Consider the following 144,179-nt stretch of genomic DNA (forward strand, 5'->3'; position numbering starts at 1 on the left):
TGGAGGAGGAAGGGGTATGTGGTATCATATGCTAATAACTGCAGAAAAGTGGGGTGTACAGCATGGTGGTTCATGGTGAGTGATGATTACGGAGAAGGGAAGTGTTATATTTCAGCATCAGTGGTGAAAGCTTTATGAGTTTGACATTTCATAATCAGTGTTGTATTCAGTGAAAGTCTATGATAGTGTGGTATCTATGGACAAAGAAATTAACTGAGTGTGGTATATTTGGTACTTACACTTTGCAGTGAAAAGCAAGAGAAACTGGAATGAATATTGATACATACATGGAAACAAAGGACAAAAAGGGGGATAAAAAATGTCTGTAGCTTATTGCAAACACATTGCCATATTTTTCCCCGATGATGGTAGAAGAACATAGATATACACATTATCGACAACACACATATAAAGATAAACCGCCCATTGGGATGAACAACTAACTGTTAAAGTCACGTCTTTCTGTAACGACAAGCTAAGGGTACGGGTGGTATTGACATTGTCCATACTTAAAAGAGATGAATTTGGCCTTGTAAGTGTAGTCTGACTAAGAGACAAGAGAGTGGTACAGTAAGTTCATTACAATATACATTACATTACATTGCATTACATTGAAGTACAGTACGGTGCATTGCAGTATAGTACAGTAAAGCACAGCACAGTACAATACTTTATCACAATGCACAACAATACAACACTAAATTACAGTGTAGTAAAGTCAATACATTACAAATTTATACTACAATACAATGCATTAAAACACAATACACAACAAAACAATACAACACAATACAGCATCACACAATACAACAGCCAAGTCACCTTGAGGAATTTAAGAGCTCCCTCAGAGCAGTGGACTGTCTTTTGGGGAATTGTGTGAAAGAGGCCGGTTGGTTCTGCAATGTCGTCATCTCCAGTTCTAGTTCTTGGCAATGGTGTCTTCAGATGGAACCGTGCCTGAGTTGCCGGCTCGCGCTAATCTGCAAATTGCCTTTTCTTCTTTTTCTTCTAAACACATTGAGAAAAGCGTCGGATTTTGAGGCCATACCACTTTCCATGTCTTCATAAGACAGTGTACTATATACGTCAACCAATCCATCCCCACCGCTCGCCCATCCTTCCTTCTTTCCATTTTCTTCTTCTTCTTCTTCTTCTTCTTCTCTCTCTCTCTCTCTCTCTCTCTCTCTCTCTCTCTCTCTCTCTCTCTCTCTCTCTCTCTCTCTCTGTGTGTGTTCGAAATCTCTAATCGCAGATTCGTTCCATCTTTCATCCACACTGCCCCGTTTCCGGTTTTCGGAATGTGTCGAAATCAAACCATTCACTGACATGGAACAGTCATGCTAATGGGCGTAAAATGGCTGTGTGACCCAACATTTCAGTCCTATCATTACTGCTGGTGCTGCTACTTAACTTGCAGTAAGGTTTTCATTTCAACCTTGTTTCTGTCTGTACAATCTTTTGCCAAATTTCACCTTTGCACAACCCCACCCCATCCCCCACGACCCATGCTCCCCCCCCTCCCCCCTTTCCTTCCTCTTTCTTTTTAGATGTTTATGACCATCAACAGGGATTTTTTTTTTTTTTTTTTTTTGCGCGCGCTTTTATCGATCGAATGGAACGTATATGTGTGTGTTTTGTTTTTGTTGTTTGTGGTTTTGGGTGTTTTTTTTTAATCATAAATTGTTTCATGTGTTCGGTTTAACGCGCAAGTAGCTTAAGCACCATTCCCCATTCAGCAGACTGCATGTTGATTAACGAAAAGACAACCATCATCAGTTTCATGGGGTGAGGGTTACGTGTACAAGTACATTCCATTCAGGAAGCGATGCCCACGATACTAACATAGCTTCTAAATTTGTTCAGTTATTTGTTGTTTTTGTTTGTTTGTTGCTTGTGACGGCTTTAAAAAAAACAACTGCAAACAGATCCTGATTTTTTTTTTAATGACAGACATTAACTGTTTTATTCTTTTTTTTTCCCATATAAGGAAGTAAGATACAACTGAAATAACTCAATTTATCATGTTGCCCTGTAGGCCTACAATGTCGTCTTTGATGAAGTGGTTTCAGTGTGAATAACAGGGGCCTCAGACTCGGATCATGGCTCGAGAGTGGAAGACAGTTTTCGTAGAACAGGTTGTTTTGAAAATGATTCTGGTCGTCTGGTTCTGTTCTGTCAAGGCACTAAGGCGGTTCAGATTAGTATTGTTGTTATCAGTGTTGTTATTTTTGTCGTCGTTGTTGTTGATGATGATTATGTTGCTGTTATTATTGCAGAAATCATGGCCAAGCATCTGTCAAAAGTATGGGTAAGCTGTCCTGATAAATCAGTGCTCAGTGGTGGGGCATTTGGAACCATCCATTTTGGTAGGGGATACCGACGAAGACTGAGCGCGCATGTGTGATCTTAGTTCCGAATAATTATTGTATGCGTTTAGATCAGGATGAAGTTCTTTGGACACTGAAGTCATCAACAATTATTGCGGTCTATCACAATTGTATACGCATGCACGCAGAGCCACACCCAAACACAGATACAGACAACCAGACAGCCAGACGCACACACTGGCACACACACACGCACGCACTGCACGCACTGACACACACACAAACCACGCACGCATGCACACACATACACACACGCCGGATGTATGTGTGCACTCAAGCACACACACATACATAGACACACATACCATACACACTCGCACGCACGGTCGCACGCCACTGCACGCGCACACATACACACCGTCACACGCGGAACACATGCACACCTCTGTAGAACCACACTTGGAGCATGTTCTTTTTGAAAGTATTGAAAATCGTCACAGTGACCGCAGAGTGAATTGGTTATTTTGTTTGTTGTGCTGTGCATGAAAAAGCGCGTGTGTCTTCTGAAGACCACCCGAGATTCAAGGGATGAAATTCAAGGGTCCCTGTCGTCCAGGTTATCGTCTTTTATCTCCCTTGATAAGCACAGGCCCATTAATTTTTGGTAAAATGTTTTTATATGTAATCACCAAATTTCTTCAGGTGATATCATCTTCTCAATATCATTTGAGCTTGAAAACGTGACCCAACTCAGTAATTTCATTTTCTTTAATGGTTATGGAAACTGACTTGGCTATATACATGATGTAGTCAATCAAATGTGCTGGGGAACAATGATTTTCAATTTGCAGTCTGATTTGTATTACATTTTTTCTCTCTCAGATAATGGAAAGAGAAGAAGGAGAAGAAGAATTAGTAGTAGTATAAGAAGAAGAAGAAACTGTAGAAAAAGATGAAATTAAAGAAGAAATTGAGGAAGATCATGAAATATCCAGAGTTTGTCCCATTACATTCTGCGTCTCTCATGTTTGTTTGTTTTAAAAATGAAAACAACTGAAAAGAAAAAAGAAGAAAAAATTATGGCTAGTTTATATGATTTACAGGGGGAACCCCATTCCTTTACTACTGGTGTGGAGAGAGAGAGTACCCACTTGTTTGGAATAAAAAATGTAGTAAGATCATAATCATACTGGTAAATCAAACTCTTTTTTTTCTTTTTTTTTTTTTGTACATCATCATTATTATTATCAATATCATCACCATCATTCTGCTGACAAACCAAAACTTTAAATCCTGCAATGGTGAAAATAATAAATTGATTAGTTTAATCAAGTAACATATGGAGACAATTATCTTCTGACACATTAATTAACATTCTTACACTATCAAATTGTATCATATTTTATGGTAACACTAGGTTGACTGTTTGTTTGATGTTACATCTCTTTATTCTTGGTGATATTTAACTTAAAGGGGCTGGTGTGAGGGTGGAAGTTCAGTTCAAGCCAAGCGTCAGGTAGAGTCAAAACTGTGAAACTGATAAGCTCTTTTGGAAGTCTTTTAGTTTTATTTTCAAGACTGGTGTGTGTGTGTGTGTGTGTGTGTGTGTGTGTGTTCATTCATTATTTAGTTTAACGTCTTTTCACAGTAAGTGATATTAGACGAGTGTGTGTGTGTGTGTGTGTTTGCCGGCGTGTCAGTGTGTGTGTGTGTGTGTGTGTGTGTGTGTGTGTGTGTATGAGAGAGAGAAAGAGAGAGTCACCATAATTCAGAAATAACAATTATGCTGCAAAACAAAAGAAGTCAGTGTCAGTTTTTGTTTCAAGGAGGCGTAAAAGCATGTAGATTGATCGATACATGCTACATCACACCTTCTTAAAGAAGAAGAAAAGGTTTAGGGAACAGATGCCCGGTAGAAGTCACACTGATGCCTGAAGTTACACTGGAACAGGGAAACTAATTTTGTAACATCATGTGACTGTGAGATGTTCTTTCCCATGTGATGAACATATATATATATATTTCTCTCTCCATAGTTTGTTTTCGTTATGTCCTCCACACTGTTTGGTAGTGGGATGAAAACTAACATTTCTGGAAATTGAAGAAAGCAAATTTTCTCTAGAACATATTATTGTGTACATATACGTATACACTGTGTGTGTATGTGTGCATGTGTGTGTGTGTGTGTGTGTGTGTGATAAGTTTTGTGATTTTTCTCATCCAGAAACTTCCAGTCAATGCTCCACAACAAACAGAAAAAGCCTTTGGAACAAGTTTCACTGTTGACCCATCAGTTAAGTTTCTGGAAGTCCTGTTATGTAATGCAGTACTATAGGATCTGTGAAAAACACGTCAAAGCTTTTCAAAAATGAAAATGCAGAAATGAAAAAAGTAAATTATGTAGAATCACAATCTGTATGAGACCAACTGAATTGTGTGGTGAGCTGTGCATGTTTGTTGCGGATAGGAAACAGCTGGCTTGGGATGGAGGATTGGGAAGTGGGAGGAAGCTTTAATCTGTTTTTGCTTGTTTTCTCTTTTTCTAAATATGACCCTAATCAACTAAGGTACTTGATGAAATACAATTCAAAATGTTTTCAAAGACGTAGATTAAGAAGCTTTTTACTTTTCTTGTGTCTTCCTTTCAGATGCATTAAAATAAACTACGCGTTTAAGAGGGATGTTTGCTTCCTTCAGAAAAACATCTGAATGCAGAACATGTACATTTGAAATTAAAAAAACAACAACACATATGTATATTATGCAACTTCATCCATAAGTTTTCAATCTTTCCATTGTCTTAAGTGAAGGTTTTTGGACTTGTCAGGAATTTCCTTGTCAGATGGTTTTTTTCTAGTTTTATGAACAGCTGTTTATAAACTGTTTGACCAAGTTTGTTCTTGAAATCATGCCATTTAGATATGGAAACTCAGCTGTAGATGGATTACTGCCAGTGGTCTCAAATGGAACAAAATAGAGAAAAAATGATTCGTAACTAGATTGATTTGTTGATTCACCCCCATACCCACCCAATGCATGTAATCATAGAAGTTCCATATGACAGTGACAGTCCTTTAGTTTTGTGTATTTCAGGCTTTAAACTGGCAGTCAGTTACGACTGCTTACAGATGTAGGTGGAACCATTTATTCTGTGACTTATTCTGAGCTGTTGTGCAGCATGAACATTAGTATATCAAGCATAAATTATGCGACTCTTCATAAGGTAAAGAATATTCTGTTTGGAATGATTTGTACAGTATATCTTTTTGTGATACTGAACCGTGTGTGTATTTGAAAATATTGGACATGTTGGGTATATTGAATTCCTCTAAGTTTCATGTATAAAAGATTGATTTGATGGTTTGATTATTTATTGATGTGTTGTGCCTATGGTCTGTTATTTTGATTTGAAGTATATAATAATGTGCATCCGTGTGTGTGTGTGTGTGTGTGTGTGTGTGTAGAGTGCATGTGTTTCCGCTCTTGAGAGAGAAAGACAGAGAGAGAGAAAGAGAGGTTTCTTTCAGACACATTTTAATACACCACATTCACAGGTCTCAATGTTTGGATCAGCCAGGACATCCTCAGAAAATAGTCAGGAAAAAGAAAACACTGGTTCACAAACCAACCAAGACAATCCTGGTATTTTAGTCTCAGTACTGTCAAATACTGGATTAATAACCAGCAAAATACACAGAGAGTGGCAAAACTAAATAACATTTGTCAAAGGCAGGTTCCAAAAGAAAGATGCATTTATTTCTACACCTCGATTGTTCAAAGCGATTGAAAATGCAGTTTGGTAAAATGTGGGTACTTAAAAAACTGGTGGAGGCATAGGTACATGTTCTGTGCCCGAAAATACTGTATATGCTTTCAATGGCTTTGGGGAAAATGCAAGTTTAGGTGAATGACATGTCATGTGTCGAAACTCTTGATGACAGTGTTGACATAGTCATCAAGTCTTGTGTTAATCTGTCAGTGCACAGATGAGGGAAGGGGAGGTTAGAAGACCGAGCGAAGACAGCGGAGGATGCAGTCCCAAATGAGATAGAGAGAAGGAATAAATGTAAGAATGAATGAATATTATTTTCTGTGGTTAACCGATGAGACAGAATGATTGAATTTAAAAATGAATGAATATTATTTTCTGCGCTTCAGTGAAAAGATTAAGTCAACAATGCTGGGGTGTTAGGTAGTTTTTGTTTGTTGCTGTTGTTTTTTATTTTGTTTTTTTCTGGGGGCAGGGAGTGGGGGCGGGGAGGATGCTGGGGGTTAATCTAGACTTAGAAAGAAACAAAATAAATGACAGATACAAATTCAGATATGAACAATAAGGAGGAAGAAAGAAAAAACACATCACATCACAGACAGTTTGAAGCCTTAACACTACAGCTGACAAACAGTAAAAGATAATATATTTCTAGATGCTAAATGAAAAAACAAAACAAACAAACAAGGGGGAGAAATTTGAATCCATGTTAAAATTTCTCAAAAAAACTTTTTTTCTCAGACTGATATCCTGAGAAACATGATCTTCACAAACCAGTTCTTAACTCTCTCTCGTGTGTGTGTGTGCGAGTACATGTGTTACTCTTTCTCTCGCTCTTTTGTGTGTGTGTGTGTGTGTGTCTGTGTTTGTGAGTACTTGTGTGCATGTGTGCAAGCACATGATGCGTGTCTGAACAGTATACAAAAGAAACAAAAAATCCCTGCCACTTTTCACATGACTGGAGTTGTCATAATGATAGTATTGTGAGTTAATTCCTCAAGTGTTGATGCTTCAAAACATTCTGTTATTTATATAGATTGTATGTGTTTATATTATCATTCAGAGTGACCAAGAAATCATAAAACAAAACCAAAAAACAAAGAAGAAAGAAGAAAAGAAACCTGTACAGTTGCCTAATGGTGTATGTTGTTGTCAACGGCGTTCCTTCATGAAATAAACCACTCCCATTTTCCAAACTGCGTTATCAGTTCTTGAACGGTGTGGTACTGTGTGCAATGCGGTTAGGGAGGAAAGATGGTGGTGATAGTGGTGAGTAGTGGTGGTGGTGGTGGCCGTGGTTGTGTGTGTGTGTGTGTGTGTGTGCATGTGCATATGTGTGAGGGGGATGGGGGTGCATGCATGCCTGAGTACGCAACACACATATGCATCACATCGCAATGAGTGCCAAACTGAACCACACCCCAAACTATATCACACTACACATGGTATCATGCACTACATTAATCTTGCACACAGTCTTGCACAGTGCAACATATCAAATTATGCATCATGCACCACATCACAAAGCGCACCATACTGTACCAGGAACTTTGCACAGTCACCTTGTGCACCATATTGTGTCTCATGCACAATATCTCATCACTCATTATCAAATGGCACTCCATACAGCACTGCACACCAGATCTCCATGCCAATCATTTTGTTTAATTGTTATTTGTTAGCTGTTTAACCCCAAGGCTGCCTATATGACGAGATAACTCATCATCACAAGCATGTATGCTTCACCGCCACAATGACGAGATAACTCGCCATCGAAAAATTTGGACTTTTCCCTGGTTTGCATTCAGTTCGTTGACAAAAATACTGGTCGCTTTAGTTTGGAGAATCTTTCTAGATTCTATTCATAGCTAGAAACACCATCTACGTCATGAGGCAGTCCTTTATTTTAAAGTTTTGGTTGGGTTACTGGCCACAGTGTTTGCCTGACTCCTCTCCTTGCTCGCTCGACAAAATGTCGGACTGATGCCGTGATCAAGACATGCGATCGTGGCAAACTAAATCAACCAAGATTGCTTTCTTTAGCTGATGCTCAGAAAGAATTGAAGCGTTAATTTGAAGGAGATGACAGGGATGAACATTTATAGGACGATTTGATAGAAAATAAAGGGAGCAATCAAGAGAGTGGCCAAGATACTACTATCAGTGAGTAATGCCGGCTGTACAGCTGTAGCAGACGACAGACAGTGACTGAATTATTAGCAGGACACAGTGTGACTGGATAAAGTGACTGGGTGATAGGGGTGAAGAGGAAGGGGGTGGAGACTGAGGGGGCATGGCCTCACATTCATATTATCACTTGGAGAAGTCACAATGCATTGTGTATCTATCTTTTTTTTTTCTTTTTTTTTTTAATTGTGGTTGTTCTAGTATGATTTTTTGTGTGCAGATATCCATTTGTCCAGAAAGTATATTTTAGTGCAAATTACCTGACCTGACTAATGTTTGTAATGAACAAGTTGAAAATGTGACAAAAAACAAAACACTGATTTCAAAACAACATGTCACTAAAAATATATAAAATGGGAAAACTTCATGTGTCTTGTATTCTTTATTCATTTACCTTTCAGAAAATATACACTTTCATGGATCTTTCTCCAATAACAAAGAGCACAGAATTAAAAAAAAAATGTATACCCATTTTTTTTGTGAAAAAACCCTGGCAAACAGATTTCACTTAACTCTTATTTTCCTGGCAGCAAAAGGGTTAAAATTTGATTCATATCAAAATTTCATTTGTTTTCACTGTCACAAACATCATACTTCTGGTTTCATTATCATTCTGACACATTGGTACAAATCTGTGTCAAGACAGATATTAGCAATACATTTGACACACTATTACTTGGTCAAAGCTGAGGAAAAAGCCTTTTAGTCCACAAAATGCCATCAAATCAATTTTTTCCTATGCAACTGATTTCTCCCCTTAACAGTCTTAGGCTGACCTTTGGTAAAAACATCCGGGTGACATTTGCTGTAAATTAAGCTTAATGAATTCCTATATTTTTTGCAAAAGTTTCATGTACATAAGGAACAAACATAATACATCCTAAACACACACTCAAAGCTTTATCATTTCATTTCCATACCAGTCTATCTGTCTCTCCGATTCAGACCAACCTGCCAACATACTATCAGCATGAAATAATGGCATAATTTAGCAAAAATTCATTGCAGTGTACTCATTTTATGTGAAATGCATTCAGTCACATTGTCAACAATGCTGGCAATGACTGATATTTTTTCTGTAAATTGTGTACTGAATAAAAAGTCACCAAAATTTTACGTTGAGCAGATGAACACACTTAACGAAAGTCACCAAATTTGAGAAATGGTTAATGCATTTATGAATATATAAAGACAGACAGTTGGTCAATTCAACAAAAGTCAGGAGCTTAACCTGTATGTCTTTATTTTCCTTCAACTCACATCATGAAACCATAAACAGACACACATAATTATCATTATGCCTAATAATAAATAAAACTAATATGCTTCTTTTCAGATGTAATAATTTGAACATAAATCTAACTTTGTGTATGACAAATGACAGTCTAACTGTAACAGATTGCAGCTCCAGTGTAACACACACACGCATCCACACATGCATACACACACTTGCACCATCACCAAACACACATACATACACAAACACTACATCCACACCAACACCAGAAAATCCTGCTGACAGTCACAAAATGCTATCTCACACATGTGCCAATGCGCCATCGCATCATCAGAGTGCTACAAGACACATCCAACAGACAGTTATATCCTCTCTGACAACCAGATAGCCCCAGTACAGCCAGTCTTTATCACCTGACTCAACACACTGTAGAAAGGAGCCTGAAACAAATCAAAGGACACACTCAGTTTTCTCTTTCCCTGTGTTTTCACCATTTATTTTATACATGTACCAAACAAAACAAAACAAAAAACCACAAAAAACAAAAAAAAACTTAAGCAAAAAGCAAAAGAATTGTCAAAGACAACACAATCTGATTAAAAAGTAATGTTAAAAAAAGTTCTGAAATAAAGTCTAAAAAGAACAAGCATAAATTTCTAAAGACAATACACTGTGACTGAAAGACTCACCAAATATTCAACAACAAAAATATATGTGAGCTCTGTGTGTGTGTGTGTGTGTGTGTGTGTGTCTGTGTGTGTGTGTTACATGTATGTGATAAAGATAACTAAAAATGGCAAGGAAATTTGGTGAAATAAAGTAACTAATGAAACATGAAAAATGGACCGTAGGTCCAACCATGCTTGGGATGGTGGGTGCCACACCTTTTCAGAGAGGGCGTCCCTGGATGCAAGAGTGACCCACGAGTGCTGTGTGGGGACAAACACCCACTCATCTCACTGTAGGACCGAGGGCTGGGCAGGTGGGGACTGCCGGCTCCGCCGGGCCGAGTAGGGCCCCTGAGCAGCCGTCGGTCCTGATTACTAGGAACTATTGTATTGTGAAGCACTTTGAGCAAAATTTATTTGATTAGGTGCTAGGTACTTATCATTGTATACATTTTTTAAAAATGTTATTGCATATAGACTGCCTACTGAACATTTGGATTTAAGCAAACAAAAATTCTGTAAGTCAAGGATGAAGAATCAAATATTCTTAACTGTGTTGGTGGTAAGTATAGAAATGAACTCTTTTATTCAACAATACATGTTTGTGATTTACTGTCCACATATGCACAATACTTTCCTGGTATATTTCGTTTTCAAGGGCTTAGTATTCCCTCTATTCAAAAGAGACTTCTTTCTTTTTCAACTAATGCTGAACTGAATATTAATTGTGATAATGTCAAATTTTCTGTGATTACTTACATATTGTAAAAAGGTTTTGTTTTATATCATTCAAAGCAATGCTCTCAACTAGAGGATAACATTCTTGTAAATACAGAAGAAGGTGTCATTTAGGTCTGATGAGCTGTTTGCTCCTCTCTTGAAGCCTATGTCAACCTTCTCAATATGATATACAGAACAAAATGATGGTATCCAACAGAAAGTCATCTCAGAGCCTATTACTGAAAGAAAATGAAACAGCTAATTCATATTATAATTTGGGTGTGTGTGTGTGAGAGAGAGACTGTGTGCGTGTGTGTGTGCGTGTGTGTGCATATATGTGTGTATGTGTCCGTGTGTGTGTGCATATGAATGTAGACACAAGCATGACCAAGCATGTGTGTTTCTCTATGTGTCAACATGCAGTATCATTATTAAAACAAACACCATACTGTCAAAGAAATACTTTATGTACATGACAGAGCCATATCTGACAAAAAATTATTAATGTTCTCAAACACACTTTCAACAACAACAAAAAAAACGTTAGATATATGTCACTACTTCTTTACCTTCTCTGCATCATGCTGAAGACCTGTGTCAAGATGTTCAAGTTCCTCATCTCGGAACTTCTTCAACTTCTGAGAGACACATAATATACAGAAAAGCTTTAAGTCATATTTACTCAAAATTTGTGTACACGGTATGCACAACAAATACTGATGAACAACACTAAAAGTATAATGTATGAATGTACAAGTACCAAAAAATTCATTCTTTCTAAATTCAACAAAGAGTTATTACATTTGACACTTAAATTACAAAAAGCAAATACTTTTTTCAGTGTTCAGGGAAAACTGGAAGATTTGTGGACAGGTCACTTTTTCACTAAAATTTTAGTTAACATCATCATTGCCAAAGAAAACATGGTATCCTAATGCAAAGGCCACAGACTCATTGAGGACTCTTTTATTCCCTTTCAAAATTAAACCTCACAATAAATTTAGCTGAAAATGTACAGGTCTTATAAATGTGGATCTGCTTATTCTGTTTTTCCACACAAACATGTTACATTGCACAGCCATTGTAAAACAAAGATGCCTATCGCAATCAATTAGGGAAAGAAAATGTGTTGGGTAGAAGATGGAGGGGAAAAAAGACAACAAACAGCACAACACATTTTAAGAAACAACATTCATCTCTACCAGTCTTGCCAATCAACAACTTATTCACCTTCAGAAGCTCTTTGTGAAGCTCCGGGTCATCTTCCATCAATTCTCTGATCTGGCTGAAAACAGAAATCCCATTCTGATTCATTTTTGAGTTTGTCTCTATAGGAAAAGGGAAATAAAAATCACAGTATAATGAACCGAACAAACAAAAACCAATTACAAACAAAAACAAAGCCAGCCAGACAAATAGACATCTAAAACAAAAAACAAAAAACAACAAAAAAAAAACAACAACAAAAAATCCAGTGTCCTAATTTAATTTTCTTTTTTTCTTATTCATTTTAAGCCTGACCAAAGAAACAAACAAACAAAAACAAACAGACTCAGTCATCAAAACTGATCATTAAAAAAGGGAGAATGTAAATCATAATGACATCCGTTTGTATTGCACAAGTTGGGCAAATCTGATGTTACATTTGTTTACAAGTTAAAGTATCCTGTGAAATTATTCTGGATCACACAAAAATTAACTGAAGCATATTTCAGATTTTCAGATGAGATGAATAACTATGGCAATGTATGCAGCATGCACTTACTGCACATAAAAGAACCCATGGCAACAATAGGTTTGTCCCCGACACTTTCAATAGTTGAAAACTTGCAAACGACAAAAAAGAAAAGGAAGAAAAAAGGGTGTGGTGGTGCTGTACAGTGGTGACACACTCTACCTGGGAAGAGCAACCTGAATTTCACATTGAGTGATCTGTTGTGGGGAGGCAGCAGAGCTCTCCCTGGGAAGAGCAACCCTAATTTCACACTGAGTGATCTGTTGTGGGGAGGCAGCAGCGCTCTCCCTGGGAAGAGCAACCCGAATTTCACACTGAGTGATCTGTTGTGGGGAGGCAGCAGCGCTCTCCCTGGGAAGAGCAACCCTAATTTCACACTAAGTGATCTGTTGTGGGGAGGCAGCAGCGCTCTCCCTGGGAAGAGCAACCCAAATTTCACACTGAGTGATCTGTTGTGGGGAGGCAGCAGCGCTCTCCCTGGGAAGAGCAACCCAAATTTCACACTGAGTGATCTGTTGTGGGGAGGCAGCAGCGCTCTCCCTGGGAAGAGCAACCCGAATTTCACACTGAGTGATCTGTTGTGGGGAGGCAGCATGGCAGAATCAGTTAGGCATTGGACTTCTGATCCAGTGTTCATAAGCATTCAGGGTTCAAGGCCCTGTTACGGTATGTTGTTGCTTCCTTGGCATAGACACTTTACTCTGAAGTACCAGACCGGTTGGGGAAGGTGACAAAGGCAGAAGGAGAGGACTGGGCCCCGCTTGCCTATACCAAGCACCACTGACAGTGGATATGAATTCACTGCCTCGATGGCCATAAAAGGCTACAGGAACTTTAAAACACAGTTTTAACCTTAATCTGTTGTGACTAAAAAGTAGCATAGCACAATAAAACACAATAGCTTATCACACAAATGTATCAGAAATATTCCATGTCTTATATTTGGTAAAGATCCATGATGAGGACTGGGCCCCGCTTGCCTATACCAAGCACTACTGACAGTGGATAAGAATTCACTGCCTCGATGGCCGTAAAACTAAAAGGCTACAGGAACTTTAAAACACAGTTTTAACCTTAATCTGTTATGACTAAAAAGTAGCATAGCACAATACAACACAACAGCTTATCACACAAATGTATCAGAAATATTCCATGTCTTATGTTTGGTAAAGATCCATGACGTATGAACAGATGAAGTACACCAACTTACCCAGTATTTTAATTGTTTAAACACTAGGAGCCAGAAATTTGACCATTCAGTGTCATGAGTTTTGATAGTTTCATAATTTGTTGGTTGTATTTTTGATCGTGTATTACGATTGTGTGCTATGACTGGTGTGTGTGCGTGCACATGTGCTTGCGTGTATTGTGGGTGTGGATGTGTGTAGGGGGGGAGATCAATAATTCTTATTAATGTTTGGTATCTTGTGTTCAATTTTCCTTTTAGATATTTACATATGTGTTCTATTTGTAAACACCTAGTGCTTATTGTCAAGATTATGCATAAATGCTCATAATAATAATAATAATAACATAAATTAATACTGATCTAAATTGTCTCAGAAAACCTCACCAAAAAAGGGGGCCAAATAACTTATACCAGGCATTGTATATCTTAAAACATGAGCAATCAATATCAACTGGCCATGATCAAGTACCAGTATCTTAGAGAGAGAGAGAGAGTGTGTGTGTGTTTGTGTGTGTGAGCGTCTGTGCGTGTGTGTGTACACACATGTGTGCATGCACAAGTGCATATACATGTATTATATGTGAAAAAGAGAGAAAGTGTGTTTGAGGGCAAGTGATTTTGCAGAAATGCATACATACACCCAAACATGCAAACACTACTTTGCTTTTACATATCCACAAGAAAACATTTTTATAAGAACCTTGCACAAGCAATAAAACGATCTGCTGACTGTAGCAATCCAACCCCCCCCCCCCCCCCCCAACAAGCAATTAACTGACCTGTTGTAGTGATCTCCAATGGCAGTTTCCACAGCCACTGTGCAGGCCATAGCTGCCTCCTTCCCAATCAAAGCAGTGCCAGCTCCTGTGACATAGGGCAACCATGCTGGAGAAAGTCCATATACTCATATGTACCTCGGTGTACATGTGTGTGTGCATGCGAGTGTATGTGTGAATTATGTGCATAAGAACATTTCATGGTTTTCCTCCTTACCATAAAGACTATCATCTGCACACACACACACATACACACACACACTCACACACACACACATAACTGACCCAGAGCAAATCCAGCAAGGTTCCATAAAGGAAGCAAGACAGTCGGCCGAACACGGTTGTCAGACATCAACTTGTCAAAAGCAGCTTTATGCTCAAGTTCTTGTTCATGCATTTCCTGCAATGACCAGAGAAAGAATTAGCAGGACAAATGAAACATAAGATAGTTATCCAATTCACAACGTAAGGGAAGTAACTGGTATTGGTAGGGAAAAAGGTTGCTTGTAAAAATCAATTTTAATTCAAAAAAGAATAATGGGAGACTTCATGGTATAATGTGAACCAGGATGATTGTTTTTACATCCAAGTAATTCTAAAAAACAAAAACAACAACAACAACAACAAAACAACAAAAAAAACAATAGGAAAATCCATGGTATAATACGAACCAGAAAACTAGAGTTAGTTGTGTGTGTTGTCTTTTTCGCTGTTCAGCTCATTTCACCTTTAAGGCAAATCAAATATTGTGGACTGCTCATGTCAACCAAAAGAGAAGAAAACAGAAATGCTAAGAATTTTGGCGTGGTTATATATATATATATATATATCTTGTGTAATTCAAGACTTAGGTAGACACGATAAACAGCCAATCTAACAATCTATCTTATGCAATTAAACCATGAGCCCTATCACAATAATAATGGTGTTTGCAACTAGCAGTAACAGTGACACATGCAAACAAGAACCTTCAATGTGGGGCCAACAGGGGTCTTGCCCAAAACTGCCATTTGTCCTTCATAAATTCTGTGTGCCCCAAACTCTCCAGCATGGTCAACACGGATGATTTTCTCCAGCATTGCTCTCCTCCGCTTCTCACGCACAGATGTGGACATGTGGCGGACACATATTCTAGCTGCCAGACTTAATGACATCTTTGGGAATTCAGCCACAACCAGCACCATCCTGCACACATTTTGTTTGGTCATTTCAAAGCCTGATTTATTAAGTCATTCTCATTTTAAAGGAACACATCTGCAAAAAAAACCCCAACTAATTTAATACTTTTCATACTGAAAATTTATAAACAAAAGGCTATTCAGAACTATCTAAACAGGACAACAATTTAAGCACTTGCACTGATCACAAAATCACATAAAAAATTTAAATGTCCAAAACAAACGCCCATAAAACAGTAACACCTAGTTGATAAGTTAAGTCTAGAAGATGTCTGTGGTGACTGTTATAATTCATAAAGTAAAAAGTATAATTTACTATAAACCCTGACCAGCTCTAACTTGTCTCATCAATCATACTCCGATTATTTGTGCAGCTCTGTTAAAAATGGGCGCACCTTTCTGCCCACTCGTACCAGCAAAGCAGATGCCGCATTCAAGCCCGTTAGTTCGGCCCATCACCTTGCTTGAACAGAGATCCAGCACCGACATCTCAAATAACTGGCATTGGAAAGCACTTTCTGCACTTGGTCTTCCCTGCATGACCCTTTCAGCCTCAACACACAACCACTGCTGTGGTTACAGATGGGCATTCCTTCTCAAGCACTGTCTTTCCAATGAGACACTTTCAGGGGTTTCTAACCTAGACAGGTTATCCCATCATGAAGCCCCAGTCTTCAGTCAAGGGCCTGTCAGAGGATGACTTTGCTGTCACTTTGGAAGCAAGCACCATGTCTTTCACTAGTTTCAGACACACAGTTCCACAGCAGAAGCAGTGTTGTTTGTGTACATGGATCAGTTTGCACATGTATATTGACACCTTGAAACTCAAATCATTTTCTCAGTTATTCAAACTGAAGATAGACGACAATAAAGAAAAACAACAACAAAAAAAACAAACTCTTTTCCAGATCAGAATAGAAGCGTGAGCCCACTGATTTCTTCTTTTTAGTTGATCGTTACTGGCATACTTAAGTTAGAAGAGAACTGACGAGAGGCTAGTACTAGTAGTAGGCCCTTATCACTAACAAAAACTATGTGCCTAAACACATATTCATGCGAGGCCTCCCCAAGGTAACGAAATGCATAGCACCTTTTTTTTTCCCAGTCCAACACAAACGATAGGGTTGACTATGATTTACTCGGTAATAAAACTTATTTATTGTCAAATGAGGCAATGCGCACAACTTGCCGGAGGCACCTGAATTAAGGACGCAAAAGATGTTTTACTTATGTATTGTGGTATAATAGTTAATAATTAATACATAAGTGAGAAAGACCAATGTTACGAAACATCCAAAGTTGTAAGCAGAAGTTGATGAACTGATTTTCGATTTTCATTTTGTATATTTCGTTCCCAATCCCAAAAAAGAGACGAAATAAAACATTGCCTCAATCTTGCTGAGAACAATCATGCACATAATGCAGAAGGAATACTGAAGATGGGCATCAGGAACGCCTACCTTGACTATTTGCGCAGACGTTGCTTACGAAAGGGTATGTGACAAGGGCGCAGCCATCTTACGATTCTGCAGTGAATCGACAGACTCCTTTAGATCGCATGGTTATCCTATTTTTCTCAGACAATGTTTGTGAATTTAAGTATCTATCTAGATTTATTTTAGGTTAAAAAAATTAAGAGAAAAAACTCCTCGACTGATATTTGTGCAATATATTATTGGCTGGTGAAACAGTAAAAATGAAAACCAAATAACCGGAAAAAACAAAATAATAATAACAACAACAACAAAATAAATTAATAAGATAACCGATATATTCTGAAGAATGGCGACATCATCGTTTCCACTGATATAAATGTAAAAAGAATTTTTAATCAAGATCGGTAATTTCCACAGCGAGTTCTGTGTCGTTTTTATTCCGGCTCTCCTTGCAAAGGAAAACAAAGGTGCGCGCATGCAAAGTCGCACGAAGCAGACGACTTCACAGAACATCAAAAGCTTCCAGGCAAATCGATCAGTCACGTTCACACAACCAAGGACACAATGTAAGTTCGGTTTTATCTTCTTTTTTCTTTTTCTTTTTATTTCATTTATTTTATTTTATATTTTTAGTAATGTGACTTGAACTAATCTTAATCCAAACGTTAAGAATTTCGAATGGAAATACCATCAGCTGTCGTAAACTCAAAAGTGAAACACATGACGATGATCATGATCACAGTCATGTGCTGTGTCATAATGATACTTGACAGTCATCGTGATGCTGTTAAACAATTTGTATCTTTCTTATGATCATCACTTTGATTACGAAATCACCAACACAAACCGGTTGTTCATATAATGCTGACTTGTATTAAAGGACTTTGAAAAAAAAAATTTTTTGGAGAGAGAATAAATGAGGAAACTGCCTGTGTCATGCCAACAATGATATATAATATACATATATATATATATATATATATATATGATATACTTGATATAGTGTGTGTGTGTGTGTGTTCTATGTGTGTCACTGTGTGTTACTATCTGCACATTTTTGTGTGTATGTGTGAGTGTGTGCCTGTTCTTCAGTTTGACGTCTTTTCAGATTGTGTGTTTTTTGTGAGTGAACTAGATTGAATCCAAACAGTAAGAATTTATTATGGAAATTAACCATGAATTGTCCTTACAAAAAATCACTAAATTTGTTACACATGATGGTTTATCATTATGATGATCCTCATGTATCACTTTATCATGATGACTATTATCATATGTTTGTACTTCAGTATGTATATAAAACACGCATGTGTCATACACATATTTGAGTGTGTGTGTATATATATATATATATGTGTGTGTGTGTGTGTGTGTCCATCTGTTTTCTATCTGTCTGTCTGTCAGTATGTCTCCATGTAGACAGCAATTTTCATTTTTTTGGATGTATTTTGAAGCAGCTTGGACCAATGAAGAAGAGAAATTTCAGAGATGACTTCCAAATAAGTGAAAAGGAACATCACCTTGACATGATGTTGCCAGCCATTATGTAAAACCACAGGGTTCTTCAACCTGTTGCTTGTGTTGGTGTGTCAGATGATTGTATAGTGACAACAGTATGGAAATGGAAAAAAACAGGCATTGTCAGGGATCAGGTTCGACATTGGTCATCGGTCATTGACGCATTTAATTTTGAAATGACCTATTGTTTTTCAAGTTGCCAGGTCACATGACTTATTGTTTTTATGACCAGTCGGTCAACCAAAGTAACCATCTCTCTCTCTCTCTCTCTCTCTCTCTCTCTTTAACAATCGCGATCGCTTTGTCGTCTGCTCCTACAGGAAATGACTATAAACTGGTTTATTGAAATACGGATCCATGACGAAACGAAATCCGAAACGAATCTTTATCGCTGCCTTTCGCGAGATTCGGCGAGAAGGATTGGTGTTCCCACTTTTGCATTAACCGAGTGCAGTTCCGGGAAAACTGAAAGTAGACTTCTGCTTTCAGTTTACAATCAGACCGGTCGACAACAGAAAAATACCTCCTAAAAAGGTGCCGCGGATAGAAAAGGGCCATAAAACGTTGTTTAGTTTCGCAGCTAAAGAAGGCAGCTCATCGGAAACTACAGATACGGCTCAGGACTATCCACGGGGGGAAATCGGGCCTCTGTGGGCTCTCGTGGCAGCCCATCACAGGGAGGACTTTCCCAATTTGATCAAGCTGGCTGCCCTTGCCCTGTGTTGCCCTGTACAGACAGCAGATTGTGAGAGGGGGTTCAGCGCACAGAATCGAATTCTGACAGCCCTCAGAAACAGGCTGAACCCCCTCACACAAAACAAGCTGCTCTCTGTCAAGCTGGGCAAGGTGGCACCCAAAGATGCCCTCGGTGCATGGAAGGCTGCAAAACCAAGGGTTGTCCTTGCGTCATCTTCCCGCAAGGCATAATCGCCTGACAGCAGTAAATGAGCCAGTCGTATATGTTTTCTAGTCAACGCAGAAGACCAGAACATTGCATTTTCTTGTCAGAAATCAATGACATTCTTAACTTCTTTTCTTTCTAGTCAATGAATGACCGGAATGGCCAAGATATTACATTTTCCTTTCATTTGTGCATTATTAAAGTTTGAAAAAGCCCGGGATGGGTGATATTTGACCTATTGATTTTCAAAATGACCTATTGATTTTATGTTCTTCCGGTCATATGACCTATTGTCTATTGAACCCAACCTGATCTCTGCATTGTGCATCCCATTTATCAGTCAGTTAAAAATAATTAAAACAAGAAGACAAAAATAACCCGGAAATACTGCAAACAAACACACAAAACAGACACTCACTCACTCACATGCACGCATACATGCAGGCATGCATGCACACATGCACATGTTCACACACACACACACACACACACACACACACACACACACACACACGTGCACAGATGAGCAAAAACAGATGAATATGTGCATGGATGCATAGGCATTCACATGCACACACACACACACACACACACAAACACATGCTATATGCCCACAGGTGCACGTACATATATAACTGCTATTGACTGAGAAAAAGGTTCACAATCTACAAAGCAATGAAAACTTTATTCCACAGCATTGCGTTGATTTCCAGTGACACACTCCAGGAAAGCAGATAGTTTCATCTTATGTAAGCAGCTTGCAATTACAAAATTTGCTGGCATTCATAAACAAAATATGACAGAGTGTTGCAATCAAAGATTTAAGCTGCATATTTCTGTATGTTCTGCATGCTCCTCCAAAATGTCTGTGTCTGTTCATTTCTTTGTTTCTGTGTTTGTGCTTATTTCTCGAAAATCACCTGACTGACTTCTATAAAATGTGATCATTCACCACACCAAATCTCAGAAACCTCTGAAAGCTTCCTGAGTGGTTATGATTAAAGGTCAAGGTCAATGATACAGAGGAACTATTTTGGTCACCCTGTTGGACAAGATTTATTTATTCTGCAGGACTGATTTTGCACTGATGCAGATCTAGAAATTTCTTGAAGTGCATACCACTGGGCTGGATCTTCATTATGTAGGTCCACTTCAGTTGTTCGTTTGTTTTTAATTGCTTCCTAAATATTTTTACTAATTTTAGGGGAGGAAGTAATACAACACACATGCAGTCATACTCATGTACACACATACATCAGGAGCAGAATTGGGAATAGTTCTTTTACTTAAACTCAATAGAAGAACATAAGAGTGGTGAAGTCTGTGAATATGCTACCACACTGATCACACATAGAAGACTAAAATATAGCATGCAATATATATATCACCAAACAGGGAGTATAATTAAAACTCATACACACACACACACACACACTCACACACACACTCACACACACACACACACACACAATGCAACGCCACACACACACACACACAGCATGCACTTGGCGCACGTAAAAGAACCCACGGCAACAAAAGGGTTGTTCCTGGCAAAATTCTGTAGAAAAATCCACTTCGAGAGGAAAAAACAAATAAAACTGCATGCACACAGGGGGGAAAAAAAAGGGTGGCACTGTAGTGTAGCGACACGCTCTCCCTGAGGAGAGCAGCCCGAATTTCACACAGAGAAATCTGTTGTGACAAAAAGAAATACAAATACAAATACACACACACACAATGCAATGCCACACACACACACACACACACACACACACACACACACACACACACACAGAATTCACTTTGAAAAAATTTCACGCACTATACAATGTAAAATTCCAAATTCTTTGGCTGGGGCCAGGATGGATGAAAACAAACAGTTTGTTATCCTCTAAGACCAATACCAGGTGAAAGACAGTTTTAGCTTTTTACAGAACATTGACCTGGAAACAATGTTCCTAATGGCAGTTTCTTATTTATTGGTTTGTGTCCTATTGATTCTGTACAGAATATAATGAAAGATCTTATGTGTATCAAAATAATTCTCTCTCTCTCTCTCTCTCTCTCTCTCTCTCTCTCTCTCTCTCTCCCTCCCTCTCTCTCTCTCTCTTTCCCTCTCTCTCTCTCTTCCCCACTCCCACCTCTGACCACTCTTTCATTCTGCATGTTATTGAATTTGCATACGTTTTACTAGCCACGGTGCCTGAACATCGAGCCGGTATTCTGAAATGCTTTTCCTTTACAGAACTCGTTCTGTTACTGTTAGGGGAAACCTGAGGGGCTGGGGCTGATTGCATTTTCCAGGCTTTCTAACTGTTCTCCCTGAGGGTTTCTGTGATTGCTTCTGAATTTGTTAGCAGAATGAGAACACTGGCTGCAAGCCAGAAGTTGAAAACGGGAGTATGTATCTAGGAAGATTTTGCAGTCTTTCACTAGCTCGCAAAAATTGCATGGACTGCCATCGCTTACTTATATGTTTGTTATGGTGTGACTTTTCCTGTTTTAGTCTTTTGTTCTAAATGAGTTTGTGTCTCTGTCATTCATTCCTGAGCTCTACTATTTCTGAAGAGGTGGAAAGAAAAAGAGTGCCATGGCTGCAAGAAAAAAGCAGAATGCCTACAATTTTTCTAACTGTGTCTGTATGCCAGTTTCTCTGTCAGACCCCTGTCTGTGTGTCTCACTTGTCTGCCTTTGTGCCATTATCCTCTGTTTTCCCTGTTTTCCCCTGTATTCTAGTATTCACTGACTGTTACCTTTTTAGTGTAAGACAGTCATAGAGTCATAGAAAGTAGATTTACAAAGGCATGCATGATTGTTTTCATTTCCTTACACTTATTTACATTTATTGTACAGGTTTCAATCCAGTGTAAATCTGAAGTCTGGTTAAATTTTTATTTTGTTGGCTGATACACACTCACATATGTGCAGATGCTTGTGTGTATACATTTATGTATTGTGTGCTTACAAAAACAGTCATACACATGCAGAGAAACGCGCACGCACGTACATGCATGCACGCGTGCGCGCGCGCACACACACACACACACACACACACTATGTTCTACACACACACACACACACACAACACACCATATAAGAACATAAACACATTATCATATATGCGTTCATTCATGAATGCATGCACATGCACACAGCGGACAGAGCAGAAAAAAGGAAAGCAAATAATTTTACAGGTAATATAAAAGTATATTGACAATCAAAGAAATGAGTGTGACAAGACTTCAATCAGAATTCCTTCCTTCCCCCACTTGCACAAACACACATTCCTGTGTTTGTATACAAACATGTAATGATGTATGCATTCATGATCACATACCATATTTGCACACATGCATAAATTTGCATGTGCATGTACAAGCACACAAATATCACACTTTTCCATGTGTCATTAAAAGCTTTACTATTGTTAAAATGTCTATTTAAGAAAAGAGAGAGAGAGAAAACCAACCATGAATCATGGTCAAAGCATTCAAGCTGGCAGGTAGCATTTTGTTATTCAAAAAGCCATGCTTGGCTTGAAAGGAAATGAGTGAGCTCTGATTTAAATAAGAAAGGTCTATTGTTACACATATATAAGACAGGCTAAAGGTGTCTGACAAAGAAAAATGAGATTGTTGTCATACTTTACAGCCACTCTCTCATGGTTTTTTCCCCCATTCACATCAGGAAAAAACAACAACTAAAAATAAAAAAGAATTATGTGAAATAGTAGGAAGTTAATTCAAAGCACCTTTCTCTTGCTTAGTTGAATGGTCAACTGGCTGTCTCTTGCATGCTTTCTCTGTCTCTGTCTGTCTATCTGTTGTTGTTTTTTTCTAAACTGTGGGTGTGTGCAGGTGTGTGGCTGTGTATGCAGCTGTGTTTGTGTTGGTCAGGGTGTGTGTTGAGGAACAGGTAAACTTACGATCAATTGGGTGAGTCTCAGTGTGTGTGAACAAAAATTTCAGCATAGGTTTGCCTCCTCATATTTTTGGAATGGATGGATTTATTATCAGGTTTATGCAATAGTACTGATTAAAAGGAAAACTTTAAGATAAATTGGAATGGACTTGACCTGTTTACTGCTTCAGGGTAGACACTAGCAACCACAATTCACTTTGGAAATAACAGAGCAAAGATAACAAGATTGGCTGTTTAAAAAATGCACGTGTAACAGAGCTGAATAATGTTTATTTGGATATTCTTGTCTTCATTGAACTGTTGTTATGACACATATGGCAGTGGATGTTAAAAATAAGTGAAAGGCAAAATGGCTTACTAGTTGAATTGGTTGATTTATCAGTTGATTGTTTTATTGATTTTGATTGAGGAATGAGTCTTCATTTTCAAATTCATTTCCATGGAATGTTTGTTTCTTTTTTGTTGGTATTTTTACTTGTTTGCCAGTGTGTATTTTTCAGCATGTAATTGTCATGATACATCATATAATTTATCATAATTATAGTAGAGTGCTGGCTAAGTAATTATGCACCTGGCCAGGAAAGTGTTCATGAGTTAATTCCAGCGCTGACCAGGATTTTTAATCTCCCCCAACCACTAGATCGTGAATGGTAGCTAGGGTGCTAGTCTTGCAGATCAGGTGATAAACCAAGGTGTTTTTATAATAAACTTTGGTAATAAAACACATTCACTTGCACAAACAAAAAAACGTGGTACCAGATTTTGGCGACAGGCTGTCCCTGGAGGGAACAGCTCATATTCCTCACAAAATATGTTGTGGCTAAAGTACAAACAATACAACACAATGTAATGTTGTACAATGAATACAGTATGTAATATTATATTACATATCTTATTCTCTTGCTTGTTTTTCATGTTTATTACAAGAATCACATCATGATCATTAGTTTGTAAATCCAGGTGAAAGGTTTGCGGCAGCGTTCAGAACACTGACTTGCCCCAGCCCCGGCCATGTCACAACCTCCTCCCCTCCCGCTCCCCCTCCCCCTTTATCCTCCTCCAGTGCATCACCAGACCCACCGACCACCTCTCTCCCCTTCCAGCTTCTTGATGGGCCCTCATGCAGCTTCCCCCACCTCTACTCCTCAGCTCTCCTCTTTAATCTCTGCCACTCCCTACCGGATTTTTTTTTTTCTTTCTCATTTATTCTCCCTTTTCTCCCCACTCCCCCTACTCCTTGAACCCTCCCAACTCATTGAGGACCAGACAGTTGGGAGAGGCAGGTTATTTTTTGCCGCGGGCTGACGTCACAGCTAGCCGTCGCCCTCGCTCGGCCTGAACTCTTCATCCTCCCATCCATCACACAAAGCTGCCCCTCCTCCTCCTCCTCTTCGTCGATCCGATCAGCTCTGGTCAGGGGAGAACAGAAGGTGAACGGCGCACAGACACTACAGTTCCATAGATGGCGAAGAAACAACAACGTGTCAGTCAGTAGTGGCCGTAGTATATTATCAGTGTAGTGCTGCGTCTGCGTTAGAGCCTGTAGACCTTTTCGCTCCCGTTTCTTCGTCAGACATGTCTGCTTCAGTGTCTGTCAGTCTGTCTCTGTCTCTCTCTCAACTCTCTCTGTCTATCTGTGTGTTTTATCAGTCAGTCTGTACTCTTAATTATGCTTTATCTCAGTCTCCGCGCCCCCCGTCACCCACTCTCTCTCTCTCTCACTCTGTCTCATTGTCATGCTCTATCTGTGTACATGTTTGCTTCCAACCATCTCTCCCTTCCCTTCTCCGGCCCTGTCTTTGTTTTCCTTTCAGACTTCCGATCGATACCTGTGATCCAAAAGGTCAGCTTCAATGGATCTCAGAGGGAGAAAGAGGTGAGGGTGTAGGAGATAAGGAGAGAGGAGGAGGAGGGGGGAGACGCAGAGCAGGTCGTGGGTGGGGGTGGGGAGGGAAGTGAAACACACGGAGAGGACTTTGTTGATGCTTTAAGTCCGATTATTCGTATCACTGTGTTCTATGCCAGTGGTGTCTGACTGTCGCTGCCCCTCTCTGTCTTTGTGTGTGTGTGTGTGTGTGTGTGTGCGTGTGTGTGTTTTGCATTCTTTAGTTTAACGTCTTTTCACTGTTAATTCACGTAGACAGCGTGTGTGTGTATCGGTGTGTGTGTGTGTGTGTGTGTGTGTGTGTGTGTGTGCGCGCGCTCGCCGTGTACGTTTGTGTGTGTGTGTGTGTGTGAGAGAGAGAGAGTTTTCGAGAGGTGTTGCGAGCGGGGACTGAAGGGGAGTCTGGGTTCGAGTATGATGTGTAGGTATAGATACACGCTTTCAGTGTTAAATTGTGCGTACCGCAGAGTGTCCTGAACTTTTGTAATGCGTTTTATCACTGCCAGTACTTGTAGCAGAACTGAGTAGTAGTAACAGCAGCCGAGCAGCAGTAGTTGTCGTAGTGCTGGCTAATAAATTATGGTCAGTAGTAGTAGTAGTAGTCAGTAGCGCAGCTAGCAGCAGAAACGAGCGTGGTACGGGCGCGTGCGTTGTCAATGAATGAATAAATGCATAGCACTGGATGTCATTCACAGTGGGGATGGAAGTGGGTCACATCTGGAAGACCAGTAAGAATGAAAGCCAAGCGCGCACATCGATCTTCGTGGCTGCTGAGTCGTGTGCGCCGGCATTGACTGACATTCACGAACTTCCAGCAAGAGCTAGTCAACCAGCTTGAGGGGGAAATCTATCCTTCAGATAGATTCACTTGGCAAGGTGTTTGCGTGATGACTTGATTCTGACGGGAACGGGTGTGTGTGTGTGTGTGTGTGTGTGTGTGTGTGCATGCGTGCATCTGAGCGCGCTTTTGTTGAGTGCGTGCATGTGCATGTACCTTCAGACAAGTTGAGCTGCTGATAGTTAAAAAGAACCAAACCTGATTTCCACATCACACACACACACACACACACACACACACACACACACACATCGTCACACATGCTTTCTAACACAAACGCGCACACCGCATAGTTCCTGATCAGCAGACAGGTGCTACAAAGTGTTTTGCGCAGAAGAAACAATTTTAGCGTGTCAGGTAACTTCAGTGAAATATGTGACCAGGTCCAGACTTAGCTCGTGCCCAAAGCCGTGTAGCATACGTAAGCAAATGGGTGCCGAATCAACAGTGTCCGTGTTATGAGTAACATCTGTATCGGTGCGACTTGGTGGTGTTAGGTTATTAGCAGTTAAACAGATCGACTGGGTTCTAACAATGCACACCATAATTATGATAGTACTGTGGTGCAGATCATAGACACACAGGTGTTGGGTGTTGGTGGTGGAATACCAGGTGCAGTCTCACCAGTGTTATTCAGCTTTCAGTGTAATTCATATAATTATATAAACAAGTGCCAATTCTATCAGTTGTAGGGGTGTGTTGGGGCTGTTATCCCGGCAGTGCACACACACACACACACACACACACACACACACACACACACACACACACACGCCGTGTCGAGCTTTCTTTTTTCCCGAAGTGTTAGATATATTAATAAACGATTGTTAAAAAGCAAGAAATGTCAGGTGCTTGTTGCGGCACTGAGCCGCTACTAGGGGCGTTGAACTCCCTCCCCAACCCGCCTTTTCCCCCACCTCCCCCCTCCGACCGGGAAGCTCACTGGGCCAGTCAACGACCCTGTAATTGTGTTGGGTTGCCGGATCAGTCTGCCCACCAGCAGACCAGTTCACCCCCAACCACCCCATCCCCTTCCGCACCTTCCACGCACCACCCTGTAAAATGAATGTCCCGCGCGTGCCGACCAACCGCTCCCCCCAACAACCACCCCCCTTCTTCACTCTCGGATCGTGTGTGTGTGTGTGCGCGCGCGCGCGCGCGCGCGTGTGTGTATGTTTGACGAGTGTCTCTGTGTTCACGGTTCTTTCCATTGAGGAAATACCGCAGTCGCTTGCAAAAAGTTATTTCTAATAAATAAATACACAAAACCTTGTGAACTTAATGCAGGTCTATGATGCTTTCAAATGTGCGAGCGCGCGCGTGTGTGTGTATGTATGCGCGCGCGTGTGCGCTCACCGCTCTTAGCATGCATAGTTGTTGCGTAGACTATATATATGTCAGTGTGTGTGTGTGTGTGTGTGTGTAGAATATAATGTAATATATCAAAGGCGCTAAAATTTCTTCCTTTTTTTATTATTTCGTAATATTAGATATTCTTAAAGGTATTACTTTTTATTAATAATATTGATTTATTTATCTATTCTGTCATTGTTCTCTCTCCCTCTGTCTCCGCTGTCTCTCACTGTGTCTCTCTCTTGGAAAGAGTTGGGATTTCTCTCTCTCTCTCTCTCGATCTGTGGCTCCGTGTACCTCCCTCCCCTCGCGCGGCCACCCCTTTCTTCCCTACACACATACGACATATAGGTGCTCGCGCGCGCGCACACACACACACACACACACACATCGTGCGCGCGCGCGCTATTTTGATTTCAAGACGTCAAACGTGCAGACTGATCCATATACGATACACTACACATTAAACAATGCACAGGGGCGGCTCGCGTGCAAGTTCTTTTCTGTTGTGACGAGAAGAAAGACAAAGGAAAAATACTTGTCTCGTTAATCGTTAATACAAACACCATCCTTGCGTGCATTCAGGGTTTTTTTTCCAACATTTATTTTTAATTCAGGCAAAGGTTTATCGAAAAAAATATAGTGTGCACTGGGAAATTACAAACAGAACATTAAAAAATTTTCTCAGAAAATTAATTCTTCAGCATTAGAATATCTATACTGACTAATGTTCAGTAAATTTGCTCATTTACTTCTACATTTTAAACAAAAATTTGTCATATTCTATAGTTGTCTTTAAGAAGAACATGTTGAAAATTGCATATGCCTATTTGAGATCTGATATATATATATATATATATATATATATATATGTGTGTGTGTGTGTGTGTGTGTGTGTGTAGAATTAGCTTTACTTAGTTAATTCTGCAATTGATTATAGAGAACCTGACTTTCAATTAAATATTTGAAAATTATCCATCGGTTTTGTTTGTTGTCATATTAAAAAAATAAAATATAGATAAAAAGGAGAAGAACTAATGCATGATTCGACCATGTCTATTACAATTTAAACTATTATTTACAAAAGAAGAAGAAATTTTACAAACCGTCCCAAAATTTTATACATAATTCAACATTTTTTTTTTAAATCGATACGATTAACAACATGGTAGGTCGAAACAAATGAACTAGTACATTTAGAATGATTATCACGCATGGTAAGGAAAACAAATATATCGCTCTCTGCTAACGAATATATATATATATATATGTGTGTGTGTGTGTGTGTGTGTGTGTGGTGATTTGATGCCTTGTTTGTGCACTGTGTTTCTCGTTTATTAAGTGACACAAAACATTCAATGAAATCCGAGTATCAGATGGAGGTAGTCTAAAGAGCTTTGAAACCATTGAAAGCTGCCTCTTAACTACTGTCGATTCAACATTCGCTGATTCAGCTCCTTTGCCCCTTTATTTATTCCACAGTGCCACAGAAGACGCATGTATGCCCTAGTGATGAGAAACATGACACTCAAATGTCAAAGGGCAAAAACTAAAAAGGTTACGGGGTGGTGAGGGGTGGCTGTTTTTGGAACAATGTTTTTCAGAAGATTAGGCTTGTGTGCCAGCACACCACCATTGTACCCAACGCTAGCCTTTGCGTTTCTGTGTGCATAGAACTAGAATCAGGTTACGGCGGCTGACTCTGAAGAACAATATAATGATTATCATTCTTTTAACTCATTTCGGTTGATAGCCAGAGCATAGTAGACAACTACTGTCTGTCTGTCTCCCTCTCCGTCTCACACACACATACGCACACACACGCGCGCGCGCGCGCGCGCGCACGCACGCGTGGCACAGGCCCACATATACACCACCACCCCACTGTCTCTCACTCTCCGTCTATCTCTCTCTCCTTCCTTCAAATGCATCTGTGGTTATTGCAATTAACGAGAAAGAGTCTGATGGTATGTGTGGTCCATGGGTCCGTGGATAACATCGTTTTTTCATTCATTCATTCATTCATTCATTCCTCATTTATAAATCATCTTTGATGCCATTAGTGCTCGCGCGGTATTCCTCGTTTTAATTGACTGACACACTGAAACATCTTTGCAGGAGCTGACTTCTCAGATGAGAACATCAGCTGTACAGGTAGCTTGAAATCTACTGGGGGTGGTGTGTGGGGGTGTGTGGGGGTGGGGGTATTTACAAAACTAAAACACACAACTTCATGTTGTTCTCTCACTATACTTTGTGTTTTTTTTAACAGTAAATTTCAAATGCATTTTTAATAACAAATTTTAAAAATCTTTCTGTGCCCATAATATTTATTTTTGAGTTTATTCACTCATTCGTTTATTTATTTCGAGTGCCTGCTTGTCGGAACTACTGTTTCGATTTGAGGATGGAGCTGGAAAAGAAGAGAGGCGGGTAGGAGGGACGGATGGGGCTGTAAGCCGGAGGGGAGAAGGGAGGGAAAGAGCGAAAGAGGAGGAGGAAGAAGAAAGGGATGGAGTGGTGGTGGGAGGATGGAAAAGAGAGCTGGAGCCGACGACCATGCTGCCAGAGGCAGCGGCAGGCACGGCGCTGCCTCTCCGGGTCGTGCTCTGGCTCCGTGGTGTAGACTGCAAAAGTCGGCTTGTCTGTTGGATAGCAGAAGAGGGGGGAGGGAAGAAGGATGATCTGAAGACATTTGGGATGGGGAGGGGAGGCGAGGAGACTTTGCACGTCTGGAGCCGTTGATCAGGTAAGGAAAATCCAATCATTTGACACATCATCTGCTTGTTGTGTAACCGTGCGACGAGACGTACACGTTTTCATTGTGCTGTGGTGGAGTTTAGTTACTGACTGTAGGTTGCAACGTTCGGTGGTTCATGCGTTCTCGGCGCCGGCAGTAACAAACTGCGCTGTATGAATGTCAGGCTTTGTGTGATACACAGACCTTTTTTCTGAGAGGAAGTCAGGACGAAAACTTGTATGTTCTTCGTATTGAAATAGCTACTAACCCTGGTCGGTGCAACGACGATTTTTCATTTCATTTACTCTATTTTACTTTCTCACCGAAAAGACTGAATCCATACCAGTCAGTGGACCTTAGCATCGCCAGTTTGCATGTAGGCCTATGAGGTGTTGGTACCTGATTATTTAGCGGCCAGGCTGCCTGGAAAAGGTAGAACCGACAAAACTGTTCACACGTTTCCTTGTAAAATGAGTTTTTTTCCGGTGGTAATGCATAATTTCTGGGTTGTTGTGTTTTCAGTTGGTTTTCTGTGGATGCATTGGGCTTTTGATAATTTGGCGTTTGTTGTTGTTTTCCTTTTTGTCGGTTTGTTTGTTTTGGATGCAGAGGAGTTTTCAGTTGACATTGTGGGGATACTTACAGGTGCGCACTTGTTAGCAGACGCACACTGGCAACACAACCATGACTAACCCATGTGCGTTCACGCACACCATTCATATATGCACACACACATGATATATACAACGCTAACACCGGCTTTATATAACACCGAATTCATCACTCCCAATTACGCTCGCGCGGACACCACACACACACACACACACACACACACACACACATCGCACGCCCACACACATTGACACATTGTACATCTCCGCATGTGTACATGACCACGAACACAGCACTCCACCGTACATACCCGTCACAGTAGACACTGACTGACAAACTCACACACCCACTGACATACACCGTGGCAACCCCCCCCCCCCCCCCCCCCCCCCCCCCCTCACATATGCGCTGGAATTTACGGACATACCGATGCACATATTTATTATGGACGACACTAGTAATGGATTTTTCAAGTGAGGAGGGGGGACAACAACAACTTACGATAACATGTGAGAGGCCTTTTTACATTATTTTTTCATAAAAAAAAGAGGAGGTTCTAGCATTCTTTCTGTTTGTATTCATAAGATTATATATTTATCTATTTTTGCGCGCGCGCGTGCTTTCAGATCCGTCAAATGATCGACGTTTGTTGTACTCAATGAATTATAAATCATATTTGTAAAGATACTTATGTGAACGAATGTGATTTGTGAGCATTCCAGTTTTACGTCTTGTATTCCATGACTGTGGATGACATTCTTCTCAGCTGTTATCCTTCGACCTTCGGACTTACAAGCAGACAAACAGGTAAACAAAAGAATGAATGGGTACATCAATAAACAAATAAATGAATTCGGTAAGAATGGTTCGAAGGCTTGTTCTGGCCATAAGTTGACTGAAATAAATATACACGTGGAGTTTTAAGGCTGTCGTGGAATCTGTTTTTAGATGTGAAGTGACATTCAGTCGTCTACTTGGTCAGGCTTGTTTATTCCCGTGCTTAGGTATCAGTTATAAAATAGACACCACCCTTACTGGACTGATTTATATTTTGATTTTTGTCTAATGATTTTAATAAAACGCATAGATTACATTCACTGAGATGACCAAGTGTTGCATTTTCTCCTTTTTGGTTCGGTTTTTTTTTTTTTTTTTTTATATAATTATGTTCGATGTTTTTAGGACCTAATGATCGAAACGTATTGCGGATTTTGTATGGTTTTCTTTGTGACTTGTGCTCATCAATGACAACAGTTTGCGTTATTTTGTATTCTTTGACACACACACACACACACACACACACACACACACACACACACACACAGAGAGAGAGAGAGAGAGAGAGAGATGGAAGCTTGCAGCAGTGAATGACTCGATGACTGACATGCGCGGTGACAGCAGCACCAGTACGTCTGTATGGCTGGCACTGTATCTATGATCTGCAGATAAGAATATCGCAGCTGTTAATACACGTGGCATGATGCATCAAAGCCTCAGTTTGCAGAGACGGAACCTGTCAAGAGAAGTAAACCACTGTGTGTGTGTGTGTGTGCGTGCGCGCGCGCGCGCGCACTTTTATTCATACTGATATACGTGCCATCATATGATCGCGGATCTCTCTCTCTCTCTCTGAATCAGATAGAAGTGACAAATATGTACAGATATCTTGGTGCCTATCTCTCATCTCGCTTGTGCTTTTCCCACACTTTGAAAAATGTCGATGATCGTGCAAAAAAAAAAAAAAAAAAAAAAGGCGTGGTGTGTATCTTCAGGTTACTCTGCTCTCCAGGAGAAAGATCCCCCTCTGTATTTTTCAGTCTGATGCTCAGATCCTGCATATGTTGAATTTTAGTGCGAAAGTTTGGGGTATTGATAACGATCTCACAGCCATAGAAAGGGTGCATTTGTTTGCATTAAAAAAATCAAAACGCCAAATCTTTCAGTTTATGGCGAGACAGGACGTTACCCGTTATGTGTAAATATGTTCACGAAGTGTTTGAAAAACTGGTTACGTGTTGTCATGATACCTGCCCATCGTTTGCATTTTAATGCGTATAAAATGCCTTTAAACCAACATGAACGGAACAAGAAAACATGGTTCTCCTCCGTTTGTTGTGCACTGCATTATTTTGGTTTTGAATAAGTTTAGAGGAATCAGGAAGTAGGTATGAAAAAGCGTTTTTAGCTGAATTTAAGGAATGTTTAGTAAGGTCCTACAAACACGAATGGGTAAACAGCATAAATTCAAATGACAGATTCTCATTCTATTGTTCATTCAGCTCATATTTAGCTTTAGCTTTAGCACCGTATTTAAACATGTTACGTTTTAGAATATTTTTAACGCGTCTGAGGTTAGGCGTATCACCATTGAAAACACACAAAGTTCGTTTGTACAATGTAAAATGCTTGTGAACGAAAATTTGATTGTCTTTTTTGCAGATATCACAGAGAAACAGAAGTTCATTTCGTTTTGTGTTGTCCAAAATATTGTGAACTTGGGGAATTGTACATTGCAAAGAAGTATTTCAGTCGTCCTTCCAACTTCAAACTGTCGCAGTTACTTGCTAATAATAGCAGAACTGTTCAAACACGTCTCGCCCCTTGTGTTTACAAGGCTTTCCAGATCAGAAATATGTAAATTATCAGTCATTGCTGTGTTACTGTCATACCTTTCTTTGGTCTGAAGACTGATTCAGTGACAAACAAATAACTTTACAACGTAACGTAGCGTGGAGAATGAAAACTGATAATCTGCATTAAGATTTTACTTTCTTTCAAAAATACAAAATAAAATGCAAGGATAACGCAGCCAGCACTCAAACTATGAATCCAAGGTGGCACCGTCTCATTGCGAGGAACGGCCCTTGTGGTCCGTCGTAGTTCCTTGGAAAGCTTGTTTGGAACGCTGAATATGCACAGCGATACTATGAAAATAGGGAGACATTGGAAACAAAAGAAACGTTTGCGCCATACAGTTGATTATTAGACCTTGGTATTATAACGCGTTCGATGTCTTCAGTAACTATATGAAGCAACAAACGGAATGTATGAAAAATGGATCATGTACAATTCCGAAAAAACATCAGTGGTTTGCATTTGTTCATGAATAAGAACTACCAAATGATATGTCAGAAAACGGTTGATGACTTTTTTTTTAATCGAGGCAAAAAGAGCAAAAGCGAATTTTGTAAAGTCAGGAGAGAATATGGGCATAACAGAAAAATAAAACAATAAAGTGTAACTTCAGTCAGGATTATCATCTTAGTAAATAATCAGAAGTAATGATGAGAAATGTCACAGATAAAATGAAGTATCCCCATGAAATAGCTATGGAAGACTGGTTTTACCATTAAAGAGAGTTCTGATACAAGATTTCCGCTAATAATGGCAGTCACAGTTTTTATCATTTTACAAAATGAAAATGATGCTTATTGTGTTGTCTACAAACTTAGTTATTGTTCTGTTTTAAATCGACCTACACACATAAAGGAAGTACATATTTCTGAAAGAAAATTAAACAGTGGTAAAACAGCCGTGTTTTGGCGAATTCATTCTTAATGTTGTGGTTTTTTTGTTTGTTTGTTTGTTTTGGGTTCTTTTTTTTAAAGTTAAAAACAAACAAACAAACAAAAACTAATGTTTTGTTTGAAATGGAGCTAAGTTTTATGAACCAGTCACACTCGAAGGTAAGGCGCTGAAAGAAGTGGAATCATTCACTTATCTTGGAAGCGCCTTCTTCTTCCGCTCAACGACCAACATCAGTATGCTGATGAAAATAGTCGTGTTGTGGGAGGTTGCTGCTGGGCGCAATTTAGCTGGGTTACCGAGGAATGTGCTGTTAACTGATAGGGGAGATGGGGCGCAGTCCACTGGTGTGTTCGCATCTCCAGCGCGGCACAGATGCAGATGTCAAATGAAGGATGCAAGGCCAGAGCAGTTTTTATACAACTCAAGAACATCTGTGGCTCTAGAATACTGTCAGAAAGAACTTAAATTCGTCTTTTCAGTCCAACAGTGATTGCTGCCGTATAGCGCTGAGACATGGATGGTGACAAAGACAACCCTCAACATAGTGCAGGTGTTCATCGACAGCTGTGTGAGAAGAATCCTCTGCATCCACTAGCCAGACAAGACCAGCAACATCAACCAATGGCAGAGGACAAAACTGCCAGCTGAAAGCGAAATTGGAAGGATGTGGCACACGATACGAAAACCATGCCAAGTCGACCAGACAGGCCCTGACATGGAATCCCAAGTGAGGGGTGAAAGGCCTATGTTCTTGAAGAATTTGCTTTATGGTCATTTTGAACTGATTCAGAACGAGAGAAGTTGGAAGTATGTCACATTCTTTAAATGACCACAAAGGCATTCTTCTGAACCGACCATAATGATGAAAGAGGGACGAACGCATCACGCATTGACTGTGCATTGGTTTTGTGTCCACGTGCATGTACAGGTTTTGTTGAGCGTTTCGGGAAGGAAGAAGACAACGTTGTTGATAATTCAGGGGGTGGGGTGGGGGGGGGGGGACAGATCTCCCTCATACAAACACACACACACACACACACACACACACAGCTCACTGCGATAAAGAAAGCGTTGTCCCACTCACTATCTCATCAGATCGCAATGGCACACAAGTCTCTCACTCGGTCTCTCACTCTCTCACTACGGGCAGCCATCACCAACACGACAACCATGAGAAAAGAAAGGCACGACGACAAGGTTCGTGTAGGTGACGGTGGGGGGTGGGGACGAATGGCGGGATAGAAATGACAGAAAGGAGGGGTGGGTTGGGGGGTTAGGAAAGGAAAGGGAAAAAGTTGCCGTCTGCACAAGCCAATTTGTGCCAGAGACACGGCGCCTCCCTCGCCCCCAGCCCCCCACCTAGCCCCATCGCTCACTGCCTCCCTGCTGCTTCTCCTTCTCCAATACCATCATCACCACCACCACCACCTCCATTGCCATCAACCCCCACTTCCATACTGGCAACCATTGAGTACAGCTGCCCTCATTGTTGCAGAGATGTGTGCGAAGTGTGTTCACACACACACACACACACACACACACACACACACACACACATATATATATATATATATATATATATATATATATATATTGGTTGTTTTTTGTTTTGTTTTGTTTTTGTTGTTGTTTTTAGCCCGTGGATTCTTTTCGGTACTGAGAATTACCAGAACAACATTGCATAGTGAACACGTGACGAGATGGTCCCCAATCGTCGATGTAGTACGAGTCTTCAATCTCCGATGTAGTACGAGTCTTTGTGTCTATTGTGCGTGTTTGCTGGAAGGGCAAGGAGGAAATACAAGTGGGTTGGGGGGTGGGGGTTGTATCAAAGCTCGCCGACAATTATACTGTTAGCGTGCTTGCGCGCGCATGATCATGTGTCAGTGTGTGCGTGCGTGTGCGCGTGTCGATGGTGTGTGTGTGAGAGAGAGGGAGATAGAGAAAGACATGGGGGAGCAGTTCGTTGCGAACATAAGAGCAGAACGTGTGAGGATGTTTTAAAGTTTGAACTTTTCACATAAAGAGGGGATCGAGGGAAAGAGATGTTTGTATTATCTTTCTTCAAGAAGCGTGGGGAAAGGATCATGGGAGAGAGAGAGAGACTGAGACAGATCGAGAGATGGATTCAAGTGTGTGTGATCATCACGTGGGCTGGAAGGGTGCGGGCGTGGGGAGGTGTGGAGGAGGAACGCGGGTGTTAGGCAGGGCTGTGTGAAAAGGGGGGTTGGGTGAGGGGGATGTCTGACGTCAGCAGACTGAGTGCTTCAACAATAGTAACGAGGAACGCAATGAGCCGAGGGGGCGTGGGGAGGGGAAGGAGGCGGAGAATGGGGGGGGGGGGGGGGGGGGGGGGGGGGTCACGCCTAAATGTGGTAGATAATCCGCCGTCTTTTTCTCTTAAAAAACAACAACTCTTGTTTATGTCTCTGTCTGGTTTTTTACTTGTTTTATTATCACCCAGAGATATGTTTGCGTTTTCTCTCTTGCGAATGACCTGAAAATTTGCTTTTTATTATCCCAAACGTTCAGGCCATATTCAGGAATCAGTTAGAAAGAGGAGGAATCAAGACGAAATACGTCATCAAAGACGAATTGCTCAATTTTTTTTTTCATGAACGCATGCTGGAACGAATCTCTCTCTCTCTCCTCTCTTGATTGGGAGTATTTTCAGCTGTTTCCTGTGTTATTTTGAATGCCTGTGTGTGTACTGTGGCGTGTAATGCGTGCATTCGTGTACGCGCGTGCGCGCGCGCATGTGTGTGTGTGTGTGTGTGTGCTTGTCTGTTGCTGTTGTTGATGTTAGGACTCGCGTCCCGCCACATTACAATGTATAGCACACCATTATGATACCTTTCGCACAAAGCCACCTATTTATACATGGTCACGTCAAGGACTGGCGGTCTATGATCCCACTGCAGCACGGTGAGGTGTATGTATACCTCAGTGCTACAGCATCGTCTTACACTTCTCAAGGACTCCCACAGTGCATGGGAAGAAGGGGGAGGGGGTGTCAGAGGAAAATAGAAAGAAAGAAACAGAAGCGGTTGAGTCGACGGTTTGCGTGCTTCATGATCTGTTGGTCTATGTGTTTGACTCTGTTTGTCTGTCTGTCTGTCTGTCTCTCTCTCTTATTCCTCCTCATCTTTTTTTCTTTATCTTTCTACCTGTCATTCTGCCCCCCCCCCCACCCCCCCTCCCCAGCCCCCTTTCTCCACCTCTCTCAGTCTCAGACTTCCTCTTTTTTCTGCTGGTCTCTCTCGCGTCCTTTCTCGCTCACAGACACAGGCTCTCTCTCTCTCTCTCTCTCTCTCTCTCTCTCTCTCTCCATTCCCTTTTATCTCTGTGTCTCTCTCCCAGTCTCAGTCTATCTTTTTTCTGCTTGTCTTTCTCGCCCTCTCCCTCATAGACACAGACTCTCTCTCTCTCTCTCTCTCTCTCTCTCTCTCTCTCTCTCCCTCCCTCCATCCCTCCCCCCTCCTTTTGTTTTGTCCATCTCGCCCCTTCTTTGTTACCCCCCTCTCTCCCTTCTCTTTGATCTTTTCTGTGCATTGCGTCACGTGCTTGCCATTTGCCGGAATCGCCTTGCACCCATTCTGCCATGATTATGATTGCTTCTTTTGTCTGTCTCTCTCTTTGTGATGTCTGCCGATGCTACGAACGGCAGACAACACAGCAAATATGTGTTCTACAGGATTGGCTAGGGTACCTGACAAATGTCTGGAATCTGTCTGGTCATTGTTTCGGAACCTGTGATACTCAACGAATGAGCAGTCAACTTGTCTTCATCTGCCTCTGCCTACGACTCATTATTTCTGAGGACTTGATTTTTTACCCTCAGCCGCGATGACGCACAAAAACAACAAACAAACAAACACCTGATTGATCTGCACCAGATGTCCTTCAACATTACCCAGCGAGGAACTGATCGTCTCATGGCAGGGATCCTGAAGTTGCAACAAACGTAGCCCTATTTTTAAGGGCCATACAGTGTGTAAATGAGCGACCAAGAGCGATAGCGATGAATCACCAAACACTTAGACCATGCTGTTTGGATCCCAGACGTAGGCGGTTTCGCCCTTCGCAAATAAACCTACCGTCCGAGAGACACTCCCCACTGGATGTGTATGAAAAGTGACACTCCCTTGACGACTACCTGCATGTTGATGCTGTAAGCTAGTACCTCTACTTGCTGAATAGAAAACGACCCATTAAGACAGTAATGAGAGCTACGGTTAGGTGAGAAAGAATTTTTTTAAAGGGGTGGGGAGGGGGTCGGGGGGGTAAGATAGAAAGGGAGTATCAAAAAAAAATCTAAAGAGAGAGGAGACAAACCTTACACATTTGCAACGAGAGACTACTGTGTAGCATGACAACACTGGAGAGTTGATATCACTCGACACTCAAGATTTTCGTCAACATGAACACAAACCGTAAAATACAAAAAACAAAACAAAATACAGAACATCCGAAACTTCTCTTCTTGTATAGATAAACCTGCATAAACAAAAACATGTTTTATGACATCATCAAAAAAAAAAAGTGTAGCCAGATCGTGAGTCAGTATTGACGACAGCATACAAGTTCCTCGAGGAACTGTGCAAAAGCAAACAGTCAACACAATGATTTGGGATGCAGAGAGAAGAGGAATGGGGGGTGAATACGCGCGCATTGAGAAAAGAAACAGCTGTGAAGGAAAGAAAACAGGATAAGTTTTAAAGGGGGGGGGGGGGGGGGGGGGAAGCACTGGTCGAATTTACACGCTGCAGTCAAGAACTGTGCATGTATAGTCCCCCAATGGACTCCGTGTCGTTTATCCGTCTAACGGCGTCTTCACACAATGTAATGACTTTTCTCTCCGGGCTCGGTTTCGATAATGACTTTCAGGGCGATTTACACCTGCCCCATCCCCACTTCCACTGCCTTCCCCGCCCCCGTTTCTCTCTTCGCAAAAGATAGCTCTCACACAAGCACAGACACATGCGTGCGCATGCGAACTCGCATGCAAAATCACACATAAATACACACATACACACACGCGCGCACGTTCGCAGGCAAGCAAACGCGCACACACACACACACGCGCGCACGCACCCCCCCCCCCCCCCACACACACACACACACACACGCATGCGCGCGCGCACACACACACACACACAGAGGGAAAGAGTTGATTCCGAAGGGAGGGAGAGAGGCACACGCAAATGGGCCTTGAGCCAGGCTTTTCTCGTGTAGAACAAGGAAAAATCATTAAACACAATTGTCCATCGATCCAACCCACGCTTTGTTCTGGGAAAGAGGAAGAGAGGGAAACGGGGTGACGGAGTGAGGAAGGATTCGAGAGGGACGGGGGAGGGGGGCATTAGAGGTAGGGCTTCCAGGGAGAAGATGAACGGTTGAACGTGGACAGTGACGTTTGGCCGAACTTACAGGTGAAATGGTGGTTAAACTGATAATGGCATCCACCAGCACAGCAGTTTAGTTGTTACCAGTCGTGTTGTTTGTTTCCACTGCTAAACTGGTAGCCACGCATGTGTGTTTGTGTGCGTGTGAGTGCGTGCGCTCATGTGTTTGCATGTGTGTCTCGGAGTTGGAGAGCCAGGCACGCGCGAGTGGGAGAGAGTGAAAGGCATGTCAGTGGGTGGCAGGAAGCGAAGGGTTGCGGTTGCGTGAGGTGAAAGAGATGTGAGGTCCACGCTTTCTCGCAATTACAAGAAAGCAGTTCCGTTGTCATCGGTGTGGGGTTCTTGTCTTTTACACTCACAAATCTTAGAGAAGAGGAGTTTTTTGAGAGATTAGAAGAAAAAAAAGAAGAAGGAAAAGATGGTGACAATGACAACTATAATAATGATTATAACATTAGCGAAGACGTTGCCGGTGATGACACTGACTCTTTAGAAATACAGTTTATGCACATCACATGCGAATGATCATTGCAGTGCTTGAACTTCAGTTTCAGCTTGAGAATTACAGAAAATAACATAGTTACGGAAATGTGTATGACGCATTCAGATTTTTTTTTTCACGCTTGTTCATCTGCTTATGTTAACATCAGTTTGCATGCAACGTCTCTTTGACATTAGCTTCTCGGTTTAGAGAACACTCCGGACACGGACACGAAAAGAAGAAGAAAAAAGAACGGAGGCCAAGAAGTAAACACACACACACCCACACCCACACCCACACACACACACACACACACACACACACACACACGCACGCACGCACGCGCGCACATACACACACGCACACGCGCGCGCGCACACACACACACACACACACACACACACACGAAAACAAAAACAGAAAATCACGCAAGAAACGATCCATACTAGATAATAAAAAAAAAATGTTAATGTTAGGACTAAGTCAGACTCAATGCACATTAGGACTGGCCACTAGCCAAATTCTGTTCAAAGCGTCTGAGAAAACAAGCTTGACAGAAAAAAACAACAAAAACCAAAGACGATACCCAAAAGCTGTTCAATACATAGAACCAAGTTAAGATAATTGTAAATGGACAAATCAATAAATCAATGAGTCAGTCAATCGAAGTCGATAATTGATAGGTGTTTGGAAAGTTTCTGATTGCGGTATGATTTGTGCAAATCATCCAGTCAATCGAAGTCGATAGTTAATAGGCGTCAGGAGAGTTTCTGATGGCGGTTTATTTTCTTCTTTTTTTTTTTTCTTTTTTTTTTCTTTTTCTTTTTAATGAACCAGTTCAGGCATGTTTTTCATAATGGCTTCCAACAAAAGGATTGAATGAGGCTAGTAGAATCAGTCACCACATGACGTCACTACTTGATCCGAAGGTAGAGCTGGTATGCCTGTTTGTCCTTGGGACAACATGGGACTGCACCCCGAAGGGCAACTCGCCCTGAATGCGAAGTGCAAGAAAGCATGGCATTGCGTGGAAGGGTGGGGGTTAGTTTAAGCGTGTTCGTTTTCCTTGATTTTGTGTGTGTGTGTGTGTGTTAAAAAGATTGGTGCATTTATATAAAAGTGGATTTGTTAGTTACGGTATACTTTTGAGTGTTTTAGTACTCATTTATATAAAAGTGGATTTGTTAGTTAAGGTATACTTTTGAGTGTTTTAGTACTTCACTTGCTAGATGTTGTATGATTGGATGAGTTTATAGAAGGAATGCAAACACATTTGCTCAAATATATGTTTTTTCGTATTGTGCTCGCAATATAATAGTTTTTAATGTTCAGTTTGGAGTATGATTTGGGACAATGTTCCTTAATTTCCTTGTTCCTTGTTTTAATTTCCTTGTTCTTTGTTTCTCGATCATGCTCCATGTGGGGATGGTTCACTACCATTGCCGAGACGAGTCCTCAGTGTACGTAATTCGAGTTGTTTGGCATCACGTCTGCCCACCCCCCCTTTAAAAAAAAAAATAATTATATTTCATTTTATTTATCTTTTTTTTTTTTATTTTTTTTTTTTCATCAAAGCGTTTTTGAAAGATCATTCTTTCATAAAGGACTGATTGCCAGCTCTTGTTTTCCTCGCCTTTTATGTTGTTCCTTATCAAAAAGAAAATTTGTTGGATACAGACAGTGTGTTTTGACATCGCCATGTGTTACAAACTAATCCGTTTTCGCCGGACTTCGAGTCCGTTTGACTCACTGTTATAAAACTGGACTTGTTGATACACAAGCAGGTAACCATGACTTTGACCAAAGGTGAAAGTCGAACTGAAGTCAGTATTTGTAGTTTTCTACAATGCTTTGTAATGAACCTCTCAGCAGTAAGCCAAGTCTTGTTTGTTGAATACCACAATGTCAGGCACAAAAAACTTTGGAACCTTTTTCTGTGGCATTACATAAAGAGGTGTGTTTGCCTGGTTTTTTTCCCCAGCAAATTGTAGTCGTTCCATTTTATGTTCATGATGAACTAAGTTAATTACCTTTGAACAGATTATAAAAAAAATCCTCTCTCTCTCTCTCTCTCTCTCTCTCTCTCTCTCTCTCTCTATATATATATATATATATATATATATATTGGTGTGTGTGCGTGCGTGCGCGCGCGCGCGTGTGTGTGTGTGTGATTATATGTATATATATCAATATGTTGAGTTGTTTTTTCACATATCAGTTTTTTACTTCTTTTCTTTTCTTTTTTTTTTAACACGTGTTCAGCACGAAATGGCCTGTGCGGTCTACTGGACTGTTGATATACATTGAATTGCGCCACCGGTGCATCTGGCCAGCAAGTGAAACTGTCTACCATCTGAGTTTCACAGCATTTTCCACACACACACACACACACACACACACACACACACACACACACGATGTAAAAAAGCAGTTGCTTATTCAATTTACCATCATGAAATAAAATCTTGACTTGACTTCACACACACACACACACACACACACACACACACACACACACACACACACACACACATGTAAAAGAATGACTGTAAAAGTTGCCTAAGAGAATATGGAGATTATCAATCGATACTAATATTTCGAATCGTACGGTTCATTCTAACTGGGTTGAGCTATTTGTAGCAACATTGATTGAGTAAGGACAAGTTCATCCCTTGGACTTCCGCAATCATTATATCGATTATTCTGCCACACTGTGGAAACTTGCTGAAGGGAGAGAAAGTAAGATTCCTATCAACTGCAGAAAAAAAACTGTATGTGGTAAGCTATCCTGCAGTGGGTTGAGAAGGTTACCACGATCGCTTTTCATCCAGGTGGAATGAGCAAAAGCTGACCCAACGTGCACTGAAATCTGAGCTGCCGCTCTTTTCCCTCGTTCTTTCTGTTTTTTCCGCATTGAAAACTATTTTTACATACTGTTTCATGAACTGTTTGCTATACACTGTAGTCACACCGGCTCACACCACAACCCCATCTGCCGCCTACTCCACACCCCAACACCCCCCCAACCCCACCCTTTTTTTCCGGAATTCATTTCTGTATGCGTACTTCTTCTTCTTCTTCTTCTTCTTTTCTTTCTTTTTTTATTTTTTATTTTTTATTTTTATTTTTATTTTTATTTTTTATACGGAACATATTGAAGACATGTTGGGAAGATAAAAGAATACGGTTACGCATACGCGCGTCTCTGTGTTCATGCGTGCATCCTTTCTTTTTCAGTTTTCTATGAAGGAAATAAAAGGATGGTAATATATCACACATTTCATCTGCAACCATTTTCATTCTGTGCTCAGTAAGATTTGCCCAAGCGATTAACATTTTCACATCTTTTTTGACAACCATTTTCTCTACTGAGGTAAGATTTCGTTTGCACTGCTTATTAACACGGCCAACCATCTTTTCCCCGCCGAGATAGGATTTTGTTCCTACAGTTCATTGGCAATGCCGATGCTGGTGAACAGATTGGTTGGAGATACCGAATACTTACCAGTTTTAGCTACAAGAAGGTCTATATCCTTAGCAAATGACTGCTCCAGGTAGGTCTGCTCAGTGGCAGATCGGGAGGAAATAGCGATGATAGGGTGAAGCACATCTTGCAGAATCAATCAAAACATTTTCACAGCTTTGGGCGTCAGAGAACTTTCAAGGGAAGAAAAGAGGAAGCCCGAAAATATATTTAGTGTCTCGGTTTCGTGAAAGATCTGGAGCCTGTGAGATTCACCTTTGAGAGAAATTCACAAGTGTAAGATGATATTACTTCTGCTGCTTTCTGCCCACCAGCTGCCCTCGGTGAAAGCCTTTTCCATGGTGTTCCACCAGACATTTTGTGTCAGAGCTTTAGGGAAGCAAATGCTTTTCGTTCGATCTAATTATGACTGCAGTTACTCTACTCAGAGATAATACGACACGCATGACGAGTGGGTTCTACAAAAAATTCAGAGGAATGTTGAGGATGGGTTGTTTTTTTTGGGGTTTTTTTTTAGTATGCTCATGCTTTTCTTTAGCATTCCATTTTTAGCTCTTTTTTATTTCTTTATTTTTTTTTTATTGTTTTTTGTTGTTGTTTGGGAGTGGGGGTGGGGGGGTTGCATGTCGGATCAAGCAAAGAACCAATTGGTGTGTGACAGATGAATTTCAGATTTTCTGACTTACACATGAAAAGTATGTGAAAACATTTTTAATAGAAAAGTAAACGAGCCGTGGGTGTTATTCACATGAAGGAAAAGAATCTAGAATCTCGGGAAGTAAAAAGTATGAGAGAATCAGTTTAAAATGAGAACTGGGAAAGGAAATTGGAGTGACCTTAATCAGGAAATAGAACACAGAGGGGCGACGAGCGACAACACTGCAAGAAAGAATTGAGTCAGTTGTTTGTGCGCTCGCCCACACACTTTGTTTTTGTGTGTAGCAATAAGAAAAAAGTGGGATGTTTGCGCGCGAGCACACACACACACACACACACACACACACACACACACACACACACACACACACACATGCTGACCCCACCATCTGTCACCTGCCTGTCTAATGAGGCCAACCTTAAATATTACATATCGTAGTGGGGATATGATCGACCACATCCCAAAAGTATCAGTGTACACAGTAGATGGAAAAAATCCAAAGTAAAATTTATATTTGTTACTCCTTCACAAAATGATTTGACAGGCATGTTTCATTTCAAGACGTAATATGATTTCCAACAGTCATTTTCTTATGAGAAATCTTGCGCATCTTACGAGGGAATGTATAAATGTATGTAGATAGTTTTTCGCCATTTCTCGTCATGCAATACCTACTAAATATATATCGCGTAAGTTGAATGAATTCTTTTCAGTCAGGAACGGATTTAGTTTTCAGTTGTGGGGATTGTACTTTGTAATGAGGCGTTAGGTCACCACTGTTAGACTTGTTTTCTGCTGTTCAGGCTTTGACAGCTTCGTTTTCCCCTCAGTCCCATCTAATGGTTGAGCTCCAGTGGAGTACTTCAGTGTAATAATTATGTAATCAAAGTGTGATGATATAATTCTGATTCTGTCCAGTAACGTATCATTCGCTTTCTTGAGCCTGTTGCGATATTTCACTCGAAGCTGTGAGCACTGGTTTAAATGTAACGGCTGTGTGCCTCTCAGCGTTCAGTTCAACTGATGCTGCGTGTTCTTTCTTTAAAGAAAGAGCAACAAACAAACAATGATATTTCAATATTATTATGGATAGTGGTTGTGAATAGTGGATGATAATGATGGTGGCGATTGTGCATTTTTTTCGGAATTGTTTGAATCTGCAGATTTCGCCTCTGTTCAGTTAAAATGATTCTGGCGTATATGATTATTTTGCAGACGTTTATGTGTATGGAACTGTTGCTGTCACTGTTACTGTTGCTGCTGTTGTAACTGCTGCTACTATTTTTTATTACTGCTACTGCTGCTGCTGTTGCTACAACTACTACTACTGCTACTGTGTACATAATAATGTTTGTGCATTTTCAGTGCTTATTGGAACTGACCACATCGATTGGTGCATGAACGCTTGTCCCTAAATGAGCGTAGCCGGTTTGGCAATGGCCTCAGTCAGTCCGTTATTACTTATTGGCCATCGTGACTCCGCGCTGCAGAAACGTGTGCGTGGGTGTCTTACTGGCGTGTTAATAGTTAAACGGGTGACCTGTGTCAGTCTGACAGTTATTACTTTGCTTTGCGTTGTTGCCCATTCGAGTCCTCAGTGATTGCACTCGTTTCCCCGGGACTATGGACCATGTTCATGGGTGGACCTTCAGCGGACTGGTTGACAGCTTGTGTGTGTTAGTGGGAAATGTAAAGCTGATGAAAGAAATGTGAAACAACGGAAGTGTGTGTGTGTGTGTGTGTGTGTGTTAGCGCACGAGCATGCTGTGATCATAGCGAGAGAGAGAAAGAGGCTGGCTACAGTTACATCATTCTGTCGTGTTGATCTGGTCAATCGTCGCGATCGAGTTACATACACTGGGAATAATCGATGGTTGCAGTGTTGCGAAATTAAGTGCTGGGTAATCGACCATATTTATATCAGTGACAGCACCGACGTTTGTCTGCGGAATATAATTGAATTATCAATAAAAACTCTATATATAAACTGTTTGTCAAGTGTTTGATTACTTCCTTTTTAGAAGCCACACACGATCGTTTGGCGTTCCCAGGTGAAAGAAAATGTTTCCTCCTGAAAGAAGATTACAGCCTTTTCTTTTTATGTTTTCCATCCCCTCCCCCTACACACACACACACACACACACACACACACACACACGTTATGTTTGAGAGGAAGTTTTGATTTCAATTTTTTTTTCTGTGTGACGAGGTGAGATCTATTCATGGGAAATTACTCTAATTATTTCTATTATCATTGTTTTTGGTGGTGGTGCTACTGCTACGTTTATGTTGCCGTTCCATTGATTATGCAGCTAACAGGTTATGTGATACTTCAGTCAAAACGCTGCATTGTTGCAAATGATAGGTATCCGTTTCAGTCACATCAAAAACTCACACATGTCTGTATGCTGTTGCCTTTTTCCCCCCCGAATGTTTGCCACGGTAGTTATATTTAAACTTTTTTTTCAGTCTGCATTGTAGTGACCTGCCACGCAAGCACATTCCACTGATGCCCGCACACTTCGGAGTGAGGGTGTGGAGGTGGGAAGAGAGGCGAAGGAGTGAGAGTGTTAAAATATTAACCGCATAACCTCGATCAGCGACTTGCCTTATCATTCTGTAATTCACACGCGCACACTCTCCAAACCCTAGGCCACATATGTACGTGATGCATGTATATATATTGATCTGCCTGCCAATGTAAGTCTGGCTTGTTTAATTGTTCATTGGATAACACAATTATGGCGATCGTTGTTCGGCTGTAGTGGATGGGGGAGGGAAGGGGGCACCAGGTTTTAATGGCCTGTAGCAGGGATCATCGCAACCGGCAATGAATAATTCGCATACTTCAGTGTGGGTTTTTCAGTTACGATGTTATACACCCCCACCCGTACACCCCCAGACCCCAGACGCGCGTGCACGCATGTGTATGCTCCACATAACACACAAAACACAACATACACACACAACAACATCAACAGCGACAACAACCGCGAACGTATACCTACATGAAGACACAAAGACACAAAGGATAAAGTTGGCACGCGCGTCCGCGAACAGACACTCACACGCGCACGCAGGTAAACGTCTGTTGTGAGCACACGTACACGTGCGTCACAAAAGCGCGACGCGCGAGGCTATCCTTCATTGGGGTCGACATCACGCGCACGTTGCGATGGTTGTGGATGGGGAACAATGAAGAGAAAATAGGAAGGGGGTAGGGGTGTCGACTTTTTTCTTCTTGTTTTTTGTAAGTTCCGGATCGACGTGCACTTTTCTTGTGCATGTGCATGGCCTATGTGTGTCTATTTTCCAAGGATCGTGTGAACGTGGTTGTGCGCACGTACGACGTGTATGTTGGCCATATCAGACTTCTGCAGAACGTGTTAATCGCTGATCCAGGTTGTGGCAGGCAAATTTTTGGTTCGTGTGTCTCGTGACAAGTACAGTTTTAGCAGTCTGTCACCCACCACTCACCCAATATCCAAGTTAGCCTTGGCGATTTCAGTTGGAAAAAGAGAGAGAGAGAGAAAGAGCGGGGCGGGTCGTGCGCACACCAGTCGTGAGCCAAGCTCGACGTGTGCGTCAAGCAACATTGCGTGCAACGTGGTGGGAGTACGTGGCTGCCTTTTTTTTTTTGAAGTCTTGCTGTCTGTGCTGATGCTTAAATTGCGCAGGTATTTTTGCGTATATATGTTTTTGTCTGTCTATATGCCCTCTCTCTCTTTCTCATCGTGAGTGCACGCGCAGTGAAGGAGGAACGTACATTTCATAGTTTACAAAATCGAATGTAAAAGTACATAACAATAAATAGTAGTTCTCTGTTGTGACTTTTGGTTGTTTGTTTTGAATTAGCGCAATCAGTAGAAGGAAGGTGAGAGAGGGAGAGACAGAGAAAAGGACTGCCAGATTAAAAAAAAAAATGTTAATCTGCTTTCTACTTTTGGTTATGTATTGACCGTAGGTTTGATGGAAGTGGGTGTCCGGGTTCAGCTCTGTGTGTGTGTGTGTGTGTGTGTGATACTTTAACAAATGTGGTGTATCTGTGCTAAAACAGACATCTCTGTTTACTCAGTGTTCCCTGAGTGTTAGGAAAGCGGGTGGGGTGGTGGGTATAAGACAAGACACCATTAGCGACATGCACAATAGAAAACTGACTGACAGACTAATAACAATTTTGACCGACGTAAGACACCCACTACATGATGACATTAATAGCAGAAGGTCAGACATAAGTGGTAGGTTTAGAGCTCCACGCGCAAGAACATCTCGATATATTAATTCATTTATTCCTACAGCCATTCGCGCACACAATCAAAACATCCAATACACTAAGTGAACCCTCCCACCCCCCAAGCCCCCTCGCCACAGCAACACCTGAACTTCACCAGCAGACGAGTGTATGGGAGCAGACATTATGCGTGCATGTGGGACTGAGCGGGTGAGCACGGGCAAGCAAGCATTTGTGTGTGTGTGTGATCGGAAGTGATTTTAAAATATTTTCTTATTTTACTTGGATTTCATGTATCTTAATGTTAATGTTCTAATCTTATTGGCGTGACATATGTTATGTGCATGCATACGTTGTTTGTGTGTGTGTGAGTGAGTGTGTGTGTGTGTGTGTGTGTGTGTGTGTGCATTTTACTTATATATGCGATTTATTCCCTTGATGTTTTTATTTATGTATTGTTGTACAATACCTTATGGTCTTAACGTGTGTGTGTGGGTGTGTGTGTGGGTGGGTGGGTGTGCGTGCGTGCGCGCATGTCATTTTTAGTAATCTTATACCCTTTTTTTGTTGGATGTTTTCATTTGTTAATATTGTTGTGCAATACCCTATTGTCTTAACATGAGTATGTGAGTGGGGGGGTGGGGGGTGGGGGGGTTAGTATATCGTCAGCTATTGGGAATTCTTATTTGACTAGTTTTAATCTCTTCTTATGTTGCGCATGATTTTATGCCAGTGTTTACAATGAGCCTGTGATTGCACAACTTAATTTCCATGTGGATTAATAAAGTGTTTTTGATTGATTGATTTGATTGATTGGTCTGACCTGTGAGGAGACCAGTAGTGGAACTGTTGAGACCATGTAAAATTCCCAGCTGTGTGTCGAGTCATTGCTTAGATACATTTTCTTTTTCCTATACAAACATGATGAAAGAAAGGATGTTTAAGCCTCTGTTTTGCTTTCGCTCTCAGTCTCATTTTTTTCTTTTCTTTTTATCTGTTTCTTCTTCTTCATTCGTGGGTTGCAACTCCTATGTTCACTCTCATATACACGAGTGGGCTTTTATGTGTATGACCATTTTTAGCCCGCCAGCCATACTCCCTTTTAAGGGGTGTGCATGCAGGGTATGTTCTTGATTACATAACCCACTGATTACAGGATCTTTAACGTGCAGATTTGATCTTCTGCTTGTGTATACACATGAACGGGGTTCAGGTACAAGCAGGTCAGCACACTTGTTGACCTGGGAGATTGGAAAAATCTCCACCCTTTACCCACCAGGCATTGTTACTGAGATTCAAACTCAGGACCCTCATATTGTAAGTCCAACACTTTAACCGCAAGGTTATTGCACCTGTTTTATTATCTGTTTGTTTGTCTTACTGTTTCTGTCTGTCTGTCTGTCTCTCTTATATATATATATATATATATATATATATATATATATATATATATATATATATGTATGTATCATGTATGTATGTGTGTGCATGCCTGTTCTTTGTGTCTTTCTCTTCTCCCACTCCATAATTTGTTGGCTTTTTCCAGACTTCTTTTTGTTTTCCACCTATCTCACACATCCCTCCCTCCCTCACAGCACAACCTTTGTCTGTCCCCTTCCCCTGTTCCACTCTGTAACAATGCCCCCCACCCCTCACACCACCCCCTGCCAAAAAAACAAAATTTATGAAGACAGCTTATTTATAGAGACCTGTGATTGATGTCAGTCGGGAACTTCCATGTGAGGAGAAGGCATATCTATAGACCAAAGAGACCTGTTATTCATGTCAGTCAAGAACCTTTATTTATGAAGATGGCATATCTACAGACCAAAGAGACCTATGAGTATGATTGATGTCAGTCACAGTCAGTAACTGTGTTGTTACCCCGCAGGGGTTCACACTGTATCCAGGTGCACAGTCCTGTCGGCTGTCAACAGTTTCCCAGGCTGTGTCTCTTCTCCGTCTGTTATCTGTTGCGCATTTGCTTCGTTGCCCACCCACAGGTGATGTTTTCTTCAACTGTGTCAAGGCTGCCTGTGACGGTTGTTTGTTCCCAGGTTGTCTGCACTTCTCTCTTTCTCTCCTTGCTGCCTATCTACCGCCTCTCTCTGTCCTTAAGATCTTCCGGCATACCACCTCCCACCCCACCCCCCAGCCACCACCACTGCCCGATTTCTTTTTGCATTTTGAACAGGAAAGATTATAAATGTCAGTCAAGAGTTAAGCCCATATCTGAATACATAGAGCACAGTAGAGATTGTGTGTGTGAGAGAGACAGAGAGTGAGAGACCAATTTTCATTTTGTGTGTCTGTGTGTTTTTGTTGCTGTTTTCTCAATGTTTTGATGCATTACCATGTCTTTCACTGTGGGGAAAAACCTCTGTTTTTGTTGTTGTTGATGTTGTTTTGTTTTTTGTGTTTGTTTCTTTCTCTTTTTTTTTTCTTTTTTTTTCTTTCTTAAAAAAAAAAAGTAACTCTTCTCACCAGTAGTTCCTGCTTGCTCTGTGGCAAGACTCATTCTCAAATCCATGCTTTGCCTGCTTTGTTTTTTGGGTTGTTTTTTTTTCCAGTATCGATTGTCCATCATGATCATTAAAATTAAATCACCTTTGAGGGTTGTCGCTTTACCTGTGGTGTTTGCATTCCAGAGTATATGTACACAGTATCAGATTGAACTCCAGTGGTATGTGGCTGGCAGGCCTGCTGATCAATGGGTTCTTGATTCACTGAATACTTCACTGTTGATGTATGTGGGATGGTTGGTGGGGTAGGCGTATACAGGGGGGTTCCCACAGCTGCATGATTTAAAGTGCAGGTTTAGACTGTATTCTGCCACCTTGGCTGTCTCTCTGTCTCTGTTTGGCTCCTTTCTTTACTCATGTGTGTGTGTGTGTTTGTGTTCCTTTCTTTTTGTATGTATTTACACACATTAATTTCTACTTTTAACTGCATAGTTTTTATTTCATACCCTTCTTTTCCTACCTTTCTGCCTGTTTTCTTTCATCTGTCTCTCCACCTGCCTGCCTGGCTGTGTCTCCCTCTCATTGATCATGTACCCCTTGCATGGCTTTCATTCTGTGCCTTCTTTGTATGCCCTTCTGTCTGCCTTTTTTTTTGTCTGTCCACCTCTCTGCCTATCTCCTCTCTCAGATTGGTTATCTTATACTCTGTCTGTCTTTCCAGTGTTATTGTTATGTTCTGATTTGTTTGTTTGTTTCTTCTTCTTCTTCTTTTTGTTCGTTTTTTAGGCTTTTTGTTGTTGGTTTTGTTTTTGTTTTTGTTTGTTTGTTTTTTTGTTGTTCTTAATTACAAGCATGTTATGCCTTTGTCATTTAATGTTGTGTAGTGCAGACCCTGTTGTTGGGCAAGGATTGGATGTAGAAAGAATTATAGAAATACTGACTCGTAAGAGTGCTTATTTGTTAAAAGTATTATCCTCAACAATAAAGAATTTTGTCTTGTTTTGTCTTGTCTGTCTGCCGTTCTTTCTAAATGTGTGTGTGTGTGTGTTTCTGTCTCAGTTTCTCTTTTTCTCTTTGTCCTTTTTTTACCATGTGTCTGTCATGCCCTGCCCCATGCAACTTACATAGTACTTGAAAATATGTTGCTTTATGAGCATTTGAAATTTACTTGAACAGTCTCATGATTAATGACATTAATGAATTATTATGTTCTTCAATAGAAGAAAAATGTGTCTTATCTGAATGATTTTGTGTAACTTTTCTGTCAGTCTTTTGACTTTATTTTTCTGCTTAGAAACTTATTCAACACACTATAGAGAAATGAGAGAATGTTACAAAGGTTTTCCTCAGACTCAGGTGAAAGCTCTTTCAACACATGATGCAAAGATGACAGAAAATGATCAACACATTATGTTCCACATCACAAAGGAGTGATGACCTGATAACAAGCAGAAGCTTTCTTCTCTCTCTTTTCTTGTATTCTATGTTGAATGGATGCAGAGGAGAAGTTAAACAAACAAAGCGTTTGGTTGTACTTTTTCAAAATCTTTTTTTTTTTTTTTTCCAACAGGTTGCGTAGGATGGGTGCTGAGGAGTCGAGGAACGGCAACTATGGGTTGATGGGAGCCAGCGCCGTGGTGTACAACATGAAGCGACAGGTGCAGCATGCTCGTCCGTGGTCCCTCCTTCACCAGTGCTCCCTAGACCAGTGGAAGTCAGGACATGCAGGTAGGCATTTAGGTATATATTTATTTATAGTTATCATAGAGATGATGCTGATAACAGCATAGTTATTTCAAGTAGAACACAAACACAAAAGTTGTTGTGTGCACTTAGAACTGTTATGAGAATGATAATAAGTCACATTTTGATTGTGCCTTTTCTCACATGGTGCTCACAGAACTGCACATCCATGCATGCGCATGTGCGCGCGCGCGCGCACACACACACACACACACACACACACACAGACAAAGTGATCTACATATACCTTAATGGTATTCAAACTTAACTTTAGATGGTACTCAAGAAGAGTAATCTTTTATCATTGACAAAATGTAAAAGACTTGGGTATTGGTCTAAAAAAGGTTACTATGAGCTGCATTAAGCTGTCTTTACATTTTAACTATAATGCAGTGGGAACTGTTAAGCTGTGACTGAAATAAACAAAAAAATTTTTTTATGGCTGTTCAGTACACTTCTGCTTTGTGATATGCTTGTTTACCACCTGTTTCAGGAGCAGCTGGTTTTCTGGAGACCACAATGACCTGCAATGGTGCTGTGAACAAAGAGTGTAATCCCACTTTCTGCATCAGCCGTCAAGGAATCATTAACGTCAACAAGTCTGGCCCTGTCTTCTCGTTCCGCCGCAAGAGCAAGTTCACCAAGATGGCGGAGCACTTTGAATACAACCATATCCCAGCTCACCTCTCATCCATCCAGAACTTTCATGTCAAGAGCGTGTTGTGCTACCGCGGCGACATTGTGGTGCTTCATCTGGTGCGGAACCTGATGACACAGTTCGGAGTCATCGACCTCAGCATCAACAAGTTCACAGGAATTTTTGGCAAAAAGTCTGTGGAGTTTGTCAATGAAGCTCTGCGGGGGGAGATCAGCCCTGACTGCAGCATGTGCCTGATCAAGATTCCTTCCCTCACCACCAACAACTCCTTTGACTTCCAGCTCTTCAGTCTCCACAACCGTGAACTGCTCACCGAAATTGTGCCCCCTTACAACCATGCTCTGTTCACTTTTGATCCAAGGTTTTGTGGGTCAAGACTGGCGGTGACCAGCTTCATGCGAGGGGAGGATAACTCTCTCAGCTTGGTGAGGTTACCCAACTGGGAGGTTCTGGCCACCAACTCCAGAGTGGATGATCTTCGCTCCAGCTTGAGCCCTCACCTGAAGGTCAGTTGAGGGCTAGTTTTCAGTGATCAGTTAGAGGAGGCCTGGTGGACAGAATGCCTGTCCAGGAGGCAAGAGTCCCCAGGACTTAGATTTGAACAATGCATGGTTTGCTTTTTGTTTTGTCTTGGGGGGTATTCTGGTTTGCCCTGTATTCCATGAGTACCTTTGCTCTGATCTTTCAAATAAGATTGCATGCATATGTTCTATGAGCAGCATACACTCAGTGTGTGTTTAAAGAAAACAAAGTAGGTGTTACTTGTTGCAACATTCTCTTGAAAAAATCCATATACCGAAAGGAACAAAAAATAGGTGGCATTGCACTGTGGCAGTGCTTCATCTGGGTGAATTTCACATGGAAAATCAGTTTAGATGAGAAAATTACACTTTGCCTCAAAGGAATTCCTGTCCTGTAAGCTTTGCTCCTACAGCTGGCCAAGCCTGATTTCAAAAGCACTGTTTCAGTTAACTGAAAAATGTGTCTGAAAGTAGTGCATATATATACTTTATTTCATCTTTCAAGCTGAGGAGAAAATGAATTTAGTGTTACATGCATGCATGCTGAACATGTTCAGAATTTCTACTAAAATTGATTGTGAGCTATATTTTTGAAACAACAAGCATTACAATTTATGTATATCAGAACATCTGTATCAAAGGAGGTTGTTATCGACAGCCTTGGTGATAGTGGCTTACATGTTACTCAGATGCTGTCAGTGTGATGTGTAGTTTTGGAGTTGATGCCCGGTGTTGTAAGTTGTTTCTTTGCACAACATGCTTTCTCCTTTTCTGCACCTAGACTGTGGAACTCATTGTACTGTAACATTCACTGCATCAGATCTTCAGTTGTGTCCAAGAAAACCTTGAAGATGTTCCTGTTCCAACTGCAGTTTCAGAAACCACCTCACCCACTTCCACTGCCTTAATTGCACCCAAGCGCAGTCTGTCACACTCACACTTTTGTACATATTCACTCATGTACCTGCCCATGCACTGGCATTTTCTCATCCTTATTTGTTTCTGTCTCATCTTTGTAGGCCAGTGTTTTATTTTGTATGGTTTAGTTTGCTGTTGGTTTAATTTTCTGCACAGAGAGCAGAACGACTAGGATTAACCTACAGAAATCTTTTGGCAGGAGTTGCAGTATTCCAGAGATGGTCATATGATCTTCGCTGTCATGGCAACAAGTGGATGCCACTGCAAAGAAAAGAAGGCACGGCGGTTCCAACCCATCGACATCAGCATCTACGTCCTGAACGGGGACAACACGCAAACACTGCACTGCATTCAGTACCACCGCTACACCTGTGCCCTTCACTCCTGTCCCATCAACTACATGCCTCTGCTGTCGGTATGTGGCAGCCGAATGGCCATTGTGCTCAACGACCTGGAGACCAGCATTGACCACATTCAAGTCTACAAACTGCCCACCACAGGCGATCTCCAGAATCGGTGCCGCATCCGCATCCTTCAGACATTTGCGCCAGAGTTCATTCCAAAGCTTCCTCTGCCGGCGCGGCTGATCAACTACCTCAAGTTCAAGCCAGAAACAATATGATTGTAAAGAAGGTGAAAAATGCTGATGTGTCTTTTCTTCTCTGTGCTCAGTCGGGATTGCAAAGTGCTTCAACCCCTCTTTTTCAAGCCCTTTGTCTACTGCCATGCGCTGTGTTGTGGACAGGCCACCGTGAAAGAAAAAAATTGATTGGTACTCTATTGTTACTCTGTACATTTCTTGTTCATACATTGGTGCTTTTTTTGAACAACCTGCAGTCTGTAACAGGGCTGTGTCTGATTCTGTATTCTAATACATTACAAATTGTTAAGAAAACATGTGAGGATGAGGATAAGTTATCTGCATGTTGTATTATATCATAAAAGGAATGTGGATCACTTAATTTGTTGAGTGAACAGAAGATAAGAAAGAATGTTTTACATCTTGTGCCTGATGTATTCTTGTTGTTGATAACCCATTTGATTTAGCTCAAAAGTTATTGATTGGTGATTTTGAACCAATCCCAGTGTGGCATTTTAATGACAAGTTGTAAGTTGAAAGGAGACAAAAATGATACATGTGTTCTAAAAAATAGAAACGGTGTATTTCATGTGATGAGGATGTAAGTCTGATATTCTATGACAGTTAAATTGATGTATTATATAAACCAAACTCTCTTGCAACTTCTGTTATACTTAGTCTCAGCATCTATTTACTCCACCTTGAAATTAAGTACTGGAAAGGATAAGTACCAAAAAAAAAAAAAAAAAAAAAAATGCAGGGAAATATTTTCATTGTACATTTCTCCATTTAATAATCTATTTTATGATAGAGTCAGAAAATATCTTCTTCTTTTCTGATTTTCAGAGGTGGTCTTGCCTTGCCACAGTTTCTTGGAGCAGTTTCTGTTGAGTTACAAGAGGGAAAAAGACAGTTGGGGCTTAATATATGTCTTACAGTCAGAACGGCTGGTGTTGACACCTTAAAATGACTATTCCTTGGTTCTTTATACTGTGAACAGAATTATTCACAGAATACCAATGTGTGTGTATGTTTGCAGCATTATGTCTGATATTCATTAATTTAATCTGTGAATCTGTATGTTACCTAACATGAGTCTCTGCCAAAAGATAGAGAATAGATGTTAACCAAGTTCAAGTCAACAGATGTTGACAAGTGATTACTGGTTATGGAACTCTGGTAAGAGTGACCCATTTTTGTATAAATGGCATTGACCTGACAAATGTTTTGTTTAATTACCTATTGCTGTTTGAACGTACTTGTGAGTAACTGTCAAAATTACTCTCATCAGTCATGGAAGTTTATCTGACCCAACTGCATTGTGGTTTCAAAAGATGGATAATCATTCACTGGACTGAAAAAATCCTTTGATTTGTTTTACTCGCATGTCTAAACAAGACGATTCTGTACAATCAGAATCAGGCTTGGTTGTCTGCATGTGTGTGTGTGTGTGTGTGTGTGTGTGCGCGCGTGCATGTATGGGTGCACTTGTGTGTGTGTGTGTGTGTGTGAGAGAGAGAGAGAGAGAGAGAGAGGCAAAGTAAGTCTTAAGACCGACATTTTCTCAGCAATGACAATAAGAGATATCAAGATCCTATGATTTAAAAGAAAATTGCCAAAGGAAAAAAAGTAATGTATTGCAGAATCTTTTCCATAATTTCTCACCAGCAGTCACTATCTCAATCTTTTTTTAGTTAGCTCACAGAAAGGAGTGAAAGTATTTTTTTTAAAGAAGAGACTAAAAGGAAATGAGTTAGTCACTTTGCTGTTAAACTAATATTTACAATGATGATTTACTTTTCAGATTCACAAAAGTAAAGAGAAGACAAACGGATGAAGTGTATTTGAAATAACTGAAGTCAAAATATTCGCCTTTGTGAAGAGGTTATTATAACTCTTGAACTGCATGTTGTCTTGTGGAAAGCCAGTTATATCTTTCTGTCACTTGTGGCTGTTAATGTATCGGCTGGAACCGTTTGGTCATTTGACTGTCTCATTTTTTTTTTTATTGTTTATATTACTCTTTTATATTATCTCATTTGCCCTTTGATATTAAAACTTCTCATAAAGTGATTGAAAAATTGTTGTTTTCAAAAAGTGTGCAAACTTAGCTTTGGAAGAGTTGGTGGAAATGATGAATAATGATTAGAAGAAGAAAAATTAGGATAGAAATGATGAAGTTGGCTTCACACTCACACATGTATTATGAACACACTGATTTGAAGAAAAGAGCAAAACAGCTCTTTCCTAAATGACTATTTTTGAGGGTTTGGTTCATAACAGACTTAATTACATAAAGTAAAGTATGGCTTTGTCAGATAATCTTAAACAGAAAAGACAGTGTTGCTTTTGATTGTAGTTTGCTAAAAGTCCATAACATTATCCAACAGCATATTGTGAAAATTACTTCTGCTTTATGGTATTTTAAACTGTTTAGGTGCAGTATATATCACTATGTGCTAAGCATTTTGAATATCTGAAAGTGAAAATGTTTATGTGTGAGTGCATGCAATCTTTCAGCAGCCAAACATTATTTAAACTGATATTGAATAAAAAATGTTTTAAATTCTGTAAATGTTCTTGTATTTGAGAATGTACATTCTCTGTACTCATTATTGAATATTTCTTTTCAAAATAGCAGAAGCAGACAAGACGAGAGAAAAAAAGTGGGTGGATATGTGGGTTGGGTATTTTTTTCCTCATTTTTCTGGGGGGGTTTTTTTGAGGTGTTATTATGAATTGCTAAAGACTGAAATATGCTCAGTGAAATTGTTTTCATTTTTAGCTGAATACCCATGAAGCCATTCAATAAACTGTGTTTGTGTGTATGTGTGTGTTTGTGTTGGCAAATCAAAGTCTAGTTAGGTTTTGACACAGTTCTCTTTTCTTTCTTTCTTTCTTTCTTTCTTTTTTAAACAAAAAAGCAAAAGAGTGCTTTAGATATTTTTTTGTTTATTTGATGGTTCATAATTATATTACTGGAAGGCTTCTGTGAAAATGTTTCAACATAATTAACAATGTAAAGATTGACGTGTGGCAGTCTACGTGTATATAAGGGAGGAGATGTTTTATTTTCTTGAATGAACAATGTTGTTTGGTTGGACAAAAAAGACTAAACTTTTTATGACAGTTATACTTATAGTTTATTGGTCAATACTGAAATTAAAGAATGTAAAAAGGAGATCTATTTGTTGTGAGCACAAAAGAGAGAGAAGTGAAGAGGGAGAGAGAGAAGTAAGAATACAGAAGAGTGGGTCAATCTAAGGTCCCAATAAAAGAGAGAGGTGAGGCAAGACTATGACACACAAAGTGGGGACAATCTTAATTTTTCTATTAAAATTTGTCCACAGGGAATGTCCATTTGTCAAGGTATAAATGCTCAGATCCATTTATTTGCACTTGTACTCACACCACACACACACACACACACACACACACACACACACACACACACACACACCTATATGCATTTACACTTGACTCAGAAATTCAAAATTTTACAAATAAATTGTTATGAAAATGTGTGTAGAAGATTTACCAGTCCTCAGCTGTGATTTTAAAAAAACAACACTCTTTTTGCTTGTTGATGAACTGCATAGTGAAAGGAATGAAAGCTGGTATATTTTTCTCATATATATATAGATATAAAGATATATATTATCTCAAATAGAATTACTCTCCGTCCCATCAGTTCCTTGCGAAAATGAAACTGATAAGGAGAAAGTCAAGAGCATAGATATTGGAGCAAAAGGAAAAAATAAAGTAGGCAAGAGATCAGACAGATTTGACCACCTAAACTTTGACTGGTGCCTGATGAATTGTGTTTGTCCTGTCTTGGCCTTTGAATAAGCCTCTATGTTTTGGCTATGTATAGTTTGAGGGTTTTTTTTATAATTACTACTAACTGCACTGTGTACATTGCTCAAGTGTCAATGTCATTCACCTTTCCCTGTCTGGCGTTAATTCTATTGTGGAGACAGTACACAGATTATTCTATTAATGTGAGGAAAGAAAAAAAAAATGTCACAGGGAAGTGAAAATTGCATGAGAATTGTTGCATTTATTTTCTTTTTTCTTCCCCTCACATCTGATAGCAGATAAAACATTGTGTATACGGGTCATGTTTGTATAGTTGCAGTGTGAATTGATAATTAGTGTGCGAGTGAAGGAATATGATAAATATATAAGTCACTCTCTTGTACATTTGAATTTTGTTTGCCAAAGAAATAAACCAAAAATCTGTTTGTGGTTGAAAAGTTTCTCTCTTGCCTTTTTTTTTTTCTTAGTCTTGGAAGATTTATTTCTTTGTATCTTTTTGGAATGATATTACTAACTTGCTGTCTCTGCAAGATTTATTGTCATATTTCTAAACCGGATTGGAATTTTAAAGATTTGTATTCAACATGCATTGGATATTGTACAGGGTTATCAATTTAAATGGTTAATGTAATGTGTGTGTTATATAGAACTAGAATGGGAAATGATTTCCAATTTGTGAAAATGAATAAAACATTGTTGCTTATTGTGAATTTTTAATGAGTTAGTTCAGAAGTGTGAAATGCATTTTAAAAGTATCAGTGTGATTTAAAGATTAGCAGAGTGTTCTTTGTTTTGAAAAAAACAGGGGAGGATGGATAAAAAAAAATTATTGTTGAAACATCAAGTTAGGGTGGGTTTGGGGGTTGGAGTGTGGGGAGAAGGGTTGGGTTGCAAACTGAAATGAGAAAGTATGAGTTGGCAAAGTTTAAGTCATTATTCCAGGTGTGTCAGTGATAAGTGTAATTTGTATATGTGTGTGTACAGAAAACCTACTGCTACATATCAGTTGTCGTTTCAGAGCAGAAAACAGTAAAACATACTCTGTTTATTTGAAACATTGATAAATCTTTTCTTGGATGTGGAAAACAGTAAAATATGGTCTGGGATGTGGGAAACTTGAATAGAAACATGTTTGAACTCTACAAAACTCAAATGGGACACTTTTGCTTTGGTTGCATAAAACATGAATGGAACTTGTTGGGGTGTGTAGGTCCATAGAACGTTTTTGGGTACATATGAAACTTGAGCAGCACTCATTTGAATTTGTAAAATTTGGTGTGACAGACAAGAATAGAATCTGTTTGGTTGTGTAATGAATGTACCCTTGAAGCTTATGAAACTTGGGTATTAACTAGTCGCAAGTAGTTATGGGCCACATACACAATTCAGTCAAAAATACAAAGTAAATTTTAGCGACAAAGCAGGGAGAACACAAAAAGTAATGCTAACATTTTGTGAATTTGAATTTCTAGCAACAACAGAAGGTACACTATTAACCAAACTGCACCATGTTTTCAAAAGTGACTTGCAGAACACATGAATAACGAAAGTGGGAAGACATTTGATCCGGTGTTAACTTGTGAAGTGGAACCTGTTTCTGAGAGTCTTGCCAAAGGATGTTCTGTCACTTTTGTTCCAAAATCAGATCAGTTTACTCAGCAACTCTTTGCTCAAGAAGGTCCCAGACTTGTTCTGTTTTTTCCAGTAGATCAGCTAGGCAGGCTAGTCCATTCTGGTGACCCCCTGCTGCTGAAGTAAGTCTGTGATGACAAGCTGTGTGAGGAGTGGCTGCATTATCCTGCAAAGGTTCAGTGGCTTGAAGAGTTGATTGGATAAAGGGACGTGAGACCCCATCAGGTGAAGTTGTGAGCCAGGGTCAGAAGAGTTATGACTAAAGCTGTCTCAAAGTGAAGCCCTGCCACCTGAAGATGGCTGCAAATTGTCTGTTTTATGGGGATTTAGGTGTGCCATTGACTGATGGGGAATCTGGTGCACTATTGACTCATTGGGATTCGCACCTTTGACTTGGGAGGAATTGGAGTGCGTGTGGATGGAGTAAAAGAGTCTGAGGGAAGAAAAGGTATCAAGATGACTGAATAAAGAACACTTTCCTTTTGTTGGCAGCATGTCCTGGTACAGGTGACTGTTCACTCCCACAGTGCAAAGACAAAGCATGAAACAACCACCATGTCTTGTGATGAAGAGTTCTCACACAGAATGGCAGTACTTTGTCCCTCTGTGGTCACAGGTGCTGAATTGCAAACTAGTTAACTTGTTGCTATATCCCCACTTCAAGCATGTATAAACTGATGTTCAGCCATGCTAAATTTACATCTTGGTGGCAGGCTTACTCGATTTCACATTTTTCATAGACTTAAGTACCTTCTTGTTTTGAATAGAGACTGAAAACTCAGAAGAGTGTCAGTTTTACTAGCTTTTTCAAGTGCATGAGTTCTTATGCAGAGTGTCAGTTTTACAAGCTGTTTCAAGTGCATGAGTTCTTATGCAGATACTCTGTTCTTTTAGCTGAGTTGGTAGTCTCATGCTTTCGATTGAGTTTTGCCTCTAATTAGCAGCTGAACTAGTTGCGAATCAGTTTGATGCAAGTGCAGACTGCATTTTACTGCCCTCGTCTTTGATGAACTTTTCAGTACTGGTAATTTCCCTGTTGTTTTGTTATTTTTCAGATGGTACATGAAAAAGAGGGGAGAAATTTCACATTGGTCATTTACTTCTTGGGAAGTCAATCAGATGCGACAATAAACTGAGGTCCCATGTGCAGCATGAGAACCCATGGCAACAAAAAGGTTGTCCCTGGTAAAATTCTGTAGGAAAATCCACTTCAATAGGAAAACATGAAATTGCAGGCAGAAAAATACAAAAAAACATAGGTGGTGCTCTCAGTGTAGCGACACGCTTTCCCTGGGAAGAGCAGCCTGAATTTCACTCAGAGAAATCTGTTGTGACAAAAAGAGTAATACAATACAATACAACAGTACATAACAGAGAAAGAATACATATTACAGTGGCAAAAATTGTTCATGTCACAAAGTTACATGAATAATTATGAATAATACCTCTTTAGATGTAGCGTACTGTGAGTGTTTACACACAGTAGGAAGGCTTATAACTTGCATCATATAGGATGTCAAATAATCAGGCGAAGTCCATACCCAGCATCTCAGTACAAAGATGTATTCCCACACATAAACACATCTTTGACAGGATATATTGGATTTGAATTCCTCTGGTCTCCCATACAACACTTTGGAGAACAAGACTATGTCGTGAAGTAATTTGCTGATGACATGAGAATATTTAAGTTAAATATTTATGTATAACATGCCTCAGTCAGAACACATTTCCATGCTGTACAGAAAAAAAAATGTTTGATTTGCACAACAATGGATCATGTTTGGAGCACTGTTTTGATTGTTCAAATCTTGAATGGAACTTGTATTTGGGTGCACATGCTTGATTGGTACTGTCGACTGATTTTGGGTTTGTGAATTTTTATATGAAGGTGATAAAACTGAAAGGAAGGTTTTTCAGATTTTCAAAATGTGGACTGGAGCATATTGTCTTTATTTCTTTTCAAAGCTGCCCATGAAGGGTGCTATTAAGATTACCTTGGAAATGTGACATACGTCTGCATTGAAAGATTCAACTGAATGTACTTGTAACTGAAAACACAATACAATCAGCATAGTATCATGTTTCATAACAAGCTGGAAAGTGTGTGAAACTCATTTGTGCGTGTAATATGTGCTTTCAACATTTCACCTACAAGCATGTCACTTGCACATAGGTGTGCTGAGTCTTCTTCAATGATTGTGCTACTGGTTGATGTTTTGGTATCAATTTTTGGCACGGCATGTTTTTCAAGAAAGTGCCTGTTGATTTTTCCATGAGATGTGCGTCCTACATATATCTGTTTATGTTTGTGTCAACTGTATAACCCAGTTGCATATACCTTTTCTCATATTTTGATGACAGATTCTTTCTATTATGATGTTTAACAGTCATATGAATGGTTTTGATTTTCAGTGAGAATGATCAAAAAGGTCCAGTCAAATGTTCTGTATTTAGCACAGTGAATGAATACTGCATTATACCAGATAACGTTTGATGATAAGTTACCATTACATAAAGGTTTCCTTAATTCTACTTCCTTCATCTCAAAAAAAAAAAATCAAAAGAATGCTTCTGTTCTTTCAATTTTGAAATTTTAGAGGACTCATTCTATTTATCTGTTTAGAATAATGTCATGTAATCCTGTTTTAACAGTAACTTAAGTTAAAATGTAATGTACCTTTAAACATGTTAACATACCAGTCATCTGTGTTTGGTTTCATTTTCATTAAATATTTCCTTTTCTTTTCAAGTTGATCTGATTCATCAGTGAATTTTTCACTGGCTAGCTTTTACTTCCAGATAGCGTTTGTTTTTATAAGATAATTTTTGGTTTGTTAGTGATGGTTGAAAAATAGTTCATGACATATATTTAAGTAAATGGATGTATTATCGTCGTCATAAGATTTGATTGTTGGCAGTAGCCCTTGAAATCAGCTGGTTGATAAAGAACCTGCCTGGCTGGTTTATTCTTTTGTGCATCATGTTAAACACCATTTGTTAAAAGCAGCATAAGTAATCAAATTTTAGCAAGAAAAATATTTTACATTTCTCTGATGTAAAAATACTACTATGATACCAGCCAGAAAGGAACTGTTGTCAGTTAAAAGGTCTTCTGGACTGATTTGATCAAAATATTTGTCCACTGTTTTTGTTCACCACTAGTTGTTTTCTTCATCACTGGTAATGTTGTTTTCGAAAAAATAATCATTTGTACCCCTCACACTCTCATACACAATTAACTTATAACAAACACACACACACACACACACACACATACATATATATATATTATTGTTGTTTGTGGTGGTGTTACATTTCATTTATGAATCAACTACAGGCTTTTTCCCCCCTTTTTTTCATATTTAAATATTCACTTACTTTTTTTCTTTCTTTTTTTTCTCAAGGCCTGACTAAGTATGTTGGGTTATACTGCTGGTCAGGCATCTGCTTAGCAGAAGTGGTGTAGCGTATATGGATTTGTCCGAATGGAGTGATGCCTCCTTGAGCTACTGATACTGATACTACATGTGTATCTTGTGCCAACATTACTTGTTTTATTTCTTTGCTGTTCAGATGAGTATTCCTGAAGAGGGAGGCTTTTTCTTTTATACCTCATGTATTGGTTATGGAAGTATTTCCCTCCATTGTTTTCATAAAAATAGGTATCTGCTGGTCATGAACAGGGATGCCCTTTTTTCTTTCTTTTTTTTTTTCCTGAAATTTGCATAAAATAGTATGCATATTTTTAAGAGTTCCATTCAGTCTTTGTATTTTCATGAAGATTGTGTTAATATTTTTTTAAGGAAATTCCGTCACATGCACAAAATGTCAGAGGTATGGTGAGACATGGAAACAAGGGAAGACTTCATAATGTTAGCATCAGTTTTCACTGTTAAACAGAACAATATTTGTCTTGATCTGCATTAGCATTAGTGAAATTAAGTTTTTATTGCATATAGGGCTAGGTAATTTTGATGATTATGGATATATAAGAATCATCCAAGTTGATAGCCAAGTTCTGATCATTTTTATTGTTTTTACCTAAGAGAGCTTTTGTTACCAATCAGTGTATATTTTCATACCACTGATCCTCTTTTACTTTCACACCATAAAGATGATTTTTAATCTGGTCATGTCTTTCTAGACTGTGTATTCAAAACATAGGCTGTCATCCCTTCAATATTATATTATATGAAATAATAACGTGTTGAACAGTGTGAAGTTCGTTCTTCAGTTGATTTGTTTTTTGCTTTTTTGTGTGAAACTGACTAGGGTAAAAGTATGGCTGCCTGCTAAGTGTTGTTTACCACTGAAGGTGTGTATATATGTTATAAATACTGCACTGTTTGTTGGAAACAAGGTGATTGTACATTGTACATAACATGATCAACAATGAATATATATGACACATTGTTCTGCATGCTCAACATTTGTTTAGTAAGCTGCAAAGGCAGTGAATTGCTTGTCTGCATTGTCTGAAATTAATGCAAGTCCTCAAACTTGATCAGCATTGAACATGCTGGCAGTAATTACGTGCATTGACATTGTGTATTATGAATCATTTGACTTGCCAAGAAACCCTTTTTTTTATTCATCAAATGATAAAAAAAAGAGTTATTTCACAAAACAAAACCATTTATTTCTTAATTCATTTATGATGTACAAACATAGATGAAGAAGAAGTGTCAAGCTTGATGAACTGTTGCAGCTTTTTTTTCCCACTGAAAATGAAAAATGTCAAGCTCAGTATCTGATTTGTTTACCGATCAGAATTGTAGATATAGCTTCTGCACATTCAGCAGATGAGACGCACAAAACTAGGCAGCTTATGCCACTCCTGCATAAGGACCACCTGCATCATGCCTGCAAGGTGAGGCTGTGTCTAGCAGTATGAGTCATTCCATCAGTCCACAGTCTTCTCAACTGTCTCCAGTGCCTCACATGTGGAAAACCCTTGAATGCATTTGCTTGAGGGAAAAATGGAACCTTCTTAAGTGAGGGGAATTTGTCAAAGCACCATTTAATGACAGTGGGTGAGGATTAGACAGTGCAGTGGCAGAGTCATAGTGGCAGTTTGGTTCAGTTGGTAACATGTTAGACATGACCCATTTCAGTCTGTATGATAAGTGATAAGCATGGAATTAAATGGGACAGGCATATTGGAAAATGAAGGCCAGTTCATTCCAAAGCCAAATGCAGGGACTGTTCTCACAGTGCATGTTGAGCAAACATTCACAAGAAAACAATACTGTTTTAATGCAGATTTACATCAACTTTCTGTCATGCCATTGTTCATTTCCATGCATACTTTCTGATGTTAAAATACTCTTTTGAAATGGGTCATACATCTGTCACTGTGTAAAACTATAATTATTCAGCTGCCAAGGAACATCAACTCACTTCAACAATAGTAAAAACACCTTAGAAGAAGAATAAGTCATATGCTGGCACACATGCAGGTATAAGCACAAACACATGCAGGATCACAGTGGTGTCAGTAAATTGTATGTTGACACTTAAGATGGCCAGACTTTCCTGGCTTACATCAGAAATTGACATTAGTGTACAGTTGGGCCAACAGCAAAGGAGGAGCTGTATGACCAGTGGTTTCTCCACTGCATTGAAAATTTATTTACAGCTTAGTCTTTTGTGAAGGACGATGACTCTCAAAGTAGGAGGCAAGATTTCACTGGCTCTTAGTGCTGCAGCCTCGGGGACTAGTTGGCCTCCGGAGACCATCCACAGCGCGGACTGTCCTGAAGCCCTCTTGGCTGAGAGAGTGAGGATGTAACTTGGGCAAGACACTCTTCACCATAATCAAGGTCTAGCCCAGATAGTCAGAACAGCAGTTGCCTCCTCTGCTGTTCTGATGATCATAGTGGGACCTACACAACTGACATAGCTTTGCTGGAGACAGGAAGAAAGAGATGCCACATGTCTGCCCTCTTTCAGTGTCCCACCCTGTTGGACATGAGGCACAGAATGTTGTTGCTGTCAGGAGAGTTCATGTGTGCTCTGTCAGTCAATGAACCATAATTAATTTGCTGTCGTGGCCAACAACAGTAAATACTGCCATGTTAGAAGTCATCCATGACAGATGGGCATATGAGCAGACTGTGCTGCATCTCTTTCTGAAAAAGATTTAAATCACAATGCCGCCATTCAGAAAAATATGGTGTGAGTCATATTCTGATAACTTTGTGACTGATTCAAATTCTGATAACATTCAGTGTTGTGTGACTTGTTCTCTCATGAAGGCAGCCATGAATGGCTGATTGTCCATTTTGTTTTTTATGTGGAATGTATGTATATATATATGTATATTTATATATGTTTATTAGTGTCAAGGACAAAGGAAACCAGTGGGGAGGGCGGAGGGGATGGGGTCAGGGGTCAATTCTTCCCATTCAAAGCTGTCTACATCAGAAACTGAAGTGTACAATTTAAAGGCCAAAATAGGAAATAAATGAACAAGACACTTGAAAATAACCTTCTTGATTACTTGAACCTGTGAAACAGTTACCAAAGCTTGTTTGTGTGTGTGTGTGTTTGAACAGCAGAGCAACCAGTAAAAGGATTCTTCCATCACTTTGAAAATGACTGCCAAAACAAGCAAAAAAAAATATATATATATATATATATAAAGGGGTGTGTGTGCTGGGGGGTGGGGGGTTAGCTGAGATCAATCTTGGTGATGCCTACAGATCCAGGAGCACAGAAGAACCCATTTGTATTCTTTGCCTAGACAAGTGGCCAGGAAATTTACATTTTCCTTTTTGAGCAGTATTGGCTGAGTTAAAAGTAGATTGCAACGTTGTGTATGGCTGCTTCAACCTTGCAGGTCCATCCCTGTTTTTTTTCTCTCCCCCCAAGTTAAATAATTTTGGTCATTCATCTAGTCTTCCCATCATATCTCTCCATTCTGAAAATCCATGGTTTTGAATTTTCAGATTTGTTTTGAATTCTTCCAGCTTTGCTATTATACATCTGTGAATGATTTTTCTGAGATTGATAGTCACTCAACATGAGGGTATCTATAATTACTTTTTTGTGTCTTGTAAAAAAATAAAAATAAAAAGACCATAAAATCAATCATTTATTCATTTTTAGTTCTGCTTGATTTTCAGCATCATACCTAGTCATTATATATTATACTATCTAGTGGTTATACATTTGGGAGATCATAGCACAATTGTGCACATGTTATTTTGTGTGCGTTTTGTCAGCTTCAAAAATATTCTTTGTATATACCACTTTTTTGTGCCATTGGTTAAAAAAAAAATATTTCAGTCAAAATATGACATGTCTTTACATGAAAGACAAATGGTTTTGAGGTCATTTTTTTTTTCCTTTCTGTAAATATGGATCCAGATTATTTGGACTTACCTATTGTTTTTGTGTATTTGTGATAATCTCTTGTTCTTGAGAAGCAGTACTTGAGCACTGAAATTTGGCCTGGAGATGATGACATGCTGGAGGTACAGCTTCCTCATGTACTGTACAGTCAGTATTGCTTGCATGTTTAAGACAGTTGAAGTGTATAATATAGTGTATTGCTTTAAATGGCTCCAGCCAAACAGCTACATTGTTGTCATTGCACACTGGTATCATTTGTTGCTTTGCTTGGTTTGACTTTGCACCACCACCCTTACAACACTTGAATGCAGAAACAATTTATTTTCTGAATTTGTGATAGCTAGATGGTTAGAGTTATGAACAGGATTATGTCAGTGGTGTGCATACTTGGACTAGGAGTGATGTTCTTCTCAAAAGCTGTGTCCTGTTCTTTTCAAAAGCCAGAGCAACATGTGATCAGCTCATTGCGGCAGTTGTACATATTCATATTAGTTGTTCCTATTGCTCCAAGAGGAGTAATGCGACTTAGTAAGCCATTGTTTCCATCACTTAGAGGCAACACAGATGTAGTCATCAAAAACATGTAATAGTAGGTCCCCTAGATCCTGCTTAAGTGTATGATTTTTTCTTTTTCTTTTTTCTTTCAAACACACACACACACACACACACACACACACATATATATATATATATATATATATATTTGTAAAGCGTAAAAGCTTAAATTTACACACATTGACAAATGGACAGTTATTTGCAGACCAGTTAGTGCACATGCCAGTCCCTTTTTTCTTTTTGTATACCTGCATGCTCTACTGTGCAACTCACAGGTTGTTTGCCCTTTTCTGTACTGGAAGCAATATATAAATTTTATGGGAACAGAGGGATTTTTTTAATCGCTTTTACCATCTTATGTGAGATAAACAGAGGCATGTACAACATTATTTTGTTCAGCACTGTGAAAATGGCACAATCCTAGTACAGTATATTGACAATTGATAAGTATATGTATGGAAACAAGAATAGGAAACATTCTTCAGTATGGAGACTTCATTAAGTCAGAAGAAGAAAAAAATGTTTGAAAAGGAAAAATGATAAGAAAGGTTGAACACTGACAGACAGTTTAAGAACAGGGGTTGGGTGCATGGTTGGAACAGCTTGTGTTTCTTTGCCGTATTGTTATTTCAAAATGCATAGTTTACATAAACACTTTCAGGGAAGGGAAATCAGTTCTTTTTGCCCAATGAATTGATTGTAGTCATTAGAAATTGCAAAGACAAATTTGGCAAATAAACAAACAACAAAATACAGAAAACATATTCCGTGCGTGTCTCTTTTTTGAAGATCTGATCCCACACACAATGAGGCTTTCACCCAAGAGGTTTCACAAACCTACCCCCACCACTCTAGTCCTGTTCTGCTTTAGGAACCACTTGCTACCTATTACTCATGCCATGTGGAGATGGTGCACAGACATGTGTGTTTATTAACCTTATCAAAAAGCCAGCAACACAGTGTATGGTCATTCTTCATGCTCATCTAATGTTGGTTGTAAGTACATGCACCAAATTTTCATCACATTGAAATAAGCCAAGAAATGTTATTATCACAGACAGTAAGTCTGTTCATTTTCTGTTCAGGGTGTTTAAAGTAACCAATGCTGGGGATGAAAACCACCTCAGTGCATCAGTCTGAGGGATTGACATAAACGGCATGTGGCAGCATTGTGACAGTGTCAGCGATAATGAAATGATCATTGTGTTTCATTGTACAGTGGCAACCATGACAGTGGTGTGTGTCTTATCTTTATAGTCAGTTTAGCTTGCACTAGTGTAGCATGTCCCAGGGTGAAAATGATCTGTTCTTAATTTCTGTATTGTGATAGTCACATTTTTGATCATACAGCATTTTGCAGAATTGTGACTGATAATGGATTACATTATTTGCATGTATGTGTGTGTGTGTGTGTGTCTTGTTGTGGTAATCACAGTTGTTTTTTTATATTTAATAATGATTTTAACTTGTGGCATTGTGAGGTGTCATGTCTCTGCATTGTGGGAAGTTGTGGATTTGGTGGGTTTTTTGTTTGTTTTGTTTTGTTTTGTTTTGTTCGTTTTTTGTTGTTTGTTTTTTGTTGTTTTTTTGCTTGCTCACTTTTGTTTTTATCATTGTGATGCCAACAGTATCCACCATCTAGCCTTTGTCAACATTCTGACAACAAAACAAAGTACAAAAAATTAAGAATAATGATAATAATAATAATAGTAATTGTTACTTTTTTGCGGCAGTGACAAACATAGGATGATGTTTATGAATTGCTTTGCAGCATTGTGATGTGAGACATGTTCCTTGTGAAATGACATGTTTATTGTGACATAAAAATTGTTCATTGTACAGAATTTCTGTCTCTTAACAGTTCCAGTGTCACTGCCAGATTCAGTGCATGCCAGCTGTTATGAATTATTTTGAAACCTCACAGATGCACAGTGTGCGGTTGTGAGTTTTTTAAAGGTATCACAACTACACAATGCTTAAAAATGAAAAGCATCTGGAAAATAAAATCTCAGAAACATTCTCAAGATTTATTTTGACAGCCTCTTCAGTGTTTTCTTACATTCACATAAATATTGATATTGAGTGATCAGTGCGTTTGACAAAGCCTGGGGGAGAGGGTGTGGGGGACAACAACTACAACAACAATAACAACAACAAAAAACAGTTCCATTCTTACGATGATGTTGGGAGACAGACTCCCTTAATGATGGTCAATATAATCATGAGAAATAGCCTTTGGTTTACTGTACTTTATCAGAGTTTGTTTTCAGATGACTTGTATTATCACAAAATGTATTATCTGTATTATCAATATTTTATATTGTTATTCCGAAAATAATTCTTGCCTATGTATTTCATGTGCTGGTGACATTAAAAAGCTGGTCATTGTGTTCACATTTTTGGCTCTGTGTGTGTGTGTGTGTGTGTGTGTGTGTGTGTGTGTGTGTTTCAGAAGAGGGAACCCCACCTTCTGGAAATTATATGACAGAAATTTCCTCTTTTCTGTCTCTCTGTTTCAGGCTTTTCCATTTCTGTCTGTCATCTCTTGCTTATTTTCTGATTTGCTGGTCCATTCACCAATATATTAGTTGTTGTTTTTTCTGTATACACTTCTTCTTTTTTTTTCTTTTTTTTTTGAAAGCATTGAATGGGGTGATTTGTTTTGTTTTGTTGTTTCAATATATATATATACATATATACATATACTTTTTTTTCTTTCTTTTTTTTAAAGAAAGCATTGAATGGGGGTGGGGGGTTGTTTTTTAAGAGTTTTGTCTGTTCTGCTCTTTATAGTTGGGCTCTCTTTCTGTATTCTTTTTTGCACCCAGGATATGTTGGCAATTTTTGGTTTTGTAAGCCTGTTACGATGCTTAATTTTATATATAATGTAAAATGTCTATGTTCAGTTTTGTTGTTTTTTTGTTTTTTGTCTTTTTTAATTTGCTGACAAAAAGTTGACGGAATGGTCAGTGAAAAATACATGTTCTAGATTTATGTGCATGAATGTGAGAGAGGGAGAGAAAGAGAGAGAGGTGATGATAATGGTAGCAGATTTGTTTAATGAGGGAAGAGGAATAAGCACACATGCATTTTTTGCATCTAGCTCTCAGAGCAAAATGAAAATGAATTCAAAGTAATCGCAAAAATTCATGGATAAGGTAATCATACAAGGTACATTCACATATGATGATGACAGCTTGCACATCTCATATGTTTTAGACTCACAGGTGGCTGTGGAGTCCAGTTCTTGCACAATATGCACACATACACACATATGCATTTACACTCTCACTTTTATTCTGATACATGTATAATGAATAGGATAGACAAGCACATATATGTTTTAGATATAATCATAAAAATGATGGATATGTTAATGGAAAATGATGAAGTGTACACTTTTGTTTTAATACATACTTTTTTTGTTGTTGTTGTTTTTTTGCTGTCCCATCATCTACACCGTTTCAGTGGCATTACTCCTACGCCACTCATTTAGATTCCCCCATACACGGCCACACCTGGGTTCGTCCGTCACATTTCCAGTGTCAGCAGTCCGCAGGGAACCATCGATGCTAGGTTGCCAGGAGGCCACACACCAGAGGAGACCCTGCACTGCTGCTGAGTCACTTCGGTGGTGTTCAGTGGTACCTGTTCTGATTGAACGTACTTAGGACACCACCTACTAAGCCCCCTACTAATGACAATAATGGCTTAGTCGCAGAGCCAGACTGAGTGAGCGTCCCTCCCAGAGTGGAGACCGCCACCACATCCCTCAAACAACAGCCCCCCATGAATCTGCCAACACTGAAGACATTGACAGGACTCACCCCAAGCACAGAAGTGGAGGGGCATCGAAACTGAGGTCACCATGAGAGCAGGGCATGAAAGGCCACAGACTTTTTTGTCTATATTGATGATGATGAAGGAGGAGGAGGATGACAATGATGATGACAATGTTGCTATGGAGATCCATTTTGGTTTGGGACTGCGTGACAAGGCTGCACTCTACACTTCCTGTCATAATGATATCCCGGCGTTAACCAGGCCCGAGAGACACAGACACTTGCAGTGTTGGTCAAGTAATTAGAGCAACACACCCAAAGACACATCCTTGAAGTGGATGACACTCGACTGTGTGGTCCCAGTTTCCCCATTTAAGCCCACAGCACACTCAACTCTGGGTAGGAGCCGGCAACGGGCCGAAAAACCCACCTCCACTGGGATTCGAACCCGCGTCCTCCCAGCCGTCAATCTGCGACGCTAACCACTTCACCACGGCGGCTGGTGTTTTTATACATAATAGATAAAACAAACATGCACACGTACGCACTTACATGTATAATAGATATATACACAAACATTGCTAATCTTCAAAATGTAAATGAGATAGAGATATCTGTAAAATTCACTCTGTACGTGCTTATTAGATTGCCACCAAGCTGTGTAATGGGGGTGCATGCATGTGTGTAGCCCAAGCTCATTTGCATATTTAAAAGCTGTGTCTTCACAGTCAATGTGGATGTATTATAAATACGGATGTGCCAGAAAACCAGATTGTTTTCACAGTTTCTTCATGACTCAAGCTTGCTGTCTGCCAAAAGAATGCATAGTGCTGATAGAGATATGATATTTACTTAATGCTTCCTCGTATGTAAATTTGTATTTGTCAAAGTTTTGATGGCTATGCTTGCACATAACACACACACACACACACACACACATATATACATATATATATATATATATATATATATATATGCCAGCACATGTTAATGCTGATGATCATCAAGCCACATTAACATGGTTCTATTTGAGAAAAAGCCCAAAGCACCACAAAAAAACAACAGAAAACAAAAAATTAAAAATAAAACACCAATCACTCACTACTTAAGTTAATAACAGTAATAAAAGTATTTATTTTGCATTAGTCTGCAGGGCACTGTATCAGGCAGGAGGAAAACAAAAGAAAATGTGGCAGGACAACATCAATTAAAGAATGGACAGACCTGAATTTCACAGATACCTGCGAGAGAAATGAACTGATGGAGAGAACTGGTCTGGAAATCATTTGTGGTGCTACGTATGACGACCCTCCACTGGGTTATCGGACAGTTGAAGGTGAAGGAGAAATCTCGTACAACAGACAAGCGAATACTGATGTCTGTGTGTGTGTGTGTGTCTGAGTGTGTATGTGTGTGTGTTCGAGTGCGCGGCGTGCGTGCAGTGGTTACTTTGTCAGTACAACATCAGTGATACTACTGAGTATCTAGTATGCCGGCCTGGCGGTGTGTGTGTGTGTGCGACATGGTGTGTGTGTGTGTGTGTGATATGCATGTGGATGACTCTCCTGAGTGACATGCTTCATGTGCCGTCTATTGTATGAGACGCATTCAGTCACGATATGTCACTGTCAAACTATGACCGTATGTGTGTGTGTGTGTGTGTGTGTGTGATATGCATGTGGATGACTCTCCTGAGTGATACTGATGCTTCACTGATGTGCCATCTATTGTATGAGACACATTCAGTCATGATATGTCACTGTCAAACCATGGCCGTATGTGTGTGTGTGTGTGTGGTGTGTGTGTGTGTGTGAGTGTGTGTGTGTTTGTGTCAGTGTGTGTGTGTGTGTGCGTACTATGTGTGTGTCAGTGTGTGCGCACGCACGCTTGTTGCGAGTACACTATACACGTGTCCAGTCAGTGTGCTTGCGGGTGTGAACGTTGAATTTTTTCGTTACTTTATTTTGATCAGTATCAATGTATCTTCCTTTTTTCTTTTCTTTTTTGAATAATTTGTTAACGTTGTTAATGAATGGCTTCTCTATGTATCTTCCTCTTTTTTTTTTCTAATCTGTTTACGTTGTTTGTTAATCGTATTCCATTTTACTTTTTTTTAGGCGATTTTATTCATACCTATATGGCACGTATAATATATGAACCTCAGGCTCTCAACTGATGAAGGTGACCATGGAGCAATTAGTTGGAATTATGCCAGATATCGTGCAGTGTGTTTTAGGATCAGTGCGCACACTTTGAGGCATCACTGAAACCACATGAAACTGAAACAGATCTGAAGACAAAATTGAAAAAAACAAACAAAATACCAAAACAAACCAACCAACCAACCAACCCAACAAACGTGACACCCAATTAATTAAGCTTACCGAGAAATACCTATACAGATGGATCGCATGAACCGCGCACAACCAGACATTGCTCAGGCCAAAGCAGACTTGTATACAAATGTCTACAATTATATATTGCCTTGTCTGGGATGTTGTCGGATGTTGTCTGGCAATAAAGCCATATTATGAATGTGCGATCACTTAATTGATGGTGTAACTTGGAACAGTTTGAGAACAGTTTTGAGACCAGATGAATCATCTGCCTGAGTATTTATAAATTGTTTGCATGGAGAAATACGAGCGGAATAAGCCTTTCTATACCACCAGATTTACGAACCAAATTCAAACGGGCTTGAATCCCACATCGGGATCAAGAACTGGGCGATTACTGTTTTTGCACCGACGTGTGGGACCAACACTTTCTGTTTTAAAGTCTCGTTCTTTCTACGAGAGAACGTGAGAGTGCAAGATGTCAGACATGGAAGTGAAAGAGACCACTCAAATGAATGGCATGGCAGAAACACCAGAGGACGATGATATTGAAATGATTGAAGAAAAGTAAGGTGTTCTTTTGTTCCTACATTTGATGCCGTTGTTAATGTTAGGTTGTTTATAGTTTTGAAATGTGTTTACAATTACAGCCTTGAAACAGTTTGGGTGGATGAATCTGTTGTACACTCAGTTCTTGAGCTTGTTAGTTCGAAGTCTGTAAATGTGATTTTGCCTAGTAACACTGTGATGCATGTTAAATAATGGTCATGTAAGCGTTGACACGTCTAATTTCTGTTTTAATTCAGGTTTTGCCCCAAATGTGGGGAAATATGAAGCCCGATTGTGGTTTATTTTGTCTATTTCCTGCCATGGAATTTTCTAGAAGACGTCCAGATCCAGTCATTATCAACGTTTCGATCAGCACTGATTTGGTATAATAAATATATATATAGAAGCAGTGTCAGCATGTGTACATTTTTCTTTTATTCACATTGATGTATCGCTATGACTGCTGATCCTGATTACTGCTGTCATGTGTTTGTATGATTCTTAGTCCACATTTTTACCATTTGGGGGGTTATTTTATGAATTATATAATTTAAATTCTGTGGGTGGTGGTAACTGGTAAGGCTAAGTGAATAGATTTATGAACAGTGTAACCACCTAGAAACTGAGAACACTGTAGGTCTGTGGTTCAACTCAAGAAATAGTAGATAAGACTAAACATTGAGTTCAGCCATTTGTTTCCAATCTGTGTGTTCAGTTTCAAAACATTCCCCCTGTGTTTTTGCTTTTTCTGCAGCAGTAGTTGGTCTTTTTTTATTTTATTTTTTATATATACATACATTTCTCAAATTGATTACAGTGAAACAGAGAAAGCAGAAACCAAGAAAGAAGAAGGCAACACTTTCTACAAGCAGCAGAAATACAGAGAGGCCCTTGAATGCTACACCCAGGCAATAAGTATGTTAGATACGTGTAAATTTAATTTGTTCCGTGCCTATAAGACGTCATTTGACGTTCTACACACAGTACTTCTATTAAACTCCAGTGACATCCCACATCTATTCCAGTTTTTCTTCATCAGTTTCGTTCAGTGAACACAGACTCTGAACAGTTATTATGAAATTTCTTAACTCTTACCAGTTCGCCAAATATGTTGAGTTTTGCTAGAGTAACCACACTGGTTTCATTCAAGACTCGATATCAGACACTCACCAACAAACAAAATACTCGCATTATATACCAAATGAAAGACAGTTGAATACTCTTTCACATGAAATCCATGTTTTATTGATAACATGAATCAGAGATGAATAGCATCTACTCACATTAGGCCATATGGGGAAAAGTCTTTTCTTTCTGCAAGGTTCAAAATCAGTATGGGTATTTTACATAGACCATAAAATGATATTAGATACAATCTGTTATAAAATCATAAGATATTTTACATTATTAGCACACAGAAAGATTACCACCAAAAACGTTGAAAATCTCCACCCCGACATCATTCAACACACAATATGAGACACTCACAAGCATGCAAACCACCCATGTTGTATACCAAATGAAAGAAAATTTAAGAATCTTTTGTGTGAAATCCTTTTTGTAACAATATCATAAGTTAGTCATGAATAGCATCTTATCAAATTGGTTCTCACACATTGAAATATATGGTAAATAGTAAAAACAAAACAAAACAAACAAACAAAAACAAACAAACAAAAAAAAACAACAACCTACTTCTTCATTGTTAAAATCCATTCTGAGTATTTCATACAAACTAAAAAAATAATACCAGAAACAGTTCTTGTTTTCTGCTCATAGGTATGTGACATTTCTAGTACTTAGCAATATAGTATTCATTATCAGAATAAACCTTGAAAATTTGTATTTGTATTTCTTTTTATCACAACAGATTTCTCTGTGTGAAATTCGGGCTGCTCTCCCCAGGGAGAGTGCGTCGCTACACTACAGCGCCACCCAATTTTTTTGGTATTTTTTCCTGCGTGCAGTTTTATTTGTTTTTCCTATTGAAGTGGATTTTTCTGCAGATTTTTGCCAGGAACAACCCTTTTGTTTCCGTGGGTTCTTTTACGTGTGCTAAGTGCAAGCTTCACACAGGACCTCAGTTTATCGTCTCATCCGAATGACTATTTGCATACTACAATGCCAGTTGGCAAACACAGACCACCAATTACAAATTACACAGAATAGTTCTTGCTATTCTGTTTCAACACATAATGATATGCATTTACAGCACTGCAAAAAATGTCTAAAGCTGAATCAGAGTAAAGGAAATGTTCTTGAAAGATTAAAAAAATATCTTAAAAAAAAGAAGTGTATTTCATATTATATTTCAGCAAGAAATGAATCATGATCCACTGTTAATCCTGAGTGACAACCTAGCTGCATGACAGAAGAAGACAGTACCTCTCTCTCTGAAAACAATAAAATGTGTCACTGGTTTCACACTTCACATAATTTTTTCTTTCTTATCTTTTTTTTCCAAGAGGTAACAGCGTTTATAGTTCCTTCTAACATCACTCCAGGACCATGCTGTTGTGCATACATATTATATTCACAAAGTGGGATACTAATTCCACAGTAAACATTTTGAAAAAAAAATCACATACGGCTCTGGTGAACCTCCTTGTATCTACATGCGTCCAGACATCAGGTGAGTAGAATCCAGGCACATGTGAAGGCTGAAAATGTGAAATTGAGGCACTGGCTGGCTTGGCCCTGGATCTGTATCATTGTAACTCCCTGCTCTGAAATCAGATTTAAAAAAAAAAAATATATATATATATATATATAGAAGAAGACAGCACTGTATTCAAGAGTTTAGACTAAATACTTCAGTTCAGCCCATTCCCAAACCAACCAGTGAGGTAAGCACAGCGTGGAGTCTTGAAAACGAAGGGATCCAAGATGGTGGAAGTGCCATGTGGAGCAGTTCCTTGTTTTTCCGATAAATAAATCTAACACAATTTCTACTTTTTTTGGTTTATCTTAGTCTTGACAGAACTCTAGTGATACTGAAAAATAGTTCTTAATACACAAGACAATAAATTATTTAATTGTGTCTGAAATATACTTCGGAATTGTCCAACATACTAACTGCTATACACTGAGATCATTTGTGCAACGAAAGAAATTGCAGAAATATTAGCAGAAAGTGTAGAAATATTAGCAAAAATAAACTATATATCTCTCTCACACACACTCTCTTGCAGCTATGATATAGTTTTATCAAATTACATATATATTGGTTTCAACATTATACTGCAATCACATTATATTCACACACACACACACACACACACACACACACACACACACACACACACACACACAGAGAAATGTGCACACACACACATGCACAGAGTGACACATGTTGTTTTTACACACACACACACTCTCCATCTCTCTTACACATGCACATACACACACACACCACACATGCACCACACACACTGACAGACAAACACACACACACACACAATTTGATTCAACACCTCTCCCGAAAGTAATCACAAGCCAAGCATGAAACCTATCTGTGTTAGTAACTGCACCAAACAGCAACGTGGAAAAAGTTGTCTGCAAAAAAGTAAACAGAGAACGCTTGCTGGGCAAAATGGCGGTGAGAAAGTGAAAGTGAGGCGTGGTCTAGTCGGAACATTTATTTTGGTACTGTTTTATCAGTGAAGGTTAAATTTCATGTCTGATGCTTCAAAACCCCATTATATTAAAATACAAAGCTATTCTAGAGAAAATCAGGTAATTGCCTTTTAGAAAAGTGCAATAAGTCAACCAGCCAGCCTGCCAGTCAGATCATCATTCCTGTGAGAAGGAAACTTACAGAGACAAACTGTTAAGAGTTAATTAAGTGAGCATATGTCAAGTGGAAGACCCTTTTCTTCTTGGTGATTTTGGAACCCACATGGAAAGGGGGTTTGTCTGTTTGCAGAAATGGCGTTAGAACCAAACTAAGCAAAGACTTGTCCCAGTCAGTGGACTTATACAGCTTCGAAGGCTGTTCAACTTGAAATGATTACAGATAACAATGGAGAAAGATCTCTCTTGCTTTTTAATTCATTAAATTGGAAGATAATGACAGTGACAGTGATGAAACTGACCGCTACATTTGATGCTTGTTCAGTTATGCTATCAAAGTTTTTGAATGAGTGACAGTGCTGACTGGCAGTTAGGACAGATTATGTGCATGTAATGTGGAAAGGGGGAGGGAATCCTCTCATTTTCATTTTCTTCATAAGATTAAGAAACATAACATTTACTTCTTTTTTTTTCCTGTATCTCTTATAGTTTTTGTGCTAGAAACAGTAGAAAGTAGAATTTAAAAATAAAGTTTTTATCTATCAATTTTTTATAATCTATAAATCCTCAAAATTCCTGGCATGGGGAGAGCACCTTTCCACGGAAATCTGTCTCTGAAAGGATTAGATATTGTTATAACTCATCATTTGATTTTAAACTATTACTCAGTTTATTGCAGTGGTTACATAAGTGCAGAAATGAGACAATGAACAGTTTACAGAATGATTTTAAATGTCTGGAAAGACAATGCAGCAATAAAGAGATTTTCTTAATTATTTGATGGATCAGTTCCAAAACTGGGACACAAATGAGCATCATCTGGAACTAAAGGAAAGACGGTAGGTGACAAATCAGATTGGGTAAATTCTTTCCAGTCTTTGACAATTGACTCCCGCAGACATCGTCTGGTTATATAATAGTGCATGGTGGCAACACAGATGGCAATAGTTGAAACTTCAGAGAAGAAAATCAAGTGACTCTAGTTGGTGCCACTGCCAGTCATCTTTTCATTCTATTTTCCAAGCTCTTTGATGGGACAGTAACAGTTCAACTATTTCTACAAGGCAGAACAGAAGATGGTAAACATTTGCCAGGTGTGCCATGTGGATAACTTTTAAAAGAAGTTAATATGCTTGTGCATACACACATGTATACAGGCACATCTGTGTGCCCGTGTGCGCACACACATACATGTAAACACACACACACACACACACAAACACATACACTCTCTCTCTCTCTCTCTCTCTCTCTCTACACCTCTCTCTCTACCTCTCACAATTTCTCTCTCAAACGCACTCGCACACACTGACACAGTTACACAGATACTCACAAAGATATACCTACACGCACATAGTTACTCATTGTCTGATTAAGTGGTTGTACTATAGGTAAACTGTAAAGTAAGAATTATTTCGTGATAATTATGTTTACAAGTTAAGTACAAATTGGTGGGAAATAGTGTCCTGCCCATTTATTATATTCAGTCATCAATTAATATCAAAATGAAATGAAGACAAGGAAATATTTGATGCTCTGTTTAGAAAGACATGATTAGGAAAGAAGAGAATTAAGTAACTCAAACTGTCAAAGAACTTTATGATATATTTATTGTCTTGATTCATTTATTTATCATTTAATTATATATTCATTGTCTTCATTAATTTATTTATCATTATACAGACCAAGTTTGCATTTGGAAAAGAGTCATGGTGTACATAGTTCTTGGTTGGTCATTAATGTCTGTTCACCAAAGTTATTTTAGTGCATATTAGAAAAGGGAAGAAAAAAATATGTGTGGTGTGTGTGTGTGCATGTATAAGAGTGAGCTTTCAAGCTCTGTGTGTTTACATAAATTATGTGACAGGAAGAGTAAGTGAGAATGGACAGGGAAATTAGGGGAATAATGAAAGTAACTGGATCAAGTTAATGAAACAGTTAACTGACCAGTAAAACAATAAAAGCCTGATGACAGAATATCATGACTTTCAATTGGGCCTAGTCTTGATGGATGTCCAGTCCAGTATCATGACTGTCAGTTGGACCAAGTCTTGATTGATGTCCAGTCCACTGCGTTTCAGAGGGTAATGGTGCATTGTTCATTTTGTATGCTAAATGCTGTGTGTGTTAGTGTGTCCACATGAGTGTGATGAAAGGCAAGTCAAGATATGTCTGAATGTTAGAGAAGGTGAAATAGTGTTTTTGATATTTTAAAACAGGCTTTCGATTCCTCTGTGTTTTAATTTTTATACCATGACCCACTGGTGCTGACTCTGACAGTGGTCTTTTTCCTGTCCTATACTACTCGGCTGAAGTGGAGAAATCAGAAGTAGTTGGGGTGAGTGATAGAAATTTCTGTTGCTACAGGAACTGGGTGTGTGTGTGAGTGTAATGCTTCCAATCCAAGTCTGGCATGCTCTTTGTAACTGCCACAAGGTGAGTTGGGCTGATCTTTCAAACTGCAAAATGCTGTGTGTGAGTTTTTGTTTGTTTGTTTTTTTTGTTTTTGTTTTTTGTTGTTGTTGTTGTTTAAAAAAAAAAATATATGAATCCTGTTAGCCCCAGTGTGAGTAGATTTGATAAGAGCTATGGTATGTGTCTGGCAGACTTATGTCCATCATGTGCGGCCTACCATGGAAACAGAGCAGCCACATACATGATGCTGAAGAAATACAAAGAAGCCCTACGAGATGCCCAGCAGGCTCTTCAGCTGGATCCCAGTTTTATCAAGGTGAGGAGGAAGATTGGGAAAGGATTTCTTTTATGCTAAAGAATACTTCCAGCACTTACAGAAGTTAAACACTTACTGAGTGGAAGAAAAAAAACCCACCTACAATAAATAGAATCAGGATTTTTTTTTTTTTAATGAGACGCACATGATACAAACACAGAATAGTCACCCACAGTGACACACACACACACACACACACACACACACACACACACATTCACACTCGCCCAGTCAGTTTTCTTTCCTTTTTTTTCTTTTCTTGTCTATTTTCCTTTCTTTTTTTTTTTTTTCTTTTTTTTTTTTTTAGCTGTTGTGTTTTACCTTTAAAACTCTGGGAGATGCTTATGTTTGACCACACAGTGGATTTCATTGTATTTTATGACACCTATAAAGGTTTCACTCTCAGCATTGGTGATGCTGTTGTATCCAAAACAGATGAAGGATGAAGTTCTAATTGTCTGCAGCTGTCAGAACTTTAAAATGTTTATTAATGAACTGGAGATTGATGCTTGCTTTTGTGGACAAGAACACATGCAGTTAATCCTTCTGTTTTCAACTGTTCAGTATCAACGGAATGTTGGTCAGTTGTGTACATTTGTCATAAATTGGTGCATGAAGATTCTCATATGTAGTGTTGTTATTTCAGGGTTATATACGTGAGGGCAAATGTCATCTCATGTTGGGCAACTCCATGGCAGCTTCTAAAAGTTACAACCATGTCTTGGAGCTGGACCCCAAGAATTCCACAGCTTTGACAGAGGTCAGTACTTCAGGGTTTAAAAAAATAAAACCCAGCTTTTTTGTTTCTCTGTTGTGTCTGTTTTAAAGTCACTGTGTGTGTGCGTGGGTGCATTCTTATGAGTGGTTGTGTGTGTGTGCAGGTGTGTGTGTGTGTGTATGCTTGCATACGTGAAGTTCTGTATATGACAACTGGTAATAAGTATGTGAGAATGGAAAAGGGAGACAATTTAAAATGGTATTGATTGTTGCAACTTCCATGTGTGAAGTTGTGTATGTGAGAACTGGCATATAAGTATGTGAGAATGGAGAAAGGAGTCAGTTTTAAATGGAATTGATTGTTTAGTCTCAGACATTTCTCAGAAATTGTCTGCAATGCAGATGTGCACAAGCAAGCATAAATTCATGAACGCACAAAGCATACTTGCTTGTCTGTATTCTGACATGCTTCATCCACACATATACATGCATGCACAAGCACACATCCATGTCTTTACTCATCCACGCAAGCCATACACACATGCATATTAACAACCATGCAGTGTTGCATGAATACACACACAAACTCACACGCACACGCACACACACACACACACGCACGCACGCGCGCGCGCGCACACACACACACACACACACACACACACACACACACACCATGACAGATGCAGACACAAGTACACACTTAAATGGACGCTACATACCTAGTTTTTTTCTGATATTGTCATGTGATGATGTTTGCAGCTAAAAAATGTGCAAGGTTTGCAAGACCTGGAAGACAAAGTAGAACTGAACTTTGTGCGAGGTGATCACAGAACAGTAAGTACCTGTGTTCATTGTTTGCCTGGGAGGAGCTGATCTCTTTTGATGGCTTTTTCATATTTTTTGTTTAGATAGGGATGGGGATTGGAAGTCGTAGAAGAAGACATGTATGATTTTAGCCAGTTCCTACGCTACTGCTTTTGTTACAAGAATAATTATAATTTGTATTTCTGATTTATTCATAGGAGACAATTATAGGTTGCCATCTGCCACATAAGCCTGTAATTTCTTAATGTTTCAGGCTGACACAAAAAATAAAACACTGCTTGGAATAATCACATACTGGTATACATATACATTAGTTCACATTTGTTAAAATACCTAAAACCCTAAACAGTCTTCAGACAGAGGTTTTGGAACCTGCATGATCTCTGTTTTCAAATTCTTTTTTGATTGTGGTAGTTGGATGTCTTGTCCTATGTTAAGTCCCAAGTTTGTGATATCCTAATGTTGGCAGTCAGTTGTGAATGAATTGCATATCTGCTTTGATAGATGGTCACCTTTGGTTCATACAGGTCTTCTCTATTGTTTCTTTATTTTGCTAAGTCATTAAATTTTTATTCTTGTTTTATTTGAAAATGTGTGTACATGTCATGTGATGCGATGCGTGTCATGGTGTGTGTATGTTTGTGTGTGTGTGTGTGTATTTTGTTTTTTGTTTTTTATTCTCACAATCAGTTGGAAAGAGCCAAAATGTTAGATTAAGAAAAAGCTAATGTTTTTCCTTTGTGTTAGTTTTAGCCAATCTTTCAGTTTCACTTCACTTTAACATCTCTGTTGAACTGTTTCATTTCATTTTCATATTATTCTTAACTCTTTTGTATTCACATATGTAACAGAGAAGCTTCCCAGTACTCATGTTTTTTCCAAACTTTTTTTCAAGGAAAAAATGATTCCTCAATTAGATGAGAAAATTTGAACTTCAAATTATTTCAAAACTAATTTAGTAATTACACCAATGTTTCGAGCACAAAAATTAAAGCCCACATGCAAATTTTTGTTGCGATATGTTCAATGTTTTAGAGAACTTCAGAGAAGTGGTCTTTAAAAAGGAGAAAAATGACGTATTTGAATATTTTACTATTAGCTATTTTTAGACTGTCATAAAATTTTCAGATGAAGACTTATCAGGCTCTGTTATGCTGTACTTGTACCACCAAATCAGCAGCAATCACTCGTGAGCTGTGAAGGCTCAGCCTCTGTAAATATACTTTGCTTTAAAGGTCAGTCTGTGTACTTTGAATCCATGTGGCAAGCAGCTGTCCACAGTATTGTCATATTATTGGGGTAAAATTATGACACCATGGTGTTGGTAATTTTTTCAGTCAAAACCTATACTGCATGTGCGTTTGTTTGGAGTGACTGATTAGTGACAACCTCAGCTTGTCCTGCCATCCCTTTTTCTTTGCCTTTATTGGTGCTACTGTATGCAGTTTTGTTTGCAATGCTGCAAGTGGCATCTTGTATTCCAGGTCATTCTACTTTTCGTTATATCTGTCCATCTCTTTGTCTTCAACAGCATTCACTGAAAAAGTGATTTTGTGTTTTATTTCTTTCTCCAGTTCCCCCATTTATTGCAAAACATGTCTATTTCTTCCTCAGTATGGTTATCTCATATGTATGTACACAAGGGCAAACTAGTGATGTGACTGAAATTTCTGCTTCACATGCTGTGGTTGGAGTGAATATAATGCTGAGGCCCGTCAGTTTCAGCTGGAGAAAATGCGAGAGGGTTGAGTCTATTAAAGATGTGCATGCTTAAAGTCAAAAGAATTGTTAACCATCACTCATACTTTTTATTTATTTATTTTTTATTTAATTGCCATTATGATCTTGTCTGACAGTATGGCCAATATCTTCAACAGATTGCCCTATTTTCCCCAAACCTGTTTTGTGCATTTATTTTTTCTTGACATTATTTTCAGTTGTTTTTTTTCTCTTTTGTTTTGTATAAATTTATCTAGTGTCTGTTATATTAAATTTCGTGTATGTGATTTGTTTTCAGGCCATGTTTTGTCTAGATAGATGCTTAGACCACAGTCCGGCATGTGTACGCTTCAAAGTTCTCAAAGCGGAAGCCCTCACCTTGCTAGGCCGGCATCAAGATTCACAGGAATTAGCCAAGTAAGTTTTCAGTAATTGAAAGAATGAATAGAACAGATATGCAGCTGCTGATAGATTTAACGTTATACCTTGGACAAGTTTTTGCATGTCACTACTTGCATTTCCCACCATAGTACAATCCTTGAGCACATTGCCTTGGAGTCATGAGGCTTCATTTTGGACTTTTTATGGATGTTGACTTGAAGTTCATGGCATAATATCGATTACACAGATTTGAAAACATAACTTTTCCTCCTGGCCTTTCGATGTGAGGAAACATAGTTTGTTTATCTGTCTCCTCACACCCACCCAACCTTTTGTTTTGTTTCTTGTATTAAAATCATCATGTGGTGTGCGTGCCTGTGGTTGGGTGCATACTGTGTATTTGTGCGCATTAGTGCGTGTGTGTGTGCTCTGTGTACTTGTGTGTGTTGGTGTGTAGGGCATATTTTGTGCCTTTTGTGTTTGTGTGTACTTGTTTGCGTTTGATCGATCATATCTGCAGTTTGTAGTATTGTCTTGATGTGCGTGTGTGCATGCGTGTATAATCATGAGGCACTTAGAGTCTCAATATGGGGAGTTTGTGCCATATCAGTACTATATGTTGTTATTATTGTTGTTGTTATAAATAGGTGTTTGAAAATAGTTAATGCCTGACAGTGACATCATTATCTTTGTCTCTCTGTGCGCTTTTCGTTTGACACTGGTGTGTATTTCTGTTTGTAGTGACATTCTGCAGCGAGAAGGGATGAATGCAGATGCTGTGTATGTACGAGGCCTCAGCCTTTACTACCAGGACAACACAGAGAAAGCCTTTCAGCATTTCCAGCAGGTTTTGCGTCTTGCTCCCGATCACAGCAAAGCCAGGGATGCTCTGAAGGTTAGCTCCTCAGCTCTTCTTTGTTGTTTGTTGTTATCTCTGTAATGAGAAAGGGCCACTTGATTGTCATTCTTTTTTAAGAAAGTATTGTTTAAATTTTTTTCTTTGATTATGGTGACTTAAATTGTTGCTGTGAAAAAGAAGGATGGGTGGGCCCATGAAGAATACGAGGGTGAGGGGTTGATTTGAGGAAAAACCTGTTCAGATTGAATCTTTTGTTTTGAGCAGATAGTGCCCATTTGTTACCTGTTTTTCTCTTTACATCATTGTTTTGTTCTCTTAATTTTTTCATCATACTTTTGGATTTTCTCACCGTTACTAAAACGTCTTGCAGACGAAACAGTCCAGACCTGTTTTATCTCGTAAACATTGGCTTAGTCTTCTTTGGAATGCATTTTAATAAAATATATATATTTTTTATTCAAGTTCTTTTACCTCTTTCCCAGTAAATGACTGCTACAGCATTCTGCTCGCAAGATTTGCTTTCAGACAAATGATAGCTAAAGTGTTCCAGTGTGTGAAAAGTGTGTGATGAGCTGCCTGCAAGACAGATTACCACAACTAGCGAGATATTGTATTGTAAACTTTTCTGCAGTGAAAGAAAAGCACATGGTACAGTATGCTGTGTGTTGATGAATAAAAGATTGGTCTCATGACTGGCTTTGCTTCACACATGTCAACAGTAGCGTCTCCAGTGAGCTCTACACTTGATGGAAAAGCGACAACGGCAATTTAAAAAAAATTCATTTGCTTGCAGCATTTCACGGCTGTGCCACTTAGCTTCCAGCAGAGCTGTTTAGTTCCAGAATTCAGTGAGTGGTCAGGAGCACTGCTGCTGATCTAGATTCCACTGGGATGGGAGGGAGAGGAAAGGGGAATGCGTGCGGGCCTCTTTGTGCCTGTTTTCGCATGTGTGTCATTTAAGTGATTTTCATGCCATCACATTCAAACACAATCATTTCAGTTTGCTGTCATTTTTTGTGTACATGATCCCAGTGAATGTGAACTTTAAGTACATGATCCCAGTGAATGCGAACTTTAAGTGTGTTGTGTAATTTACCAAACACTATCTATGTTTTGTGTTACATCCAATTATTTGACCTAAATGTGTGTGTGTGTGTTTGTATGTGTGCCGACAAAAATGGAATCTGGTGCTGTGGCGGTGGCTTTGCTGACTGGACAGCATACCTTCAGTGAACACATAAGATGTTTGGATTGTATGTGTCGTGTGTGTGGCGAACAGGTTTTCAGAAGAGATAAAAGATAAGGGGTTGAATGCAGGACTTTGTGCCAAGTGTGCTTCTGAACTGTTTCGTTTTTTCAGTCTAGATGTTTTGAATGATGAAGAGGGCAAACATCCCACATGCATTTGTATCAAGTGCTACAAAAAACTGATAAAAATGAAACATACTCATGGAAATTCTCAGTTCAAAACTGCAAATGAAAATGTAACACTTGACATTGACAGAATGTCAGAAATCTGGACAACTTTGGGTCAGTGCACAACATGCCATTTTTATCACTCAAAAAGTGAACCTGGTTGCCCGGGAAAAAAAAAAGATGATCACCCGTAAAAAAAATCCACGGATGAAAGTTTTGATCTGTCTGATCTGTGCTTAGATACCGACGACAGTGTGTAAACATCATTTTATCAGCCCACGTCAACACCAGTCAAAAAAACAAGAACACTCTGCACAAACACATCTCCAATCACACCCAAAACACTTGTCACTGACGCAGCTATATCGCCCATCGCACAATTGAAACGCAAGATGGTATATGTTGACTCAGAGGATGAGGATCTCAATAAATCTCTCATTGAAGAAGAAGAAAAGTTATACACACAACTGACACACAAAATATGCTTAAGTCAGGTCACAAATCAACGGTCAAATGCAAAACTGGAGGTCAGCCAATACTGAATAGTGTTGAAAAAAGTCACACAACCCCGCAAATCATCTGCCATAGCATCATCTCCTCTGAAGAAAAAACGGTCTCAAATGATGCAAAAAATTAGATTTCACATCTCAGGGAATAGTAAAGAAGCTATAATAAAACAGCAGGGGTCAGAAGTCAAAAGATCAGGTCAGAGCCACAGACAACAGATACTGCAAGCTGCTGGATGTGGCCGAGTGAAAGTGACCAAAAAACAAGGGTCTGCACTGACAGCTGCCATGGGGTTAAGCTGGGCACAACACAGGATACAAAAGAGGTTTTATGCCAGTCTTGGTGTGGAACATGAAGGGGAAAGGAAGAAGAGGGAGGTGCAGAAAGAAGCAATGTTTGGGGAGGTAGAAATACAAAAGGCAAAACTCATCTTTGTTGATAAAGAGGGAAGAGAGAGGAGGAAACAGCAGTAGGAAAATCAAAGACATTCCAAAGATGGTAGAAAACTTATTAGACTAGTGCGGCAAAGAAAACAAGTTGACATGGCATGATGATAGAATACCGCAGGCTGAGATATGGGTAAAAATTGGAGGGGACCATGGAGGGGGACATTCAAACTCATGCTTCAAATTGCAGATCTCACCAACCTCAACTCAAAGCACAACACGTGTCTCCTGGCCATTGTACACTGCAAGGACAGTCTGGACAATTTGAGAAGAATCTTAGAACCCAACAAACAACAGCCAGCTGCTCTGCAGTCAATGGCATGGCAAAACAAGATAGTCAAAGGGACCTTGTTTGGGGACTGTGACTTTCTCCTCAAACTGTATGGACTGTCAGGTGCACAGGGGACACACCCTTGTTTATACTGCACAGCATCCAAATCACAAACTCCACCTCACTGCAATGAAGGCAGCACCACACAGTGCACATTACAGGGCGTCAAGACTGACTACAGCAAATACAAACACTCCAAGCAGAAAATCGCCAGCCTGCACAACAATGTAATCAGGGAGCCTGTTGTTGACATTGAACTTAGCCAAGTAGCTCCCTCATATCTGCATATTCCTCTGGGAGTGGTCAAAAAACACCATGACCTGCAGGAGGGGGAGTGTCATTCTCTTGACAAAAAGATAGGGGAGTTGATAGCCAGCCAGGGAAAATAGATAGACATCAACTCAGCCTTTTCTGACTTCGTAGACAAACTGACACAGATCCAAAGTGCTGAAGAAGAAAAGAGATTGCTAGAAACTAGGATTATATTTAATAAGTCTGAAGGAGACAGTACACCACTCATTGATTTCCAAAAACAGCAGTGTGAGCTAGCAGATATGGTAGAAGAAAAAGATGCAGACATTGAATATCTCAAGACACAGCTTGACCTTCCACACCTGACTGGCCCTGTCACACAACACTTAGATGTTGTGCTTCAACAGCATAAAGTACACAGGCATACCATGGAGCATCATTCATTGGAAACCACTGCCACAAATATCTCAAGCCAGAAACAATAGAACACATTAGTGACAGTGTAGTCAACAGAACAGGTGAACTGACTCAAGACGCAGACATAAACCTCAGAGCTAGGAACATTTTCCAGAAGTTAACCCTTTGAGCCCTGACCACCGCTTTACCGGTGGTAGAGAAAAATTACATAATGCCTAGCCACTGGTTGAGCGGTGCGTAAACACTTGTGTTGTGTTTTGCTGTTGGTTGACTTGTATTGAAGAGCCAATCAGAAAAACCATAATATTCTGACGTCAGCGAACGTAGTACCAAAATGGCCGCGCCTTTTCACTGTGTTTTGTGCATGTGCTTTGGATAAAAAAGATCAATTTCAGTATAACTATAAGTCAACCAATAGCAAAACACGACACAAGTGTTTCTGCACCGCTCAACCGGTGGCTAGGCATTATGTCATTTTTCTCTACCACCGGTAAAGCGGTGATCAGGGCACTCTTTTTATATTTGCCGTGACACATTAAATACCAATTTTTTGCAAATAATTTTGGCTCAGGAGCTCAGGCAGAAGGGTTAAAATTGTTCAGGAACTCAGGGCTCAAAGGGCTAAAACACTAAAGACACTGTTCTCACGCATTCACACAAACATCTCACATCAAAGACCCTCGACAGGCAGTGACGTTGACACACTGGATAGTGACATCAAACAGTACATGTCTTTCTTCTGCCAACAGTTCCCACAAACACGCATCATTTCCAAGCAACACATCCTAGAAAATCACTGCATTCCATTCATTCATTCTCATGGATTTGGCCTGGCACTACATGGGGAACAAGGGGGGGAGGCAACACATGCGGTCGTCAAATCACTCAAAAAGAAAGCATAAGGGATGCAGTCACAAGACCAACTGTGTGTCATCATGCAAGAGCACATGACAATTGTCTCCCCTATGCTTCAGCAAGTCGTACCCCAAGCAGGAGAATCACGGCACAAATAAAAAAAATAAAGAATAAAAAATATTTTCAGCCCTGTTCTTTTCTCCACCCTGAATCCCTCCCTCCCATGCACACTCATTAAAAAGAAGAAAAAAAAATGTTTGAGTTTAGTGTCACCCTTCAACTGAGTGGATTACCAACTGCAAACAAGGATTCATATGGATTTATAAGTTCAGGTAGGAATGTATTTTATTATTTAGAACTTACAGATGCATGTCAGCATGTTAGATTGTTTACTAAAAGTATGGTATCGTCATGGTGTATCTTTTAGAATGACCAGATGCATGTCACAAGCAAAGGCACACATACTGACACGCAAAACATCTAGTCGGTGTAAATCTCTCTTTCCCATTCTCTGTCTCTCTCTATGTGCCTCTCCCCTTTCTCTGTCTGTACACATGCCTCTGTTTCTAAGTATGTCTGTCTCTTCATACATGTCTGTCTGTCTCTCTCCCCGTGTGTTGAGAGAAGTGTGAAACTTAGGTGGCTGGCAACAGTTCTCAGTGGAGCTGACCGTTAAATACTGACACAAATTTTGGGGCGGTCTGCCACCTCTGGGTAACAGTATCGTCTATATTTTCCTTTCAGTTGTATTGTGGAGACATGCATGTATATAATGACATAAGTTTTATCTTGAACCAAAATTATATACACACACAACACCGAGTTGAATTTGAACTACATTTTGTGTGTGTTCCTCAGTTTGAACAGAATGTTCGTGTGCTCAATAAGTTTGTACCGCTTGTACACTGCATGTAGGAAATTAAACCTGCTCATGTTTGGTATTGTTAGATTTGTCAGAGAATCACACATCCATTCACACCCATAGCGCCCTACTTGTTGCATTCTGACACAGAGTATTATTTTTTTAAAAACACTTCACCCTGTTTCTGACAGTTTATCAGCAGCAGTGGAGCTGTTCACAGCTGTACACACTGCCCGTATAACACACACTTCACTGAGAATAGCGCGAAATCAGTTGTCGTGTGCTCGATAAGTTTGTACCGCTTGTACACTGCATGTAGAAAATTAAACCTGCTCATGTTTGGTATTGTTAGATTTGTCAGAGAATCACACATCCATTCACACCCATAGCGCCCTACTTGTTGCATTCTGACACAGAGTATTATTTTTTTAAAACACATCACCCTGTTTCTGACAGTTTATCAGCAGCAGTGGAGCTGTTCACAGCTGTACACACTGCCCGTATAACACACACTTCACTGAGAATAGCGCGAAATCAGTGGTGCAGCAGAGCGCTGCCCCTATAGACTGCATGTGTGTCTGTCCAGGCTATCACCTTTCCAGTGCTATGTGCTCACTCGCTGTTCATCCTCCTTCCCCTCCACTTCATGCCGAAACTAAATGTGTTGCCTTGTGCCGCCGTGATTTAAATGTTGCAGACGGAAGGTTCTGATGTTGAAGAAGTGGATGAAGACAAACAATTCAGCAGTTCTAAGTTGAAAGCAATGAGCTGGGCCATTTATAAACAGACTCAACATCAGAAGCAAGTGATGAGGGGAATAATGAGGGCATTTACGTCATGAAGTGTATCAAGAAATAGTTTTTTGTGCAGTGTGTGGTTTGACTGAAGAATAGTCATGATTAATGATGTATGTTTCTTTCCAGCTGTGCCTTCTTTTTCTGATTTCTGGTCAGATGAGTGCCACACCCTTATTGACTTTTTTTTTCCCCCTCTTTGAGTAAGATAATGATATTTTATATATTTTTTATGATTTTTTTCACCAAACCCTTGTTGGCTTCACTTACGGGCTGTTATGGAGATAGACAGGAATTGAGGAGCAGCATTTTATACCTACATAGAAAGGAAGTATGTGTAATCACACTGACTTGGTTTTCTATCATTGAATTAGTGGATCACATTGGCACTTTCTAAGCTTTCAAAAGTACTGTAAAAAAGTAAAATAATAGAATTATTTTTTTTGCATTGACTTTGTGTACACTTACACCATGGTGAAGTCATGAAATCTTGATAAACAAGTTTGTGATATATTAAGTATGATATATGATTAATTAGTTAATCAGTTAGATAATCATAAATGTTCATAAGATGTAGTTTTGCTAAGTATATTAGTGTTGTAGCAGGTATAACTTTTGAATTACATCTGATCAGGATGGGACATGTTACCATTACTGTCATATGATATATTTGGTTAATTGCACTCATGTAAAATAGGTACTAGTTTGACTGCATTAAAAATAAAAGAAAGTAGTCACATGATGATGATGGAAATTAGTGAAAGAATCACTCATTTATGTCATCTCCCCAAACCATTACAGTTGACGGCATTAAGCCAATAATTAACTATCTCATCGGGTGAATCTGAATGACAGTGCGACTCACATCCACACTCAATGGAACAAAGGTAGTCTCTGAAACTAAACATAACCGTGAGTGAAATTTTCAGAGTATCTTTATGCAGGTGCAGAATTGAATAATCCCCTTCCCTCTCGTAAAACAACTGATGGACTTTTCTTGACAATTAACAGTAGAATTATGGTATGCTGATTTTATTTGAGGCCAAATGATAGTAACAGTATTTAGGTGATGCAGTGTTTTTAAAATTATCTGGACAGATACCATGATTTTGACAGATTTACTTTCCACCTAAATATCTTATGTCTTAAACCACAATGATTTATATTTTCACTGTCAAATAATGTTAAAATGTAACTAGGGCAAGGTTGGCTGATCACATATTTGTTAAACAACAACAAAAAACAAACAAACATGGTTTCGTACAGAGCTGTTGGAATGTCACTGCATAGAAATTAGAACATTCAACTGGTATACATTTTGTTGTTGTTGTTGTTCATTAATTACTTTGATGAATGTGAGAAGGCCTTACTTCATTTATTTATCTTATTTTTTCTTTGCTTTAGTCAGTGTGTTGTGACCCACCTGTTATGATATTGTGGTCTGTCAGTTGATACTGATTTGATTTGATTTGAATGTGTGAACGTGTGTCTGCATGTTTTACATTTATTTGCTTTTTTATCCTTTTTTGTTGTTGTTGTTTGTGTGTGTGTGTGTGTGTGTGCGCACGCGCCTAGAGTTGACTTAATCAAGATTTTGCACCTTTTAAATATTATTATTAGTAGTAGTAGTATTTTTTTTATGTATGTATCTTTTTTATTTTATTTTATTTATTTATTATTATTATTATTAAAAAAAAAAATTTACTTCATTTATTTTTATTTTTATTATTATTTATTTTGTTTTATTTTATTTTATTTATTTTATTAATTATTTGTTTTATTTTTTAATGATTTTTTTTCTTTTTTCTTTTTTCTCAAGGCCTGACTAAGCGCGTTGGGTTACGCTGCTGGTCAGGTATATGCTTGGCAGATGTGGTGTAGCGTATATGGATTTGATATTTTGACCAAACGCAGTGACGCCTCCTTGAGCTACTGATACTAATACTGATATTGACTGATTTGATTTGATTTGATTTTTTTACAAGATAATTTATGTTGCAGCGAGCAAAGCAGTTGACAACTGAAAAGGAAGCTGGCAACGCGGCATTTCGTGGAGGTCGTTTACAGGAGGCCTATGATTTGTACAATAAGGCTTTGCAGATAGATCCTCTGAACAAGTCCACCAATTCCAAACTCTTCTGCAATCGGGCTACTGTTGGTGCCAAGGTAAGGTTTTGAAAATCACCTGTGTGTGCGCACACCCTTGATTCTGGAATGCCAAGATTCAGTTATGAATGTTATCACCACTTAGCAGAAATTCTCTTCTCACTAAATTCTTCATCACTCTTGTCTTTATTCCTGTTCTTCTTGTCGTCACACCTTTTTCTGTTCTCCAGAACAGTTTTTCTATAAACTAAAAAAAAAAATTGAAGGGTTTTTATTTTATATTATTTTATTTTTTATTTTATAAATGGTTTTGTAAGGGGTTGGGTTTTTTTTTTTGTGTGTGTGTCATTGTGGTACAACATGTTTTGTGTTGCTCATGTTTGGCACTTTTGAGATTGACCCTTTTTTTTTTTTTTATCCTGTTTTTGCTTTTCTTACTGTGTAAGTGTTTGAAGTGAAGATGTTTTCCAGAATAATAAACCACTTTTTTTTCTCTTTTTTTTTTTTTTTTTAAAGAAAAAAAGATCAAAACAAACTTTTGTGCAATAAGTCACATGGAAAGGTACAAAGTTTATGAATGATTAGTTGCATATATATGTATGCTTGAGATTTGAGCGCACTTGCTGCATGGTGTTTAGAAAAGTTATCTGATAGTAAGATGTGTATTTATAATTATATATATACATATATTTTTTGTTGTTGTTGATAGGAAGTTGTGTATCTCTCTCTCTCTCTCTTTATATATATATATATATATATATATATATGACGCAGCACATGAAAATCCGGCTAAAGTCGCATTAGCGATTCTTCGCTGTACATAAAAACAAGTGGTTTGGGTCAAAATCATCAAGATCGAGATTTTTATAAATATTGCATCTTCGAAGTCTTACCTTTGCTGTCGGTAAGTATATTTGCACAAAACACCCTGGAACTGTAGTATTTTCAATGTTTTCAGGTGCATGCCTGTCAAAACCATGTAGAAAAATACTGTACTCTTTGCCCTATTTCAGTTGCATGCTGAAAGCAACGAAGACGGGGAAAATCCGGTCTGCGAAGTAATATATGGAAATGAGCAGTGAACAGGCATTAATCATCTTCCCCAGACCTTCTGAATCAAGATAGCATATGAATGTTTTCAACAGTTTTACTGGCTACCCTCTGTAAATTGTGACTTTTGCTGGGTCCCATCGATTCTTTGAATTTTGCCAAGTTTCCGACTCAAAGTTAGAAAATAATTAATTTTTATTGAAAGTTCAGGCTTTCTGTGGAACATTTTAATTGATGTTGTTTCATTCTGTGGTGTGATTTACTCACAAAAATTCATCAAAGGACCTGTGTGTTCATAAAATCGACGCAACCTGAAGTGAACAAATACGAAAACATCATCTGCAAAGCAGCTTGCTGCAATTCTCAACAAATCGCAACAGTTAGTTTGTCAAGTGACCATTCACACAAATACTGTGCTGCACTAGATCTGTATTAGCTACATTCAGAAACACTGATATCTTGGAATCTAATTGAATTTGTGTTGTTTAAGGTCAGGATCAGCCACACGCACGTCAGGAGATTATTAAATCTGTAATAAGGTCACAGCAAGATGTGATGGCCTTGACCAGCAAATCCATAATTAGGCCTGGAGGTATTTCTAATGCCTGAACAACAGCATACATTTTATTAGGTTGTGGTAATTGCGTATAATCATGCAAGTGTAACTACCAAAACAGATATTTTATAATGTGGGAAATAAGCAAGACCATTCTCCTTTTTTCAATTCATATTTGCTGTGATATTAAAAAGCACAAAAAATGAATGTTTAACTCCCAGTCCTCAGAAGTTTAAAAACATGTTAATCTGCTTTTACCCATCAGCCAAGGTCCTCTTCTTCCGGGTAACTGATTTTGACTGTTAACAACTGATTCAACAACATACATGATGAGATATATCATATGACTGGCTGGTGCAATCTCATAACAAAAGTTACAATAGTGACCAGTCCATTCCAATCACAGCACCAGACCAATCGCTGCCTGCATGCATCTACCATTAGGTCACCAGGCCATATCACAGAAATTGTAAAGGAGGTCTGTAGCACAGACTTACGGCTCTGAATAAGTGTTAAGGTGGGGTTGTTGGGCGTTGATTTATTCATCAATCTCATGAGACATCAAAGGGCATCGGAACAGAAGGGATGATGAGAGTTTGAGGGCAGGGGTGGGGGATGTGTTCTTGGTATGAAAATCCCACTTGTATGTCATCGGATGTGTGGTTACAAGAGTCACAAAGTACATAATGTGCACTTTGTAAAACCAAATAAACAATTTTGATAGTTTCAGCTTGACTGAAAAACTTAAACATCAAACTGGGATCACAAAGTTAAAAAAAACAAAACAACCCTTCTCGACCAGTTGGGTTGTCTCTTTCCAACTGGGCAGTGTTTGGTCCATGTGACAGTACCTGCCATATGTACACAAGGATGTGCACTTTAAGTTGGTCTTGCAGCATTTGCACCTTTCTCTGCACACGACTGCGGGAGCAGTGAATCAGTTCACATCAAGTTTCTTCAGCTTTTGCAGAATGGTCCACAAAAGTCTTCCCCTCTCCTTTTCTCAATCCCCACCATTCTACCTCCAGATGTAAGCACTCTCAGATAAACTGCTCTTTGTGTGCCGTTCAGGAGTGGGTGGAGTATTTTCCAACGTTCTCTTTTCTTTAGTGAGGAGAGACTGTCTGACCATGCTCACAACACACAGCTTGCTCAGACAATCAAACAACAGGGCAACAAACTGCTCAACGATGTACTCAGGGACTTAGTCTGGTTATCCATCATCATTAGGAAAGCATTAGTAGTTTGCTTACACAGTCCATGTGTTCTGTGCTTCTCTATTGCTTCTGCCAACAAGCAAAGCCATGGTTTATGTACGATTCCTGCTGAACAACAAAATCAAAAGTGACAAAGGGAAGGGAGTTAACAGTACTGATATGAATCTGATACATATATTTTTTTATCACCATCTGATACTAGTGTTTTTCAAACCAAATTTGTTTGCTGCAAACGAAACGACTCTATCTTCAACAACCAGCATCCATCTTTATTTCATTGTTTTAACATCATTATTTAGATCTGTCAAAGTTTCAAACTTCCAATGCCAAAAGCAGTTTCTGGTGAAGTATTTTTGGCAGTCACTCCGTTCAGTCCATTTCTTTCGACAATTTCAGAATTTATGATTGGCGTATCAGACGCGCATTTCCACTCCGAACAATACAAGATTTTCTTGTGTTCGGGACCATGCGGATTTGCCCATGGCCCTTTGTGTGTGGTTATGTGTTTGTGTGCGTGTGTGTGCACATGCATTCGTGCACACACTCACCATGTTTTTCACACTTACAGGGAAAACACGTGCACATGCGAACACACTTTACCATCACTCACATACACAAACATACACACACATACGTTCATAAGCCACACACGTACAGGTGGGTACACATGCACACACACATATACACAAGGCCACACGCATGCGCATATGCACACGTACACATGTGAACATGCACAAAACACATAAATGCGCACATATATGTTCATGCGTGCGCGCGCGCGTGCGCACACACACACACACACACACACACACACACACACACACACACACACACTTTGATCTGGATCTAAGCCAAAGTTCCAAAGATTCATGCATCAGCTTATGGTCGTGAAATATTTGAATAGAGCCATCGGTTCTCTTGTGGCTGTATAATCTGTATTGCATGACGTCACTTCTCCACTTGCCATTCTTGTCTTTGTTTGAGTACAGAGAGAAAATACGAATTTTCCTGTTCCTTTGTCATATCGAAATATAAAATTCACTTAATTCTGAATCATCTTACACCACATATATGTTCAGAAAAATTTTTGTTTTGAAGCTACATGCAGACAAATATGTGGGTTTTTCCATGAGCAGATTGTGGCTGAAGAATCTGTATTGCATGATGTCCTCCTGTCATCATTTGAGTAGTGCAGAGAGAAAATATGAATTCCTGTGCCTTTTTCATATGGAAATTAAAAGTTTATTAAGTTCTGAATCTTTTGACACAAGATAAATATTCAGGATAATTCTTGTTTTTCAAGTCATAGGCAATCAAATGTGTGTTTTTTTCAAGAGCTGTTTTCTCCATTTCTACTCCACGGGCACACGAACTCAGAAAAAATCGTAGAAAAAAAAAACTAAGAAAGAATGGTAGGGGAAAAAAAAAACTATGAGTATGACAGATAGATCCATTCTGTTTTATCCGTCTTAATCTTTGATTTTTAAACTTTTAGAAGGTGTGCAAAAGTAAAAAAGATAAATAAAATTGCAACTTTAGCCAGGTTTTCGCGTACTGCGTCATATATATATATATATATATATTTTTTTTTTTTTTTTCAGTTGGGCAAATTGACAGAAGCCATAGATGATTGCTGTAAAGCACTGGAGCTGGATGATGGGTATATCAAGGCCTATTTACGGCGTGCAAAATGGTGAGATTTCCCTGGTTTGCTTTTTAAAGAATCTTTATTATCTTTGAAATTTATTTATTTTTAGTAGTGGTTATTTTACTGATGTCTCCGTTTTCATTTTGTATTTACATAAAAGATATGTTTTTGTTTACTGATCACAATGTTAACATAAAAAAGATGTTATTGTAAGTGCAACAGAGCATTTCAAGATAGAAATGACTCTTAAACAGTTCATTTCTGGGTTAAAGTATCCTAAAAGGATTCACATGAATATTGCGTTATTTTGTTTGACAAATTCTTTATTTTGTGTTCTCAGATTGTTGTTATTCTGCTTCATTCAGGTCTCATATTTTTTTGTGCAGGTCCCGTCTGTACTGATCACAAAAAAACACTGATCATGTTATTTTTCTTGTTTATTAGGCATCAGAGAAAGCCTAGAGTTGTGTAATGGAGAGTGAAAGAGAATAGCTTTGAGTGGTTGTATGGGCATGCAGAGTAGTGAATTACAAGCAGGGCCTTTTGCTTACAGCTGGGCATGGTGATGATTTTGTTCTTTAAAAAAGTATCGCTAGGATTAGGAATATTTTGGTAAAACATTTCAAATTTCTTTCAGTACATTCACAGCCTCCTCTGTTCCCATCCATCACATTTTTTACAAATTTCCTACATTGCTCATCTCCCTCCCTTGTGCCCTTCCCCTAACAGGCCAGTAAAGAATGTTTTAACTGTTTTAAAAGTAGGCCATAAGTGAAGTTGCTTGGATTTACATCAGTTGTGTCCCTTTGCAGATTGTGTGTGTGTGTGTGTGTGTGTTTGTGTGTGTGTGTGTGGTTTTAACTCCTTGAGCCCTGCACCCGAGCATTGGTCTGGTGTCAACATTTGTCTCATTGAAATGGTTTTCATGTTCCTACATATACATTAACCATAAATAAAGGCAACTTACTTATACAGTATTTCCACATATGTCCACGTGTGATTTGGAGGACACACAGTATATTTTTTTGCGTTTTTTCCTGCATCAGTATTTATGGAAGCCTGCTGAGGCTGTCAGCTCCCAAGGGTTGAATGGGTCAGTGTCAGAAAACCGGCTTGATAATGAAATAGAATAAAATGAAATAGATAATATATATATATATATATATATATATGTATGTATGTATGTATATAAAACAACAGAAAAAAAAGTTTGATCAGCCAGGATTGGATAACTGCATTGCTCAGTTGCAAGAGGAACAGTACATAAAGATGTGGCCAGTTAGTGGGTTGGGTTAATGGAATGCTTTGTAGTTTATGTTTCATATACATGGACACAGAACAGTATGAGAATTCTGTCTCTTGGCAGTGAAAGAATTTATAAGTGCTTTTTCATATTTTGAGTCATAGGAACAAAGAACAGCATGGGGCTTTGTGGTTTTATTTTGAGTAACTTTAAAGGATTAGTGAAATGCTTTCTCCTGTGTGTGTTTTCAGTTACATGGACACAGAACAGTACGAGGAAGCTGTGCGTGATTATGAAAAGGTGAACAAGCTTCACAAGAGTCGAGGTAAGTTGTGCTCTTCAGAATACGTTTAACACAATGGGGGAGAATAGATGGGATTTAGCAGTACCAGTTTTCTGTTTGAATTTCAAATCATGATAGCAGTCTGACTCCTGATAATTAAGATTGTTTTCATGAACTGGATGGAGGAGACAGGGCGGGGGATGGGGTTAGGGGTGTTGAATTATTGAAGAAAAAAACAATAAAAAGCTTTCAGTTATGAACCTTTTAATACTTCAGCTGTTTGTCTTCTAAAGAATCAGTCTTTCAGGAATCACATATAACAGAAGATAAGGACCTTTAAAGGAAACTGGTCTTTTCAAGAGAAAACAATTCCTGAACAGAAAAACAAAAAACAAAAAATGGGTTTTGTGGCTTTCATTCAGCCAGTTGGAGAAATCATTGAATAGTGAAAGTTTGACACTCACAACAGGGCAGTAAAGGTCTGAAATGTGATGCTGTATACTGAATTTAGTGTGATCACATAGTAAGTCAACTGTATTTAACTTGTATGTTGTAGGAAGCAGAGCTCCAGTTTTGTCCTCTGTTCTTTGGCTGTTATATGTACTGCTTTAAAAAAAATTTTTTTTAATGATTTACTTCATTTAATAACTTTTATGTATTCATAGCCTGTTTTCTTTGTGCACAATGTTTGTTTGGTTTTACTTAAAAAAAACAACACACTTTTAAATACATATTAACATATCACAATGAAATGACAAAATGCAAACAAGTCACACAGGAAACATTACAGAACGCGAAGGTTGATATAGAGCAGTCAGACAAGTAAGTGTTGTGACAGAAGAAGAGCAGCAGTAGCTTTTTTTAAACAGTGTACATGAATAAAAGGAATAAAAACCAGTGTGCTGCTGTCACTGATTGTTTATGTCATGGTAACAATGTTGACAAACCAGGTTACATTTGCTGATAATCATATAGACATTGGTAAGGTTGTGATGTCCGGCCAGATGTGGTAGCCATGCCCATACTGTATCTGTGTGCTGCAGAACACAAACAGTTGCTACACGAAGCCAAAGTGGCCCTGAAGAGGAGCAAACGCAAAGATTATTACAAGATCTTGGGAGTGGTCAAGTCTGCATCTGAGGACGAGATCAAGAAGGCATACAAGAAACGGGCACTAATTCACCATCCAGGTGAGGATGAACTTACATGCTGTGCAGAATCACAGCTTGCATTATGTGATTTGATTTTTAGTGTTTCAAGATAAACTGTGATTATTATTTGTATCTTTTTTGTTTTTCTTTTGGGGAGGTACATTTTCTACAATGCTGAGCGATCTTGAAGAAGATTCTGGTACCAAATGGAAATCTTTGGAAAAGCAGCAGCTTCATTTGCAAGAATGGTAACAGCTAAATCACATTCTCACATGTACACACACATGGATATGGACAAGCCCTTATACGCATCCAGACTCACACGTGCACAAAAACACACAAATGCACTTGCACAGATATATTGGCAAACACGCAAGTGCACACACACAGTGAACTGTGCTCAGTCATGCAGTTTCAATCTTATATTCATTTACATTTATCAAACCTGAGATTTAAATTGTACATCAGTAGTTTTTGTGCTTTTTATGTTTGATTTTATTATTCCATTTTAGTCTTGAACATGTATATGCCAAAATAACTATCCTGTTTAAATTTTTTGTTCATAAGGCTGGGTTGCTGTGTTTTTCTTCAAATTCTTGTCATGTTTTATGTCTTACCTTCTGCATATATATATATATATATATATATATATATATATATATATGTACCCTATTTCTTCAATGGATGAATACTGGTTTCATAACAATCATGACCTGTTGCCTCCTCTGTCTACAGATCGTCATGCCCATGCCACTAAAGAAGAGCAGAAAGAAGAAGAAAGGAAGTTCAAGGAACTGGGAGAGGCCTACAGTGTTCTGTCTGACAGTAAAAAACGAGCACGTTACGACAATGGCCAGGACCTGGAAGACATGACTGATGGTGGTGGCTTTGGGGGTGAGATTATTTCATTAATTGCCTCCTGTGTTGTAGGGAATCTGTAAGATTTTCTTTTTCCCTCTGTCATAGTATGCTGTGTATGCCTACATTTGTTTACCAGCTAAAGGCAATTCTAGCACTGTGAACAGTTGAGAGACATAGGCAAAATAGTTTTGAATTGATCCAATGCTTGATCATGATGTTGCTGCTTGTCATGGGAAATTTCAGAGCAATGAGGCACTAAGGTAAAATAGTTTAAGCGGTTGTCTCAAAATGTTTTGGGCATTTAATAACTGAACCTGTATGTGGGCAGTCCTTTGTTTATGTTGGGTGGTAAATTGTAAAGGCTTGTTGACTTTTATTTGGGGCTGATTTCAGTTATGTTATGATATGAAGAATGGGATTTTTGAATGTTTGGAACTGATGAATATTCTGATTTTCATTTAGCCAAGCATAAATTCATCCAGCCACTTAATTACATGTACAATTTTATTAGATATTAATGGATAATTCAGTTTGAATGAATGAACAAGACAAAAAAACCCAGAAACAAATGTCTGCATATCAGACAACACACACGCATGCACGCACACACCTCACATATCTCACATACACACACACACACACATGCACACACACACACACACACACACACACACACACACACACACACACACACACACACTGCAGCTCATTTAGAAAGTGGGGTTGGGGGGTGTAGGAATTGCAATACTTTGGCTGATTTTGGAAGTAATTACTAATATGTTTTGATCATTTATCACCAGGTTACGTTTTTTAAGTGTACTGAGGTCAGCGTATGTTGTTTGTTACAGATGTGGATCCCAACCAGATTTTCCAGGCATTCTTTGGGGGTGGCATGGGTGGTGGCATGCCAGGGTTCTCCTTTGGTGGAGGGGGTGGAGCAGGCCCTGGTGCTGGGGGCTTTCCTGGAGGATTCAGCTTTCAGTTTGGATAAGCTGAAGATTTGTTTGTGTGTTTGTATCATGTGTGAGTGTGGTGTGCTTGTGTGCATGTGTGTGTGTGTTACAGGGTTTGTGTGTCAGATCAGACAGTGAAGGTTGGTTGTGTTGAAGCAGGAGTGTTGATAATGTTTGCCCTTGTGGATTATTGCAAATCTGTCCAGCCTCGACTGGCATGGAAAGATGCTATTTTATTCCTGCTCTGGGCGTGGCAGAGTGGTGTTTTTAAAACCCAGAGAATTTGCTGTGCAAACTTAGAGATAATTTTTTCCTGCATATGTTTGGTGTACTTGATCAGTAAAAGCGTGATGCATGGACTTAGCACTCTTTGGCGTCCCATCGTCTCTTGGACACCCAAGACAAGTATGTGTTCTGTGTATATATATGTGTGTGTATGTATAAAACAGTTACAAAAGATTATGGCCATGAAGGGCTGAATTGTGACCAATCGTTAGCACTAAGTATTTCTCAGATATTGGGTGCTTTCCCTTAGTGGCTCCATGGTTGATGAATAAGACATTTTCATGTTCCTCTTTACAGTGAATGTACACTCATGCACATTCACATTCACACACACATACACAAGCCTCTCCACCACCAAGCATGCATGCATGGGAACAAAGGGGTCGCTCCATGAAGTTCTGTTGCACGTCAGACTGGTTTATTGGTATGTTCTCTGCTCTGTTCCAGAATATTTTTCCAACCATTCTGTAACTGTTTTGTCTAGGCTGTAGTTATGGTTGACTTCACATCAGGTTTGTTTGTGACATTTGATTTGTTGAAGATACATACTACATTATTTTCCCTGTCAACATATGGGTGGATTTTTTGACTCCATGTAAACTTCTAAATGGGCAACTGAGGAAACTTGCTGTTCTTGATTTTTAACAGGAAAAGAAATCAAGTAAGGACACGCATGTTTGTACACATGATTTACGTATCTTTTGATTTAAGATTGTTGTGTAATTTTGAAAACATTTAGGTGGTTGACTGGTTTTTTGTTCCCTGTTTTGTGTGAGATTAGGAAATCAAAATACAATAAAGGTTTTCAGCAGTATTTAATGTATTCATCGTGTCAATATTGTTCATTGGTAATATTTGTGTGTAAATGAAATGTGTGCTGCATTTGAAATAACTGCAGGTTGTGTCGATATGGATAAACAATGTGATTATAATAAAAATGAACTTTAGAATAATCCAAGGTTTTGATGCTTTAATTGAATGGAGATCACACTGCACACATTTTGTCTTAGTAATTAACAGCAGCCATTTTCCCCACCCTATCATCACAGATACATATCCGCTCCCGGAAAAAAAACACACACAAAAAACTGTAGTGGGTTAAAGGATAGACTTAAAAAGAACATGTCAACCGGAATTTGTATGTTTATGAAGGTGTTCATGTCACTTGGCAAAAACATCTACCTTGACATTTTTGTATGTTTATGAAGGTGTTCATGTCACTTGGCAAAAACATCTACCTTGACATTTTTCAACTTTAAAGATACTGAACACCAAGTTTTGACAAGTGTTTACAGCCTTGGTATGATCAGATACCATTCTTTTTTGTTTGTTTTTTGTTTCGTTAACATTTGGGCGCACGTGCATGCGCGCGCGCGCGCACACACACACACACACACACTTTTCTCCCTCCCAGCTTGTTTTGGCTGTTATGTTCACCTCCCTTCCAACCCCTCACTGCTTCACCCTTCAGCCTCCAGAGCCCTTGATACCGATGCCCATAGTGTGTGTTACTTAAGTCAGATACTTTAAAGTGATTGGTGTTGCTGCCCCATCTGCCAGGCCTTCTCTTTGTGGTGTTACTCTGACGCCAGTCACTGTCAGTCCTCAGGACACAATGTTGTTTTCTGAGCATGGAATGAAGGATATCCACATCCAGGTTCATTCTGTCATTGACATAATTTTATGTCAAAGGCTTTGACTTTTTGTAAGTAACAGGCAGTAGTTTGAAATTTGAAAGATCTCCACTGTATCACTGTCCACTTGCTGTAAACTGATTTGTGTTTTTGATTGACTTTGAACCAGAAAGGATGGGTTTAAGAGACAGAAGATGGTGTGTTTCTGATAAATTTGGCTGTTTGTAATGAACACTGATGCAAGCATCAGTAATTGGAAATACAGAAGGGAGAAAGCTTATACAAAAAATCCTTTGAAAAAAATAAAAGCAAAATCATTTTAGAAATACACTGTTGCAATACTGTGTGCTAAGGGAACAGGCTTTTCATTAAATGAAAAAAACCAAAAAAACCCAACAACTGGTATACCAAGAAAGTTTTTATTTGCAATTTGCAATTTTTACCCCATAAATTGCCAGACTGCATAAGCTACACCAACTTAGGTCTTGGGGGATGGGCAAGGGTTTGGGAGTGTGAGGAACCTTTATGCAATCTTCAGAAGATAAGATAGTTTGGATTTTTTTTTTTCTGTATTCAGAGGCCACAGCCCCATGTTAACTCACTTGTACAAGTACTTGATTTGTATGACCAAAATAACAACAACAAACAATGACCGATTTTACTGTGCTTATTCAAGAGACAGTTTCGTGGGATGTGCAAATTGGGTATGTTTGTGTTTCTTTGACCCTTATCTGACATTGATCTTGGGATCTTTAATCAAAGTATTTGTGTGCATATATACATGAAGGGGGTTATCGCCTTAACTAGGCACTGGCAGATCTGCACATACTATAATGTTGGCGAGGGAGATTGGAATTAAAAAAACACAAACTTTCCAGCTTTTATTAACCAGACACTGATACCAGAATGAAACCCAGGATCTTAAAATTAAAGTTCAGCGCTGTAATCATTTGTTATTTTGCCAGTAATCAAATTATATAAATGATCATCCACCAGACAAAGAAGAGAAAATGAAAAAAACTTCTCTAAGCCTGACATTCTCAAGAACTTAAGTTAAAACCAGCAAAACCCACAAAACATGTTCTTGCATGTTAGAGACCTTATGACCCTGTGTGGTCAGATGGGCCATAAGCAACAATGATAAAATAGAATCCTTTGAGTCTTGAGACAGCTGAAAATACAGTTAGTTTTAAAGGAAGATCACTTTTATTTGAAAAATACCTAAGAAAATGCTGGCTTGGTGAACATGGCTGACAGCTGTACTGTGACGTCACTGGTGTTGGTGTTGGTTTTAGAATCACATGTATTGTCTGCTGCTGTTGCTTGGTATTTGCACCTCATCTTCAATGATCATGTTGTGGTGCGGTGTATAATTGTGACTGGACAATATGAAACATGATGATACAGAAGATGAGCATGGTTCCCTTCTGCCATTTGTTAAGGTGATTTTTAGGAATCGGGCACTGGCAAATTTATTTTGAATTTTAGCCATGTAGAACTGTTTGTTGAAATACGCACAGGGATCGGTCTTTAGGGAAATAGTAATGGTTTGCATATTGTGGATTTAGGTTCGCTATTACAATGCAGCAGTGATAAAATCATCAGTAACATTCTGTTTTTAGTGATGTGTATTTTCTGTAGAAATGTACATGGGCATGGGAAATAGCAGATTCAGTTAGTTTACTCTGATGTGTTTTTTGTTTGTCTGTTTTAGAACTTGAATATTATTTTATTTGTGTCTTTATTATTATATTTTATTTCTTTTAAATTTTTGGTCTTGTTTTTCTGCTTTCTTGTTAAGTGGTTTATGCTGTCATTCAATAAAGATAAAGGAACCTACTCAGATCACCCTTTTGTGTGTGTTTTGTGTGTATGTGCATGTATGTGTGTGTATTTTTTGTGTGCATGTGCATATATGTATGTGTACATATCAGTGACAAAAACATGTGAAGAATTTAAGGATCAGAAGACAGGCACTACCAGGAACTCTGTCAAAATGGTATCTTGGGTCTTCCCTGCTAAGTATTAACCACTTCACCCTCTTATCTTTTCTTTTTATATTCAGATTTTTTTTTCTTAATCACATTTTGGTTGGGATATTAATTTTTAAAGAATGGTGGTGTGAGACAGCATTATGTTCCTTGTTTGAAGTTACCACAGAGATCTCACGAAGTTAACAGTGTACCCCATGTGTTTTTGTTCATAAGTGCTATCATCGTGTACATTATTTATTTTGCTGATGTTAATCTCTTCACAATGTGCCTGAAGACTATATTCTCTCGTCTATCATATTAATTTGGTAAAACTGCTGGTTAGTGGACTGGTAAAGACTGGATGCAGCACGCTGATTCTTGAACTTTCAGCTGTCAGCATTTACCATTAGCCATCGTCTTGAGTATTAGTATTGTGTTAAAATCATTTGAAAGAGGCTAATTCATGGTCAGCTGTGTCCAACTTTAACAAAACAATTTAAAAAAAGACGTTTTTTAAGTTACCTTCCAGTAATTGCATACATTATATTTATTTTGATAATCATATCAAACTGGAATGAGCACTCAGCATTTTATTAAATTCAGGCTTTTTTTTTTGTGGGTTTTTTTTTTTTGTGTGGATAGAATCTATGGCTTCCTTAGAAGCCAGGGAGGCATAACTGAATGCTGTCTGCGTGCTTTAGCTCGGTTGTTATTTATTTTTATTTGTTTATTTATTTATCTTTACAGGGGCAGGAAACCAGCAAGATACTCCTATTTATAAAGGCTAGGATTCAATAAACTTCAAGAGTCTGTGAAAGTAAGGTGTGGTGACACACATTCTTGCAAATAAATGTTGAGGCATATTGCTTGCTTCACTGTCATATGCTGATTTTCCTTCAGATACTTCTTTGTCTCACTCTGTGTATTTGTGTGTAGTTTGGTCAGGATCTCGGCACCAGAAATGGGGCAGTTGGCACGAGGACACTTTGCCACTTGCCAGGAAGTATATGAATGCTTGTATGGTGGATGACAAGACCAGTTCAGTGTTGATATGCCATTCTAGTCATGTGGATGACACTGCATTCACGTTAGTTATTTGATTATACGGATGATTAACAACGATAATTTTGAATATCTCCATTTCCTTTCATCTGTTTATTACTGTGTTATAATTATTATAATTACAATAGTGTTCTTTGGTTTTATAATTTTGATGGTTGCTTCAAAACCCAATTCTGTGTGAAAGATGTTATTTTCCCCCATCCCCCTTTTTTTCCTTACACTTGATTAGGTCATGCCTGAGAGGTTTATTTTCCTTGTGATTTATTTATTTATTTATCATCCTTGATGTTTTGCTGCTTATGGCATACTTTTCTTTTTTTGAGCTGAGAGTTGTACATCTGTAGTTAGTATGTAAAGAAGTTTTTGGTTTTTTGTTTAGGGGAAAGCACTTGAATTGTGTCTGCAGACTGTGATATGTGGCAGTTTTCTTAATTTTGTCGGCATTTTGGTTGATATATTTTCCCTGTCTCTCACACAAAATGTCCATGCTATTTTAATCCATGTTTCTGAACCTTTTCTTGTGCACCTTTATAACTGACCTTCACTCTGATGCAGAACACATGGAGACACTGGATTTTTTTTCTCCATTGTTTCTCCCACCCCCACTCTCAATATCAGTGTTAATGTTTGGACTTCTGAGCTGTATGAATTCTTCTGCCGACTAGATTGAGTAAGAAAATTGCTGCAAGGTGTATGCTGACTGCAAAATGTGTTTGTGTCTTGTAAAATTGAATAGATACTGTTTGTAGATGTGGTTGTGTGTGAGAGTTATTTGTGTACACAACATGCTAGTAGAGGAAAACAACATTATGTACTTGGTTGTTGTGTCCAATATATTTGTAAATATGTTAATACCATTTCCACCCATAAAATACAGAGACTTAAATTTTCATTGTTATTTTTCCAATGTATTTTGTGTTTTTTTTCCCAAAGAAGCATGGTTATCTTCTCATGAATGAGATTTATCTCATCCTGTCAACAGTGAACATATAATGATTACATTCTCCATTCATTTTCCCACATTGACATGTATCCTTGTATATTTTGAGCATTTTATTTATTTGTTTTGTTTTATTTTTTGGTGAGGTTGGTATTTTTTTTTCTTTCAAAAATTACATAGTTTCACCCAGGAGGCAAAGGATTAAGTGAGGGAGATTTGTAATTTGTTGTTTGTTTTGGTTTATCTCTGTTTTGGTTTATCTCTAACTGGGTATAAAGCTGAGAAGGTGAAGTGGAAAAGTGATACAAAAGTGTACAAGAACTTGGCTGCTATGGCTTTTGACTGTTGGCACATATTGATGAAAATTGGAGGTCAATGCAGATACAAAAGTTTCATTATCTGGTGTCGAGGTAAGAGAGTTTCATCATAATGATTAAGTCTTTCATCCAATGTAGCTCCAGATGGTGTTTTCATCATAAAACATTTAAAGATGTACAACAAAAATAATCATTAATATTTTAGCATTGTTATTAATCTTTCTGTGTTGATCTGTAACATCTAGCTTCCCCACCCCCACCCCACCCCCCACACATACACACACAAACTCCAGTTTCCTTATATCTTGCATGGTTCAAGGCCTGATTACCACGTTGGGTTCATGCGAAGGTCAGGCATCTGTTTTTTGTTGTTTTTTAACAGCACATTTAGTGTTGCATAAGTGGATCAGTCTGCATGCTCTGACACCACCTTGAAACTAAAGCTGAACTGTCTTTCATGGCTGAGGCTGGGACTTAAATCTTTAGAGAAGGTGGGAAATTTGCTTCAGTGTGAGATAAACCCACAACTCAGAATTCATTAGGTTGTGCATAACTGGATGAACTGTTGGGTTTTCCAGTGTCTGAGATTAACAGCAGTTGAAGGACCCTAGATTTAAGAAAGGACAGCATGGTAATAAATCTCAGAATATATTATTCACGCATTTGCATATGTGTGTTGTTTGTATGTATAATTATGGTTAAAAAAAAAAACCCAACTAAAGTGCACATTTGGTCTGATCTTCATGAAGATATTTGTCTTGCATCTGTCTGAAAAATGCTGGCATTTGGTTTGTATTCTATTAAGACCTGTGAGGTAACATAAATTTTGACTTGCCAGTCTTTTCACACACAACCACTCACAAGTGTGCACAATAGTTTCTGGAAGTGTGTCTCTGTGTGTATAAGCTTTTTCAACCTCTCTGTGTTGCTCTAATCTAATGCATTATTCTATGTATGTGTGGAGGGGAGTATGCATGACTGACAAGTGATCATTTCAAAAATGCTATGTGCAGAATTGGCAGCCAAACCACACACAGACAGTTTTTAAAAAAAAGATAACCTCTCCTGTTGGACATCACATGTATCATGCAAGACAGCAGGAGTGAGTCACTTGTGTAGTTGCCTCTCTCAGTTGGGTCTGTGTTCCCCACTCACACTGGTCTGCTATGGGGAAACCTTTATTTATTTATTTTTCATTAATTTTGATTTTTTATTTTTTTTTTATTTTTTTTTTTAGCTCATCTTCTACCCACAAACTGGTGCTGTGTGACAGACAACTGATTGATTTGGGGAATGCAAGTCAGCAGAAACACTCTTTCAATAGGAATTGTTCACAGACACACACACATACACACACACACACACACACACGCTCACACACACACACACACACACACACATGTAAAAATAACTTCCTAGCCAGTTTGTAAAGTTTGAAATTAGTCCCTTTTTTTCGCACATGACATAGTAATGACAAGAAATATGTTTGACACCTCAAATTACTATGTCATGATCATATCTCTTACATATGCTGTTGTAGAATTTGTTCATAATGTTGCAGTATTTTTAGGTTTGTCTGAAATATGATTTTTTTTTGTTTGACAATCATCTGCAACTATAACCATCAGAATAACAGAGAAGGCACTGCTGTCATGGCTATCTGAGCTAGAATTTGATTATATTGGAGAGTTGCCCAAGTTCATCCTCACTCTCTTGGCCAAGAGGGCTTTAAAGCAGTCAGTGTTGGCATGGTGCCTTAAGGCCAACTAGCACCAGCACCTGCACACTAACAGCCGATGCAGTCTTACCTCCTAATTTGAGAGTTGTAGTCCTTCACGAGACTGTAAATGAGTTCTCATTGCTGTGGAAAAACTATTGATCGTACATGTCTCACTTTGCTGTTGACCCAACTGAAAGCTGATGTCAATCTCTGACATAAGCCATGCTGCAGATGTACAGGCCTGAAATATTAAATGATTAGTAGTTGAAGGGCATGCATGTTCACTTGCACCCCCACACATGTGCATGCACATGAATGCACACGCACATGCACATATGCATGCACAACATATTCACACATATTTGTAAGTAAATGTCAAATTAATGGCATAATGTTTTCAAGTGTCACATTTGTACACAATGCATTCACAAATATTTTCAAAGTTCATATCTATCGAATGATGTAATTACTGGGAAATTGTACACAATTTGTTTTGTTTTCAGCAGAAACATGACATACAGTATGTTTTGAAAACCAGACTGTTATATTCATGTGTATGCTCATATATATATATATATATATGCATACTTACTTGCATTCGCAAGCAGCACACTAAAACATGGCACATGCTCACTGGCACATATACTGATTTAGGTACAGTGTTGAATGCAGTCTTTGTAAGAACTGTTGCCAGTTTAGGTATGGTTATGTTTCATGTTAAATCCACAAGGGGAAACAGCATAGTGTGGTTAAGTGTTGTATGTGTGAATTGTATAACATGCTCACGAATAGCCAGAAATGTGAACATTATATCTGTATATATTTTATGTATTTGGGAGGTTTTTTGGTTAGTATTTTTTTTTAGGCACAAATAAAATCTGTAAAAAAATTATTGTATGAGATGTTTCAGTCTGTATTAGTGAATAGTTTTGGACCTGTATTATTTTCTTGACATTGCAAATACAGTGGTACTGTGTGGAAATGGTCTGTGTGAATGCTTGAAATCCTGCAATTCAGTGCAAGTGTTTGTGGACTCACAAAGACTGTGAGGATGTGTGTTGTGTGCTTGTGCATGGGAGAGAGAGAGAGAGCGAGAAGCGTGGATGGGAACACTTTTTGGTCAGTGGATACACATGGACATTTGTTTTCTTCTTTTTTTTTTTCTTATCAAATTGTTAGTGTCCTGTATATGTTGGTAAGTTATCTGGTGAGCTTTGAAGAGATTTTGTACTACATGAAACGATGCCAGCCAGGTATTGGCTGCTCCAGGATTCACATTTGGGTTCAGCAGACATTCCCAGTTTCAAACAACAGTAGAGAAAGCCTGTTCGGTTATGCTGCTGTCAGGCATCTGCCTAGCAGATATGATGTAGCAAAAAACAGACCCAAAAAGAAGTGTCTGAACACAGTGATGTCTCCTTGAAAAACTGTAACTTAAAAGTAAAGGAAAGTAACTCGTCCATTTAAAGTACACAATTTATCCGTGCTGCTTATGCTACCAAATCAGCTAGCACACAGGTAAATAAAAGATACATGGGAACAAAGTCGGACACTTCTACAAAAAAAAAAAGAAGTACTGAAATTGTACCTATACCCATCGTTTGTCATGTGCACGCAGCTGCAGTGACAAGAAATATGTAAACACAACTGTTTTTATTCAATACTGGCATAGCTTGTAGTTTTGAATATACTTCACAGAATATACAGACAATACAGAAGTGTCTGGGTTTGTTCCCATATACCTTTTATTTACCTGTGTGTAGCTGAATTGGCAGCATAAGCAGCACAGACTTTGAAGTTCTGTACCTTTTAAATGGAGAGTTACTTTGCTGTGTTTAATACTTCACTCTCCTAGCCTCATTGTTCTTTCATTCCCAGTTTTAAGTGCCAGGCAGCACATTTCGGCATGCCCCAAGCAGATAAAGTGTACAGAGTATAAGGCAATTCAGATGCTAGCTTCATGTGAAGGATTGTGTGCAGCATGATTATTAGGATAAAGCCCATAATTATGAAGGTAACAAAGAAATTGCCAGGATACTCATCTTCATAATGTGAATATACAATTGTTAGTAGCTCCTGTAAATATGATTTTATTTCCAGTTAATAGCCCTGACTTAAGAAACCAATGCAGATTTATGGTGGCTCTTTTCTTTTCTTTTGTTTTTTTGTTTGTTTTTTTCCTCCGTGGCAGAGGTTGATGTCAAGCTATTCCCAACTCAAATTGGAGGTTTATTTTTACATAGTTGCTTTCAACATTCCACAACCCTATGAGAAGCCGAGAGAGAAGATGAAAAATGATATGAATTTCCAAGCCACTTAAATAACTACTTTTACATCAGAATATTGTGACAACTGCAAGGATCGACAGTCCATGATTTCTTAATATGATTTATTTTCTTTTTGAAATAATTTCACAAACTGTCAGAGGATTTACGGCCTTCTTAAAATAACTTCGTCACGTCACACACGCCAGCCTGGGCCCAACAGTCTTCAAAGCACCGTCTGTGGACCAGGCCACACGTGGACACCTTCTTTTCCACACAGCCGTGGCAGCTCATCATCCCGGTCGTTTTGTCACATATTTTGAGATATATGCCCCTGAAACGGTGCGTGATTTCCCCGTAATAGAACGTAGTGCACACCCTTTTACCTTTCGCACAGCACCTGATCACTGCGTGTTGACAGTGCTGGAGACAGGTCTGTAGCCGCTCGAAGGGCGCCCAGAGAGATGAGGCGAGAACGTCTGCGGGCTGCTGCTGGGCTGGATTCGTCGTCATCACCACCGTCATCAGCAGCAGAAAGGTCGATGTGACCCTCTCTGTCCATAGCCACATGGCACTAGACTTGCTGCTGCAGAAGACAAAAAGAAAAAAAAAAGTAAATTCTTTTTTCCCAGCTCAAACTGGCTTATCACCTGGCCAACCTGCACTGAATCAAAATTGTCATCAGGGACCAAAACAAACAAACAAAAACTAGGGGGAAATGGAAGAGGAAATCTGAAATAACTACAAATTTAACGAACATTTTCCTCTGGTGTGGGCCATTCCGACTACATCCCATTAAATTTCTCCACTTGTTGCAAATAATGTAGGTAAACAGCAACGTATGAATATTGAAATAATATCCACTTTCCTTTAAAAAATGAATTTTAAAAAAAAGAAGCTAAAAATAAGAAGGAAAAAAACCCACAACAAAATAAACGAACATACACCACCTGAAGTGTTGGGGAAAAGAAAGGATCTCAACCATGAACCATCATGTTTGGTTCTGTTGAATAAGGTGGCCAGTGTCGAACAGAAGTACCCCGGATCTCTCTCAGTCAAGGGTAACCAACTGAAGAACATTAATCATTTCTGCCTGCACCCGTCTGTTCAGGTCGGAGAGAAGGAGCTTCGCTGTATGTCTTTGGCTGAAGAACCATGCAGTGGAAGAAAGAACGTTGGTGTCTATCTGCACTCTGTACGGACACAGGTTGTACACGTGCGCACGCAGGGACAGAACAGTTTTTAAAATGGCAAGGCCATGCAAATAATCTGTTATAATGGTAAGGCCATACAAATAATCTGTTGTAATGGTAAGGCCATACAAATATTCTGTTAACAAAATGATAAGGCCGTACAAATTTGATATTCTACTAAGAATGGTACGGCCATACAAATCTTCAGTGAAAAAAACGATAAGGCCAAACAAATATTCTGTGAACAAAAAATGGTAAGGCCATACAATTTTAAAGATGGTAAGGCCATACAAAACATAATGTCCAGTCCTTTGTTAAATAAAGCCTTGTTCCGGTCACAAAGGTGTAAGATCTGTCAAAGGTTAAGTTCACAAATGCGCAAAGAGAGAGCTTGTTGGCGACCCTTGGCGTTCTGTCAAAACTGCTTAAACTTGAGCCCTAAATCGATATACAGTTTATTTTCTGGTGAAATCCAGATATAATATCATAAACCAATATTTTAATACGAGGAAAGAGACGACAATGTCGGAAGAAGACCGACACAGCACATGTAGCAGCACGAATCGAACCATGGTGTTGAATTTCAGTTCATAAACAGAACATCAAAGTTTACACACATAACTGAAGTTACTGGGTTTATTTATTTGAATTTGGCTGTATTTATCAAAAAAAAAAAAAAACGGTGTGCGAATGTAATTAACGATGCCTTTTCATTATTATCAGAGTGACTGGTTTTGTTCATTTCGCTTGCATTTTTGTTCATGAACATGTGCATGAATATTCTGTTCGAAACATGTTTGTCACTTAGCATTGTCTGGTGTTCGGAAGAAATGTTCTCAATGAAATACAAATAATTCAGAATAAAGCCGCTCGTTTTCAACACAGACCTTCAGAACATGATAATACTTACATAGCACTGTATCCAGAAAACTGCTGTATGTACTTTACAAAACACAGGGCCATATTATCATACCATTATATTTATGTTGCATATGAACACCAGATTGTTCCCAGCAAACTATACATACACACAAACAATGCATACACACATACAAACATACATTCAAACATACATATATACACTCCCCCCCGCACCCCCTCCCACCCTTCCACCCCCCCCCACCCCACACACACACACACACACATACATGTGACACCTTTTTACCTCTATCTAACTGTTCTAACTGCCTGTGTCAAAGATAATTGAATATAAACATTCAGCACTGACCCTTGCTGTTTGTCTGACCACCTTGAAGTATCAATCTTATACTCTTAACTGGTTACCATCATTCGACGACCTGTACTAAAGACAAAACATCAGTGGTTAAGGAAGGACCTTTCTCTAACTGGGCGTGCGTCGTTGGCTTTCTTTTGTGGTGTGTGTGTGTGTGTGTGTGTGTGTGTGTGTGTGTGTGTGTGTGTGTGTGTGTGTGCAAGAAACGTTATCTTTTCCAAAGAACTTTGATCGGACATAGTTTGGATTTCTTGCGCGATGTAAATGTTCATTTTTAATATCATACTCGTATAAGGCTTAATATTCTTATTATTACTGTTATTATATTTGGTAGTAGTAGTAGCATCAGTGTTCCCCGTGCCTTAATGATGGACAAAACTTATTCCTCTTCTTGGTTTGTCAGCTAAACTGACGTCATTTTGGACACCACTTTATGACGTGGTTTCTGTTCACTTCTCAAAGTGACCCCTCGGCAAACAACGTGAACTGAAGAGCAATAGTTACGAGGTCATTGGTTATCAATCTCTGAGTCTTATTTTGCTTTCAGCTTGATGTCTGTTGTTGCATTATATTGCATTGTGGGTCTATTGCGTAGCACTGTGTTGAATTGTATTACAAACTATTGCATTGCACACCAGTCACGACAGGTTTCTCTGCACGGATTTCGGGCCGGTCTCCACAACACAAGGTCCTATGGAAGCCATTCCTTCTTCATTTGTTTTGGCTGGTTGGTTGGTTGGTTGGTTTTGCTTGTTTTTCAAGTTTTATAACGTATTTGGTCTTGTTTATTCAAAGTGGCGGGGTTTTCTTGCTGAGAACAACCGCCCTTTTCGTTGGTTGTTTTACTTGCGCAGGGTGCAAGCTCTCTTCGTGTTAAAAAAAAATAAATAAAAGAGAAAAAAAAAGAAAAGAAAAAAAGAACAGAAACAAACAAAGAAACAACAACAACAACAAAAACAAAACCATGAAAACATCCAGAGCACTACGTATGGCCTAGTATCCTGCTTCTTCTTGGAGTCGAACCCAGCACCCTCGCTAATCAATACATTTTCCTTCCATTTTTTTCCCCCTTCCAACGTTTCGTCTTTCTGCCTCGTCAGCACGTGCTACACGTCGAACAAAAGCTGACAGAGATGACCCCTCGTCTCGTGTTCTCCATGGATTTGCTGTCAGGACTGCCAGGTAAATTATCCCATCTTCATTGCCTCGTAAACCGTAGGGTCACATTAAAAAAAAAAAAAACGCTCTGACTCGCAAGGGACTCGATCTCAGGCGTGTGAGGTGGGGACAAGAGTATCGATAAAGATTTTTATTGGACTTTATATTCTTGAAAAAGAGGTTGACAGGTGTGCAGCAGATGATACCCAGTTCGAATGTGTCTCTGGTCACGTTGTTGTTGTTGTTTGTTGTTTGTTGGTTTTGTTGCTAGTGTTGGCCTTGTTGTTGTTTGTTGTTGTTATTGTTCTTTTTTCCTTCTTCGATATTATTCCTCTTGTCCTCTCCTCCCTTCTCTTTTTCTTCCTCCTGTTTCATCTCGTTTTTCTTCTCGGTACTTTTTTTGGTCAGCTATGATTATGGTAATGATGATGGTGCCATGACGGAAAGAAGGATGACTTTCAGTCCGAGGGTCCTGGATTCCATCCTGGTATCACCGCCTGATGGGTTACGGAACCACGAATATATATATATATATATATATATATATCTGTGTGTGTGTGTGTGTGTGTGTGTGTGTGTGTGTGTGTGTGTAAATGCAGCATGCGCACTCTCAAAGGAGAGTATGGCTGGATTAAAACGATTCATCAATGTGAAATAGCAGTTGCAGTCCACGAACGTTGACTTTTTTCTCTCTAAAATCATCGTCATTGTCGTCATCATCATTATGATCATTATTGAAATTATGATTTTGATGACAATGGCGTTTATCATTATTATTATTGGTGGTGGTGTGTTGCTGTTGTTATTGTTGTTCAAGTATTAGTGTTATTTGTCATCATCACAATGATATAGTTACAATTCACATCAAAGCAACCTGAAAATAAAAATGTCTGCAAATAATTCTAAAAGTATGTGGACTGGATTCCCGAACATCACTGACTACAAAATGACTCATCAGACTGTTGATACTTTTGACAAAAACACTACCAGACAAATCAGATACATGATGTGGATTTGACAACGCGTTCCGGATTGTATTCGCCCAGATTTCTCTCTCATGCCATCCTCGTTGTTGGAGTTTAGAAAAAGCCCTAACGGCAGATTCGAACCCCGCGTGTTCGGGTGAGAAAAGACTGTCTTACCCATTACACTGTCGGGGCTCCTTGAATCCTTCTCCTCCTCCTCCTGTTATATATCAGAGAACGAAATTTGACGCCACATCAGTCGTGTGAAATATGAACTGGAGGAAATAGAGAAAAGCTGGCTGTTGGCAGTCGTGATACCATCTTAGCAGGTCTCTAGAAGAAATGCGCAGTCCAACTGTCTAGCGTTTTCACTGGCTTCAGTCATTTCTGTTCCAAACGAAAAAATCAATCTGTCCGCCTCAATGATCATCAGACTGTAGTTGAAGCTGAGCCGTCATGAGCATGTTTGACCGCTTGGTTATGTCTGAAAACCTGTACCCATCCGCACCCCACACCCCTTCCCGCTCATCTCCATCTTTTCCGCTGTACCCTCCTTCCCTTTCCCTCCTCCATCTTTCGGCCTCTTTCAGTTTGCCGATGGAGGTAACAGACCAGCTGAAGATGTTGGTAGCACTACTTTTGATAGGTCATTAGTTACATGGAGAACCTTGACAGCTGGTTTGCATTATGTCCCTTTGTCGTATAAAGAGTAATGTTGCTCATGTGGAAGGATCAATCAACAAATTTTGACACCTTCTTTATGTTGAAACGTTAGTTTACATCGCATCCACTAAATATAGCAAAATGCTTAGCTGAAATCATGAGATTAACTCACTCAGTACGGTCAGTCCTCTCTTCTCTACACAGACCCCTCGGATGTCCAGTGGGTGTCTGAATGACCCAACCTTTAGCTTCCGTCGTCAGAACTGTGGTATTCTCTGTCAACATTCACCTCTTCAATATAAGAGCCTTCCGCTTGCAATATTTTGATGATGGTAATTGGGATGAAACGCTGTTAACGTCGTCTCTTTCGCCGTTCGTATGAAGAGAGTTAACTTAACATGTTCAGTTATTAATTAACATCCTCATGTCTGATCGAGCATGTGTACCTTTTGACCTGATTTAGGTTTAGTTTTGTTGTTGTTTTCAGTCTTTTTTGTGTTTTGTGTCCTCTATATTCGATCTACTTTTTATGTATGTGTGTGTTTTTGTGGTGTGATACTATTCCTTTCATAAAAAAAAAACTGCTATTGTGTCTAAACGATTCAGTCTACTGGCAGTTTTTTTAATTTTATTATTATTATTTTTTAATACTGTTCCCGTGCTATGTCATTAATGTGCTTGGATATGATTATATGATAATAGATGTCCTTCATTCCATAGTTCTGTTTAGATGTTGAAAACACCATGAAGGAAATAAAGCAACAGCAACAAAACAAAGCAAAAAACAAAACAAAACAATTAGCAACAACTGACATTGAAAAACTGAATCTTTAAATCAGTAATTGACTGATTCTACTGCTGAGTGCTTCTTTATTTTTTTTATAGGGTCTCTGTTCGTGTTATGAAGTCTTCCCGTTTTCTGTTTATTTCCGTTTAGCTTTTTAAAAAATTTATAAATTAAAAAAAGAATTTTTTTTTTCATGTATCCCGATTGACCGTTTGTACAGGACGCCAGCTTTGTCACTCTACCCTCCCTTCATGAGGCAGGACGCCAGCTTTGTCACTCTACCCTCCCTCCATGAGGCAGGACGCCAGCTTTGTCACCCTACCCTCCCTCCATGAGGCAGGACGCCAGCTTTGTCACTCTACCCTCCCTCCATGAGGCAGGACGCCAGCTTTGTCACTCTACCCTCCCTCCATGAAGCAGGACGCCAGCTTTGTCACTCTACCCTCCCTCCATGAGGCAGGACGCCAGCTTTGTCACTCTACCCTCCCTCCATGAAGCAGGACGCCAGCTTTGTCACTCTACCCTCCCCTCATGAGGCAGGACGCCAGCTTTGTCACTCTACCCTCCCCTCATGAGGCAGGACGCCAGCTTTGTCACTCTACCCTCCCTCCCTCATGATCTCCCCCTCGCCGCCCAGGCCCCTTGGACTTTCTGACAAATGTGCCCCCCCCCTCCCCCTCTCACCCATCCCCCATCCCCACCATCCAGTCCTCCCGGTCCAGAGTCGTTAGGCTCCTGTCCAGCGTTAGGGGGAGCTAAGCGTCAGGACGAAGAGACAGGCGGTGTGCCCAAGGGCGATACAAGCTAGGACTGATGCCTCCTTTGCATGAAGCACGAGACTGCTTGGCAAGACACGACGTGGCAGCTTGCATCCCTGGGGACCTATGCGGAAGAGGGTTTATTATTCGCTTGTACATCATGCGTGATGCTTGATGATTTGGCGCAAAACCGCCTAGCAGCACGTCAGAGCATGAATTGAAGATCTCCTAACACCAGTTACGATCGTATGTCCAAGTAACAAGATCCAATGGTACTTGCTGAAACAATCCTCCAAGGAATTGCTGATGGAGGGAGACCGAGGGAAAAACTGAAAAACAACAACAAAAAACGATGGATTGATAACATTGCAGAATGGACAGGAAAACCATCAGCAGAGACTCAAGATTTGACACACACCCGAAAGACTTGGAGGAATCTAGTATGCGGCGCCCAATGATTTGACAGGGTTGACTGATTGAGAAGAAGAAAAAGAAGGAGAAGAAGACATCATGCATGGTGAATCGTGAACGAGGTGTAGTGTGGAGGAAACAGGGGTAGAGGTTATGTAGGTGAAAGGAAGATAGATAAGAGGTGTTTTGGGACGCACTGAGCTATATAAATAGCTCAATTTAATATTGAATTTATATCTCAATGTTGGGACGTCGGCTTCATGGGAAGAGAGAGTGGGGGGAGCAGCCTTTCATTTTGTTAATCCGTGTGACTACGTTTGTTCACGATCATCAAATGTTAGGCTCGGACATATCTATTTATTTATTTATTCATTTTTTGTTTGTTTGTTTGTTTGTTTGCATCGTTATTCATATCAAAGGTACTGCACATACTCATGATACACCTTAGAAAAAAAAAGTCTGTGGAAATCCGATTGCACTATCAAGCGGTGTCCAGCGGAATCGGTTTCTATGATTTCATCAAAGATTTTTAAGTGGAATGGCTAGGCCTATTGACTTACAAAGAATAATAAACTTATATTCATGTGAGCGCTCCGACTGTGTAATGTCGTGTACCGTGGTGTGTGTGTGTGTGTGTGTGTGTGTGTGTGTGTGTGTGTGTGTGTGTGTGTGTGTGTGTGTGTGTGTGTGAATTAATGAGGGGGAAGCTACGATATACATAGATACCCAGAACGGAGCGGAGGTAAAGAGCCTGTACGGAAGCCTGTACCCGACCAAGTTAAGATTCTCTGATCAACCACAAACCCTCTCCTATCCTCCCCACCTCTCAACCCCTCCCCCCTCCCACCCCCCCCCCCCCCTCCCCCCATCCACACACACACCCCATCCAACAGTCCCCTCACCCTATCAACCATTCACGACCTCACCGCCATCACCCTGCCCCCACCTTCGCTTCTCCCTCGCCTTTCTCCCCCCCTCCCCCCCCCCCCTTTAATTTAGAACTGAAGGGTGTTTCCAACGCCGGCCGGTGACGTCACTGGCAGGCCGCCACAGAGCTAAATTACTCAGTTCCTCCTCCTCCTCCTCCTCCGCCGAAGGGGCGACAACTGGCAGCAGAAGCACCTGCCCTGATCAGGCGGGCGGTGGCGTTCCACGGGTGTGACCCAGACAATGCTCCACGAACGTTGATGAAAGTCTGTGCGAGGCGTCAGACTTGGAACTCTGCTACCCGCTAGCGAACACGCTCACCATGAAGAAACCACTATGTTACAGGTTACTCTGACATGTTGCGTCAGAGGTAGCCAGTTTTGACCTAATACCTGAGGAGACAGTTCTATCATGTTTTGTAATCATCCCTATGTTTGTATGATGGTCAGTCGTGTCCGACTATGACCATTAGAACAGCAGAGAAAGTAACTGCTGTCCCGACTACCTGGGCTGGACTTTGATTATAGTGGAGAGTGTCTTGCCCAAGTTACATCCCCACTCTCTCGGCCAAGAGGGTTTTAGAACAGTCGGCGTTGGGATGGTTCCCAAAGGCCAACTAGCCCCCAAGGCTGCAGCACTAAGAGCCAGTGCAATTTTGCCTCCCAGTTTGAGAGTCATAGTCCTTCACAAAAGACTAAACTGTAAATGATTTCCCGTTGGAATAGAGAAAGCATTGATAATACAGCTCTCACTTTGCTGTTGGCCCAACTGTAAACTGATCCCACTGATACTGAGAGGACAGTATTGCCTGCCCACGCTAATGTGAGTTCTTCATCGGGTGCGTACTATGGAAAAAGATGGAGAGCAGACGAGAGGACACGGAGGATAAGTAATCAAAATTATAAGACCGCACTTATAATGATATCTATCTATCTATCTATAGTGTGTGTGTGTGTGTGTGTGTGTGTGTGTGTGTGTGTGTGTGTGTGAGTGTGTGTGTGTGTGTGTGTGTGCGCGCGCGCTCGCACGCGTGTCTTTAGTCTTTTTTTTTAATCATGAAATACATACTTAGTTACTTAACCAGTTAGAGCACATCCGAGTCAGTGCTGCTAACACCCACTCATGATGCTTTCGCCGCAACTTAGACACGTTGGGGGAAAATATTGAGGCATGAACGCAAAAACGCTTAGTAGCTTTATTAAAGAAAACAAAATATAAATGGCTTGGAGAGAATAAAGGTAATTCAAAAATAGAACTGAACACGCATGCACGTACGCACGCACACATGATATATCATCATCATCGACATCACTTCATCAACATCATTATCATTAATGCTTGATTCTTACAGCTCTTCTCTTGGGGCAAAATGGTTCACAGAGGAATCTTTCTTTCTAAATATTTACAAATTAATATTTTGCAGATGTCACTATGATAAAAAATGAACAAGTAAAAAACAACAACAAAACAACAACAACAACAACAACAACAACAAAAAAAAACCACCACGATATCTGTTTTTAAAGTACATTTAAAGCACTATTGTTCCTATCTTACTGAGCGAGCGGGACAGGAACCAGTGGCCAAGCAGATACTGCGGAGGAAGTGGGGCTGGATCGGACACACCCTCAGGAAGCCAGCGTCCAGCATCACACGCCAAGCCCTGACCTGGAACCCGCAGGGAAAGAGGAAGAGAGGCCGGCCTCGCAACAGCTGGAGGCGAGATACCGAGGCAGAGCTGAAGCAGCAAGGGACCAACTGGACTGGAATGGCCAGAACAGCCCAGAACAGAGTGCGATGGCGAGGGGTCGTCGATGGCCTATGCTCCACCAGGAGCGATGGGCAAAATGAATGATGAATGAATGTTCCTATCTTATTACTGCATCTATTGAAAGCAGATGGGTATAAAAGAGCATAAAAGGTATGATAAAGGTGTTTTCAAAAAGAAACAAACTAACAAACTAAACGCAGTTCACCTTGCGTACTGGAACGAAACATTGCACCACTGTGCATGCAATCTAGTGAGAGCAGTTATGAAAACTGCTCCTGATCAACACTACCATAGTCTGAATCGAAACTGATCACTTTGGCATGTGTGTGATCAAGGGACATATCCATGTAAAATGTATTGGAGAATTGCATGGCATCAAACACCAAGGAGCTGAACGGTCATCAGTGAAGTGTGAGATGAAAGCGGACCCCCGTTGGCTGACATGTCCTTGATTTACACGAACAACAGGCAAGGGAACGGCTGGCCACAAAACAAGTTAATAGCAGTCAGCCTTCTCAGTGGATAGCTGGCTTACAGAGCATTGTATAGGTGATTGAATTATTGAAATCGTTGTCTCACGGTATTATCACTGCAGCCAAATAATAATAATAATAAATAATATAAAATAAATAATAATAATAAAAATAAAAATAAAAATAACATTAAATTAAAAGGGAGGAAAGAAAGAAGGGAGACAAATATGAGTCGTATGACACAAGTTGAATCATGAGTGTTCGTCCCCTTTAAGATAGTCCTTCACTTGGCGGGTCCACTGAAACACGGTAGACACATGCAGGAAAGTGCAGACCAGGACAGAAAGAGAATAATGTGTGTTCACGAAACAATGATGATGATGATGACGATGATGTTGATCATGGCGATGAAGAAGATGAAGAAGAACTGAGATACACACTCTCTCTCGTACGGTCCAACGATCTGATGTGCTTTTCTTTTCTTTTTCGTTCTCTCTCCCTTTCCTTTCCCGACTTCCACTTAACATGTATTAGTTTTACATCAATTTCCTGTCTGTCTGTCTGCCATGGGGATTTGACAAGTATACCTACATCAGTTAAGAGCAAGAGATAATAATCATAACGATGGTAATGATACTACTACTACTACTGATAATGATGATGATGATGATGATAGCACCACCACCACCACTACTACTATTATTACTATTACTAGTTCTACTACTACTACTGATAATGATAATGATGATAGCACCACCACCACTATTGTTACTACTACTACTACTACTACTACTACTGATAACAATGATAATAATAAACGACAACAACAACGGTATCCCTGCAAGTCTGAAACCAAATGAAGCTTGCTTCGTTCTTTTGTCAGAAAGCAACTGCACTAACTACAGCCCTGAGGAAACAACAAAACATCCCCAAACCCAACTGACAAAATAATGACCGTGGCGAAGGAAAACTGCACACCTTTGCAGAATCCTTATTTACTTGACGTACCCCCCCAAAAAATTAAAACGTATACAAATCATTATTACAGATAGGCAGCCAAATTTTATACATTTTCTATGAAAAAAAGAAGAAGAAGAAAAGAAAAGAAAAACAGAAAAAAAGAGAAATAGAAAAGAAAAGAAGAGAGGCAAGACCTCCAAGACTCACTTGTGATACACTTAAAAAAAAATCAAAAAAATCTAATCGTTAAAATGTGTTCTGTATTTGTTATTATAAAGCTTCAGGTTAAAAGAAAAGAAAAGAAAAAAAAAGTCCGGCAGATTCGAACTCTGCGTGTTCGGGTGAGAAGAAACTGTCTTACCCATTACACTATCGTGGCTCCTTAACTGACGTTCAAAAATATAATATTTAAACATGCTTTTTTAACGCTGTTTAAATCATATTATTCTGCTGTATCTTGGGCATTCAAAAAATCTTTTAAGGGCAATTAAAAATTCTTTTTAAGTCCGCGGTAAAGGAGACGTGGCTATCGCCGCAACCACACTGCAACATTTAGCCATTTTCTCTGGATCTAGATAGATGTACAAGTTTAGTTACACCCGGTTGACACGGTCGATTCAATTTCTCTTTTATGTTCATTCTAGTTTTATAGTTTTAAAGTTGATATGAAAATTGAGTATTTTGTTACGTTTCATCAATTCAAGGGTATTAATTCTCATGGTTTATTATTTTTAACTGTGAATTCCGACTGATTCTGTGGATATTTTTAAGGTAATTTGGGGCATAATCCAGTAAGTGATGAGGCATTCACACACCTTTCTCTGAATAAATATTTAACAGTCTCCTTCTCCAACTTTCCATCACATGTTATCGTGTATTGTCCATTGAATATAGGATTGAACGGGCAGGTCAACAACTTGAAACAAAATGGCGTTGTTCGCGTTCGCGAAGAATATGAGCACGCACTTTGAATATGTATAAATATGTGTACGCAACTGATTTTTGCCCATGACCTTCAGGGCTCAGCCAATAGATCTGTAAAGTCCACTCGTCGTATTGATTTTAGTATTTTCCGAAAAAGACCACTTGGGCGAATGAACATAGTGAAAGCCCTGTACACTGAGAGTAAAACAAACAAGCTTTTTATGTATTGAGTATAATTTCAAACTGTAATGTTTAAGATGAGAAAGATCAGTTTAAAGCAAATTAAGTCCCCTAGCATTAATTACAGATTAATTTCCCTTTTTTTACTATCTGCACCAAAGACATGCAAAATAAATATAACTTCCATGCTTAGCAAAAGAAGTTCCTGTTTGAACAAAAAACGATAAAAAAAGACAAAAAAAAAGACTGCTCTTGTTGTTGTGTCAGAATATCAGATCAAAGTGCCAAGTATAGAGAATAAAAAATATATAAATATAACAGTAAATTCAGTTTGCATATAATTCGGCTTTTTAAAAAATTTCTTTGTGGCCATCCCAGAGGTGCAATATTGTTTAAAACAAGATGACTGGAAAGAACTGAATTTTTCCTATTTTTATGCCAAATTTGGTGTCAACTGACAAAGTATTTGCAGAGAAAATGGCAATGTTAAAGTTTACCACGGACACACACACACACACACACACACACAGAGACAACCGAACACCGGGTTAAAACATAGACTCACTTTGTTTACACAAGTGAGTCAAAAAGGTTTGAACATGATAAGAAACAAGGTGTTTCTATCGCCCTATCCACCTCCAACCTTCCCTCTGTATCTCTTTCTTGATCTCTCCCCCCCCCCCCCCCCCTCACCTCTCTTCTTCTCTCTCTCCTCAAACTTTCCTGCTCTCTCTCTCTCTCTCTTTCTCATTAGGGGCCTTGGCCTATATGAATAAATCATCTTGAATCTTGAATCTCTCTTTCTCCTCAGTTCCCCCTCGTCCTTCCTCGTTCTCCTTCTCAGTTCCTCTCCTTTCTCCCCCCCCCCCCCCCCCCCCCCCCTCCGCTCTCTCTCTCTCTCTCCCTCCTCCCTTTTTGTCCATCTGGCCGTGTCTGTGTCTGTCTGTCTTTGTCTCTGTCTGTCTGTCCTGTCCCAACTCTCTCTCAATTTCTCCTCCTACCTCCCTCCCTTTTCCCAGTCTCACCCTCTCTACACTTCCCTTCGTTTCCCCGACACCCTCCATGTCCCCCACCCCTACACCCTCCTCCCCTCCACCCTTACACCCTCCTTGCCCCCACCCCTACACCCTCCTTGCCCCCACCCCTACACCCTCCTCCCCTACACCCTCCTTGCCCCCACCCCTACACCCTCCTTGCCCCCACCCCTACACCCTTCTTGCCCCCACCCCTACACCCTCCATGTCCCCCCACCCCTACACCCTCCTCCCCTCCACCCTTACACCCTTCTTGCCCCCACCCATACACCCTCTTGGCCCCCATCCCTACACCCTCCTCCCCTCCACCCCTACACCCTCGTTACCCCCCACCCCTACACCCTCGTTACCCCCACCCCTACACCCTCCTCCCCTCCACCCCTACACCCTCGTTACCCCCACCCCTACACCCTCCTCCCCTCCACCCCTACACCCTCCTTGCCCCCACCCCTACACCCTCCTCCCCTCCACCCCTACACCCTCGTTACCCCCACCCCTACACCCTCCTTGCCCCCACCCCTACACCCTCCTCCTCTCCACCCCTACACCCTCGTTACCCCCACCCCTACACCCTTCTTGCCCCACCCCTACACCCTCCTAGCCCCCACCCCTACACCCTTCTTGCCCCCACCCATACACCCTCCTTGCCCCCACCCCTACACCCTCCTTGCCCCCCTCCAACCTCCACACTGACATCCTCCTTGCCCCCACCCCTACACCCTCCATGCCCCCCACCCCTACACCCTCCTTGTCCTCCTCCCACCCTCACACTGACACCCTCCCTGCCCCCACCCCTACACCCTCCATGCCCCCCCAACCCCTACACCCTCCTTGTCCTCCTCCCCCCTACACCCTCCTTGCCCCCACCCCTACACCCTCCTACACTCTCCTTGCCCCCACCCCTATACCCTCCTTGCCCCCACCCCTACACCCTCCTTGCCCCCACCCCTACACCCTCCTACACCCTCCTTGCCCCCACCCCTAGACCCTCTTTGCCCCCACCCCTATACCCTCCTTGCCCCCATCCCTACACCCTCCTTGCCCCCACCCCTAGACCCTCTTTGCCCCCACCCCTACAATCTCCTTGCCCCCACCCCTAGACCCTCCTTGCCCCCACCCCTACACTCTCCTTGCCCCCACCCCTAGACCCTCCTTGCCCCCACCCCTACACTCTCCTTGCCCCCACCCCTAGACCCTCTTTGCCCCCATCCCTACACCCTCCTTGCCCCCACCCCTAGACCCTCCTTGCCCCCACCCCTACACTCTCCTTGCCCCCACCCCTACACCCTCCTTGCCCCCACCCCTATACCCTCCTTGCCCCCACCCCTACACCCTCCTACACTCTCCTTGCCCCCACCCCTACACCCTCCTACACCCTCCTTGCCCCCACCCCTACACCCTCCTTGCCCCCACCCCTACACCCTCCTTGCCCCCACCCCTACACCCTCCTTCCTCCTACACCCTCCTTGCCCCCACCCCTACACCCTCCTTGCCCCCACCCCTACACCCTCCTACACTCTCCTTGCCCCCACCCCTACACCCTCCTTGCCCCCACCCCTACACCCTCCTACACTCTCCTTGCCCCCACCCCTACACCCTCCCTACACCCTCCTTCCTCCTACACCCTCCTTGCCCCATCCATGCTGCCAGACTTTCTGACGCGACGTGTCTGATCCCTTTCAGGGCGTGCTGACGTACATCAGGTGGCACCTTAATTACACACCAGACGACAGCAACCCACTGTCAGGTAATTCCGTCAAAAGTAAACCAACACCAAGCCGATGAGTTACTCCCCTCCCCCCCTCCCTGCCCCTCCCCCTCCTTCCCCCCTTCCTCCCCCGGCTTGGGAAACAGAGGTGTGGAAATTCAGCACACATTTTCGAACAAGGCAAGGTGGGTCAGATTTAGCTCCATCGACATTACAGATGGTGCGTGTCACCTTGAATTGGATGGGGGCAACGTGATCCACACGGACAGTCCTTTGGAGTAGTTATTCTGAACGTCCTTTAGATCCTGGCGGGGGGAGGGGGGGGGGTGAACCTCTGGCTATAGCCTACCTGATGATTGGTGAAAGTATAGTTGTTGTTTTTTTTGTTTTTGTTTTTTCAAGGATCTCCCTGGTCAGCTTATGTATGCGAAACAGACCTGTTAGTATGTTAATGACCTTGGCTGTAGATACGCATGAAAAAATAATCAAACACGCAAAGGCTTGAAAAATGATCAAACACGAGCGTGTCAGATAATAACATCCATATTCTGCGTTCCAGTTTGGTTATTGGAACTGCGGGTATAACCTACCCAGCATGTCTTTTAATAATTACCACCTTTAAATGTAAGTTAACGATCACTTAATTATATTTCAGAAGCGGTGGCCGGGTCATGGAAACACTAACACCGGGTTACGGTTGCCAACACGCCATGGTACAAAGATAGACCATACATCTATCTATAAACGAGTGAACGAGCAAGTTGCATCCCCGCTCGACGGGCGCAATAGCCGAATGGTTAAAGCGTTGGACTTTCAATCTGAGGGTCCCGGGTTCGAATCACAGTGACGGCGCCTGGTGGATAAAGAGTGGAGATTTTTACGATCTCCCAGGTCAACATAATTATGTGCAGGCCTGCCAGTGCCTGAACCCCCTTCGTGTGTATATGCAAGCAGAAGATCAAATACGCACGTTAAAGATCCTGTAATCCATGTCAGCGTTCGGTGGGTTATGGAAACAAGAACATACCCAGCATGCACACCCCCGAAAACGGAGTATGGCTGCCTACATGGCGGGGTAAAAACGGTCATACACGTAAAAGCCCACTCGTGTGCATACGAGTGAACGCAGAAGAAGAAGAAGAAGAAGCATCCCCGCAAACCTGAGGAGGAAGAGGAAGACAAGGGGAACCTGAGGGAGAATGACAGGAAGAAACAGATGGAGAAAGAGAAAGAGAGAAAGGAAGAAGAGGAGAGATCGAGGGAGGGGGGTGAGGGAGAGAGAGAGAGAGGGCGAGAAATACTGACAGAGAGAGAGAGAGAGAGTTCAGTTACTCAAGCAGGCGTCATTGCGTTCGGACAAATCCATTTACGCAACACCACATCTGCCAAGCAAATGCCTGACCAGCAGTGTAATACAACCCGCTTAGTCAGGCCTTGAGTAAAAAATTAAAAAAACCGAAAAAAAAGAAAGAAAAAAGGATACACCATAAGGATAAATCATTTAAATAAATTATACTTATAAGAAAAAGGGGGGGGGGGGAGAGAGAGAGAGAGAGAGAGACAGACAGACAGACAGACACAGTCACAGACACAGATAGTCAGACCGAGACCAGAGTCAGATAGACAGAGACAGCACTCGCCTCGCTGAAAGGAAAGGCAAAGCATTCCTTTGTTCGGAAGTTCACTCTATCGTCGGTGACCAGGCAAGGCCAGAGAGGGAGAGAGATAAATCACAAGAAGGGACCCTGAAAAGTGTGGGACATAGTGAGCACAGGACCTTTTTGTGTGAGCATGCTCAACGACAATCGACTGTTTCCATTGACTCCAATTCTGCCTCTCTCTCTCTCTCCCTCTCTCTCTCCCTCTCTCTCTCTCTGCACTGCTGGCATTCGCGTGTTTTGGTTTGGTTCCCCGAGGACTGATCGATACAGAAAACAAACGTCAGGTTACTCTCTGAACTTCGGAATATTGCTGTTTGTGTTCAATGTTGGTTTGTTTTTGTGTTGTTTCGGAAAAACAGCACACACACACACACACACACACACACACACACACACACACACACACACACACACACAGAGAGAGAGGGAGAGAGAGAAAGAGAGAGAGGAAGAGGGCTTTTAGTTTGTGTGTTTGTTTCTCCGCTGAATTGCCGGGGTAGCCGCATAAATGTTACGTGTCTTTTACTTCTCATTATTGTTCGCTTCTTGTGAAGTGCCCAGGTAAAGGGAAATTTGATGCTTTCAACATTGCTATGTTTAGCAACTTCAACATAGCTTGTTAAAAAAAAAAAAAAAAGAGAGAGAGAGAAAAAAGGCTGGGATGAATGGTGGTATGGGCGTGAGAGCTCCATAAGTATTTCTGCTGTTTATGTGTTTCCGTGAAGGCATGACGTCATTGCACAATCACTCCAACCCTTCTGCAAGATATTAAACTCATGGCATTTTACGCAAATGAACCAACTTAATGTCAACCCCCACCTCTCTCTCTCTCTCTCTCTCTCTCTCTCTCTCTCTCTCCGCCGGGGTTCTATCAGTCCTGCTCTGTTCTTCTGTTCTGGAAACTGTTTGATGGCCAAATAGAACCCATACTTACGTATGCCTCTGAAGTTTGGGGTTTAGGACCTGGGCCTATTAGCCAGATAGAAAACCTGCATACATTTTCAATTAAACGGTTTCTAAACGTGCCTATGCACTCATCAAATAAGCTGTTGTATGGGGAGACATGCAGGTATCCTCTCTTTATCAGAACTGTAGCGAAATGTGTTAAATATTGGCTCAGACTAACAAAACTGTCTTAACTAGAATTAGCAGACAAACATATGAAAAGTTCCATGTACGAGAAAAACAACTATGTATCGAAAATACAGAAAATTTTGAATGAGAATTGTTTTGGTATTGTATGCTTATGTCAAGGTTTTGGGTATGAAAATAACTTCATGGAAGTTTTCAAAGATAGATTGATTTCTTGTTATAAACAAAATTGGCATTCAGAAATTGAACACAATGAAAAGTACAGCTGACAGTACTCGTTTAAAGATACTTTTGGCGCAGAAAAATATTTGTCATTTATTACCACCAAGAAATTCCGAGACACCCTTACACGATTCCGACTTAGAGCGTGCGGACTGAGGAGTCATAGGGTATGGTGTCTGACTGATGCTGAAGCAAACAACAATTGCCCAATGTGTGGCTTCGAAAAAGAAGACGAAATTCACGTTTTATTCCACTGTCCTGCATATACACACATCCGAAACAAATATCCATTCACCATAGACTTAAGTCCAGTTAATGACTTGACCCGCATGGAACACGTGCTAAAAAAATGAGAACGAAGTAATGGTAACAGCTGTGTCAAAATTTCTTACTGTAGCACTGTAGGCAGAAAGCAATGGAAAATTGGCAGACAGTATAAAGAATCAAGTAAAATGTACGTAATTATATATAGACGACTCCCTAATGTTAATGAATAAACGGATTCACTAATTATCATATAAGCAAATGAATTATGACCATGGATGGCCCATATGTTGTTTGCTCTTTTGTTGTTCTTTCCCCCTCTACCCTTTTCTTGCATACAGTTGTTGCGGTGTGTTTCTTTGTATTTGTTTACTTAGTTTTTGTAATCCCCCCTTGTCAAAGTGGCTGTAAATGCTTCTGACAATAAATCATCATGTCATATCATGTCATACCATGTCTCTCTCTCTCTCTCTCTCCCTCTCTCTCTCTCTCTCTCTCTCTCTTGTCCGTTTGTTGAAAATCACACTCACTCGTTGTGTTTGTGAGTTTATAAGTGAGTGATCGTTGTCACTTCGCCATTTATACAGCCATGCTCTAATGTCAGGGTGGTGCATGCTAAGTATGCTCTCACTTCCGTAACCCGTTGAAAGCTAACGTGAAGTTGAGAACTAAAATATGCGCATTAAATGCGCAATATGATCTACGAGTGCACGCGCTCGAATGGCACTAGCGCATGTTGTGCTGGTTTGGGAGATTCGAAAATACACGGTGTGTCAACTTTGATCCCATTTTTCAGGACATCCACCACACCACACCACACCCCTGTTATTTAATATTGGCACGTTATCTTCATCACAATCTGATGCGTTTGTTTGTTAGCTTTTCATTGCACCTCTGTACACACCTCGTAATATTTACTGCCACTGTTTTACGGATCAAAAACCAAATCAACCCGATATCACGCATTCACTGAAGTACACTGCCTTGGATCACAAGTTCGTTGCATCCTGAGGTTATCAATTTGGATCGGGTGTCGCTAAAGCCTCACGGTTTTTTTGTGTGTTTTTTTGTTTTTTGTTTTTCTAAGAGGTGTCCCATTTTTTTCTGTGAAATAATGACGTCCTGACAGAAGGGTGTGGTTTTGTATCCGGTATTCAGCTCAAAGAGCGTGACACCCTTTCGGTGTCCTTTCCACAATTTCCCATTCTGCACACATAACAGTGGGACGCTGCTGCTTTTGTTCATATTCCAACTCCACGCTTGCTCCCATGTTTCATTCTCTAAGAACTGGCACCACGGCTTGTTTGCTCACTGATTTTCAAGTGAGGAAGAAGAGTTATCACATTTTCATCTTCGTCTGTTCACCGTGTTTGGAGACAGGAACTCCAGTGGAGTATTTAAATCGCCAGAGAAGTACAGTTGTTAGTCACTGCTGCTGTTTTATTGTTAAAAACCAATCGTAAATATTCGAGTATTAACTAGAGTTCAATATTTATCGAGCAGTAGGAGCACCTGCGCCGAATAAAGCTAAAAATGTAAATCTTGTTGCCATTTCCACCCCTCCCTCCTGACCCTGCCTCCTCCAAACCCCCTCTCTGTCACAGACAGACAGACAGACAGACAGACACACACACACACACACACACACACACAATGCACGCTCACGCACCCACTCACGCGCATCCACACACACATGCGCGCATGTACACGAACAACACATAAAGACACCAGTACATTCGCACACGAACACGCGCGTTTGCACTCCTGCAGACAAGCACACATTTGCTAACTTCCAAACACCAGTGCCAAATGCATTCGCGCGAGTAAACGCACGCACGTGAAAAGCCCTGTCTTAAATACATGTGAACGAAGGAACTGCATCTCACGCATGCACCTCACGCAGAAGTGGAAGAAGGCTCAAGAGAGAAAGAAACGAACTCAGCTTAGAGTCAGTTAGGATATTTTTTAACAACTCATCTCGTATGATTCCCTCCCTTTTCGCAATAACAACTGCTGCATTCCCCCCCCCACCCCCCTCCCCTTTTTCTTTCCAGAGTAACCATCCCTGTTCCTTCCTCCCCGAGCAACTGAAGGGGAAAGGGAGACACAACACTGTTCACAGACTCCTTGTTCAAGGGAGGTTATTACAGCTGGAGAGCCCTCTTGTTCTGTCCCCTGAGACTCTTCACGTCGATTCTGGAGGAGAAGAGAGGAGACACACAACATGGCGAGCTAGCTGTTCGAGTGTTCTCCCAATGTCCCCATCTCCCCGCAAATAAAGGTTTTCAGGGGGTGCACTGTCCGTGACAGACGTCTACATCGGTCGGACTTTTGACTTGACTGTACAGTCTACTGCTCAAAACAATTGAAAAGCAATATATATATATATTTTAGATGATTCGGTGATTGACTGATTTTGTATATATATATATATATATATATATATATATATATATATATATGTAGGTAGGTAGGTAGGTAGGTATAAAGTAGTTTGATGTGTACTTCAACAGACAAATTAAATTTGATTATTGAAAAAAAGTCGACCCTGTCTATTTATGCACAGTTCAGGTATTGGCCAGAAATGTGCACAGACCACACAAAAAAAGTGTGTCAATCAAGCGTGTCCGTTTGACACAACAGAACTTGACAACAGAAAGAGTGCACTGCACCCACAGTCCACGCATGATCTGAGCACAGATCAGCCAGTTTGGAGGGCGCGCGCGCACGTGTGTGCGTGTGTGTGTGTCTGTCAGCAATGTCGCTTTCATCCCGTTTCTCAGTTGAACACCCCAAACATCAAAGAACGAAGGTCAACCAATCTTTAATAAAGCTTTTTGTCACATATATCTATAAACAATGTATACACAAGGAAAAAAAATCTGAATAAACTGTATGTACTCAAGAAAATATATCTATAAACAATACAGTCATCGCACTTGTAGTCTGAATGGCATTTAAAAAAATCCAGAAACACAACAACAACAAAACCCATCTCTTTGAAACAGAATCAGAGACTAACACTCATTTGCATGTATTCATTAACAGTACCGACACTTTTTGGTTGTCAACACATAATTTGGAGAGTCTATAAGCAGAAAATGTGTACGCAAATTCCCCTCTCCAGCACTCTCACACACACACATAAATGCACGCACACATGCACAACACACGTGCCCACAAGGACACAAAACTATGTGGCACTTGCCAAATCACGTCATCTGCAGTAGAGGTACATTAAAGAGTAGCATAAACATACCTGAACAAAACATACCTGAAAGTGTGGGTGAGCTGGGAAAGGAAGGTCCAACTTGGAGCCAGTTGCATTGCTCGAACGGTAAGAGCCTAGTATGGTCGTAACCTGCTACTAACTGTGTGTCGTATGGAACTGACCAATGGCGTAGTTCGGGCAACGTAGGCATTTAGTCACGTGTAACTGTCAAAAAGTTAGAACCAAGCAATGCAGCTGGCACCATAGGTTCGGGTCAGTACCGGGGTAGGGGTGTGGAAGATATGATTTACGTGATTTCTGATACTTAGCACATTATTCATCTATTTGGTTAGAAGTTTCTGTATCCATTTATTTATTTGTTTATTCATTTATCTGTTCATTGACTAATTTGTTGGCTGTTTCTCACCTCAGTCGCCAACACCATTATCAGCAATCTTATCGTTCAAGCTGGCTTACAAGGCCTGTTGTTATTTATATAGCTACCATCATTATTAGCGTTATATGAAAAGTAGTTGTATCATTCGTGATAGAGACTACTTATTACAGGGCGTGTGTTCCTTCCTAATATTTTTTTAATTTCTATTTAGCTCCAGAAGCAAGGAAGACATATCAAATGTTCGCTTTTGTACCCAAACCCAATGTGGAAAGACTGCAATTCGGTTATTTTTTTCATTTATCTATTTATCGATTCAAATTTTTATATTTATATATATGATATATCTATCTGACCATAATTAATGTATTCGAAAATCCGATTTTATCTCATAATCTTCTTTATTTGATAACATTCACACAGACCCCAGGCCGCCTCAATATCCAATACTTCTTTCATGTCTTTATTGATAAGTATCAGTTTGAAGGAGGTGTCAAAGCGTGCGGATTAACCACACTACACCACATCTGAAGAAAAGAAGGGGAAAAGAAAGGAGCAGATGCCTGACCCTCGCACGAGGCCTGTTAATTAAACGGTTGACCTCTTGATCGGTCATCAATAAATATTATGTCCATATATGGGGCTGTGGTGACACAGGGATTGCATTTTGAGAAATGCGTTTGATTTTTTTTTTTTTTTTTTTTTTCAAACACAAAATGTGTTCACTTCACCTTACTCAGGACCAGCCAGATACAGATAGCCACGGAGTTAGAAATGTCTACGTATTGCAACCGGTCTGTCGGTGCTCTCTGATTGCTGTAACCTGTTGTCGGCGGTGACGATTTATACAGTTGCTGCAGTGCAGTGTGAGGGAAGGTGTGGCAAGGTGGGTGGTGTGGAGGCCAAGACAATGGGATAATGGACTCCTTGTTTCACAAGTTTGTTGTAACAGAACCGGGTTGTTCTTCTCAACTGTGGGTCTGATCCCGCCGCCAGGGAGTGTGTGTGTGTGTGTGTGTGTGTGTGTGTGTTTTCCAGTTACGTGAAGACGTTAAACCAAATCAAAGATAGGATGGGGAGGAACCAAGATAAAATGATGATTGGGTCTCTTTCAATTCAGATGACAACTGTTCCATGATTGATGGGTTGGTGTTTGCTCTGACTGAGACATCAGACTCCTCCGGTCATTCACAGTTGATATGGACCGAGAACTGACTTGGTCTGCCTGCCTTTCTATGTGTTGGTCCACTATCGCTGACATGGAACAAACTCTTGTCTTTGGTCTTAGCGACAATGATGTATGACATAATAATGTTCACATAGTGCAACGGTTCAAAACAATGAACAATGTACAATAATGCCGGGTACCGACTGACATACTCAGACACAACGAAGTCCTTTCAGTACAAACAATGTATATGTTAGCAGGAACATACGCAGTTGATTTCAGATTTTCCATGGACAGTGGATGGGGGGCGGGGTGAGCAGAACACTAGTGGTTAAAGGGGAAATATCCAGTGCATGTAAATTCTGGGGAAAAGGGAGGGAACACAGACGACGGTGGCCCGTGGTGTACAGGGGCAGAGGACAGCGAGTCCAGCAGTGGGAGATTTTGGGGGTTGGTCACTGGTTCTCTACATTCTGTCGTCTTCACGAGTGAACAAGAGGGAATCAGCTTGGCACACGATTGGCAGCATGATGCTTGATTACACTTGCTTCAATGTATCGCTCGCGCAGTTATACGTGACTGGACATGTTTCAGTGTATCGCTCGCGGAGTGATACGTGACTGGACATGTTTCAGTGTATCGCTCGCGGAGTGATACGTGACAGGACATGTTTCAGTCTATCGCTCGCGGAGTGATACGTGACTGGACATGTTTCAGTGTATCGCTCGCGCAGTGATACGTGACTGGACAGGTTTCAGTGTATCGCTCGCGCAGTGATACGTGACTGTTGGACATGTTTCAGTGTATCGCTCGCGGAGTGATACGTGACAGAACATGTTTCAGTGTATCGCGTGCGCAGTGATACGTGACAGGACATGTTTCAGTGTATCGCTCGCGCAGTTATACGTGACTGTTGGACATGTTTCAGTGTATCGCGTGCGCAGTGATACGTGACTGTTGGACATGTTTCAGTGTATCGCGTGCGCAGTGATACGTGACAGGACATGTTTCAGTGTATCGCTCGCGCAGTGATACGTGACTGGACATGCTTCAGTGTAACGCTCGCGCAATTATACGTGACTAGGCATGTTTCAGTGTATCGCGTGCGCAGTGATACGTGACAGGACATGTTTCAGTGTATCGCTCACGCAATTATACGTGACTGGACATGCTTCAGTGTAACGCTCGCGCAGTGATACGTGACTGTTGGACATGTTTCAGTGTATCGCTCGCGCAATTATACGTGACTAGACATGCTTCAGTGTATCGCTCGCGCAGTGATACGTGACTGGACATGTTTCAGTGTATCGCTCGCACAGTGATACGTGACTGGGCATGTTTCAGTGTATCGCTCGCGCAGTGATACGTGACTGTTGGACATGTTTCAGTGTATCGCTCGCGGAGTGATACGTGACAGAACATGTTTCAGTGTATCGCGTGCGCAGTGATACGTGACTGGACATGTTTCAGTGTATCGCTCGCACAGTTATACGTGACTGTTGGACATGTTTCAGTGTATCGCGTGCGCAGTGATACGTGACTGTTGGACATGTTTCAGTGTATCGCGTGCGCAGTGATACGTGACAGGACATGTTTCAGTTTATCGCTCGCGGAGTGATACGTGACTGTTGGACATGTTTCAGTGTAACGCTCGCGCAGTGATACGTGACTAGACATGTTTCAGTGTATCGCTCGCGCAGTGATACGTGACTGTTGGACATGTTTCAGTGTAACGCTCGCGCAATTATACGTGACTAGGCATGTTTCAGTGTAACGCTCGCGCAGTGATACGTGACTGGACATGTTTCAGTGTATCGCTCGCGCAATTATACGTGACTAGACATGTTTCAGTGTATCGCGTGCGCAGTGATACGTGACAGGACATGTTTCAGTGTATCGCTCACGCAATTATACGTGACTGGACATGTTTCAGTGTAACGCTCGCGCAGTGATACGTGACTGTTGGACATGTTTCAGTGTATCGCTCGCGCAATTATACGTGACTAGACATGCTTCAGTGTATCGCTCGCGCAGTGATACGTGAATGGACATGTTTCAGTGTATCGCTCGCGCAGTGATACGCGACTGGGCATGTTTCAGTGTATCGCTCGCGCAGTGATACGTGACTGGGCATGTTTCAGTGTATCGCTCAAGTATGAGTTTCGGATTTCCAAGTCTGTTTATAATTATGTGGTCTGTTGACGAATGGTACGCCAGCTGGTAGAGTTGAGTTTAACGACCTATCGGCGTGAAAATACGCCTGCTTCAACGGAATTCAGAAGTACGAACGCAGATTAGATGCGAAAAACCATTGGTTGTATCGCTTTCACGCGACCGCTTCATCGTCCATCAAAGTCTTCATGCATGGTCCATAAAGTGCAGGATAGCTACTGTTGTTTTATATTGTTTGAACGTGACTCGATGTACTTTTGTTCAGGTTTCGACCACTCCCCACCTGAAAACAGAGTATGACTGCCTACACGGCTTAGGTAAAAACGGTCATACACGTAAAAGACGACTCGTGTCTACGAGTGAACGTGGGAGTCGCGGCACACGAACGAAGAAGAAGATCAGGTTTAAAAAAATTTTGTGTTTTTTTGTTTTTGTTTTTAAAAATAAACTTTATGCAAATTCTATAAAAGCAAGATCAAGCCATTTTATTTCACGTTGCTTTTATATGCCTGAATGACAGCTTTATCTCCAATGGACGTGTATAAAAGTACGTGATTTATTAACGCCAGATGACACTTGATCGCTATGATTTTATTACTGCCTACATATATGCATAGCTGCTTCAACAGATTTCGAAATCTGTGTAAGAGACCAGTGCAATGTCAGCTGTTACAAGGTCACTTTCAATCTTAAACTAGTCCTTTGTGGCACAGGGTAAATGTGCTACAATGGCATGTCAAAGCCCGCTACAACCATATCAAAAGGGAACCATTTATGTTTAGAAAATAATAAGATAAAAAATTTACTGCATTTGAAACATTTCTCCAAGGATTTTGTAAAAGCACAACGGTTGATCTTTTTTTTTCTGACCCCCCCCCCCCCCCCCCCCCCCCCCAAACAAACCACCAAAACAAAACAAAACAAACAAGAGAGGCAAGGCCTTCAAGACTCACTTGTGATACACTTTAAAAAAAATCCAAGCTTTTTATGTATTGAGTATAATTTCAAAATGTAATGTTTAAGATGAGAAAGATCAGTTTAAAGCAAATTAAGTCCCCTAGCATTAATTACAGAGTAATTTCCCTTTTTTACTATCTGCACCAAAACGTTTACAAAATAAATAAAACTTCCATGCTTAACAAAAGAAGTTCCTGTTTGAACAAAAAATGATAATAATGACTGCTCTTGTTGTTGGGTCGAATATCAGATCAAAGTGCCAAGTTTAGAGAATACAAAAAAATACAAATATAACAGTAAATGCAGTTTGCATATGATTAGGCTTCATTTTTTATTTTTTTGTGCCCATCCCAGAGGTGCAATATTGTTTTAAACAAGATGACTGGAAAGAACTGAATTTTTCCTATTTTTATGCCTAATTTGGTGTCAACTGACAAAGTATTTGCAGAGAAAATGTCAATGTTAAAGTTTACCACAGACACACACACAGACAACCGAACACCGGGTTAAAACATAGACTCATTTTGTTTACACAAGTGAGTCAAAAATGCAGTCCAAAGTTTCACGAACTTTCTGAGGTAGTTTGGACCTCTTTTTCACCACCTGGCTGGTTTCCACAGCCTCAGATATGTGTGACTCAAAAACACGTTGAAGCCGATTGGTTGGGATACTCAGGTGAGTAAGCTTGTGTTCCATACCACATTAAAACAAAACAGCTTCGAATCTATTGCCACTTTTTTAACATAAGATTTAAAAACAATTACGTCCAAGTCATTAACGACTCTTGGGATTTCAGTTAATGAAAAATCTTATCTAACGGAATATATTGGTACCCACGAAGAACTTACACGCTTTTATACTTGACCAAAAAATGACACCTGAATTTGAGAAGGGGTGGGGGGACCACTACATAGCTTGTGGTGGCTGGATTTAGAAAAACACGGAGAAGAATAAACCTTCATAACTTCGGTCGATGAAGAGATACTGACTAAGTCCATTCTATTTCAAAACGAAATGGCATTGGTGAAACACACGTACGCACACACAGACACACACACACACACACACACACACACAGACAGACACACACACACCAGCGTGGTTCTTGCAGCTCGACACACGTCATCAAACATAAATTGTGATAATGGCGACGAAAACATTTTTTATATATATAAAGTTTTACAAGTTGATAACAGCATAACAAATTTAAGTCCTGATACATTGCTTAAAACACATTCAACAGTTAACCGAAACCAGTAACAGTGCACACTATACAAACCTTATAATCAACCAAACTGCACACGTGCTCTATCAACCTTCTTGTACACAAATCAGAACAAATATAGACTTCAACACTTACGAACACTGGGTGGTTTGAAAAATGGAAAGATTAAGTAAAAACAAACTAGTCAGATTTCATAGTTCTTATCATTGTTCATCATTGTTCTGACATTCCTTGGATAAAACGGTGTATCATAAAACATAAAGGTTGACATTTAATCGAAATGAATACTTTTGAATTTAGTTTTCAAAGTAAAAGAATATCTGATTAACAAAAATTGTTGACTCTTAACTGAAATTCATAGTTTTAATTAAGGTGGACTTTAGATGAGCAATTTTAAGATCAATTTTAAAACTATAATCATGTTTCTTAAGACATTTGGGATCAACATGGTTAATTTATTTTTTTAGAAATTATATTTTCTATAGTATTGCATATCATCAAAAAGATGTTTTCTCTCTAAAGTCACTGTGTGTGTGTGTGTGTGTGTGTGTGTGTGCGCGCGCGCGCGCGCGCGCGTGCATGCGTGCGTGCGTGCGCGTGTGTGTGTGTTTGGCTGTGAGGGAGAGAGAGAGAGTGAGACAGAGACACTGACACAGAGAGAGAGAGAGAGAAAGTTAGCACATTTCCTGTCCAAAGCAATCACCCCACCGGTGCCAGCTGTATGAAAAATGTAGAGACGGCTGTGTGCGGCCAGGAAGCCCCGCCAGGCACGACACGCTATTACAGGCTTGTGGCCCAACTCTCCTGTCACGCCTCTCGCACACGTCACTCTATCGGGGAGCCAGACGCATGGTGGAGGGGAGCGTGAGGGAGGGGGGGGGGGGATGAGAAGGGGTGGAGGGTAGAAGAGAAGAGAGGGACGAGGGGTGGGGTGGGGATGGGGGCAGGTTTAGGAGGAAAAGGGTCTTTCGGCAGTTGGAGGTTAAATCTTAAGGAGAGATCCGTAAAATCACAGTGGTTTTTTGTGTGTTTTTGTTTGTTTGTTTGTTTGGTTTGGGGTTGTTTTTGTTTGTTTGTTTGTTTTTTTGTTTTTTACGCGAATTTGCATCACGTTATCACATAAGAAACACTCAACAATCAACCGGAGGTCAGTTGGAGACAAAATCAAGGACATTTTACCCATGATCACTCCACTTGTCAACACTGAAATCGCAATTTCCGCCGACTGGATTCCATGTCGAGTGATGATCCTTACTTCATCTTCAGCAGATAACGGAGTGAAGGAAAAAGTTTGACAAACAGATAAATGTCCATGATTTCGTATCCGACTGACTTCCGGTTGATTCTGGAGCGTTCCCTGAATGATAAAATGTCGCGTGAAACAAACAAACAAGCAAACAAATAAAACCCGTTCTGTGACTTTTTGCCCATCTCCTAAGGACTGGTCGAAACGCGTCTTGCAGTGACTGAGTGGTAGTACTTCTTCTTCTTCTTCTGCGTTGACTCGTATGCACACGAGTGGGCTTTTACGTGTATGACCGTTTTTACCCCGCCATGTAGGCAGTCATACTCCGTTTTCGGGGGTGTGCATGCTGGGTATGTTCTTGTTTCCATAACCCACCGAACGCTGACATGGATTACAGGATCTTTAACGTGCGTATTTGATCTTCTGCTTGCAATATACACACGAAGGGGGTTCAGGCACTAGCAGGTCTGCACATATGTTGACCTGGGAGATCGTAAAAATCTCCACCCTTTACCCACCAGGCGCCGTCACCGTGATTCGAACCCGGGACCCTCAGATTGACAGTCCAACGCTTTAACCACTCGGCTATTGCGCCCGTCAGTGGTAGTACACATAGCAAAGGTCTCACATCCCCCTCCTACCACAACCACCACCACTGTGATGATTGACTGTTCTGGTGATGTAAACATAAACCACTGTATACTGTATTATTTCTTTTTTGTCTTCTGGTGGTAGCGGGGGGTGGGAAAGAAAAGAAAGGTGAGAGATAGATAGATAGATAGATAGATAGATAGATAGATAGATAGTAAAACAATACAAAAATCAGCTTAAAAAAAAAACCCAACACATCCGTGACAATAAACCAGCGAGAACAAAAAGGAACGCTCTTCAATGCATCAAAAGCACACACCTGACCCAAAGCAAACAAAAACAAAACAAGACAAAGCACAGACACACAGAGACACACACACACAGACACACACACACACAAATAATCAACAAGAATACAATCTTGTCTAGAATCTGGATAACAACCAACGTAATGAGTCACTGATTGTATTGCCATTGATGACGTGTTATGTTCTCTGACTGTTAACAAATCCCCCTCCCCCCCATTTCCACCCACACAAGGTTGTACCACTTACAGTGCGGGGGTTCACGAATACGCAGGCATCTAAAATAACGGCAAAATGTTCAAATTCTCCGGAACGATAAGATTTATGCAACATCTGTATCATGTATCATCAAGAGGTATGACGTAGCAACAATTTTTTTTTAATGAAAATAAAAAAAAGGTAAGACGTAGCTAACAAAAATCAACAAAAAACAACAACAACAACAAAACAACAACAACAACAAAACCCGTCAAAATACATAAAGTAAAGTTATTTGAAAATAAAGAGAAATTTGCAACACAATGCTTAAATCAGTGTCTATCTAGGATAGCAAATGTATTAAATCATTAGAAATTGACAACTAATGGGAAAAACAAAGCAAAAAACAAACAAACAAACAAGCGCAAAAAGAAAAAAACAAAACAAACAACCCCCACCCCCCAAA

At 40.0% G+C, this 144,179-nt stretch overlaps 4 protein-coding genes across 9 annotated transcripts in view; 2 read left to right on the top strand and 2 right to left on the bottom strand.

Annotated features, from left to right (window-relative positions):
• Window positions 1–9,509: 9,509 nt before the first annotated feature.
• Window positions 9,510–17,404, bottom strand: LOC143283330 (NADPH-dependent 3-demethoxyubiquinone 3-hydroxylase, mitochondrial-like). 2 transcript variants are annotated; one of them, XM_076589542.1, is made up of 7 exons: window positions 17,247–17,404; window positions 15,577–15,793; window positions 14,894–15,008; window positions 14,612–14,696; window positions 12,139–12,193; window positions 11,478–11,546; window positions 9,510–9,960 (listed from the first exon to the last, which is right to left on the bottom strand). In XM_076589542.1, the coding sequence occupies exons 2-7, from the start codon at window positions 15,790–15,792 to the stop codon at window positions 9,883–9,885; spliced, it is 618 nt and encodes a 205-aa protein (XP_076445657.1). In that variant the 5' UTR covers window position 15,793; window positions 17,247–17,404; the 3' UTR covers window positions 9,510–9,882. The 2 variants fall into 2 exon arrangements, with proteins under 2 accessions (XP_076445657.1, XP_076445649.1); XM_076589534.1 differs by lacking the exon at window positions 17,247–17,404 and adding an exon at window positions 16,182–16,234.
• Window positions 17,405–17,547: 143 nt separating this feature from the next.
• On the top strand, window positions 17,548–71,418 carry LOC143283308 (uncharacterized). Of its 4 annotated transcripts, none has more exons than XM_076589505.1 (4): window positions 17,548–17,788; window positions 52,810–52,967; window positions 53,476–54,146; window positions 55,279–71,418. In XM_076589505.1, coding segments are annotated over exons 1-4 (1,254 nt in total). In that variant the 5' UTR covers window positions 17,548–17,786; the 3' UTR covers window positions 55,702–71,418. The 4 variants fall into 4 exon arrangements, with proteins under 4 accessions (XP_076445620.1, XP_076445637.1, XP_076445612.1 ...); XM_076589522.1 differs by lacking the exon at window positions 17,548–17,788 and adding an exon at window positions 30,248–30,387; XM_076589497.1 differs by lacking the exon at window positions 17,548–17,788 and adding an exon at window positions 47,840–48,223.
• A 4,163-nt stretch (window positions 71,419–75,581) lies between these two features.
• LOC143283344 (dnaJ homolog subfamily C member 7-like) lies at window positions 75,582–107,430 on the top strand. 2 transcript variants are annotated; one of them, XR_013055389.1, is made up of 14 exons: window positions 75,582–75,709; window positions 76,509–76,606; window positions 82,090–82,214; window positions 82,861–82,974; window positions 83,694–83,768; window positions 85,777–85,895; window positions 86,601–86,754; window positions 94,600–94,764; window positions 99,129–99,220; window positions 100,670–100,743; window positions 101,745–101,891; window positions 102,588–102,746; window positions 103,562–105,103; window positions 105,160–107,430. XR_013055389.1 is itself a non-coding variant. In XM_076589554.1 (13 exons), exons 1-13 carry the CDS (start codon window positions 75,621–75,623, stop codon window positions 103,702–103,704), a joined length of 1,554 nt encoding a protein of 517 aa, XP_076445669.1. In that variant the 5' UTR covers window positions 75,582–75,620; the 3' UTR covers window positions 103,705–107,430. The 2 variants fall into 2 exon arrangements, 1 of the variants encoding a protein (XP_076445669.1); XM_076589554.1 differs by having other exon boundaries at window positions 103,562–107,430.
• A 6,337-nt stretch (window positions 107,431–113,767) lies between these two features.
• Window positions 113,768–144,179, bottom strand: part of LOC143283359 (G protein-activated inward rectifier potassium channel 3-like) — a 147,158-nt gene continuing 116,746 nt past the window's right edge. The window contains exon 4 of the transcript XR_013055394.1: window positions 113,768–114,447. The gene's annotated coding sequence lies outside the window, so the exon portion shown is untranslated. The remainder of the gene's footprint in view (window positions 114,448–144,179) is intronic.

Source organism: Babylonia areolata, chromosome 1 (genome assembly GCF_041734735.1).
Source record: "Babylonia areolata isolate BAREFJ2019XMU chromosome 1, ASM4173473v1, whole genome shotgun sequence".
Classification (NCBI taxonomy): Eukaryota; Metazoa; Mollusca; class Gastropoda; order Neogastropoda; family Buccinidae; genus Babylonia; species Babylonia areolata.

What these genes read in the sequence shown, in the direction of transcription:
- LOC143283308 (XM_076589497.1), top strand. An exon ending in GTGGAAGTCAGGACATGCAG is followed by an intron (nt 52,968 to 53,475) that starts GTAGGCATTTAG and finishes CACCTGTTTCAG; the next exon opens with GAGCAGCTGGTTTTCTGGAG. An exon ending in GCTTGAGCCCTCACCTGAAG is followed by an intron (nt 54,147 to 55,278) that starts GTCAGTTGAGGG and finishes ATCTTTTGGCAG; the next exon opens with GAGTTGCAGTATTCCAGAGA.
- LOC143283344 (XM_076589554.1), top strand. Translation starts at nt 75,621, where the DNA reads ATGTCAGACATGGAAGTGAAAGAGACCACTCAAATGAATGGCATGGCA. An exon ending in TGGATCCCAGTTTTATCAAG is followed by an intron (nt 82,215 to 82,860) that starts GTGAGGAGGAAG and finishes TTGTTATTTCAG; the next exon opens with GGTTATATACGTGAGGGCAA. An exon ending in TGCGAGGTGATCACAGAACA is followed by an intron (nt 83,769 to 85,776) that starts GTAAGTACCTGT and finishes ATTTGTTTTCAG; the next exon opens with GCCATGTTTTGTCTAGATAG.
- LOC143283330 (XM_076589534.1), bottom strand. Translation starts at nt 16,219, where the DNA reads ATGCGGCATCTGCTTTGCTGGTACGAGTGGGCAGAAAG. An exon ending in CCTTGCTGGATTTGCTCTGG is followed by an intron (nt 14,697 to 14,893) that starts GTCAGTTATGTG and finishes CCTATGTCACAG; the next exon opens with GAGCTGGCACTGCTTTGATT. An exon ending in TTCACAAAGAGCTTCTGAAG is followed by an intron (nt 11,547 to 12,138) that starts GTGAATAAGTTG and finishes TGTGTCTCTCAG; the next exon opens with AAGTTGAAGAAGTTCCGAGA.